This window comes from Meles meles, chromosome 6 (genome assembly GCF_922984935.1).
Source record: "Meles meles chromosome 6, mMelMel3.1 paternal haplotype, whole genome shotgun sequence".
In the NCBI taxonomy this organism is placed as follows: Eukaryota; Metazoa; Chordata; class Mammalia; order Carnivora; family Mustelidae; genus Meles; species Meles meles.
The window spans coordinates 77,536,555-77,674,390 of NC_060071.1; the positions used below are offsets into that span (position 1 = coordinate 77,536,555).

At 47.9% G+C, this 137,836-nt stretch overlaps 7 protein-coding genes, 1 long non-coding RNA gene and 2 other non-coding genes across 22 annotated transcripts; 4 read left to right on the forward strand and 6 right to left on the reverse strand.

Annotated features, from left to right (window-relative positions):
* Positions 1-3,750: 3,750 nt before the first annotated feature.
* LOC123945333 lies at positions 3,751-3,854 on the reverse strand. The gene has a single exon (XR_006819176.1). It is a non-coding gene; the product is annotated as a U6 spliceosomal RNA (small nuclear RNA).
* A 4,961-nt stretch (positions 3,855-8,815) lies between these two features.
* Positions 8,816-15,259, forward strand: LRP10 (LDL receptor related protein 10). Its single transcript, XM_046008302.1, has 7 exons — positions 8,816-9,848; positions 10,252-10,296; positions 10,825-10,960; positions 12,228-12,418; positions 12,533-13,550; positions 13,880-14,009; positions 14,138-15,259. The coding sequence occupies exons 1-7, from the start codon at positions 9,815-9,817 to the stop codon at positions 14,723-14,725; spliced, it is 2,142 nt and encodes a 713-aa protein (XP_045864258.1). The 5' UTR covers positions 8,816-9,814; the 3' UTR covers positions 14,726-15,259.
* Positions 15,260-15,377: 118 nt separating this feature from the next.
* Positions 15,378-25,536, forward strand: REM2 (RRAD and GEM like GTPase 2). Of its 3 annotated transcripts, none has more exons than XM_046008309.1 (5): positions 15,378-19,422; positions 20,701-21,042; positions 21,262-21,335; positions 22,034-22,241; positions 22,620-25,536. In XM_046008309.1, exons 1-5 carry the CDS (start codon positions 19,320-19,322, stop codon positions 22,913-22,915), a joined length of 1,023 nt encoding a protein of 340 aa, XP_045864265.1. In that variant the 5' UTR covers positions 15,378-19,319; the 3' UTR covers positions 22,916-25,536. The 3 variants fall into 3 exon arrangements, with proteins under 3 accessions (XP_045864265.1, XP_045864266.1, XP_045864267.1); XM_046008310.1 differs by having other exon boundaries at positions 22,623-25,536; XM_046008311.1 differs by lacking the exon at positions 20,701-21,042.
* Positions 25,537-26,708: 1,172 nt separating this feature from the next.
* On the reverse strand, positions 26,709-47,112 carry RBM23 (RNA binding motif protein 23). Of its 4 annotated transcripts, none has more exons than XR_006818711.1 (15): positions 46,187-47,105; positions 40,152-40,227; positions 39,467-39,576; positions 38,984-39,031; positions 38,679-38,852; positions 38,380-38,433; positions 38,107-38,224; positions 37,857-38,009; positions 37,633-37,770; positions 37,179-37,244; positions 35,498-35,693; positions 35,275-35,394; positions 35,099-35,183; positions 34,752-35,016; positions 26,709-27,667 (listed from the first exon to the last, which is right to left on the reverse strand). XR_006818711.1 is itself a non-coding variant. In XM_046008587.1 (14 exons), exons 2-14 carry the CDS (start codon positions 40,215-40,217, stop codon positions 35,013-35,015), a joined length of 1,332 nt encoding a protein of 443 aa, XP_045864543.1. In that variant the 5' UTR covers positions 40,218-40,227; positions 46,187-47,105; the 3' UTR covers positions 33,886-35,012. The 4 variants fall into 4 exon arrangements, 2 of the variants coding, with proteins under 2 accessions (XP_045864543.1, XP_045864544.1); XR_006818710.1 differs by lacking the exon at positions 26,709-27,667 and adding an exon at positions 31,167-33,381; XM_046008587.1 differs by lacking the exon at positions 26,709-27,667 and having other exon boundaries at positions 33,886-35,016.
* Positions 47,113-47,813: 701 nt separating this feature from the next.
* Positions 47,814-56,650, reverse strand: PRMT5 (protein arginine methyltransferase 5). 4 transcript variants are annotated; one of them, XM_046010186.1, is made up of 17 exons: positions 56,426-56,500; positions 55,712-55,830; positions 55,320-55,405; positions 55,016-55,150; positions 54,516-54,628; positions 54,320-54,369; positions 52,882-53,045; positions 52,241-52,402; positions 51,990-52,067; positions 51,842-51,900; positions 51,631-51,753; positions 51,369-51,544; positions 50,383-50,492; positions 50,039-50,132; positions 49,755-49,871; positions 49,512-49,576; positions 47,814-48,362 (listed from the first exon to the last, which is right to left on the reverse strand). In XM_046010186.1, exons 1-17 carry the CDS (start codon positions 56,482-56,484, stop codon positions 48,210-48,212), a joined length of 1,863 nt encoding a protein of 620 aa, XP_045866142.1. In that variant the 5' UTR covers positions 56,485-56,500; the 3' UTR covers positions 47,814-48,209. The 4 variants fall into 4 exon arrangements, with proteins under 4 accessions (XP_045866142.1, XP_045866140.1, XP_045866141.1 ...); XM_046010184.1 differs by having other exon boundaries at positions 56,254-56,435; XM_046010183.1 differs by lacking the exon at positions 56,426-56,500 and adding an exon at positions 56,512-56,650 and having other exon boundaries at positions 47,815-48,362.
* Positions 56,651-56,976: 326 nt separating this feature from the next.
* TRNAR-ACG lies at positions 56,977-57,049 on the forward strand. Its single transcript has one exon. It is a non-coding gene; the product is annotated as a tRNA-Arg (tRNA).
* Positions 57,050-59,461: 2,412 nt separating this feature from the next.
* LOC123944761 lies at positions 59,462-62,076 on the forward strand. The gene is made up of 3 exons (XR_006818844.1): positions 59,462-59,525; positions 59,626-59,726; positions 59,920-62,076. It is a non-coding gene; the product is annotated as an uncharacterized LOC123944761 (long non-coding RNA).
* Positions 62,077-76,801: 14,725 nt separating this feature from the next.
* Positions 76,802-86,613, reverse strand: HAUS4 (HAUS augmin like complex subunit 4). Of its 3 annotated transcripts, none has more exons than XM_046010105.1 (10): positions 86,055-86,613; positions 84,390-84,483; positions 82,932-83,074; positions 82,695-82,826; positions 82,082-82,216; positions 80,219-80,315; positions 78,973-79,118; positions 78,702-78,832; positions 77,419-77,487; positions 76,802-77,274 (listed from the first exon to the last, which is right to left on the reverse strand). In XM_046010105.1, exons 2-10 carry the CDS (start codon positions 84,442-84,444, stop codon positions 77,091-77,093), a joined length of 1,092 nt encoding a protein of 363 aa, XP_045866061.1. In that variant the 5' UTR covers positions 84,445-84,483; positions 86,055-86,613; the 3' UTR covers positions 76,802-77,090. The 3 variants fall into 3 exon arrangements, with proteins under 3 accessions (XP_045866061.1, XP_045866060.1, XP_045866059.1); XM_046010104.1 differs by having other exon boundaries at positions 85,845-86,613; XM_046010103.1 differs by having other exon boundaries at positions 86,228-86,609.
* Positions 86,614-96,786: 10,173 nt separating this feature from the next.
* AJUBA (ajuba LIM protein) lies at positions 96,787-107,978 on the reverse strand. Its single transcript, XM_046009931.1, has 8 exons — positions 106,599-107,978; positions 103,583-103,684; positions 101,825-101,892; positions 101,631-101,693; positions 100,812-100,942; positions 100,677-100,728; positions 99,872-99,940; positions 96,787-99,412 (listed from the first exon to the last, which is right to left on the reverse strand). The coding sequence occupies exons 1-8, from the start codon at positions 107,632-107,634 to the stop codon at positions 99,287-99,289; spliced, it is 1,647 nt and encodes a 548-aa protein (XP_045865887.1). The 5' UTR covers positions 107,635-107,978; the 3' UTR covers positions 96,787-99,286.
* A 3,486-nt stretch (positions 107,979-111,464) lies between these two features.
* C6H14orf93 (chromosome 6 C14orf93 homolog) lies at positions 111,465-134,987 on the reverse strand. Of its 3 annotated transcripts, XM_046009119.1 has the most exons (7): positions 134,742-134,974; positions 121,537-122,584; positions 118,738-119,058; positions 114,539-114,600; positions 114,220-114,323; positions 112,806-112,918; positions 111,479-112,530 (listed from the first exon to the last, which is right to left on the reverse strand). In XM_046009119.1, exons 2-7 carry the CDS (start codon positions 122,134-122,136, stop codon positions 112,111-112,113), a joined length of 1,620 nt encoding a protein of 539 aa, XP_045865075.1. In that variant the 5' UTR covers positions 122,137-122,584; positions 134,742-134,974; the 3' UTR covers positions 111,479-112,110. The 3 variants fall into 3 exon arrangements, with proteins under 3 accessions (XP_045865077.1, XP_045865075.1, XP_045865076.1); XM_046009121.1 differs by lacking the exon at positions 118,738-119,058 and having other exon boundaries at positions 111,465-112,530; positions 134,742-134,987; XM_046009120.1 differs by lacking the exon at positions 134,742-134,974 and having other exon boundaries at positions 121,537-125,006.
* Between the last annotated feature and the right edge of the window lie 2,849 nt (positions 134,988-137,836).

The window sequence follows — 137,836 nt, forward strand, 5'->3', positions numbered from 1 at the left end:
GCTACGAATGCATAAATACTGTACACGTATGTACACAAATGTTATGTATACGTAAGGTCAAAAGATCATCAAGGGCACCTGGGTGGCTCAGTGGGTTAAAACCTCTGCCTTCAGCTCAGGTCATGATCCCAGGATTCTGGGATCACCCCACATCGGGCTCTCTGCCCACTTGTGATCTCTGTCAAATAAATGAATAAAATATTTTTAAAAAATCATCAAGCTGTAGGTTTTAGAACATTTCATGAGCTTGACTGTCTATTCCAGCTCAATCTTTTTTTTTTCCTAAAGATTTTATTCATTTATTTGACAGACAGAGATCACAAGTAGGCAGAGAGGCAGGCAGAGAGAGAGGAGGAACCAGGCTCCCTGCTGAGTAGAGAGCCCGATGGGGGGCCCGTCCCAGGACCCTTAGTTCATGACCCGAGCTGATGACAGAGGCTCAACCCACTGAGCCACCCAGGCTCCCCTATTCCACCTCAATCTTAAAAGTTTAAAAAAAAGAGAGAGAGAGAGAGAGAAATATATCAATGTCATGGATTCCATAACTCCTAAGCAACTACTTTGTCCCTATGGCTTCCCCGTGTGTCCTCCACAGCCTGCCCTTAATCTAGGAGTGATCAATACTGGGTTGTATTAACCCAGAGCTTCTGGAAATACTAATCCTACAAACTGCACCCTCAGGCCAGCCTGCTCCTAGATCCTGACCTGGGGGCTCACACCCAGCTCTCTCCTCCTGACACCTCTCTAAGCTCCATGCCAGTTGCCCCCACGGTCTCTCCTCTACTTGACCGGCCTGTTGTGATCCGGAGCTCTCCACCCCTTGCCTGCACAAAACGCCATCGAAATTCTGGGTGAAGGAAAACTGGACAAGGGGCCCAGAAGAACACTCTGGCTGGCCACACCCCCTCTGCGGCAGAGGCCAGCCGGGCAGGGTTTGCGGGACGATAGCGCCCCCTTGTGCTGGGTGTTGGCACTGCGAGCCAAGCCTGAGCGAGGCAGGGGCCAAGCCAGCCCCCCAACAAAGGCCATGGCCAGCCTGTTCCTTCCCCCTTTCTACTTTCCATGTTTCCACCCAGGACACCTGTACTTACAGGGGTGGGACTATGGGTGCAACTGGATGACAGGCCTTAATCTTCCAGCCGCACAGAAGAAAAGTCAGAGTTTCCCTCATCTGTCCCTGTGCAGGGGTTGGTGGGCAGCCCTCGAATAACAACGGGAAGGAAGAGGGAGCGGAGTTGAGGAGGTGCAGGAGGAAGTAAGGGGACACTACGGGGTGCCTCTCAGAGCTCCTCCGAGTCGCCACGCTGCCCCCCTGTGGACGCCTCAGACACTGATCGCTCCAGGATGCCCTTCCCCTGGGCCCCCACCTCGGAATGCTTTGACAGAACTCCTTCACGCCAAGGCAAGCAGGCCTCCCTGACTCCTTTATCCCGAGTGGGCATTTGGAGATCATGCCCCCTCTTGGGGCTCTTCTAAACTGCACCCATCCTCCTAACCTCATTCCTACCCCAAGAGGATCCTTTAATCCAAGTCTCACATTTATAGAGCTTTTCAATTTTGTACTTGAAAAAAATAAAAATGCCTGTAGGTATTTTGTAACTATCACCATATTATTGCTGCATTTATGCTAAGAGTTTTCATTTGTTAAATAGGAACATTTAAAATACACTAAGTATTGAGGTACCTGGCTGGCTCAGTCAAGTAGAATATGTGACTCTAATTTCAGGGTTGTTAAATTCAAGCCTCATGTTGGGTTTAGAGAGTACTTAAAAAATAAAATCTTGGGGTGCCTGGGTGGCTCAGTAGGTTAAGCCTCTGCCTTTGGCTCAGGTCATGATCCCAGAGTCCTGGGATCAAGCCCCACATTGGGCTCTCTGCTCAGCAGGGAGCCTGCTCCCCCCACCACCACCGCTGCTGCTCTAATTGCTTGTGATATCTCTCTCTCTCTCTGTCAAATAAATAAAATCTTTTTAAAAAATCAAATCAAATCTTTGGGGTACCTGGGTGGCTCAGTTGGTTGAGCGTCTGCCTTTGGCTCAGGTCATGATCTCAGGGCCTGGGATAGAGCCCCACACTGGGCTCCCTGCTTTTCCCTCTCTCTCTGTGATTTCTTTTGCTCTTGCTCTCTCTCAAATGAATAAAATCTTTAAAAATAAATAAATAAAATCTTTATAAATAAATAAAACATACAAAGTATCTTTGAAACTGTCTTAGTATTTAACTTTGTAATATACCAGATACCCCCAAAATAGACATTTGAGGTTGCTCCAAACCTCCGAGGTGTGTCTCCAACCCAGCATCTCATTCTTTCCAAAGCACAAGGAAACTTGCTCCTATAACCATATGGCAGGGTCTTTAATCCCCACTCCTTCAAACACAGAAGTTTCCACATCTTGAAAAGCTCTTCTGGATACTGCTGCAGCCTTGAATGATTTCCCTCATATCCCCCTTTTCTGTCAAGCCAAGGTTTTTCAAAAGCTGTCTGCATTCCTTCACTGGTCGTTTTTTTAAAGTTTTTAAAAGTTATTTATTCACTTAAGTAATCTCCATACCTAATATGGGGTTCGAACTCACAACCCCAAGATCAAGAGTGGCATGTTCAGGCCCCTGGGTGGCTCAGTGGTTTAAGCCGCTGCCTTCGGCTCAGGTCATGATCTCAGGGTCCTGGGATCGAGTCCCGCATCAGGCTCTCTGCTAGGCAGGGAGCCTGCTTCCCTCTCACTCTCTCTGCCTGCCTCTCTGCTTACTTGTGATCTCTCTCTGCCAAATAAATAAATAAAATCTTAAAAAAAAAAAAAAAGAGTGGCATGTTCTTCTGATTGAGCCAGCCAGGCCCCCCAACCAGTCATTTCTTTTAAAACTAACCTCTATTATATCTGCAGAAGCAACCCAGGCATTTACTCCAACTTCTCCTCTATTTTTTAAGATTTTTAGTTGATTTATCTGACAGAGATAGCAAGAGAGCATAAGCAGGGGGCCAACACAAGGCTCAATCCCAGCACCCTGGGATTCTGACCCAAGCGGAAGGCAGACACCCAACCAACTGAGCCACCCAGCCACCCCTGAAACTTCTTTTAAAAAGGGGGAAGCAGGGGGGCACCTGGGTGGCTCAGTGGGTTAAAGCCTCTGCCTTTAGCTCAGGTCATGATCCCGAGGTCCTGGGATTGAGCCCCACTTCGGGCTCTCTGCTCAGCAAGGGGCCTGCTTCCCCCACTCTCTCTGCTTACTGCACTGCCTACTTGTGATCTCTCTCTCTCTCTGTGTCAAATAAATAAATAAAAATCTTTTTTAAAAAGGGGGGGGGGTAAGCACCTGGGTAGCTCAGCAGGTTATGTCTGCCCTCAGCTCAGGTCATGATCTCAGGGTCCTGAGATCTAGCCCTGTCCTTGTCTTCTTCTTGGGTCTCCCTGCTCAGCAGGGAGTCTGCTTCTCCTTCTCCCCCCTGCCCCTCCCCAATGCTCACGCTCTCTCTCTCAAAATAAATAAATAATCTTTCTTTAAAAATTGAAGTTTAGGGGCATCTGGGTGGCTCAGTGGGTTAAAGCCTCTGCCTTTAGCTCAGGTCATGATCCCAGGGTCCTGGGATCAAGACCCATATCAGGCTCTTTGCTCAGCAGGGAGCCTGCTTCCTCCTCTCTCTCTACCTGCCTCTCTGCCTACTTGTGATCTCTGTCAAATAAATAAATAAAATCTTTTAAAAAATTGAAGTTTAATTAATATACAGTGTTATATTAGTTTTAGGTGTACAATAAAAATATGGAATGTTTCATGAATTTGTGTCATCTTTGCACAGGGCCTTGCTAATCTTCTCTGTATTGTTCTGATTTTAGTATATGTGCTGCCAAATTCAGCACTGAAACTTCTCCTTGAAGGGCCCTCATGACCTCTTTCTTCCCACCCCAGTTCTTTTCTCTACTTTCACTGTGTTGGCTTCCTGTTAGTATCGTACACAACTTGCTTCTAGAAGCTTCTTTGCCCTTGTTTTTTTTCTGGGAAGTTATGCCATTGTGAAATTCACGATTCACAGAGTTGCCAAGGAATCCTGAAGGTCCAAGGCATCTGTCCCTCTGCATTAACCTTACCTGTACCCTGAGCTTCTGTACCTCAGGCAGGGAACAGACGCACTTTCTTTATTTGCTCTGTTAATTCCAGGCTCTGCCCTTCACTGCACAGAACAAACAATTCTTGTTCCATGCTATATCTCTTCAAATATTTGGATCTAGTTTCATATATTCAATCCTTCACTCAAGTTAAGCTTTTCTTTAGGTGAAAAGACTTTCTAGTTCCATAAACAGCTTATTATATGACATGGCTTAGAGACCGCTCACCAGTTCTAACACCCTCCTCCGGATTGATTCATTTTGTCAATCTTTTTTTTAGATTTTATTTTAAGGTCATCTGTACCCTGAGTGTGGGGCTCAAACTCACAATGCGGTGAGTCTTGTGCTCCACTGACTGAGCTGCCAGGCAACCCATTTTATCAATCTTTCGGTACATCGCTTGCAGCACAGAGAGAGGCCATGTCACATAATGGTTAGGAAGAACGGCTCTGGAGTCACACAAGTCAAGTGTGACTCCAATCTTTACAAGTTACTAGTTTAGAGGCCAGCAAATTAGGTAACTTTACAGCGCTTGCATTTCCTCACCTTTAAAATGGGGTTAATAATTGAAAGAGTAGTTGAGTGAATTCAAGGATGTAATCTGTGTGATACCTAGGACTGGCATTCATTCGGCAGATATTTATTGAGTACCTACTTCCTGTCAGACACTGTTTTGAGCACTGGGGATACACCAGCAAACCAACAAATCCCTGCCCCAGCAAACTTACATTCTTGTGGGAGGAGCAGGCAATAAACATGATAAATGAGTAAAATATATACAGAATATTAGATGGTGATAAGAATTTTCCAAATTTTAGTTCTGCAACCTTTCTGATGAACAATTCCCCCTTTAAATCATTTTTCTCTTCTTGCATTTTACTAGAAGATTAAAGTGAAGGGTGCCTGGATGGCTCAGTTGTTAAAAAACTGCCATTCAGCTCAGGTCATGATCCCAGGGTCCTGGGGATCAAGCCCTGCATCGGGCTCCCTGCTCAGCAGGAAACCTGTTTCTCCCTCTCCCACTCCCCATGCTTGAGTTCCCTCTCTAACTCTCTCTCTGTCAAATAAACAAAAACCTTAAAGAAAAGGTATCCAAGGGAAACCAGGAAGCTTCCTCAACACTTTGCTACAAAATGTCTTTAGCCAGGGGTGCCTGGGTGGCTCAGTGGGTTAAGTAAGCCTCTGCCTTCAGCTCAGGTCATGATCTCAGGGTCTTGGGATCAAGACCTGCATCAGGCTCTCTGCTCAGTGGGAGCCTGCTTCCCCCTCTCTCTCTGCCTGCCTCTCTGCCTACTTGTGATCTATCTCTCTGTCAAATAAATAAATAAAATCTTAAAAAAAAATAAAAGAAAAAATTAAAAAAAAAAAAGAAATTTCTTCAGCCAAATATCCAGTTTCATCAGTCGTGTGTTCCACCTTCCAGTTTCATCAATCTTGTGTTCCACCTTCCAACAAATACAAATACAAAGACACAAACACAATTTGGCCAAGCTCTTTGCCCCTTTGTATCAAGGATCTCCTTTCCTCCAGTTTCCAATTAACATGTCCCTCAACTCCATCTGGGACCCAGAGTGATTTTGACCAACTATACTTATACTTCTATTCATATTCTGTGCACTACCACTGAGGTAATCTAAGGAGCCTGAGGTCCAGACAGCTCTCTTCTTCTGAGCCTTCAAGGGAATCTCCCCTAATGGTCCATTCACCGCAGAAGGGGCTTTCTCCAAGCACGCACCTCTGGCCTCTGACCATTCCTCAGTTCTAAAACCACTTCCACATTTTTAGGTATTTTTTTTTACAGCAGCACCCCAACTTCTCGGTAGCAAGCCTCTGTCTTAGTCCTTTTGGGCTAATATACCAAAATACCATTTTGGTATTTTGAGTGGATTTATTGCTCACAGTTCTGGAGACTGAGAAGCCCAAGGTCAAGGCACCAGCCTGGGCACCTGCTGGTAAGGGCCCTCTTCCTGATTCACTACCACACCACCGCACTGTGTCCTCTCATAGTGCACAGGCCTCTTTTATAAAAGGCACTAGTGCCATTGTGGGCTCCATCTCAGGGACTCCATCTCAGAGTCATCTCCCGAAGGCTCACTTTCTCATACTATCATCTTTGGGGGTTAGGAAATCAACATACGAATCTAGGGGCTGGGGAACACAAACATTTAGACCATAGCAGCTTGGCTCCTGCACGTGCTGGTAGTTTCATCTTGAGCAAGTTATCTGACCTACATATGACTCAGTTTCCTCAATTATAAAAGGAGGGCAAAAATAACACCTACTTCCTAGAGGTGTGGTGAGGATTAACTGAGATAATATACATGAAGTGCTTAAACAGTGCCTGCCACAGGCAAGTAGTCTACCAAAGTTAGATACTATCATTTTGAAAACCAAACATCTGCCCATTTCCACTATTTTTTATAATTCCTCAAAGATTTCCAGGAACATCTCCACAGACCCATTCGTAAATGTACCTGATGGTCTAGGATGTGATTTATATGGGCCCGGACACTGAAACTCACTAGACTAATTAAAGCTTAAATTCATTTTAAGCGCCTAAGTCCTCTTTAAATTTTTCCTATCATTTTGGGGCTTGAATTCACTCTTAAATATGAGTCCCCACTGTCTAGTGCCTTGGAAGGCACTCTAATAAATATTTACAGAATGCAAGTCTATTCTACCCTGGTGCCATTTCTTCCTGATGATGATGACCGCTCCCAATAGCCTAGACCTTGACTGTATTTTTTGGCCAATTTTCATTTACTCGGCATCCCAGACCATGGGCTCCCTTCCTCCTTTCCCTGCCTCCCACAACTCTTTCCAATTCAGGATCATCTTTTCCATTTCCCTTCTGTAATTCCTCATTCTCCCACATGCCACTCCCATGGGTACTCCCCAGGGCTGTCTGGTTTCTCTCATTTGTGTATCTGACCTCTCTTTCCAAGTAGACAGTAAGCCCCTGAAGTTCAAGTGAAGTCTTAAAGAGTTCCAGGCATCCAGGGCACCTGGGTAACTCAGATGGTTAAGCGGCTGCCTTTGGCTGAGGTCATGATCTCCGGGTCCTAGGATCCTGGGATCCAGCCCCACATCTCATCATCTCATCCTTGTCCTTGGGCTTCCCACTCAGTGGGGAGTCTGCTTCTGCTTCTCCCTCTCCCTCTGCCTCTCCCTCAACTCATGTTTTCTGTCTCAAATGAATAAATAAAATCTTAAAAAAAAAAAAAAAAAGAATTTCAGGCATCCATGAAGCATTGAGAACACATAGCCAGCACTCAACTAAAACCTTCATCAACACTTTTAGAACTTAAATATTTTATTTTTCCAACCTCTTCACCCTGCTTTCCTTTGCTCAACATCCTTTTCCCATACTCAGGATCCTATTTCACTCCTAGAACTGCACAGAGAGGGAGCACAGCAAAGGGCACAGAGAGACTGAGGGACCCAAATCCCTCAGCACAGGACCAAGGTCCAAGTGGAAGAAGGGCCTTTTTATGGCCAACTCTATGGCTTCAGGCCCTGTCATGGTACCAGTTTTGAAAATATAAAAACTGATGCCAACAACAAATGTCATGGATAAAAAAGTGTTTTGTTCTTTTTTTTTTTTTTTTAAGATTTTATTTATTTGACAGAGAGAGATCATAAGTAGGCAGAGAGGCAGGCAGAGAGAGAGGGAGAAGCAGGGCCCCTGCTGAGCAGAGAACCTGATGCGGGTCTCGATCCAAGGACCCTGGGATCATGACCTGAGCCGAAGGCAGAGGCTTAACCCACTGAGCCACCCAGGCACCCTGTTTTGTTCTATTTGTAGAAAGGAGAGAGTAGTAAGGATCCAAATGTACACTCTGTCCCAAGCCAGATCGCCTAGGTTCAAACCCTTGTTTCAGCATTTACTAGATTCATGACCTTGCCAAAATCCTTAACTTCTCTGTGCCTGAGTTTCCTTATCTGTAAAATGGGAGTAAGATAGTTTCTACTTCACAAAGACTGTGAGGAGAATTAAAAGAGCAAATTTCTTTCTTCTTTTTTTTTTTTAAGATTTTATTTATTTGACAGACGGAGATCACAAGTAGGCAGAGAGGCAGGCAGAGAGAGGAGGGAGCAGGAGAATTAAAAGAGCAAATTTGTTTCTTCTTCTTTTTTTTTTTAAGATTTTATTTATTTGACAGACGGAGATCACAAGTAGGCAGAGAGGCAGGCAGAGAGAGGAGGGAGCAGGTTCCCTGCTGAGCAGAGAGCCGGATGTGCAGGACCCCGGGATCATAACCTGAGCCGAAGGCAGAGGCTTTAACCCACTGAGCTACCCAGGCACCCCAAAAAAGAGCAAATTCTTGAAAAGTGCTTAGATGTGTGCCTGAAATGTGAAAAAAGCTCAAAAATTTATTATTTGCTATTGTTACTGTTTACTAATATTACCTATCAGTACCACAGGAATAAGTAATAGCCCACATAAATAAGAAAGATCTTCTGGGACTAATCATAATAATTGTTCCAAGGTACAGAGCACTTCCTAGATGCTCAACTTGCATTACCTCCTTAAGCGTTGATGACAACCTTAAAAGAGAGTCGCACTCTTAACTCCATTTTACAGTCAAGAAGCACAGAGAGGTTAGGTGTTTTTCTCAAGGTCACAGAGTCGGCACACGGCGAAGGAACTTTACTCGTTTATTTACCATTTATTGGCAATTTTTACCGTGTCTCAGCAGGCAACCTCGTGGGTGCAAAGGTAAACAGCCTAGGCCCAACTACAGGAAGTTTCTGCTTCCACAGAAGAGGCGGGGGCGGGAAAGAGGGGTAAACAAATAGTTCGAACACCGCGTGGTAATTACTAGAATAGAGGCTCACGACAAAAAGTGCTGCCTGATCTCAGACACTGGAACAAGTACTGAGAGCTCAAGGGTCCAAAGGAAAGACATGACAGTCACGGAATAAGCAGTGGATCTCTGACCAACATGTCCTGTAACAAACATGCCACCCCGAAAGGACGGGAACAGAGCACAGCTCAAAGAGGATTCTGAGCGCCTCGCCGGGGGCGGGTCTGACGAGTCCAGGCAGGGCCGGAAAGGGGTTAAGGCGAGCGGGTGGGCGGGGCGCGCGCGTTGATTGGCAGGGGTGGGGCCAGGCTCGTCACCCGCCCCCTCCCTCCGCCCGGGCTCCTCCAACCCCTGGGCTGGCAGGGGGTACCGCCCCGGCAAGGGCCGGGGAGCTGGGCCGAGCCTCCCGTCCCCCTCCCGCAATCCCCTGCCGCGTCCCGCAGGCTAGACGTGCAGGAGAAGTTGTGCCGCGCCCAGGCCGGCCCTGGCGGCTGACCGTCGTTAAAGTTTGCCCCGAAGAGGAAGTGGCTTCGAGCCCCGGCAGGTGGCGGCCGGGCCTGGACAGGGGCGCTCGCGGCCTGCGGGCGGGCTCACGGAGAGGGCGCGCTCAGGCGCCGGGCCTCGAACCGATTCCCGGGACTTCGGGAGCTGGCCTTGGGAGAAAGCGCGGCGGCGACTGGGGAAAACAACTCCGAAGTTGGAGAGAGGCACCGCCCCTGCTCCCAGACGGCCGCCCCCTCCCCGCCCCCAGCCCTGGCATCCAGAGCACCGGTGGGGGAGTCCGGGCCATGGAGCCCCTTCGGGGAAGCGGTAGCGGGGCGTCTGGACCGCCGGAGCGGCGCCACCTCCCCACGGGATAGACGACGGAAGCTCCGGGACTCTTCCTGCACCTCCGGACGGCTCAGGATGCTGCCCACCACCCTCCTCTTCCTCCTCCTGGGTAAGAAACCGAAACGAGACTACTAACCCGGCACCCCGCCCCTAGGGCTGTCACAGAGCCCGGGCGCTCACCGCTTTCCTCCTCTGCCGCCCCTCACTTCCCCTGCCTGCTGGTGTCTCCCAGCCCCTGCCGCCGCCTCCGACGCTGCCTGCCCCAGCGCCCGGGAAACTGCCAGCTGCTCCCCTCAGCCCTCCCTCGGGCTTCCCTCGATCGCCATTCCCACCCCCCAGGCCGTGCTGCCGTACCTTCCCTCGAGGTCACACATGGCAGCCTCCCCTTGCTCCGCTGCCCCTTCCTTTAAACTACCCGGAAGTCCCAGATGGCTCCCTTTCCTCCTTGAGTAGCTCAGGTGAAGAAAACTAGGGGCGATTCACTCCCCGGCCCTTTCTCGCTCTTCCTCTAGGAGGCGCTCTGGCACATCCAGACCGGATCATTTTCCCAAATCCTGGTGAGTGGAGGATGTAGCTGGGACCCCAAGGGCTTGGGAATAAGAGAAGACCTATGAGGATTCTTCTCTCTTCTCTGAATTCCTCTGGCACCTACCATAGTTTTAGAGTGGAGATCATCCATCCTTATTTTAAAAACGGGGAAACAGACCCAGTGTGAGCTCTCACCTGGTAGTTACTATTTTTTTCCCAAATATCCATACTTGATCTCCCTAGCCAGAATGTAGTCTCCCTGATTGTAGAGACAGTATTTCCTTTTCCTCCTGGCCCAGTGGCTGGCACAAAGCAGACCTCAGCTCATTTATGGTGTTGATATTAATGACTATGGGAAAGAAGGGGGCCCGCTAAAGACTATGATTCTAGAGGGCCCTTATGATTCTAGAGTGTGAGTGTAGGTGTGTGGACAGAGAGGGGGAGTTTCTCTGCTCCTTAAAGAGCTCAGGCCCTTAGAGCCCTCAAGGGGGACGGGGGGTAGGGGTATAACAGTAACCAGCTCTCAACAGTGTCCTTATACCTTCCTCCCTCTCCAGCCTGTGAGGACCCTCCAGCAGTGCTCTTGGAAGTGCAGGGCACCTTACAGAGGCCCCTGGGCCGGGACAGCCGCAGTGCACCTGCCAACTGTACCTGGCTTATCCTGGGGAGCAGGGAGCAGACCGTAACGGTGAGGTGAGAAGCAGGGCAAGACCCTAACACCCTCCCTCCTTCACCATGGGAAAGCCTTCAGGAATTACTTCTCCATGAAGTTTCCCTCCCTGTCACTGGGTGGAAGAGTAGAATTTGATTTGGCCAAGTCTGCCCTAAAAGCCTGGCCAGTTCTGGCCCAGACACAGTGCATTGGAGTCGAGCTGGGGCCAACATCTAGCTTGGATTCTGGCCCTCTCTGAAGGACAGCAGGCACTCTAGAAAGTCCTTGGGCTCCAATATGGGTGCTCTGAGGAGTCCTTCAATCCATTGCATATCCTTGCCTAGGTTTCGAAAGCTATTCCTAGTTAGCATAGAACCTTTCTCAGCCCCCCATATCTTTTAAGCGGTACAGGTCTCCCCAGTCTCTTCTGACTTTGGCCATAGGATTGGGGCCCATGTTAAGTACCTAGCTATTTGCTTCATAGAGTCACTCTCATGAATTTACCCAGAAAGGGCAAAGGGGGCTGTCTGGGAAGAGATGGAGGAAGCAGAATGCCACGCTGCCGCTGGCCTCTGTTAGGACTACTGCCATTAAGTGCAGAAATTTGGCTGAGTTCATTTGGCTGTTTGATTTGGATCGTGGATAAGCAAGGACTTGTGATTCTTGGAGTAGAAGGGACCTGACAGCACCAGGAGTGGAAGAAGCTAGCGGTGGTCAAGAATATCTCCCATCGGGCGCCTGGGTGGCTCAGTGGTTTAAGCCTCTGCCTTCGGCTCAGGTCGTGATCTCAGGGTCCTGGGATCGAGTCCCGCATCGGGCTCTCTGCTTGGCAGGGAGCCTGCTTCCTCCTCTCTCCTTCCTGCCTGCCTCTCTGCCTACTTGTGATCTCTCTCTGTCAAATAAATAAATAAAAAATCTTTAAAAAAAAAAAAAAAAAAAGAATATCTCCCATCCTGGGGCACCTAGGTGGCTCAGTGGGTTAAAGCCTCTGCCTTCGGCTCAGGTCATGATCCCAGGGTCCTGGGATCAAGCCCCGCATCAGGCTCTCTGCTCAGCAGGGAGCCTGCTTCCCTTCCCTCTCTCTGGCTGCCTCTCTGCCTACCTGTGATCTTTGTCTGTCAAATAAATAAATAAAATCTTTAAAAAAAAAAAAAAAAAGAATATCTCCCATCCATGGTGGGTGGAGCATGGGACTCTTGATCTCTGGGTTGTGAGTTTGAGCCCCACATTGGGTGTGGAGGTTACTTAAAATCTTAAAAATGAAAAAAAAAAAAAAATCTCCTGTCCCGCTCTCCTTCACTCCTGTAGGTTCCAAAAACTGCACCTGGCCTGTGGCTCAGAACGCTTAGTTCTGCGCTCCCCTCTCCAGCCACAGATCTCCCTGTGTGAGGCACCAGCCAGCCCCCTGCAGCTTCCTGGGGGCAACGTCACCATCACCTACAGCTATGCCGGGGCCAGAGCACCCCTGGGCCAGGGCTTCCTGCTCTCCTACAGCCAAGGTATGCCAGACAGGGAGGTCTCTGGAACTAGAAGAACAGGTAGTAGAAGCCCCAGGGAGGAGGGGAGGATGCCACTGGCTCCCCTGTTTCACACCTTCTCCGTGCCCCCTGCAGATTGGCTGATGTGTCTGCCCGAAGAGTTCCAGTGCCTGAACCACCGCTGTGTGCCCTTGGCCCACCGCTGTGACAGCATCGATGCCTGTGGCGATGGCTCTGATGAGGCAGGCTGCAGCTCAGACCCCTTCCCTGACCTGACCCCAGTCCCTGTCCCCATCCCACCCTGCAATCACACCTTGGAAGACTTTTATGGGGTCTTCTCTTCCCCGGGCTACACACACCTGGCCTCCGTCTCTCACCCCCAGTCCTGCCTCTGGCTGCTGGACCCCCATGATGGTCGGCGGCTGGCAGTGCGCTTCACAGCTCTGGACCTGGGCTATGGAGATGCGGTACACGTGTATGATGGCCCTGGGCCTCCCAAGACCTCTAGGCTGCTGCGCAGCCTCACCCACTTCAGCAACGGCAAGGCTGTCACTGTGGAGACGCTGTCCGGCCAGGCCATCGTGGCCTACCACACAGTTGCCTGGAGCAATGGCCGGGGCTTCAATGCCACCTACCACGTGCGGGGCTACTGCCTGCCCTGGGATCGACCCTGTGGCTTGGGTGCCAGCCTGGGGGCCAGCGAGGGCCTGGGGGAGCGCTGCTACAGTGAGGCGCAGCGCTGTGATGGCTCCTGGGACTGTGCCGATGGCACGGACGAGGAAAACTGCCCCAGCTGCCCACCTGGACACTTCCCCTGCGGGGCGCCCGGCACCACCGGGGCCACCGCCTGCTACCTGCCTGCTGACCGCTGCAACTACCAGACCTTCTGTGCCGACGGAGCAGACGAGAGACGCTGCCGGCACTGCCAGCCTGGCAACTTCCGCTGCCGGGATGAGAAGTGTGTGTACGAGACCTGGGTGTGTGACGGGCAGCCAGACTGCGCCGATGGCAGTGACGAGTGGGACTGCTCCTACGCCCTACCGCGCAAGGTCATCACAGCCGCCGTCATTGGCAGCCTGGTATGTGGCTTGCTGCTGGTCATCGCCCTGGGCTGCACCTGCAAGCTCTATGCCATTCGCACGCAGGAGTACAGGTCAGTAAGGGTGCAGCCAGCCATCAGGGAGTGGGGGATCCAGGGGGAGACTGTAACGGTGCCTACACTGGGGACATGTTCTGGGGACCTGCTTATGGGTTGGCTCCTGGAGTTGTCCAGCTGGGGGACAGGGTGCTTCTCTGAGGACAGGTCTTGATGCTGAAAGCAATCTCAAGGAAGGAGGGGAACCTTAGAGGACTTCTGGGAAAGCCAGGGCCTGCCTAGCTCAGCTGTCCTGGCCTGGGTGCGGAGGGAAGAGACGCGTCTGGGCTTAGACAGGCTGCTCTGGCTGGAACCACCTGTGACTGAGCAGCCCTCATTCCTTCCAGCATCTTTGCCCCCCTGTCCCGGATGGAGGCTGAGATCGTGCAGCAGCAGGCGCCACCCTCCTACGGGCAGCTCATTGCCCAGGGCGCCATCCCACCTGTAGAGGACTTCCCTACAGAGAACCCTAACGATGTAAGTGACCTCCCAGCCCTCATCCTTCCTGCTTCCAAGCCTCCCAGCACCCCACCATCATACCATCCTTCTTTAGGCTTATGGCCCTCCCCACAACTGACCCTGGCATCTACCTCCTCTCCTTGCAGAACTCAGTACTCGGCAATCTGCGCTCCCTGCTGCAGATCTTGCGGCAGGACATGACTCCAGGGGGTGCCTCAGGTGCCCGCCGCCGCCAGCGGGGCCGCTCTGTGCGCAGGCTGGTGCGCCGGCTCCGCCGCTGGGGCCTGCTTCCTCGAGCCAACCCCCCGGCCCGGAGCCCTGAGACCAGATCGCAGGTCACACCTTCTTCCGCTCCCCTTCAGTCTCCAGATGGCAACACAGGTCCTGCCCGTGAGGGTGGGGCGGTGGGTGGGCAGGATGGGGAACAGGCACCCCCACTGCCTGTCAAGGCTCCCCTTCCACCTACCAGCACATCTCCAGCCCCCGCTACTGTCTCTGAGGCCCCAGGGCCACTGCCTTCCATACCCCTAGAGCCATCACTGCTGTCTGGAGTGGTGCAGGCCCTGCGAGGCCGCCTCCTGCCCAGTCTTCGGCCCCCAGGACCACCTCGGACCCCACCTGAACCCCACACCACAGTCCTTTCTCCGGAGGACGAGGATGATGTGCTTCTGTTGCCGCTGGCTGAGCCGGGGGTCTGGGTGGTGGAAGCGGAGGACGAGCCACTGCTTGCCTGAGGTGACCCAGCACCCGTGGGGGCTCTGGTCGCCATGACGACAACCCTTTAGAGGGCAGCTCAGCTTCCCTTCCCCTACTTCCTTCCCTGACCCTCCGTCTGAGGGGCCTTGGTGAGCCTCCTGTTGACCCTGTGTAACTGCTATAAAATTAGGTATCCCTCAGGCAGGAAAAGGGCTCCCACAGAGCTCCCTCTGCACATGCCCAAGACCGCAGTCTCTACCGCCACCGTCTCCCCACACCACCACCACCTGTGGCTGTTTTTAAAAAGTAAATTTCTTAAAGGGTCATAGGCCTGGACACTCCATCCTTACCAAACCCTTACCCAAAAGTGGCCTTTAAGCACCAGAATGTCAACTGGCTGGAGACCTCCAGCCCTCAGGGGAAGGATTTGGGCAGAGCCTGAGGCTTTGTCAACTATAATCCTTCCTACCAGGCCTGGCTCATAAAAAGAGCACAAAAAAAAATGCTTTTGTCCCATAGCTAGGTCATTGCCCAGCAAGTCAAGGTTGAAAATAAAAGAACAAGAAATTTCAGATTTTTGTAAATGAGCTATGACCACAGCCCCATCTCTACCCATCTCAGCTTATGTTTGCCTCCCCGTGCTCCTCCCCATGAAGCCCTCTGGTCTGCCCTCCCATTCCTGCCCTCTTCCTACTCACTTTCTAACCACATACCCTTGGTTTTTATACCACTCAGAGGGTAAGAAAGTTCCCAGAACCCTAGGGACCAACTCTCTCCACCGCCCCCACCCACCCCTGGGGCTCAGTTCTTATAGTGAGTGACACCGGGGGTAAGCACCAAGCCTCTTTACTCATCACCAGGCCAGAAGTCTGGTGAGCCAGCTGAGCCATGTAGCTGGGAAGGTTCCCGCTTATGGAGTTCTCCTAGAGCACAGATCACAGAAGCAGAATGTCCCTAGTGGAAGACAGGAGCCACGACTCCTGGCCTCCACCCTGTACCCCACCCACCAAGCAGTGACAGTCTGTCCTAGGCGAGACATAAATCGAGGGAAAAATCATACTCATTTGGGGTGTGAAGATGCTGGCATCACTTTGACCAAATCCATAGGTGGGCACAGTGCCCCACGAGTGAAAAGGAGGCATTCCCCCACAGAAGCAGAATTCCCTCAGGCTCGCCCTTACCCTTCCTGGCAGGCCTGGTCTCTTCCCACCCCTTGGTGGAGGGGCCCTTTGATCACAGCCTGTCAGCATCCTCACAACCCAGCCCCAACCGCATATTTCCTCCTCCCAGGGAGCAAGAGCCTAAAGAAGTGGCAGAGGGTGAATGTGGTACAGTCACAGGATCATGGGATCTTGATTTGGGAAAGAGCCAGAATCCTTTTACTCCACTCTCTGGAGACGGGGGAAGGGCCTTCAGAGATCCCCATCCTTGCTGACTCTTCCCCGTTTGGGACTTCCTGAGAACTCACAGTCCCTGGGTTCCCCCAGTGTCAGGTCCAGAGAAGCAGGGAGTGCTGATTTCCCTCCCACACCTCCCCATCAACGGTCTGTGCCTCTCCCTTGCTCTTCTCTTTATAGCCTTCCGAAAAAACCTTCAGGCCATAGCTTCATCCCTTGTCCTGCTCCAGACTTTTTACCTCCTGGTAGTATTTGTAACTTGAATGTGGAGAAAGACTTAAGGTAAAAGAATGCTCCTCAGGATGAAATGCTTTAGAAAGCCAGAGGGGGAAGACCTGAGGGTAGAGTTCACTGGGAAGGGCTGTGTGTCTGGATTCCTGAGCCTCAAAGAAGTTTCTCTAGATGTTGTGTGTATGCTCTAGAAGATGGGAGTGGAACACCAGGTTGGTGGAGAGGGGATCAGCCTTGTGCAGGCAGCATGGGGAAACTAAGAGTCCACTCAGGAGAGGTGGGGCCTTGGGGAGCAGTCACCCAAGTTTACTTGCACCATGGCCTAAGGAAAAAGAAACGGGACTACCTCACATCCTATCAGGACTGAAACACCGCCATCCAAAGTGCTCAGTGTCAGGGTGTGGGACTCTCGCCAAGGCTCTGCCTGTGGAGGAGGGAGGCGTTCTCACCACAGGATGGAGATCAGCCTGGGACTCTGAGATAACAGCACAGACCAGACTTCAGTCTTTGAGAATCTAGCCGAACCAAGCTCCAGGCCTGGCTTCGAGGGGAGAGGGACCTGCAGCTATACTGCCTGAGGTTGTGGGAGCACCAGAGAGCTGGGTAACCTGCCAAGTGCCAGATCCTTTCTCATGTGTGTGAACCCTCATAACAAGGCTGTGCCACGAGCATCGTCAACCCAGTTCACAGGTTCAGGAGCATTCTCAGAGGAGACAGGAGATGAACCCAGCCTCTACAGAGATGCAGAGTGAAACCTGGATTGGTTCAGTTCCAAATCTCTACCTATACCCCACTATTCCACAGGAACTCCCACTCCTGAGGAAGCCGGGACAGGGCCAGTGCGCAACCTCTTACTCATGGGACAAGAGAGATGGTGGTTCAAGGTGAAAGCCAGCCTGCTCCTACGACCCAAAGTTGGCTGAGTCCTGCTGGGGTCTGCGATACCCTAACTCACTCTCATCTCATATCCTAGAAATGAATCCAACCACCTAAGTGAATTTTTCAGATACACAAAGCTCACCCTTTTACAATGTGAAACTTTTAAAATTCATTTTGGAAGGAAATTATTCTATGCATACTGCTCTTCAGCACTTCTGCAATAGGCTATACATTTGTGGAGTGCTGAGGATCCCTCGGAGAAACCAGTGGCCTCTCCATAATGCTGCTTTCAGAGGCTATCACGGTGTCAGGGAAGCGGTTTCCCTTTTTGCCAAATGCCCTCCGACCACTTTTTTTTTAAATATTTTATTTATTTATTTTTAAAGATTTTTATTTATTTATTTGACAGAGATTTCAAGTAGGCAGAGAGGCAGGCAGAGAGAGAGAGGAGGAAGCAGGCTCCCATCCCAGGACCCTGGGATCATGACCTGAGCTGAAGGCAGAGGCTTTAACCCACTGAGCCACCCAGGCGCCCCGCTCTGACCACTTTTTAAATGTTTCTGCCTGCTTTCAAAGTTTTTTGGAGTGTTGTTTCCCTTGCCACCAGGCTACCAGGGGCCCCTTGCTACTCTAAATGTTGAGTACGGGGATACGCAGGGACATTCTGAAACTGTGAGTAAGGAAAGACAAGTGGGCTGTGACTGAGGACTGGAGAGTCTATCCACTGAGAAAGGTGCGAAAGTATGGTAGTTCTCAGGAGTCCTTTTGGCTCCCCCTAGACCCCGAATGTCGCCCTGTAGTTCACGTCCAGGTAAGTGATCACTGCACATCAGTCCAACATCACTCTATGTCTCTTCCACTGGAGGAGTCCGCCAAAGATTACCATACAGAACATTCCCAATAATAGGAGACAACTGGAATATTTAAGACAGGCAACTTAAGAGATGAAAAACAGTCTTTGGTATTGGAAAAATCAGGGTGGGAATCCTGGTGTCCCCATTTCCCAGCTGCACAATCCATCTGGGGACAGGCCAGCCATCTACCACTCTGAGACTTCAGGTCATGGGGATGAAAGGAGAGAACTCAGGAGGGAGCTTAGCACATCACCTGGCAACAAACACAGGGTGAGGAGCCAGGGAGCTGTCAGGTCTGTGTGGGTGCCTGCCCTGTCAGGAAGGAAAGAGAAGAGCTGGAGCCTGAAGGGAAACGGACCCAGGCAGAAAAGGAGCAGCAGAGCCAATCCTGGCTTCTAACAAAAGGACAGAGAACGCTGTGCAGGCCCAGAGGGCTGGTGGTGCCCCAGAGAGCACAGAGAGCGGGGCTGGCACTGGGGATCCGGAACTTCTAGAGGGCTTAGCTCAACCTCCCTCTTCTGTCCTGCCCATATTAACACTAGGTTAGTGGGCCTGGCAGGGCAGGAGGGAAGGGGAGGCAGTCCCCCCATGGTTTGCACCCGCTTGAACCTAGTGACCAATGAAGCTGCCCAAAGCAGGCAGTCATTGCTCCCCTCTTCAGAGCCCCCATCTGCCTAAGGGCAAAGTTGGGAAATTGCTACTGTGGTGGGTCTTAGCCCAGAAGGGGTGGTATGGGAAAGGAGAGGATGATGGGGAAGCTTGGTGTCAGGGTGACCCCAAATCTCCAGGTTCCGCCTCTAAGCCGTTCATTTAGCCACTGAGCACCCACTCTGAGCTGGACACAGGGCTTGGGGGCGGGGAGTCCACAGACAAATGACGCACAGTCCCAGCACCTGGAGAAAGACCTCCGAGTTCCTGGGTCCTTGCCTCCTGCCATCCTCAGCTCCCTTACCCACCAGACCCTCACCTGGCTTCTCTGAACCCCTGTCTCTTTTGCTGCTCTGACTTCGTTCTGGTCAGGTCTTAACCAGACTCCGCACTGTGTGTGCTCTGAGAGGGAAGCCACACAAAGGAAGGGGGGGGGGGGTAGAGAGGAGGGAATCCCGCTGACATCACTGCTCATTAGCATGTGTGACCTCATCAGGGGGCGGGACAATTTCCCCAGGTGTCGGGGGGAGGAGGGCAAGGGGGTGGTATTTAAGGGAAAAGCTGACAGTGCTGCTGAGTGAGGGAGTGGGTACTGCAAGCTGCGGGGCTGCACACGCACACGGATGCACACGGACCTCGACACGGACATGGACACGGACACAGAAACCACAGCACTCTGCCCCTCCGGCAGCCACCAGGCCTCCCCGCCAGGGACACCCACACCAGGTGAGGACTGAGCTGGGTAGGTTCCAGCTGAAACCATGGGGGTGGGAGCTGAAGCTCTGGTGGGGAGGTCAGAACTGGGGATTGACGGAGCCTGAACCCAAACAGCAAAGGGGAAGAGCAACTTAGAAAGTGGGGAAGCCTCCGCTCACACCAGGACACACCAGGACTGAGGCCGGGCTGGGCTGGGGCCCTCCCCACCGCCCCACCCCTGGTGCTGCCTAAATGCCCCCTCCCCCATCACTTCCAGGGCTTCGCTGGGGAAACGTGATTAGCCCCTAGGTCAGCCTCACTCCTAAGAGGCTGGGATGGGCAGGAGGGATGGGGGGAAAGGGAAGGGGTAGCCCACCAGCCTGGGAATCACCGGCTGGGGGCTGCCCTGGGGACCTGTTGGAAGGGTTTCACTGGCTCTTGGAGGCCCTGGCTGCCAGCCAACTATTGATCCTGGGCTATTTCCAGCCTCTCGCCATCCCCCTTTGTTGTGTCTGTCGTTCTTCCTCCAGTTACCCTGACCCATGCATTGTCACTCTCCCTCTCGCTCATGCCTCATGCTCCTGCACTCTCACTCTCACTCTCTCCCCCACTCCCTCCCTCCCTCTACCTCACCACGAACAGAAGATTCTCTGGGACTCACAGGGACTGCCAGAGATGCAGAAAGATTCTCACACACAACCATGCACTGGGAGATTCTCACCTGTGGGGCCATGAGAAGAGGCTGCTCTTCTCATGCACAGGGGTGGGGGCACTGCACACATCATAAGAGCAAAGTCCCTTCCCTGGGAACAGGCTCCCCACAAAGTTTTTGACACCACCCCCCAGATCCTGGGCAGCAGCATCAGCTTCTCATCCCCTTCACCCCTCCCCAGTTGGAGGGATTACCTGTTAGATAGGGAGGCAATAGAAGGCAGGGCCTCTCCTGTAGAACACAGGGCCTCTCGGTAGGAGGAGGAGCCCCCGGGGCCAGAGGCCTAGTCTGGGGGTGTGCCTGTGTGTCAGCGTGAGGCCTCAGTGGGTGTGCAAGCCTACACACAGGTGCCTCCCCTGCATGGGGCACGTTTTGAACATGTTGTGGCTGGACCCACATTGGGTAAGCCTCTAGTTCAGCTCCTTTTAGCCCTACCAGTTCAGGCTTCAGTGTCAGAGGTCAGGCCAAACATTCTCAGCTCCTTCTGGGTTGTCATCATCCACTGGGGCTCTGAGGCCACAGCAGTCAGGGTTGAGCCCTCTACAGATGGCTAGGCATACCCCCACTCATAGCTTCCTTCTCTTTGCACCCCCCAGAAACAGATGCCTCACTGCTGAAGAAGCCAGAGAAGCTGCTGGCAGGGTTGGACCGGGGTGGGCCACCCGCTGCCCCAGGGGCCCCCAGACGAAGAGGCAGTATGCCTGTCCCCTACAAGCACCAGCTGCGGCGCGCCCAGGCCATAGATGAACTTGACTGGCCACCTCAAGCCTCATCCTCTGGTTCCTCTGACTCCTTGGGCTCAGGGGAGGCAGGCCCCACCCAAAAGGATGGCATCTTCAAGGTCATGCTGGTAGGGGAGAGCGGCGTGGGCAAGAGCACCCTAGCAGGCACTTTCGGTGGTCTCCAGGGAGACAGTGCTCATGAGCTGGAGAACCCAGGTATTTGGGGGAGCCCTGTAAGGGTCAAGGGCACCTGTGGAGCCCTAGCCAGGGATGGAAGAACTCAAGGCCTGGGCAGCCCCTGGAGGCCAGAACCTAAGAGAAGCTGTTCCAGTGCTTTTCTGTGGCAACCTCCCTGGAGGGGGTCCCTGGTTACCAGGTCTCACAAGTGTTGGGGAGCCTCCTAATGGGCTGTATTCTGTCTTTATTTCCCAACAGAGGACACTTATGAAAGACGCATCACGGTGGATAAGGAGGAAGTGACTCTAGTTGTTTATGACATCTGGGAACAGGTAAGAACCTAGGAGAGCTGGGGAGGGGCAGAGTCTGGCTCAAGGCTGGTGGCACTGCAGGCCCTGGTTCCAGTATGTTCTAGAACCTGGCCTTTCACACGGATCATCTCAGAGAGCAGAGGCCCACATCAATGTGCATGCCATGGCACTGAGTGCCTCTGTCTTTCTGGGATCTTCTGACCCAGAGAGAAGTTAAGATCTGAATTTGACAAACCCTGCAGCTGTGAGTGAGGCTGAACACCCTGAAACCAATCCCAACCATAGATTTTCCAGCCTGGAAGACTCTGATCTGACAGGAGGAGAGCTCAGGGCTCTGGAATACCAGGGAAGGGGGGAAAGTGAGGATTTGTGAATATTTGAACATAAATGATTACTACATAGAAATGAGAGGCCAGATTACATAGAGTTGAAGAGTATTCATTTTTAAACTAAGAGCTTAAGCATAAGAAAGTAGGATGGGCTATCCCCGTCTAGGACCCTGTGTCCCCAATTCTCCCATTTGGGGCTCACATTATAAACCACCCTCTCCTCCACAAGCACCCTCCAGGTTATGAAGATTCTGCCATTAACTAGCTCCGTGGTCCTAAGCAGGTGGTTTCTCCCTCACACCCAGATTCCTCATCCCTGAGATGCAGGTGCTGGATGGGTGCTCCCTTGCCTCCAACCCTGACATTCCACCACTCTCTGCCCATATGCAGGGGGACGCAGGGGGGTGTCTGCGGGACCACTGCCTTCAGACCGGGGATGCCTTTCTCATCGTCTTCTCAGTCACGGACCGGAGAAGTTTCTCCAAAATTCCAGAGACCCTACTTCGGCTGCGAGCTGGGAGGCCCCACCACGACCTCCCTGTCATCCTCGTGGGAAACAAGAGCGACCTGGCCCGCTCTCGGGAGGTTTCACTGGAGGGTGAGTATCCTGTACCTCATCCATACCTGAGATCTCTCCCTTCCAGGTCGCCTCTTCTCCGCAGGGCCCTTTTACCGTTCCAGGTGTGCAAACAATTGCCTTTACCCTTTAGCGGGCTAAGGGCAGACTCTCAGTGCCCACGCCTAGGGCGGGAGAACGCCTTCCCTTCACTCCTCCCCTCTTCTCCAAGCCAAGGACCCTGTCTCTCCTCCCCTCCGCACCACCACGGTCCTCTGCGTGATCCTTGCCTTGTTCTCTGTCGCTAGAGATTCACAGGCCACGACCCCTCTCTACGCCACCTGCCACCTCCTCCCCCAGACCCCACCCCGCCCGGGCCCCGTGCAGCCCGAGGGCTCCTCAACCCGTCCCTTCCCGCAGAAGGCCGCCACCTGGCAGGGACCCTGAGCTGCAAGCACATCGAGACGTCGGCCGCGCTGCACCACAACACGCGGGAGCTCTTCGAGGGCGCGGTGCGCCAGATTCGGCTGCGCCGGGGACGGAGCCGCGCCGGGGGCCCGCGGCCCGAGTGGGGCTGCCCAGACGGCCCTCCACCGCCCGCGCGCCGCGAGAGCCTCACCAAGAAGGCCAAGCGCTTCCTGGCCAACCTGGTGCCGCGCAACGCCAAGTTCTTCAAGCAGCGCTCCAGGTCGTGTCACGACCTCTCCGTGCTCTGAGTCGCGGTCGCCATGGTCACCGCGGTCGCCATGGCCACCGCGCCCTCTGCTGCCCCCCACCTCGCCCTGCCCCGCCCCCGTCCGGCTTCCTCAGCGAAGACCGTCTAGGAAACCAAAAACGCCCAGGGCGCCCGGCCACCCGCCCGCGACGCCTCCAGCGCCCCCCTCCCCCCACCGCGCGCGCCCTGGCTACCTCTCCGCGCCAGAGCGCCTAGAAGGCGAGGACGCAGACTTGCAGGCGGGCGCGCTGCGGCCAGAGGGCAAGGCGGCTTCTGGAGGGCCCGAGGGGCTATACTTCCGCCAGCTGTTTTGACTTAATTATTAAGTCACTGCTTGACCACCTCTCCCGGAAAGAGATCCTAAAAGCGAGAACTGGGAAAGTGCTTCGTAGACCCATTTCCAGTTCTCCACCTTTATACTCCGCGCGAGCACGCCTCACCTTTAAGAGATCCTTAAAGGTAAAGATACGAAGACGCTTCTTTGAGACTTTTCCTAGAACTTGCTGGTTCTTAGTTGCGGCACTTGTCTACTTTGCCTTTAAGAACTTCTTAAAGGCAAAGGCTTGGAAGTGCTGTTCTTCAGAGTTGATTCTGTGATTCACTACCACACCAGGGCACTTCCCTTTTAAGGTTATTAAAGGTGAGGTTGGGACAGACTTTTTTGCCTTCAGATGCCATAGCGAAGAGCTGAGCAGGTGGCACCGCCCCCTTTGGCCAGGGCTCAGGAGCCCCCAAGCGAGGGAGCCACCCTTCCCTTTTCAATAAAGAACTTTTCTACATTTGCTCATTTTGACTCTGTTCTCAAAAGCCCCGCAGAAGGGGTAGTTGCAGATGGAAACTGTTACAAAGCTTAGGCCCAGAGGAGGAAGGAACCTAAATCTCCACGGAGGCTCCAGAACTTTAGTCCTGGTGTAGTCTAAGAAGGAGCCACAGGCCTGGAAATATCTGGGTCTAACTCGTCCCTTTGCAGATGAGCAAACAATCCTGGAGAGGAGCAAAGAATTGCTAGAAGGTTTAGTAACTTCCTGACACAACAGGACCAAATCCACACCCTAGACCTCATCACCTTACCTCCCCTTATTCTGCAGAGAGAGCTGGAGGCGACAATTAGCACCCAGAGCTACCCCGAGCTATGCCCCGGGCTGGTTTCAGGTGGGGCCCACACTCACCAAGGAGGCCCATCAGCTGGGGCATGATGAAGATGGCCCCCACCACCCCAACTGTCACCTGCAAAGCCCGTGTGAGAACTGAAGCTGTCAGTGCCTCCCCCTGGGGACGCCTACTCCTACTGCTGCCTGAGCCAAGAGTCTGAACAAAGAGAGCAGAGGCAGCAGCTCCCCTCACCCCAGACTACAGCACAGCTACTTGGAGCACCTGAGGGCCAGACCACTCCGCCCCACCCAGGTTCCCAGAACTTGATGGAAAGAGGGATGAGATGTCTCCTGATCCCTGCAGCTGGGAAGGAGCCGAGGGGGACCAGCTCAGCATGGGAGGTTATGAGACTATAATATGAGTAGTGACATTACCCTTTGAACTTTATTCCCTTTCTCTGTTCATTCTCTAATGACTATATAAGATTATTGCACCTTTTATTGTGGAAGAAAGTTTAAGTAACTTGCCTGTGGTCAGTAAGCAACAGAGCGGGGATCCCACTCATATCTGCTTGATGCTTAATGATTTTATCCAGGTTTGCATCTGAGGTTCCCCTTCTAGTAAGGAGAGAAAGAGGAAGAAGGTCATTAGAAGAAATGTAAGGGAAACAATGGGCAGGCCATGGGCAGGTGCTTGGTGAATGGGTCAGAGAAATTAGGTGATTATGGGGAAACAGCCAGGTCTAAACTCTGGGGACCATGAACAGAGGCACTTCATAATGTAAAATGCAGAAAAGCACAGTTGGCCCCTTGAGGGGACCGATGGTTAGGTTGAAACCTCAGGGACATTAAGAGGAGGGGTAGGAGATGAGCATGAAGAAGGAGGTTTGGAACCTTACTTTTAAGTACCTTAAATGGCAAGCAAAGGAGTTTGTGCCCAAGCCTGCAGACAGTGAGTCACCAAAGGTCTTTGAGTATGAAAGTGACACAATCGGGACCGTCCTTGGGAAGGAGGAGGCTGGGAGAGGTGTGAATGGACCGGAGCAGCAGAGGCAAGGCCTGAAGAGTTAAGCTGAGGGGATGATTAACAGTCATACATATGGACGGTAATGAAGGGCCATCCCAAGGCAGAAGGTGGGGGCGGGGGGGGGGGGCAGCAGGGGGGGCAAGCAGAGGCACCAGCAGTGTGAGTCAGAATTGGTATAAGTTGGCAACTGAGCAGCTGGGTACAGGCAGGAGTCACAGGTAGTGGGAGTATGGTGAGGAACTGGGAGTTAAGGGGCAGAGAAGGATGTGGGTAAATGGCTCCATTTTGGAGATCCTTGAATTTGAGATGGTAGAAAAACATCCATACGGAGCTTCAGCAGCTGGGTCTCAAATTCAGAACAAGTTAGGGTGAGAGACACAGCTGTGAGAATAATGCCCGTAAAGATGGTAATAGAGGAGCCAGAAGGAAGAAATGCAGTCACACAGCACTGCGTGCTGGGTCTGAGGCACTGTTGTTGCAGTCTTGAATGTCTTTGAACAAGGAACCCTGCATTATTTTTAAAATATTTTATCTACTTATTTGTCAGAGAGAGCACAAGCAGGGGGAGCAGCAGAGGGAGAGGGAGAAGCAGGCTCTCCGCCGAGCAGGGAGCCCAATATGGGGCTCCATCCCAGGACCCTGGAATCATGACCTGAGCTGAAGGCAGACACTTAACCGAGCCACCCAGGTGCCCCAAGCCCTGCATTTTTATTTTGCATCAGGACCCACAAATTATGCTGAGGCACTAATGAAGGGGATCCAATACAGGCTGAGATCCTTAACCTCAAACCACACATGGGCTTTAGGAGCCTGTGATGTTTGTGAAGTGGGACAATTTGATGTGTTTGTGCAGTGGCACATTTGAGAACAGCGTTCACAGATTTCCTCAGGTTGCCAAAGGGGTCTGTGACCCAACAAATTACAAACCACTGATGGTCCTGATTGTTGCCAGGATAGGGAACTGGGTGCATGGAGAATGGGTGTGAGAGGTTTACTTTCCATTGTATATCCTTCTTCTGTTTGAATGTTTAACAATGGCACATATTACTGTTCAAAAACAAAATAACTTAAAGTCTTGATGTTGCAGAGAAAGAGAGCCCAGAGACAGGGTCCTGGGGATAAGGAGATAAGGAAGATGGAGACCCAGCCGCCACCAAGGCAGCGGAAGAACTGGACTTGAACTTGTGGTGGTTCTGCCAAGGGAGGAGGGCTCTTGTTTGTTTGTTTGTTTGTTTTTTAAGATTTATTTATTTATTTGACAGAGAGAGATCACAAGTAGATAGAGAGGCAGGCAGAGAGAGAGAGGAGGAAGCAGGCTCCCTGCTGAGCCGAGAGCCCGATGGGGGACTTGATCCCTGGACCCCGAGATCATGACCTGAGCAGAAGGCAGCAGCTTAACCCACTGAGCCACCCAGGTGCCCCGGGCTCTTGTTTTTTTAAGTAAACTCTACCCACAGTGGGCCTCACACTCTCCACCCTGAGATCAAGAGTAGCATGCTCTGGGGCGCCCGGGTGGCTCAGTGGGTTAAAGCCTCTGCCTTCAGCTCAGGTCAAGATCCCAGGGTCCTGGGATCAAGCCCCGCATCGGGCTCTCTGCTCCCTGCCCAGGGGAGCCTGCTTCCCTCTCTCTCTGCCTGCCTCTCTGCCTACTTGTGATCTCTGTGAAATAAATAAAATCTTTAAAAAAAAAAAGAGTAGCATGCTCTACTGACTAAGCCGGCCAGGCGCCCCAGGAAGAGGGCTTTTCCAAGGAAAGACTACCGATGGTCAAATGTGGCCAAAGGGGAAGATGAGGAAAAAGGCCCAGTGCCTTTCATGTGTCTGAAGCTTCAAATATGCATCCTGAAGATGGTGATAGCAGGGCCTCCCCCATGAGGGGTGCCACACACACCATAAGCATCCTTCCCCCTCGCTCAGCCAGCCCCATCAGCCCAACCCATCTGTGCGTTCCCTCCAGACGCCTACAGGGACGAGCTCAGAACAGACGGAAGCTGAAGCCAGGCTCCCGCCAGACTTGGAAGGTGGGGTCTTCTCTGAGAACCATTCTTCTCCCTCTCTCTGGGCAAGGCAGAGTCGCCCGGGGGCTGATCCGCTGGTGGGAGAGATCAGCAAAGGGCCCTGGGGCCGGAGCTGCTTCGGCCAGGTAAGATCTTCTCCATCCTCGTGTTCCTCTTAAGTATGCAATTGTGTCTGCACCACTTTAGGAGCCAGCCCTTGCCCCTCCCTGTTCCCAGCCCCTGCAGTCCCACAAGCAATCCTCAGGGGCCCACAATAGGAAGTGTGTGCGCGCTCTGCTGGGAAGGGCTAGAGGTGAGGCCAGTCCTGCATCTTACAGGGCATCCTACTGGGGCCTCTGCTCCAAGGTGGGCCGTTATGCCCCGCTGCATCTAACCCTCTCTAGAGAGACTGGGGCAGGGTCTTTTGTCTTCTATAAGCCTGCCAGTCACGGAAGAGGATTTCACAAGTCTTCTGGGTTAAACCCTCACTCCCAGAAAGCCCACCCATGCATACATCTTCTTATTAATCTAACATAGTTCTAGCCACATCACTCTAAGTCCATTTTTCCTGGACATCCATTCACAAATCCTTGTTGTTCCCCTCAAGTACTGCCAAATGCCAGTCACCACGCTGGGCCCTGTGAGAAAAACAAATACAGATTAAGACACGACTGCTGCCCTCCAGGAGCTTACAATTGAGCTGGAAATGTGAGACAAACTGGACCAGTTTGACTATCTGGGGGCTATGTCATGTCCTCTAAGAATTCTGAATGAAGAAACAATTTGGAGACAAATTTTAGGAACTGAGTCTTGAAGGATATATGCAGGCTAGATCGGGGAAGAAGAAACTCCCTGTGGAGAAACTAAGTGAACAACTGCACAGGAGACATGGGACAGGGTAGGCAGCCTCATGTGAGAGATAGACACTCTCCCTGTAAGAAGGCAGCAAAACTAGAGGGGATGGTACAGCCCAGTTGTCAAGAGACTCCAAAGCCAGGTAAGAGCATCCTGCTTCTTAGTCCTTTATCATCTTGGTGGCTCTCTAGAGGATATGCTCAAGGTGCCTTGTCATTTTTTTTAAGGTAATCTTCACCCCCAGTGTGGGGCACAAACTCACAACCCTGAGATCAAGAGTTGCACCCTCCACCAACTGAGCCAGCCAAGTGCCCCTTATCCATGTGACTCTAAATGACATACTCCATGGCTTGGTGGCCTGGTAGACTCTACGTTCCCATACAGACTCCATGGGAGCCTTGCCAGCACTTTAATTAGTACTTAGTCCCACTATTTTCTGCATGCAGAAAGTCACTCTCAATCTCCCTTCCTTTCTGGACCTCAGCTTTCCCAATTATAAAATAAAGCTAACAATACCTACCTTGTGGGATGGTCATGAGGACTAACGCAAATGGAAACATCTTTGTAATTTGTCAAACATTATAGAAATGAGCCTTGGGATTTTTTTTTTTCATGATCCGTATCCCGATCCCTTATTCAGGTACCCAGACAGCTTACTAACTTCTCAAGGCACACCAGGGCCCCAGAGATGCAAATCTAAGGGGCATCTGGCTGCCCCAGTTGGTGGGACACGTAACTCTTCATCTTGGGTTGTGAGTTTGAGCCTCACAATGGGTGTAAAGATTACTTTAAAAAATAGAGAGGGGCATCTGGGTGCTTCAGTCGGTTAAGTGTCTACCTTCAGCTCAGGTCATGATCCCAGGGTCCTGGGATGGAGTCCCGCATTGGGTTCCCTGCTTAGTGGGGAGCCTACTTTTTTCTTCTCCCTCTGCTCGTGCTCTCTCAAACAGATAAATAAAATCTTTAAGAAATAAATAAATAATAGATGGGATGCCTGGGTGGCTCAGTTAAGTTTCTGCCTTTGGCTCAGGTCATGATCCCGGTGTCCCAGGATCGAGCCCCATATCATGCTCCCTGCTCGGCAGGAGACCTGCTTCTCCCTCTCCCACTCCCCCGCTTGTGTTCTCTCATGCTGTGTCTCTGCCAAAGGTCCAACTTGCCTCCAAAGGACCCCCATTATTTGATTTGTTGTTTTGAGGAATACTGGGGGCCAGGGGAAAGACTGGCAACTGAAGCCTAAGTGATGGCATTATACTGCAGTTTTCCATTTTTTGGTTCCAGTTATGATTTGTCGTTAGGCAGAGAACCTGAGCTGATTTAAAATCTTCCTCTGAAACGAAGTCGTCAGAGCCCTTCAGACCAGTGATGGCAGGTGCTAGTGGACACCAGTGGCAGGCGAGGAGGGGCGCTAAGCAAAGGGTGGTAGCAGGGAACACCGTGAGGTTTCCCTGGCCAAAGCAAACGGCAGGAGTCCTGCTGAAGGTAGCTGGCGGGGTGGCTGGGGAATCACTTTGACTTTTTGAAGCCATCTGATTGCTATCTGATTATATATATATATGTATATATATATATATATATTTTTTTTTTTCTTTTAGAGTGAGCATGAGTTGGGGGGTTGCAGAAGGAGAAGCAGACTCCCCGCTGAGCAGGGAGCCCAATGTCAGACTCCATTCCAGGACCCTGGCATCCTGACCTGAGCCAAAGGCAGACACTGAACCGGCTGGGCCCCCTAGGTGGCCCCTCTGATGTACAGTTTCAGGCACAAAAAGGGACTGAGCCAGTGGGACTTGTTTTTCTGAAATCCAGGCTGCTTGTGACCCAGGACCTTGTGAGCAGGGGACTTCAGTCCAGGAAGAATTGCTTTCACCACTGCCTCACCTTCACTTTTCTCCCTGCACATGCAGAGCATTCTGAGCTCAGAAAGGAAGTGGGAAAAACGATGGCCAGTAGTGATAACATCTCAAGTTCTGAGCCCTCTCCACTGGCTGTTTTATCTCAGCCTCACACCGTCCCAGAGACAGGTGCTGCTGTTAGCTCTCCCTTTTCACAGATGAGTAGTCCGAGTCACAGAGGGACGAACCCCCAGCTTACTCAACTGCTCTCGGACAGCAGAGCCATCTACAGCCCACGGTGTTGCTCCAGAGTGTGACCGTTCTGCTGCAGGGTGAAGGCCCTCTGGCTTGGACGGGCGCAGGAGTTCAGAAAAGGCTAATTTTTGGCACTCCCTTTCTAAACAAGGAGGCTTCACGATGCTTGAAAGCTGCCTTCCTTTCTGGAACATTGGCTAGAGTTTTACAAGTCTCTGATTTCCAAGGTCACTGTTTCCCCTCCCTGCAAGCCAGCACTGACTGGCTCCTTGCCAGTCTTCAGGCCCCTCATCCATCTACCATTGCCCTCAAAAATAACTGCTTAATGGCCCTCCAGTAACTGCAGCTCTTGAGAGGAGATCATGTGGGAAAGCTAACAGAACTCATCCAACTTTTAAAAGTGAGCTTTGGGGGCGCCTGGGTGGCTCAGTGGGTTAAAGCCTCTGCCTTCGGCTCGGGTCGTGATCCCAGGGTCCTGGGATCGAGCCCCACATTGGGCTCTCTGCTCGGCAGGGAGCCTCCTTCCTCCTCTCTCTCTGCCTGCCTCTCTGCCTAGTTGTGATTTCTGTCAAAAAAAAAAAAAATATATATATATATTAAAAGTGAGCTTTGATCAGCTCTTTCCTTGCCTCCACCTTCCCAGATGTTCTAAATTGGTTGGGTCTGCTTCACCGCTCACAGAACTCTCTCCACCAAGAGCACATGGAAAGCAAATACGTCCTGGATACAAAGTGTAAAAGTTGGGAGGGAAGAGAAGGGATGTTTGAAGCCTGAAGGTTCAGACCCAGTTCTGAGACCAGAATTTCTTTCCTGCATCCAGTTCATGACTATCACATCACCTGGTTGCCATGGAAACATCAGTCTCTGTTGGATGGCAAGCAGCACTTTTTTGACAGGAAGCATCAGAGGCTACCATGGTAACACCAAAAAAAGTAAAGCTGCCTTCTCTCCTGGAGGGGTGAGGAAGAAATAGAGGATGCCGGGGCGCCTGGGTGGCTCAGTGGTTTAAGCCGCTGCCTTTAGCTCAGGTCATGATCTCAGGGTCCTGGGATCGAGTCCCACATCGGGCTCTCTGCTCAGCAGGGAGCCTGCTTCCCTCTCACTCTCTCTGCCTGCCTCTCTGCCTACTTGTGATCTCTCTCTGTCAAATAAATAAATAAAAAATCTTTAAAAAAAAAAAAAAAAAAAAAAGAAATAGAGGATGCCAGAGAACACAGGCCAGAAAGGAAGGGTGTCGGGAAGCTTAGCTCTGACTTGAACAGAGAGGGAATTAACAGACACCTAATATGTGCAAAGCAAAGCAATAATAAAGAGGACAAGTCTATGGCTGGCCTCATCTTTTATAATCATCTTTTAGTAAGAGTTTACACAGAAATGTACATAAAGGCAGAATGAGACTTGTAACAGGACAACCAATCCTGAAAAGGGAAATCAGCTAGCAAAGCTTCAGAGTCTTACAGGACAGGATTTTGACCAGCAGAAGAGGGGCAGAGAGAACAAGATGAGCAAACACGGAAGTGGAAAAGTGCAGTACATACTGAGAACTCAGGGTACAGAGGAAGAAAAAGCAACTCCCAGGCCTCGGCTCCCAGAGGGGCAGGCTGAGATTAGGATCTAGGAATCTGAAGCTAGACTGCCTGGATTGGAATCCCAAACTTGCTGTGTAATCGCCTGCGACTACAGGTTACCTCTTTGGGTATCCGTTTCCTTGTTCACAAAGCAAAGATGGTGAGAGTCTACCTCAGAGGGTTGTTGTGAGGATTAAGAACTCAGTACACACCAAGTGTCTAGAACAATGCCTAACCCAAGACAGCCCTGTGCCTGTGTTGATGATTACCGCTGTACCACCTCCCACTTTTCAGAGCCAGCACAGCCTCTCCTCGCTGTCTGACCATTATTTCCTGACTCTTGCCACACTCCTTCCGTAAAGAGAAAGGAGAGGCTGTGGATGACCATCTCCCTTCAAGTTGTAAACTCAATTCCTTCCTCCTAAGCACCAGGACTAAAGATTCAAATGGCAAACCTCTGCTTCCTCTGGTCACTCACCTCTGGGGGCTATTGGGAGCCTAAGAAGGAAGTAGACAGAAACCCAATTCCAAGAACATGTAAGTTTAAAGAACAAGGAGGAAATACCACAGCCTTAGAGAAGACAGAAGTATAGGCTAGAAGTCAGAAGTCAGGTGAACGTCATTTTGGAACAGACCACAGCTGGGCAATTCTATGGTAGAAGAGGATCTGGGCCAGTCTCTCCTCTACCCACACCTGAGCCACTATGCCCAGGCAACAGAGTCTCAGGAAGGTTTCTTTTACCTTAGGAGGCTGTTTGCTGCCCCCTCCTCTCATCCCCAATGCAGGGATGAGTAACTAGAAGGCACTGAGTCACTGCTCTAGCAGTGCTAGAAGGCACTGCTGTCACCCACTAGATGCTGTCACCTTATATGGGTTAAGACTAGAGTAGTTGTCCTAGATGTTTCCTCACTTCCACCATTATCTCTCCCCCAGCAAGAGGCTGTATGAGGAACAAAGGACTGGTGGGAGAACTGAGCTGAAAGGAAGCAAAGTGAAGGCAGGCCAAAGTAGGCAGGCATGGGAATGAAAGGAAACCAAGCAGAGACGGGCACCCATCTGATGAAGGCAGGGAGGCAGGCAAGGCCTGTGGTTATTTATAGTTTGGAGGAGTTCAAGACCGCCATGAGGAAGCCTGGTCCTGAGCTCGGGATAACTAACAAAAGTGGTCCACGCTGTTTTTCAGGATGCGTTAGCAGCCAAATCAATAACTATAGGGGGACTGGGCCCTAGCCAGCTACTACCTAAAATCAGTGCAGCCTCCTTCCCCTCCCCCAGGCCAAGAGAGCAAACCAGGACAGGGAAAGGGTGGGGGTGACGGCAAAGGCAACAGGAGCAGCAAGGCTGAGGCTGAGGCTGCAGCAGGCCGGGGGTGGGAGGGGTGGGGGGGGGGTAGGGGGGTGTGATCAAGAGCTAGTTCTGGGTCCCAGTGGCCTTTTCTGCCACAAGCAGGCGCCAAGTACCTAATATTTCAGTGTGAAAAGCAACCCCAGAAGCTAGTATCACCAATAAACCTTTGCTCTGCTTAGAAGTCTGAGAACTGACAAATTAAAACCTAACAGCAATTATCCATATTTTTAGCATTACAATAAAGTCTTAACATTCTGTTGCCATAGAGACTGGTAGAGAATGGAGGAGTCCCACAGAGCTCTGCCCCTGAACCTCAGACCTTCTTCTCTAGGCTGGTCCCTACCTAGCAAGCCGGGTTATGGCAGGCCCCTTGTCATAAGCCTTACAAAGCAGGTGGAGGAAGATGTGCGCCTCCCCTTCCTCAGGGCAATTCCTGGAATACTCAGCATTCTGGAATTCACTGGTCCCAAGCCTGTATCATGCCAAGCAGAGTCCTATATGGAAAACAACAGTTGAGGGGACTGACTGAGGAATAGCCGACTTCAAGCCTGGGGAGCCCCGATGTATGATACCCCAACCGCTCTGGATACTGGACTGGCAGTTCTATTACAAAGAGAGCCACAGGTGGGCACAGAGGCTAATGGTAAGATTGGTGAACCTAGGAGACTTCTCTGGTACTTAAACTCAAGATCACAAAACACCTCTAACCAAAGGTGCAAAATGTGCTACCGTCACACTGCCATCTGGTGGAAAGACAAGATCTGTCCTTGGGCACAGAGACAGCCTGTTCATGTGTCCAATGACAAGGTAGGTTTGAAAATATTTAGGATGGGTGGGTGGGGAGGGGGAAAAAAAAAAAGAAAATAGTTAAGATGAAGACATATGGAGGAGACCCACGAGGTGGAGTGTATAATGCAGATAGATGGGGAACTCCACCCAGGTGTGTGCCTTCCATCCATTTTAATTTCTAAGCAAGGTTAGATAAAACAAAATTAAAATAAAGGGAAAAAACACAAAAGCTTTACAAATGTTTTCCATCCCTAGAACCATTCATGGTTTTGGCTCATGAGAAGTTATTAGCATCAAACAGACCAACTGAGTGAGACCACACACGTACGAGTAGCAGCCACAACAGTGGAGCCTGCCTTTTATACAAAGTTGATATGCATATATGCACATGTATGTGTACGTGTGCACATGTATGTACACATGCATATACATATATTTTTATGTACACAGACACAAGGGTATAAAATCCAGTGAAAAGGGCTCACGTGTGCCCAGGTAGGGGAGAGGAGCAGCTTTAACAGCTGGGGTTGAGCCCACAGTAGAGGCACATGGGAAATGGTAGAGAGTAGCAGCCTCCTCTCCATCCTCCCATCGTGGGCCACAGGAAGGACCTGGGAGGAAGGACAACTATACAAAGGAAGATAGAAGATACTGGAAAGGTATCCCACCTTTCACTAAACTCCTGAAAGCCCCACCCCTAAGACATCCAAAACGCCTGGCAGGACAGATAATTCCCACACCTCCCAGCAAGATGCTGGGCCCACAGGAGCGGTTCTGGCCCCAAGTGAGGCCTAAGGCAGGCTTCACAACACACGTCCTTGCCGTCTTCTGGGACCTGTGCAGCAGCAAGCCAGCACCTTCAAGGTTCACCCTGCCCCCACTAGACTCCAAAGTCCTCTTGGACCAGAGGTCTTAAGGGTTTTCCTCAACAGACTGTAGGGTAAAGGTATAGGAAGAGGAGAGAGGTTAGTTCCTTCAGTTAATGCCCTATGGCCTTCCCAACAGGGGAGGAACCGAGGAATCACTAAGAGGTGGTTGGAAAGAGCAATGAAGGTCATCCTAGAAGACGACATACATGGAGAAACAGATGTTCAACGCAGGTGCGGATTCTGTCCTCTTTGACTAGTGGCTTTGCTCAGCAGAGTCCATTTCCAATGGGGCTCTGGGCAGGAGCTCTTCTTGAGTTCAAGGGTGGCCCCAATTCCCACACGGTCAACATCCACACGCTCAGGATGGCTTGGTCCACAAAATGGAGAAGGGGCCGTGGAAGGGTAGATGTGGAGAAGGGAGTGGCAGGACCCAGAGGCACAGGGAGGCAGTGTACTGCACCACTGATTTACCTATGGAAGGAGAAGATATCAGTGGAAAGCTAAAGGAAAGAAAACAACCAAAGACTAAACTGAGCCAGACCCTGAGACTCACATGGTCTGAGGGGTAAAGAGGCTGGAAAGCTGGAAGCACTGGGAGGCGATTGCCTGGGAGGCGAGGTTCAAGGCCGGACTCAGAGCTACAACAGAGAGAGGCACAAGTTAGTGAGCACAGAGCATTTCTTCTTTCCAGGTCCTAACCCCTCCTCCCTTTCCCAAGTCCAAGTCTACCGGTCAGAGCCGCAGGGTTCAGGGCCCCCAAGGGCACCGTCCCACTCAGCTGCAGTGCAGCAGCAGCCTGGGCGGCGGCAGCAGCAGCTGCAGCTGGGGTAGGCAGCTGGATTCCAGAGCCTAAAAGGGAAAGAGAAGTTGGCATTAAGTCCTAACCCCTGATCAAAAATCCCACCCCCACCCCCTACCCCCGTTCTTCACTCTGCAGAGAAACTCTCTTCACCTTCTGCCAATTTGGCCATGAGCTGCAAACGTCCACCTGCTGATCCCAGATCCAGCTCCTGGTCCCCATCCGGAAAAGTGATGTCTGTGCCACCATCCAGACGCTCAGTCACATGGCCAACTCTCATAGGTCGACCAGCAAGCTCAAAGCCATTCAGCTGTTCCAGGGCCCGTCGGGCACACTCAGAGTCTGAGAACTACAAGAAACCCAGGCCGTATCAGTCACCTCATGGGTGCGGACACACTCTCCAAGCCCCACTACCATTGCCTAGTCAAGCTATCCTGGGAAAACTGCATGTTCATTGTGGCACAAATCCTTCTGTCCCAGGGAACGTGACCAAAGATCCCCACCCCCCAAAATGATCATGTGAAAAGGACCTTTTCCAACTGACTCAATGGCAATCACTTCAATCTTCCAGCTCCACTAAAAACCTAATAATGCAAAAAGTCTATTATCTATAGGGTGGCCTACCCTTACAGGCTGCAGCAGAAACGAGCACAGCAACGGAAGTAAGACAGCCTGAGAGTCCAGCTTCCTTTATTTCAGCCTTTAGGGCTCTTCAGTTGCAATTCTCAATCAAGAAGTAGGAATCTGGAACTCCAAAGCCCCACCGTAGGAGGGAGTGCACCTTGGCATGGAGAGCAAGACAGCACCCCAGCCCTACGCCTCCACCAGTGCTGCTGATCATAGGGCTCTATTGCCCAGCAGCACCAGAGCAGCCTGCTATGGGGAAGATCCCAGTCTGCTGCTGATGTGTCAAGGATATTGACCAAAAAGGTGGCAGCACAAGGGCAAAAAGGCCTCCAAAGCTTTTCTGCATCTGAGTCACCCAGGAGTTAGAAGAGGTACTTGCCACTGTGAGCACCGGAGCTGGCTTTGTTTTCTCTGGTAGCACCTGCCCTAGGGCCTTGCACGCAGTACTGACAGTTCCTAGGCAGGCGGTGTAGGTGGCTTGCCTTCACCGGATACTTCTGAGGTGAGCAATGCCCCTGGTAGGAACACAACCTACCTCTCCTCAGCCCTGCAGGCAACTGTTGGGGGGTGTATGCTGCCTGGACTGAACCTAGAAAATACCAGCTTCCATGAGACTCGGGGGCTGGCAGTCAGTCCCCAACCTGGAGTCACACAGGGCTGGAAGAACCAGTTATGGGAACTGGAAGCAATTGTGTTGGGAGTGTCAGGAAAAGGTAACACGTGGCCTCACTCTTCTCCCTACAGCGGTCCCTGAATATAAAGATATTTCTGAATGGAAAAACTGCTTTTAACAGGGGTAGGGCCAGGGCGGGAAAAAAAAAAATCCCTATTCCTGCTCCTATCATGAAAACATACCAATTTCATGAAGCATAGCTATAGAAGCCCACACCTAACCTCCCTCAGGCCCCCAGCCCTGCAGCTGCAGCCTGAAGTCACTTCTATTACCCAAAGAGCAAGATGCTGCACGAGGGAGGCTGGTTGAACGCCTGGACACGCCCACACCAAGGCCACTGACAGTGTGCAGGAGCAAAGCCAAGTTCTCAAGCAATGCACTCATCTCAAGGGGCAGAAGGCTAGTCCAGGCTTCAGGCACCGGGGCTTATGGGTCATTTAGACAGGTCCTAAAGGAGGAGGACGAAGCTAAGCTGCAAATCAGACAAGTGGACAAACCACAATGAAATTCCAAAGTTAAAGACCAGAGACTCACCGTAATGAAACCATAACCTTTAGAACGGCCTGTATCTGAATCCTTCATCAAGACAATATTATCAATCTGTAAGAGGACAACAAATTATTAGCAGTTTTTGGGGTACCCATACCTGTGATCTTTCCTGCCTGTTCTAACTACCTCTAACTTTGGAGCCAACTAGTTCTAACTCTCCAAATCACTTTAAAAAGAGACAAAGGCCGCCTCTTTCCATAACACCTCTCCCTGTTCATCTTACTGAACCTGGACCCCGTTATCTGAGCTCCCAGTGCCAGACTCACGTGCGCACCAAGCACTCTGACTGCACAGACGGAGCCTCACTTCGCTGGCACGGACCATCCGCACGTTCTGGCGGGTACGGTGGGCCAATCGTGGTCAGACAGAACAAAGAGGCAGGCTCACCCTCCCCGCTTTTCCCAATTCCCTTCAGAGGTTTCCATCACTTTCTACTCACTTTGCCGAACGGCTCAAAGATGCCCCGAAGCATGTCCTCCGTGATGTTGAAGTGCAGGGAGCCCACGTAGAGGCGCATTGGCCCGCTGCTGCCCTTCTGCAGGTTGTTGGCCATGGCTGCCAATCGGTTTTTCTCAGCCTAGGCAAGAAGGAACCGATGGCTCGCATCCCAAACCTCCTCCCTCCAAAACCCATTTTCTCCTGTCAGCTTCGCAGGTCGCTCACCTGTGAAGCCTGGACAATGATGGGCACTCCAAGCAGCCGCTGCCCGGTCAGCCCAATGGCCAGCGGCACGGACTGGATTTCACAAAATTCCACATAGGCGATGCCCTTAGAACGACGGGAGTTCCGATCAGAGATGATTCGGACGTCACGAACCTATCCAGAGCAAGGAGAAAAATCCTGAGTTGGGCATAAAAGAGGATGGACAGAAGACAGCTATACAGGGACAACAGCTAAGGGTGGGGAGGGTTACCTTGCCAACAGCAGAGAAAAAGTCCTCCAGGTCCCGAGGCCGAATGCGGGCAGCTAACTGCATACAGAAAACCGTGCGGGCATCACGCTCCTCAGGACTCAGATTATCGATGGGCTCCCTGGAGAGCGAGTGCAATTCGGTGAGACACCCACTCTTGATACACGGTTACTGCTCTCCAACTCCCCTCAAGTACCACGCATTCCTGGACTCTGGCTCAAGCGGCTTTCTAATCAGACCTCACAGTCCCTGGAAAACCGTTCACTATCAACTCACCTGACTGGGCTCTTTTCTCTGAAATGAGGACTCTTACTGTGTGCGAACCTGCGCCTGTGAAACAGACAATGACAAATGGAAAATCGTGTCATCCGATTTCACCTGCATCAGTCCAATGCCTGGACTTCCAGCACAAGAAAGCCAGATTCCAGCACCTCATCTCATGGGAATTGTCAACACCACCCTTCCAGTCCCAGGGCCTCCTGTCTGCCACAGTGGGTTGCGAAGGCAGGAACCACAGCACACGGGGCCTACCCAGACTCCAACACAAACGCCATCGTATGAGGAAGAGGCGATACCCAGTGGCAAGTGGTGGGCTCCTGTAGCGCACGCGGTCCTCACGCCGCCGGTCACGACTGCGGGACTCACTGCTGTGCCGCCGATCCCAGCTCCGGCTGCGGTGGCGCCGCTGCCGGTCTCGACTTCGGCTCCGACTGCTCCTCCGCCTGTGCCGGTCCCGGTCCCGACTGCGACTATAGGGGGAAGGTACTACTGAGTTTGCTAAAGGGCACCCTGGCCTCTTCTGGCCTCTGAGGATAGCTCTCCCTGCCATCTTCCCATTCAGAAGACTTCTCAAAACGCAAAAGCCACCAGAACAACTGACCTGCGCTTTCTATCCCTGCTTTTACTATGGCTCCGACTCCTCTTCTTCCTGTAAAGGAGGGGATAAATTCTCATTATCAAGAAGGTTTTCTCCTCTCCCCCAAGGAAAAGGAGTGACAGAAAGGCCAGGGTAGAACAGCAATAAAAGACCAAAGAGACCCAGGTGACCTGGCAGGCGTTCACAGCAACACCAACTTGCACACAGCCCTGAATGCTGTCAGGCATCTGAAGTGGCCATTTCCCCCCAAAGCGCAGCAAAAGCTGCTGTTTCCAAATCAGGGGTCCCCTGGCTGTTTTCTTCAACTGAAACAGAAAGATGCTAGAACAGAGCCACAAGCCCATGTTGGAATGTGAAGAGGAGAAGATCATTAAACCAAGTCACTATGATTCCCAGGACGCAGCGGAGCCATCACTAAAAATCTACTTCCCCATTCTGGCTGTTTCTCCAATGACGGACGCAGTTGCTTCCTCACGCCACACTTACTTGCTCGCCTCCCCACCGGTGCTGCTCCCACTGGTGCCACTGGTGCTGGTACTGCTCACGCTGGTGGTGCTAGGGTCATCTTTTTTAACATCTTTCCTTTGCTGTTCTTCCTGAGGGGTTTGCCAGGAAAAATGTCACCAGATACACGGTGGTAGACACACATTCCATTGGGCAAGAGAAGAACAAAAGCAGACAGAGAAGAAAGCTCATAAAATCAAAGCTCACAATTATCTGGCCAGTTTGTGAGCACCCAGATCTCCCGACAAAGGGAGTAAGAGAAGGAGGAAGGAAACCACCCAAAAAGAAGAGATCAGAGTGACAGATTAGCTACTTGACATTTGTTGCACTGACAATCTATTTCCCAAAAGAGTGAGAAATTATATACATCTGAGGTACACTGACTTTCTACTCTGTCATTGAGAGCTAAGAGCAAAGCACTTATTCCCAGCACGTTCTACCCCAACCTCCTCCCACCCCTCGCCCCAGCTTTGGGACCTTCTCTGCCAGCATGCCTTTGAGAACAGAAGCTGGAGAGTGGCGCTTACTAAAAAACTATGACTTTTACGACTAGCCACGATACACAATAAACATGCCGGGAAAGAGGATTTATAAAGTGTTGAAACTTATGATCTATAACTGCTTCTTCTTACCAACCCAATTACAGGAGTGAGATGGGGAATATTACCTCCTCTTTTTTATAGGGTGCCTCCAGCATGGCCTCAATCACTATATCAAAGTCATCGGATGCCATAGTAGCAGATCTGAGGAGAGGACATGGATACGTAAGAACCTCATATTTTTCTACCCCTGCTGGCACCCCACATTCCCTTCCTCCTCCAAGAAACAGACTTAAGAATATATACTTCTGTTTCTTGAATTCCAAAGGGATTCCTGGCTGTGGCTTACTCTGTTTATTTTTGCACATTTTAAATCTGAACTAGTTTCGCTCTGCAGCTTTTAAAAAGTCAAGTGTCTAGAAGGAAAATAAATATCTAGATAGAAACAAAATATAGGGGCACCTGGGTGGCTCAGTGGGTTAAGCCTCTGCCTTCAGCTTAGGTCAGGATCTTAGGGTCCTGGGATTGAGCCCCACATTGGCCTCTCTGCTCAGCAGGGAGCCTGCCTCCCCCCCTCTCTCTGCCTGCCTCCCTGCCTACTTGTGATCTCTCTGCCCGAATAAATAAAATCTTTTAAAAAACTTAAAAAAAAAAAAAAAAAGAAACAAAATATAATACACACCCTGTCCTGTGAAGAGAAAGTGTTGGCATTCAAAATTATTATTCACTTGACAATGGACACTAGGCCTCCATTCCACAGTTCAAAATTCTGTATTAATAACTGGTTTAAACTTAAATCATAGAAAATAAGCATGTATTTTCAATAAAAAGAAAAGGTTGTAAGACTAAAAATCAGGAACGAGACAAAATAACACCAGAAAGCAGATTGGGCCTAAGCTCCTCTCCACACCCCCACATAAACATCAAAATTAGAAGACTCAGCACTAAGCATTTCCCATATAATACCAACTAGAATTCAGGTAACTCAGAAAGATAATGATTAAGACCACCTTCACCAATTTCACTCTGAAGCCTGTCTAGGCAGGAAGGATAAGACTTCCTGCCTCCTCCAAGCTTTCACACCTAGCAATCATCTTTCCAAAATCTGTCTACCAAAGGCCAGTCCAAAAAAAAAAGATGATGATATCAGGGATGCCTGGGTGGCTCAGTCAGTTAAGCATCTGCCTTCAGCTCAGGCTATGATCCCAGGGTCATGGGATTGAGCCCCTGCTGGTCTCATTGTTCAGCAGGAAGCCTGCTTCTCCTTCCCCCTCTGCCTACTGCTCCCCCTGCTTGTGCGTGCACTCAAGCTCTCTCTGTCAAATACATAAGTATGATCTTAAAAAAAAAAATTAGAAAAAAGAAAAACAAAATATCAAACAAGATCAATAGGATAAATAATTTTAAAAATACTGGTCTGGAATTATCAATATACAAAACATGCACGAATCTCAAAATAATTATGCTGAGTAAAAGAAAAAAGACAAAAATATACACATACTGTGTGCTTCCATTTAAAGGAAAAAATTCTAGGAAATGTAAACTAACCTGTACTGGCAGAAAGCAGATCAGTGGTTGCCTAGAAATAGGAGGAGGTGGAGAGGGGCTAGGAAGAAAGGATGACAAAAGAGCAGAAGAAACTTTTGACAGTGATGGTTTCATGGGTGTTTAAACATCAGAACCCATCAAACTGTGTACCTTAATGTGTACAGCTTTACTTTATGTCAACTATACCTCAATAAAGCTGACTAAAAACCAAAAACCAAAAAAACTCCAACTAATCTGAAAAACTTCTGTGGAAGGAGGTTAATCATAATCAGACTTTACATATCCACAAGAGTTTTGTCCTTTTTTTTTTAATTTTTAAAAAATTTTTTTAAGATTTTGTTTATTTATTTGACAGAGATCACAAGTAGGCAGAGAGGCAGGCAAAGAGAGAGGGGGAAGCAGACTCCCCGCCAAGCAGAAAGCCCGATGTGGGGCTCGATCCCAGGACCCTGAGATTATGACCTGAGCCAAAGGCAGAGGCTTTAACCCACAGAGTCACTCAGGTGCCCCATTTTTTTTTTTTTAAGATTTTATTTATTGGGGCACCTGGGTGGCTCAGTCGTTGAGCTTCTGTCTTCGGCTCGGGTCATGATCCCAGGGACCTGGGATCCCCATGTCAATCAGGCTCCCTGCTCTCCGGGAAGCCTGCTTCTCCCTATCCCACTCCCCCTGCTTGTGTTCCCTTACTTGCTGTGTCTCTCTGTCAAATAAATGAGCAGAAGCCAGACGCTCAACAACTGAGCCACCCAGGCGCCTGAGCTTTTTCCTCTTCAAAGCAGCCAATGCATCATCCAATAATGCTGTCCTTGCTGCCCTCAGATCTGGTGATTTAAGAGTAAAGCAGGAGCATAAAAGTAATAACTAATAGGGGCGCCTGGGTGGTTCAGTGGGTTAAAGCCTCTGCCTTCGGCTCAGGTCATGATCCCAGGGTCCTGGGATCGAGCCCCGCATCAGGCTCTCTGCTCAGCAGGGAGCCTGTTTCCTCCTCTCTCTCTCTCTGCCTGCCTCTCCGCCTACTTGTAATTTCTGTCTTTCAAATAAATAAATAAAATCTTAAAAAAAAAAGTAATAACTAATACAAAATATGTAATATAAAAATATGACTAATCACTCCTACAGTACCTAATATTCCTAGGCACTGTACTAAGCCTGTACAGCGACAAGATTCTTGGAAAGAGCCAAACAAAAATTACCTGGAATCAAATTTAAGCTTTAAATTGGAAATCAAATGAAAATCAAATAGGTGTGTCTAAGAATAGTGAACTTGGGGCGCCTGGCTGCCTCAGTTGGTGGAGCTTTCAACTCTTGATCTCAGGGTTGTGCCTTCCAACCCCATATTGAGTGTACAAATTACTTAAAAATAAAATCTTAAAATAAAAAAAAAACAGTAAACTCGATCTCTTATTATAATAACATTGTACACTTTTAACAAATTTTTTTAGGGGTGCCTGTGTGGCTTAGTTGGTGGGTGTCTGCCTTCAGCTCAGGTCCTGATCCTGGAGTCCTGGGATCCAGCCTGGCATCCGGCTCCCTGCCCGGCAGGAAGCCTGCTTCTCCCTCTCCCACTTCCCCTGCTTGTGTTTCCTCTCTCGCTGTGTCTGTCAAATAAATGAATAAAATCTTAAAAAAAAGAAAAAGAGAAAGAAAAATCCTACATATTTCAAAAAAATCTTTTTTAAAATAAAGCTTTATTTATTTATTTGACAAACAGCAAAAGAGGGAACACAAGCAAGGGATGGGGAGAAATAGGCCTCCTACTGAGCAGGGAGCCTAATGTGAGGCTTGATCCCAGAACCCGGGGATCACGACCTGAGCCAAACAAAGGCAGATGCTCAAAAACTGAGCCACCCAGGAGCCCCAGTGACACAGTACATTCATTTAACAATCAAAGGTAATATATGCTATAAGCAGTTATCAGGTCCAATGCACAATGAAAAAATTGAGGTTTTGTCAACTGCCCAGAATCACAAAACTTAAAGGAGGAGCTGACTCTTGATTAAGGTCTCCTGACCCAAAGTCTAATGTCTTATCCATTCTATCTCTCTCCTGTACTTTATAACTCTCTCTCTTGTACTTTATACCTCAGCCTTAAAAGAAATTTTAAAAAGAAGAGCACACAGCATGATCTAGTTTTTGGTTTTTTTAAGATTTTGTTTTTAAGTAATCTCTGCCTCCACTGTGGTACTCAAATTTAACAACCCCTGAGATCAAGAGTGTCGTGCTCTACCCACTGAGTCAGCTACGCATCCCAAGATGTTTTATTTTTTATTTTCATTTTTCAAAGATTTTTATTTATTTGACAGAGAAAGAGTGAGACCACAAGCTGGGAGACAGAGGGAGAGGGAGAAGCAGGCTCCCCACTTGCAGAACTCGATCCCAAGACCCCAGGACCATAACGTGAGCCGAAGGCAGCTGCTTAACCGACTGAGGCTTAAGCCGACTCAGGTGCCCAAGATGTCTACTTTTTTTTTTTTTTTAAAGATTTATTTATTTGACAGATAGAGATTACAAGTAGGCAGAGAGGCAGGCAGAGAGAGAGGAGGAAGCAGGCTCCCAGCTAAGCAGAGAGCCCGATGCGGGGCTCGATCCCAGCACCCCGGGATCATGACCCGAGCTGAAGGCAGAGGCTTTAACCCGCTGAGCCACCCAGGCGCCCCAAGATGTCTACTTTTAAATACGCGCTCATCTAAGGAATTACTATTCTGAAATGTTTATCAAAAGCATTAGTCCCATTAGTCACACCTTACTGTGTGGCTTCTACATAGGAAACAGCATATACTTCAAACTTCAAAATATCAGGAACCAAGCTCATTGTAATACATACTATTTGACCGACTGTGGAAGATGGCTTCTTAAAAAGAAAACGTTCCAATCTATCATTTCTGTTCTTTTCAGTCATTTTTCTTGCTAAGTCTATACAAGTTTTCTTTTTTTTTTCCTCTATAAGTATTTATCTAAGTAATCTCTACATCTAGCAAGGTGCTGAAACTCACAACCCCGAGATCAAGACTTGTATGCTCTCCAACTGAGCCAGCCAGGTGCCAAGTCTATACAAATTTTCTTTCTTTCTTTCTTTCTTTTTTTTAAGATTTTATTTATTTATTTGACAGGCAGAGATAACAAGTAGGCAGAGAGGCAGGCAGAGAGAGAGGAAGGGAAGCAGGCTCCCTCCTGAGCAGAGAGCCCGATGCGGGGTTCGATCCCAGGACCCTGGGATCATGACCTGAGCCGAAAGCAGAAGCTTTACCACTTAGCTATCCAGGTGCCCTCTATACAAGTTTTCTAAATGTCATACAGCTCCTCTTTTTTAAATCTGCTTTTTCCTCCCCAATGAAATACTTCTGATTTCAACAACTGCTCTTTTTTGACTGCTAGTACAGAGTAGGAGTAATTCAACACATGCACAAAAACTTTCACTCAAGTTGACAAAATGAGCCACCACCTATGGAGTAAAGTTTTCACGCAGGTACTCAGAAATGAATGAAATCTATTTAAGCACAGACATACAGAACATAAGCATATTTTGAAACTTGAAACCTCACTCGGTTTAGTATTATCTTTTCAGGTGTCCTAGAAGCAGTAAAGTCTCACACACTACATTTTCAGGTTGGTAGTTTTCAAACTCTTCCCATGTCCTAAATTAAGGGTCAAAGTCCATCAACCCCATCCACTAAAAAACCGTACAGCCTTCTTCCATGCCTGCTCCAAAAACTGCATTAGGGGTGCATGCAAGTGTCTGGACTTTGTCACAGTACAGTCAAGAACCCCAACAAGTGCGCTTAGGCCTCACTGCTGAAGGGACAAAGAGTCAAGAACCGCTGTCAGCTCAGTTCAGACAAAATTCACCACATGCGAAGACCCATGTGGTGATGGGTCCAGTCACAGAGCTGGGCACAAACACCTTCAAACTGAAGGCAATTTAATCAAGAACAGGAACAATGAGAAAGGTAAAATACATCCCCACGCTGTGCAATAAGCCAAGGCTACACTTTAAAAAAATGGTCCTGTAAGTAACCGATTCGCATCGTCCCTGCGAGGGCCAGTGTCCCAATGCTAAAACCTCATATGTGGCCTCACTATACTCCTGTACCGCCACGGAACATGTGGTCAAAAAAAAAAAAAAAAAAAAAAGGAACCAGGGGAAACCCCAGAGGCCAACACAATGAACAGGAGTCTTCCAGAGCCTAACGACTGAGAAATAAATCTCAGTTCTCTAACCTCTCTCGGAGTGCTGGCACTAAGTGCTGAAATCCCATCCTGCGAACCCTCTCAAAACAGGCTGAGTCGATGTCCCCCCATTCCCGCCCAAGTACGGGCGACCCTAAACCTCAGGGCTGCGGGGACCTGGAAAGAGATCGGTCACTAGGATCCTTGAGACAGCATCTTCATCTTTAAGAAACAGAGCAACGAGAGTGCCGATCCCTAAAGTCATGCCAGCGGTCTACATTAAGGGAGAGTACACTTCCAGACCAAAGTAAACAACAATAATGTCTTAAAAGTTTGCCTGGCTCTGCTCTTGACGCCATTTTCTGCCTGTGACGTCAGGGGGAGGCGCCGTGCGGCAACGTCACACATAGGTGACGTCGCGGGAGGACCGGGTTTCGGGGTTTCTCACCAGTTCCGGGTCCCCACAGGGGGGGTCCCGGTTTCCGCCGTCCCTTTGGGTGTGTTGGGGGCGCGAAGCACGGCTGTTTTCCAGAGTCTCAGCAGTAAAATAAGCACTGCCGTCACAGCCACTCTTCTCCCCGCAAAATGGCGGCAGCTCTGCCGTCTTCCAGAACTTTCCCCAATCTGCGCAGGCGCCGAAACATTCAGGCGGTGGAACTAATCTCACTGGTTTCGCGGCAACAGTCCAAAGTACAGATTTTCATTGGTCGAAACCCTAGCATGGGTGGAGCCAAACTCAAATGTTTCTTAGCAACCATCAAGTTCCCACGGATTGGCTAATCTCTCCGGGGTGTGGAAACGTCCTAAGGCAGCCGCCCATCGCTCTCTCATTGGTTAGATGACACGCGGAAGGCGGAGAACGCGGGCAAAGAACCAGCGAGGACTCTCCTGCCCCACTCCCGGCTCCAGGTGACTAGGCCACTGCCGTGGGCGGAGCCAACGAGGAGGTACAGTTGACTTCTTTGCTACACTCTACTCCTGATTTCCTGAGTCACGGGTCCTGCTTAGCAGCGACAGCTTCGGGATGAGCAGCTGCATTTGTCTCATGTCAGGACGGAGGCTGGACCAGACATCCCCATTCTGAGCGGGCTGTCTACACAACCCTTCTGACTATCTCCTCCTGTCCTCTGTGCTTGGGCTCCAGGAAACACAAGTCTTGCCACATATTTCGCACTCCGTCCAATGGTCATTGCCTGGTTCCACAGCCACACACCTCCCATTGCAAAAGTACACTTGGAAGTTTCTTCAGTGACTCTTTGGGTGCAGCAATACTCAGCCCACTACCCAGAAAGAGAAGAAACTGATGTCCACTCTCAAGTTCCAAGGGCTTCCAGAATCCCCATACTTTAGGCTTCCCATCTATTAGCTGCCAGAAACGTAGCTGGTTAGAACATCGCGAGAGCCAGGATCTGTGTTCCAGTCTCCATCTGAATACTAACATTACATCTTTGTGTCAGTTTCAAATTCCTTCTCTGTAAAATGGGAGAAATATGACTCAGGACTTCAAACTCTAACAATGTGACTTTTTCTTTTTTTTTTTAATTTGACAGAGAGAGAGATCAAAAGTAGGCAGAGAGGCAGGCAGAGAGATAGAGGGAAGCAGGCTCCCTGCTGAGCAGAGAGCCCAATGCGGGGCTTGATCCCAGGACCCTGAGATCATGACCTGAGCTGAAGGCAGAGGCTTTAACCCACTGAAGACACCCAGGCGCCCCGAACCATGTGACTTTATTCAAACAAAACAGGTGGCTTCTTGCTGGAGATACCTGCATGTCTTCTAGCTTCCCTCCCAAGAGGTAGCTATCAGTGCAGCAGCTCAGCAAAGTGAAGGGAAGCTGGCTTCACTCACTACTCCCATCTTTCTCCACTGGGGCAATCTCTTCTCCCCAGAGAAAAGCCTAATCATAAATCTTAATGGACAAGACCTCTCTGCAGCTGGTCAGAAAAACCTACACCCAGGAGTCCCAAGAGTGACCATTAAACTTCCTAAATAGGAAACAAAGTGAGGACCCTTTGGGTCTTGGATAAAGGCATAGATTTGAAAACACAAAGGTTTAAGTAGGGTATGGGAAATCAGAGGCACGGGGCAGCAGGGCTGGAGCAGGAAAAGCTGTAACTTCACTTTATTTGTATTTCCTCCCACACAAAACCATCATAACAGGAACAGAGATGGGCAGGGAAAGGGCTGAAAATGTGTTCAATCTGCATATTCTCAGGGCTATTCCAGGGAGCACTTGAGGCGCAGCACCTGTTGGAACAGCTTCAGATCCAGCACTAATTCCTCCCACCCTGGCCTGAAGTCTTCACAGATTGGTGGCTTGAGCCCTGCGATTAATTCTCCTTTGCCCACCTTGATGGAAGGCAGGAAAGCAGACTGAAATGTTCCACTCTGATGGGCAGATGTACTGTACTTTCTGTGCCACAGGAGCAGAACTTGAAGCTGCTTCCAAGGCTCTGGAACACTTGCAGCAGGGCTAGAGGCCAATGGTGTATGAGCGGCCTGTGGGATTGTGAATAGCAGAACAGACTGGTGCTGTCACAGCCCACTCATACCACACCTTCTTGGAATTGCTGCATCGCCAGAAACGCACGCAGATGGTCTGGCCTTCACGTACCGTAATGGGCTGCTGCAAGAAGAAAGACAGGGAGGTTCAGAGTAGAGCTGATGAACTCTATGTGGCAATGTACTGCTGAGCTGAGCGTGGAGAGAAAAGGATAAAACGTGACATTCCAACCCTCATCAAGTCTATTTGAAGTCTTTCAGAATGAATAATCAGAACTGAACCATCAGACACTGAACAGATCATCGAAAGTGTGATGAGTGCTGTGAACATGCAGAGAACATGTGCTACAAGAGCACCTAGGAGAGGGAGCGCGCACCAAGTCCCAGTGGTCCTGGAAAGTTATTGGACAAGAGGAATGTTTAAGGAGACCTGGAAGATAAGTACGCTGGGTGAAAAGATGAACAAAGAATTTTCCAGAAAGGAAAAAGGTGTGAATGCCTGAAGCAGGAAAAAAAAACAGGGTATTAGAATCATGATGAGCACTGAGTAATGTACAGATTTGTTGAATCATCATGTTGTACATCTGAAACTAATGTAATCCTGTTAATTATACTTCAGTTAAAAAAAAAAAAGATCCATAGGGCTGACGCAATATAATCGCAATATAATCAAGGGGACAGTAGCTGAAAAAATCACCTATAACTAGATCAAACCAAGCCTTACAATGTTAAATCTTTATCCTGAGGGCAGTAGGAAGTCATTGAAGGGCTGGGTTTTTTGTTTTTTTAAGATGTATTTATTTGAGAGAAAGAAAGCTTGTGTGCACAAGCAGAGGGGTAGGGAGAGGGAGAAAGAATCCCAAGTAGAATCCATGCTTAGGGTAGAGCCCAACACTCATGCTGGGCTCAACCTCAGGACCCCAAAATCACAACCTGAGCCAAAAGCAAGAGTCAGACACTTAACTGTACCACCCAGGCAGCCCGAAGTTGTTGAAGGGTTTTAAGCAGGACAGAGACATGATCAGATCTCTGTTTTTAAAAGATGATTCTTGCTTAAGGTAGAGACTAGACAGAAGAATAGACAGAGGAGATGTGGGGAAGCCAAGTAGAAGGCACTGAAGACATCTCAACACCTACAACAGAGCTCCAGGAGCATGTGGGAGCAGCAGAACATGGGTCACAGTCAAGCATCATTCTGAGAGTAGGGAAGGGGCAGAATACCAATGGCAAAAGTTACTTCCTTAACCCACTGAGTATAAAAGGTGATTCCTACCTTAATGGGGAAAAGGATGGGAAACCATGAGAACATCCCAGGAGAGTGAGTCTCTGGACGGATACCTATGTGAAAAAGAAATGAAAAAATTGTGGTCTCTGTGAGTCTACTTTTTGCCTAGATTGAGGGGAGTGTCCCACAGTCACGGATGTCCTGGGCTCCCTGTGATTCTAACTGAAGCATGTACATAAGCTGCCCAGGTAACATACTCATACCCTACCATCCACTACCCCAGACACTCACTCAGGGTGATGTCCTGATAAAGCACAGTCTCAAAGTAGCCTGCAAAACCATGAAGTACTGTGTTCACCTCCACGGGAAACTCCAAGGTGCAGTAGCGGTTGTTGTCAATCATAGGATCTGTTAGGGAAGAGTTGTGTGAATGACAAGGGACCAGAAGTTCTAGATAACTTGGTAAAGTAATAGCAAGAACTAACAAGGGAAGCTTAGAGCAGACTTGGGATAGCAAGAAACCAGAAGGTAAGCTTTCACTCATTCAGTCAGAGGACAGTCATACAGGAACCCACCTCTGTTGGGATGGCTGAAGGTGAAACAGGGCTGGGGCGCAGACAGCTGGTGGAAGTTGTGTAGCCGCACCACGTAAGGCATCTCAAATTGGGCCTGTCCCGAGAGACCGAGCAAGAGCTAGAGCAGATAGGCAAGACACACCACTCTCCCAGGGAAAGAAGCCTGAGCCTCCCGGACACAGAAAAAGATAAAAACATTTTCACTTCAACCACTCTCTCACATCCCCATCTCCTTCACCTCTTCATCTTCTCCAGTGGAAGAAAATAGTTGATGTTAATATGGGGGAAAAAAAAAAAAGAGGACTAAAGAAAATAGAGATCTCCAGAAGAGAGTGGCTTTTTACCTCAGGGTCTCGGTCCTTTTCCCGACAGGCTCGGACCTCATTGTACAGCTTGGAGGAGGAGATGGGAGCCAGAAAGGAGGTGTACTCCCCAGGGATGCTCACACCATCATCTGCAGAGCAGGAGGGTCATATAAGTTCCCAAGGGATGAAAATGGTGTCTGACTAACTGAAGGTTCAAACCTCCCACATCAAAACAAACCAGCCAGAAGCACCTGGCTGGCTCAGGTGGTGGTGCGCCTTGATCTCAGGGTCCTGAGTTCAAGTCCCGCATTGGGGCCTACTTAAAATAAAATTTAAAAAGCAAAACAAAACAAAAAACAAAACAGACCCAGTCGGCTCCATGTCATCACATTCCCAGGCCAACCTACCCCCCAACTCTTGTCATAAGAGATGCTACTTCGAGGTAAGAACTCAAGATATTCTAATCTAGTGGTTCTTCTGTGGGTCAATAAAAGTCCTTGATCTGTATGAAAGCTAAGCCAAAGGTACATATCATGTCAGTGCAGGGAGTCCACAGACAGACTGACAATTTCTGCTCTAGTCCACTCCTCCCATTTACAGATGGAAATGCTGAGGTTCAGAAAGATTGCTTTATTTGCTAAGGGCACTGACCCACATCCAACCCACCTTCCCCTAAACCTTTTTTTTTTTAATTTATCTATTTATTTATTTAAAGATTTTATTTATATATTTGACAGATCACAAGTAGTCAGAGAGGCAGGCAGAGAGTGAGGAGGAAGCAGGCTCCCTACTGAGCAGAGAGCCCGATGCGGGGCTCAATCCCAGGACCCTGAGATCATGACGTGAGCCGAAGGCAGAGGCTTTAACCCACTGAGCCACCCAGGTGCCCCTCCCCTAAACCTTGTAACCTCCTCCGAGGCTGCTGCCCTATACCACCCCCTCAATGCTCCCCCTCCACAACCTGCCACAGCCTTCCTAGCTGATAATCCATTCCCCCTACTCAGTACATCCCAGCCTGGAGGCACCTTTTAGGAAGTGTTGGGCTCCATCCAGGCACTCAGGCGACAGTTCATTGTCAGCGAAGGAGCCTAGAAGCTCACTGACGATGATGTCTGCTTTCTCTGGAGCCACCCATTCCCGCATGTCCGATGAAACTACTGTCACCTGGCTTCCCCATTCTTCAAACTGCCAGTTTTCTAGCCTAAGATAAAGATAATGCGAGTGAGGACTCTGAGAAGAAAAACTGGCACTGGACACAAACTTCCCAGCAAGGAGGTTGCTACTCACGTCACCACGGCATTTGGGTTCTTCTCCACAGCATACAGCTTTATCCGCCGGTCAGCCTGCTTGGCTGCCCGCAGGGAAGCATTCACCAGGGGACCCCGGCCTGCTCCCAGCACCATTAGCACCCTAAGAAGGAAAGGGGAAGGGTCAAGCTGACTAGGCAGATGAAGAAGTAGGTATGCAAATCTCTGGGATTATGGGGAGGAGCACTCACTGGACATTGGTATCCTTCTCTTCATCTGGCACTCGATCTAATAGACATTTATAGATGGCCTGGGCAAGGAGGGAGAGAATTCGTGGCTATAATCCCATCTTCACCCAGCTCAACCTGGCCCTATACTTGACCCGGACCCGAACTATACCTGCTGATACTGAGAGTATTTGATGGGGTCCTTTTCAAACACTTCATATGTCTGAGATTCCAGATTGTCCATCAGTGGCTGATGAATGAGAGGAAAAAGGCAAAGTGAGGCAGCCCGCTTCTGACAGGGGCACTGTGCCAGAATACCAAAAACTTTCCCACTGCCTCCTGAGCTTTGGTAGGATATTAGGACACCTACTGCCAGAGACATTTTCCCCATGGCTCCCTCCTCTCAGCGCACTCCAGACCCACCTGGAGCGGGGACTGCAGATAGTCTTCATAGCCCTTGGCAAAGAGTTCGTAGGCATTGGGTGGAGGGCGGTTCTGGCTCAAGTATTCCAGGTACTGGAGGTAAGAGCAGAACTCCTTCTCCGAGTGGTGATTGGTGCCTGTGATGATGAACTGCACTTCCAGCTGTGAGAGAGGGCAGATAATCAGACGCAGTCCTCGAACCAAGGTTCTGGGATACTGTTATGGGTTATGGCCAAAGAACCCTAGTATAAAATAAGGCCTGAACCAGCAGTCTTTCAGTTCAACAAATCCCTCCAGGTATCAACAAAACAGCATGAGGCTTCAGTAAACTCATAAAGCCCTCCTATGTCCCTCTTATGTCATATAAGCATCATCATGGCTCAAACAGCCCCATGGATCCTCACTGTAACATCTTAAGTGAAACCCTCTATAAAGTTCTCATGAGATCTGGTTCCTTTTGAAATGTTTCTGGGACTCCTACTGCCATTTGCCTCTTTGTTCTCAAGACCTCCAACTTTGCTAAAATTGCTCTCCAGAAACCAGAGAGGAAAACAATCAGTCCCACGGAAAAAAAAATCACACATATATGAATAAGGCAAGAGGATTAGCTGGAGTACCTCTGAAACCCTTTTACCACCCACCTTGAGGAGCCGGAAGATCAGCCTCTGGTGCATCTTAGAAAGAACAGGAAATCCCTTCTTATTGGTCAGGAAAATGCTGGTGGGGAGAATGGCTGCTTTGATGGGCTCCCCAAGCCAACGATCAATGACATGATTAGATGGGAGGTCAGCCCCAATTTCAAGAGCTATGAAAAGATAAAGACCAGTTACCTACTGCTAGGCAAGACAGCTTTCCTTTGTGCTTTTTTCTGTAAGATCTGTTGACTACCTAAAAGAAAGGCAGACTGAGGCACAGAGTAGCAAAACTGCCTAGCAGCCAAGTATATATGAAACTCCTGATTTTTTTTTAACCGTATCCAACTTCACTAAAGATACTTTTCATAAACAATCATGGTTATTTCAGGCAGAACATGGGCAGACAATCCTCAACAGTATACAACTACTTTCAAACTCTCTTCCTCAGTGGACTACCAAAATCAGAGAGCTACAGTAAACTCAAAGATGTGATGCTCTGAACAGGAAAGCTTAGAGTGCAGGTTGACGGTTCACATTTAGCATGCTGTTTAACAACTTTTCACAAGCCGACCCTGACTTTCAAGAAATTAAATGAAAATGGCAGAATTTTCAATCTGAAGATCCACAAGCTAAAAAAGGAACTCTTTTGAGGGATGCCACCTCCATGGTGACAATCCAAAGTCCATACTGTTTGACATACTAGGAACAATGTTTTGGGGTCAGGTTCCAACAGGTCCCTGGGTTAAGGGAGTCAAGTCTGTATTGAAGGCATAGAGGGAAAAGAGGATGTAAAAAATGAATTTTAGTTTTTCCCCACCACAAGGCATCTATGCCAAGGTGGCCAATGTGTATCAACATCAAGGAATCCCTCCTCCAGGGCACCTGGGTGGCTCAGGCGTTAAGTGTCTGCCTTCGGCTCAGGTCATGATCCCAGGGTCCTGGGATCGAGTCCTGCCTTGGGCTCCCTGCTCCATGGGAAGCCTGTTCTCCCTCTCCCACTCCCCAGCTTGTGTTCCCTCTCTCACTGTGTCTCTGTCAAAAAAATAAATAAAATCCAAGAAAAAAAAAAAAAAAAGGAATCCCTTCTCCTGGGAACTAAGAGGAAGCTTCTCAAAACTAGAAGGGAAGGTGTTCCCCCTCCCCAAGCCACTCCCCCAGTATTAATCTAGCTCTGGAGATATTCTATTAGTGACATATGCCCTTCCTCCAAAACAACAACGAAGTATTCTGTGTGCTAACAACATAGCTTTAAAAAAGAGTAAAACAAAATTCTGTACTTTTTTATAAAAATTGATAAAAAAAAGTAGTATTTCAAACTGTAAAATCACCATAAGTACACAGTTATCAAAGATGCACACAATTCACTTGGCATCTCTGAAACCCCTGATTCTTATTCACAGGAGGTCAGAGAAGGGAAACCTACCCAAGACCCTTGTAAACTTACCCACCGCAATCCTCTTGCTATAGTCACACAAGGTCCGGAAGTTGTGCCACCTGTCCAGGGTCAAACACACAAAAATACAATCAAATATATATGGCCCACTAGTCACCATAGCTGGAGGAGACTACCCTACAGGCTCTACCCTGTACTTCCCCTCCCCCTCCCCTCTGCCCTGGTACATCAGCAAAAGGAGACCTACCACATCCATGTCTTCTCCTCTCCACTATACTCCTCTGTATGTGTACTTGGTGCATTCTCAATGATATCATCTCTCAGGTCCTCTGGAGCCACCAAGGGTACCCGCATCCAGAACTGCACATGAACAAGTACCCTATTTAGAACTCTATTTTGAACTCATGGGGTCCAGAACGCTTCCTTCAATTATCTTGATCCAGATTTCAAGTTAATCCTTTTATATGTTTTTCCCAACTTGTGATTATATGTACCTGTACTCATATCTTGTATATATCCTTATGTAAATATCTGCCCTGTTCTTAATTGCAACTATAAGTTTCTAGAAATAATTGCACATTCTGTATGTTTTCTACCCCTCTGCTTACTACTTTTAGATGGTGGTAGGCAGTACTGACATTTCAGTTCTGCCAAATGCACCCTTTACTGAATGGCTAGGAATAAGAAGGTACCTAGCACAGCCTGACTACCACAATATGCAGCAGGAAATGAGGTTCTCAGCCATACCATGGATGAGTGGTGGCCAGTGTGGATGTGGTTGGTCAAAACCCTGGCCAAGTTTGTGTTATCTTCCTGATTTAGGGGCAGCAGGAAAGCTGGAAGGCCCAAATATGCCCCAAAATTCAGCTCCTGTAACATGGCCTGGAATGGAGATCAAGAGGAAAAGGTTAAGAGCTAGCAACCCAAATAACTTTGACTACATTATATTAGATTTACTAAGTTATGGGAGGAAAAAAAGGCTCTCTGCACCCAGCCGGGTTAAGGACTTGATCTCTAGAAAAGATCCAGTGGAGAGGTCAAACAGTCTTACCGCCTCAGAGTTCCTGCGAATCTTCTCCACTTTTGAGTCTGGACGGATCCATGGGGAAAGCTTTCCCACAATTAGCGTATTCCAGTCTGCACTCCCCCCATCCAAGAAAGACAAAGACTAAGTGAGGTTCAGCACTTCACTTGTTCAATTTCTATTTCTTAACAGGAAATAGAGAGTAGAGTTGAGAGACAAAGACTTTTTCTATCAGAGATGTGGGATAGCCTGACGCAGAATAAACTAAGGCTTTTTAAGCAGAAAAGCAAGAAAACAAAAGTTATCTATGTCCCAGAACTAATCAATATATCCAAGTCAGGAAAGGAGGAGAATAAGGGCACTGTTAGAGCAGTTGTTACTGCCTCTAATAATTAAGGGGCATATGGGATGGTCCCTACCCCTTCCTGACAGCAGTAGGTCTGATCGTGTCTGGGGGCCCGGCCGATTCTTAGCAGGTTCCTGAGTGAACTCCCTCTTGAAACGCGGGTGGAAGACAGGCATGCAGAGGAAATCAAACCTACAACCGCGACAGACCCAGAATCGTCATGTAAAGAGAGTAGCAGTGCCCAAAAAATCCAAGCAACTGGATTAGGCTATCTCAATTCTGCACAACCCTTTTAGCCACCATCAGTCACCCGAACGGACTGCTAAGTTCAGCCCACCTTGGTGCCTATCACTTCCGCTGCACTGTGCCTCACTTTCTTCCCACAACATAGGCATGGAAAAGGAGAAAAGATAAAAACCACGCCAAGTGGATTTTCTACTCTGCTGTCATGGGTTTTCCAAGACTGTCACATCCAGATTTGCCCCAGTACCGCCCATGCCTTCCCCCTCAAGGTTTATCTCTTCTCTTCCTAACGCTCTAACATTCCCTCGACTCTCAGACTATAATCCCGCTCTCCGGGGCCCTGGAGGTCTGTAGTCCCCTTTTTGAGTTTACCTGACAACTCCCCTGACTTTGGGGCTCAATGACCATATGCCCCAGCAAGTTTTTGTTTCGTTGGTTTTTGTTTTTCTTTTTTTCCCACGCTCCAGGCTCTAAGGCTTCTCGATCCTCCCCCAAGGAGTAATGGTTTCTCCCGCCCTAATCTTACCCACTCCGACCCTCTAACCCCTGCCTCTTGAGAATGACTAGTCTGTCCCTCTTCGACCCCGAGTTCGGAGCCCGCATTCCGCTTGAGGAGGTCTGGGCCCTCACCCCTGCTTGGCCACAGCCCCCAAAGTGTCAGCTATTTCGGGGACGCAGTTCAGGTCCCGCCCGCTGGACACGCGGCTCCCACCAGCACCTCCGACCGCCATCGCCGCCATCTTTTCCCTCGCGCTGTCCACGCCGGGATTCCTTGCTATTAGCAGCCAATCACAAAGCCAGAAAAAAGCCCCCGGAAGGCGGGATGAGTCGCCCTAACAACCAGAGCGTCTTCTAGGGCTTCAGTGCAGGAGGCGTAGGGGTGGGGAGTGGCTCTTCCCACCAATCCGCGGGCTGCACAGTGACGTACGACGTGGTTCCGGAAGATCCGCCAATCTCAGGGGCTGATTCTCGACGAACTTCAATCTCCCATAATGCTTCGTGAATTCATGGACCTCTGTTGAGGGACTACACGTCCCATGAAACCCTGCAGTAAAAGCTTGAAGTAACATTACTGAGAGGAAAGTAATTGTCTCAGGGCCAGTGGCGCAATGGATAACGCGTCTGACTACGGATCAGAAGATTCCAGGTTCGACTCCTGGCTGGCTCGGTGGGACTAGGATTTCCTTATTGTATGATGTGCTAAGCAGCTTCTTTTAAATCTCCCTTCCTTTCCTTAACACTTTCCGAAGTTTTCTTGTTCTTCACGCTTTCATTTTTAAGTCTCCCTTCCTTTCCTTAACACTTTCCGAAGTTTTCTTGTTCTTCACGCTTTCATTTTTCGGGGCTTAATTTGATTGAGTTCTGTGCCATCTATATCAGCTTTTTTCCGTTAATTAATTCACAGTTGGTCTTGTGTCACTGCTTGGGTCCCTCTAAACCTTGAGAAAATTGGGGTTATGGCTGTTGCTCTTAAAATGGGCTTTGTACGGCTTTAGTATAGTTACAAATAGATTGTGGCAACTCAGCCACTAATTCCTCATGATTCTAAATCTCAAACACAAAAGGTAAACACACACGCACACGCACGCACGCACTCCTTCACAGTGAAGCATTACAGCGGAGAGGAGTCATGAACTGCCTGGCGGAGGCCTGGGAAAATATCTTCATTCTTGTTAGAGGGACGGAACGGAAGGAGAGGAACGAAGCAAGGAAAGACACAGGGAAGAGAAAGGGGATACCTGAAGGCAGGGAGCCCAGAGGTGTTGAGGGCCTGGCAGCGGGGATGGAAAGGAGAGCACAGTACAAAAGGCCCAAAGAAGGAGGCGTTGACAAAACTTCGGAACTGCCTGGCTAGGAGCCTTAAGAAAGAGGAGTCTGGGTTCTGGCCTCTCAGTGAAACAAGAAAGAAGAGGGTTTAGGAACAGAGTCGGGTTTGGAAAGCTGAATTAATTGGACGCCTAGGGGGCGCTGTGTAATAGAGAGTTGGATGAACAGTGAGGTGAACCCGACAAGATTTGGAAATGGCCAGAAGAGAGGTAGTGACAGAAGCGACCAGACTGAATGACATCATCCTGGCTCGTCTGGGACAAAGTCCTTGGACACATGGTAAGGGTGTGGATAGGATAAGCTCTAAAGAGCCATGGGTGCAAAGTAAGTGCTCCAGAAGGATGAAAGTCTGAAAGCCAAACAAGTTAAGAAAATATCTATGAAGCCTAAAGGGGTTGGAAGTGATTTTGTCTCATCTTAGTCTTCATTTGGTTCTTGCAGATATTACTACTAAAGCTACTACAACAACAACTGCTACTAGGCTTTATTTTCTATTTTTTTAATATTTTATTTATTTGACAGAGAGAAATCACAACTAGGCAGAGAGGCAGGCAGAGAGAGAGGAGGAAGCAGGCTCCCTGCAGAGCAGAGAGCCCAATGTGGGCTCCATGTGGGGCTCCATCCCAGGACCCCGGGATCATGACCTGAGCCGAAGGCAGAGGCTTTAACCCACTGAGCCACCCAGGCGCCCCTAGGCTTTATTTTTTAAACGATGTTATTTATTCATTTGTCAAAGAGAGAGCACAAGCAGGAGGTTTCAGGCAGGGGGAGAGGAAGGCTCCCCACTGAGCAAGGAGCCCATTGCCCATGTAGATGCAGGACTGGATCCCAGGACCTTGGGATCATGATCTGATCCAAAGGCGGACATCCAACTGACTGAGCCACCCAGTCTTGCTTGCTTGGTTGCTTTTTTTTTTTAAGATTTTTATTTATTTACTTGACAGAGGGAGAAAGATCACAAGTAGGCATAGCAGCAAGCAGAGAGAGAGGGGGAAGCAGGCTCCCCACCGAACAGAGAGCCAGATGTGGGGGTCAATTCCAAGATTCTGAGATCATGACCTGGGCTGAAAGCAGAGGCTTAATCCACTGAGCCATCCAGGTGCCCCCAGGCTTTATTTCTGAAAACAGTTTTAGACTTACCCCAAAAGTTGCCCAGACAGTGCAGGGAGTTCCCATATGCCTCCCCACAGGTTTCTCTGTTACTAACATCTTAACATATATGGTACATTTATTACAACTCATGGACCAATGCTGATACATTTTTAATAACTAAAGTCCATAGTTTATACAGATTTCCTTAGTGTTTACCTAATGTCTCCTCGGCTCCTCTGGGTTGTGTCAAGTTTCTCAGTTGTTCCTCGTTTTTGATGACCTTGATAGTTTTGAGAAATACTGGTCAGGCATAATATAGGATGCCCCTCTATTGGAATCTGTCTGATTGTTTTCTCATGATGAGATTGGGATTATGGGTTGGGGAGGAAGATCACAGAGATAAAGTGTCATTTTCATACTGTCATGTCAATAGTAGGTACTATCAATATCATTTATGACTATTGATGTTGACCTTTATCACCTGGCAAAAGTAGTGTTTATCAGGTTCCTGTACTGTAAAATTACACTCTCCCCACCCCCTTCCATCCTATGCTCGTCGGAAGGAAGTCACCATGTACATCCCATACTTAAGGGGTAGGGAGTTATGCTGACCCTCCTTTAGGGCGGAGTGTCAACAATATTTATTTGGAATTCTTCCCTGCAGGTCTTATGAGTAGGCGGCTGTCCAAAGGAAGTGGGTGAGTGCTCTACCAACACTGTCAGAGGTAAAAGAGTTTGAAGGAGGCCTGTTTGTTCTCTGCCCCAGCTATGCCCAACCAAACTCTACATTCAGAGAAGACTTATTAGATGTTGTTTCTTCTTCAGAAGCTAATTATCTGGGTTGTGGACCATCTGTGCTCCTGGCGTCTTCCTCCTGATGTCAAGCTGGTGGCTGCTCTGTTGGTTGTTAACTAACCCATCCATTGGTAAGAGTGAGGGAGGAATATCTATGAAACAGTAATATAAGTTTTGCCATTGGTTAAAATAATTTTCAGAAGAACTTGTGCAAAAAGAACCTGGAATGTCTGGCTGGCCTTAAAATAACTTTCCATGGGCTGAATTTCATTTGTCTGTGATGTCTTTTTTTTTTTTTTTTTTTCCCGTTCAAAATGGCCCCAGGTCTATGGCAAGCATGATGCTGAACAGTTCCCAGTAATTCCATACCGCATTGCTCCCTGGCTTTCCAACAGCACTTTCCTGTGACTTCTAGAAATAGCAGGTACTATGAGTCTGCCTGTATGAGCCAGAGAGAAGAAGAAGCAAAGGAGTGAAAAAGAAATAGAGCACCTCGTAAAGTCAGAGATGGTGAAGAAGTCTGCTTCTGTTCAGCCTCCCTCTGCCCTGCCCTCCATGCTGAACTCTTGTGCTCAGAAGCATGTAAGTCACTGACTGGAACGCCTACTGGACACAAGCCTTTGCTGAGATGAAAAGGTAGGGAGATGGTAGGTCAGAGGGAATAACCTGGGTATTTGAGAAATAATGTTACTTTCTCCAACAAGAGCCAGTGACCAAGAGGCAGAACCTTGGAAACTTTTCTGGAAAGGAAAGAGTATCCTCTCGCAGAGATTTCTCCCCTTGCCCCTCCACCCCTTCCCCTCACATTCCTCACCTCCAGGCCCAGTTCTTTTACCTGATCCTGTTTTTGTGACTTTGTTTAAACACCTCCAGCCCATTGTAAACACTCTTTTCATCTCTGGTGCTCAGTTCCTCCCTCAGCACTTGCTGCCCTTCCCAGCACCCCTGCACTCACCTCTGTGCCTGCCCAGCCAGCTAGACTCTTCAACACCAAAATAATGGCCCATTTGACCCTCCTACTGCTCCAAATTGCTTCTGTACAATCAAGGCTCTCCTGAAGCTACCAAAGTGGCAGACTTACTGAGGCAAAATAATCTGTGCCGATTTGCATTCTCTTCCTTGTCAGCTGTATTATACAGTGTTTATCTGTCAAAATGAATAGAAAGTAGAAACTGTTCTGGAACACAGGAAAAGATGGGAAATTACCCGATTTGTTTACAAAGCCGGAACATACCGACTAGCAAAACCTGTCAGAAGAAGCCCCCTGCCCCCAAAAAACCCTATAGACCAATCTCATTTATGAATATATATGTGTAAAAATCCTAAAATATTTAAGTTTAACACATAAAAGACAGCAGTATATTAACATAATAATTACATACCACAACCAGTTGGGGTTTAACGTTGGGACTTAAGATTAGGTCTGAAGAAATTTATTTATATAAAAGATAAAAAATAAACCAAACAAGAAAAACATCTGATCATTTTTAAGAGTCACCAAACAGAACATGGCAAATCAATTCCATTTGCTATAAAGACTCCTAATAGTCCTGATATTCTTCATATATAAATGCATGTATGTGTTTATATGAAGTCAACAATGTATGTAAAAACAAGAATGTCTAGTCTCCTCACTATGTCATTTAGTATTATTGTGAAGAATCTGGAAATTTTAAAAAAGGGTTATAACTTTTGGAAAGAGAGACAAATTTATCACTGTTTGCAGATGATATGATTGTATACATAGAGAATCCATGAGAATCAATTTTAAAATGAGAATTAATAACAAAATTCAGAAAAGTCACTTGATACAAGACAAATACAAATCTGTGGCCTTTTAAATGCTGAGAATAACCAGTCAGAAGACATAATTAATAAAAATATCCCAATAACATGATAGTTAAGATAATGGACTATGGAGCCAGATGTTTAAAGCTCTGTTCATCTACTTACTAACTACATGAACATAACCTCTCTGACCTCAGTTTCCTCATCCATAAAATGGAAATGTAAATAATAGTTCTTATCTCATAAAACTGTTAAGAGGATTAGTTAAGGTTTTTTTTTTTAAGATTTTATTTATTTATTTGTCAGAGAGAGAGACTGTGAGAGAGGGAACACAAGTGGGGAGGTAGGAGAGGGAGAAGCAAGCCGAGCAGAGAGCCTGATGAGGGGCTGGATCCCAGGACTCTTGGGATCATAACCTGACCCAAAAGCAGTTGCTCAACAAATGAGCCATCCAGGCACCCCAGGATTAGTTAAGTTTAAATTAGTTACAAATACTAAAGCATTGAGAACCTACCCTGCACATAATAAGCCTTCAATACTGTGATTAGTTTTTTCCTCATTCACAACAATAACAAGAACACCGCTATAAAATACTTAGCTAGAACCTTCCTGAAAAATGTGAAGAACCTATATAAAGAAAATTACAAACTTTTGCTGAGGGAAAAACTGAAAAGACAGAAATAAAATGGAGAGACAAGGGGCACCTGGGTGGCTCAGTGGTTTAAGGCCTCTGCCTTTGGCTCAGGTCATGATCTCAGGGTCCTGGGATAGAGTCCTGCATCGGGCTTTCTGCTCAGCAAGGAGCCTGCTTCCCTCTCACTCTCTCTGCCTGCCTCTCTGCCTACTTGTGATCTCTGTCTGTCAAATAAATAAATAAAAAAAAAAAAATCTTAAAAAAAAAAATGGAGAGACAAGCCATGTTCTTTAAAAATAAAATCTTATAAAGATGTCAATTCTTACCAAATTAATTTCTCACTTTTACAACATTCAATCACAACTCTAATGGAATCTTTTGTTACTTGATAAAATGATTCTACTGTTCATTTGTAATAAAAATCACACAAGAAAAGCAAAGAAAATTCAAAAAAGGAGGAGAAAGGAGAAGGAACTGACTCTATATTTTAAGCCCTTTACCTTAAACCCTTTCTGAAATAAGCAGTAGATAAATAAATAAAGGGCTACAATGTGCAGTTGGTTTAAGAATAGAGAGACTAAAAGAGCTAAACCAGTAGCCCAGGAACAGACCAGTTATATGTATGTACATGTTTGTGATGAAATATGTGATTTGATTTGTAATAATAAAACCAGCTAACGTACTGAGCCCTTATTTTGTGACAGGTTCTATGAAAAGCACTCTATATTCGCAAGAACTCTGTGAGGTAGGTGGTATTATTCTCTTGGTCTTAGAAAGATAAAGTAAGTTGCCCCCCTAAGAAAGGGTTTAGATGGGATGCAAACTTAGGTCAACTGACTCTGGAGCCTTTGATCTTAACCTTAAGGCATATTATCTATAATTTTCCTTCCAGAAAGCTATTCTAGACAATCTTCACGAACTAGGACAAAGATTAATTAAGAGAAATGCTTAGTGTAGCATTTTTTTTATGATTACAAAGAATGTAAAACAACAAGTTGGATATCCTATAGAGGTATGGTTAAATAAATCATCCATGCAATGAAATCTTAAGCAGCCATTAAAATCAATGTAGCCAGAGAAAATTTAATAACATGGAGGGGCGCTCAATGATATGCTCTTCTGACACAAATTACAAACTGTACATACAGAATGACTTTGATATGTGGTGAAAAATGGTATTTTCCAAATTTTCTGTAATAAATATGTTTATATTATAGGGAAGACATTTTTTTTTAATTTTATTTATTTGACAGACAGAGATCACAAGTAGGCAGAGAGGCAGGCAGAGAGAAAGGGGGAAGCAGTCTCCCCACTAAGCAGAGAGCCCGATGTGGGGCTCGATCCCAGGACCCTGAGATCATGACCTGAGCCAAAGGCAGAGGCCTTAACCCACTGAGCCACCCAGGTGCCCCTAGGGAAGACATTTTTAAAAATGAATATAAAACCAAGGTGCCTGGGTGGCTCAGTCAGTTAAGCGTGGGCCTTTGGCCCAGGCCATGATCCCAGGACTGGGATCAAGCCCCACATCTGGCTCTCCACTCAGCAGAGAGACTGCTTCTCCCTCTCCCTCTGCTGCTCCCCACTGCTTGTGTTCTCTCACTCTGTCAAATAAACAAAATCTTTAAAAAAAGAAAAAAATGAGTGTAAGACCTGTACCCTTCCTCTGGGCTTTCTGGTTGTTTAAATCCTTCTTTCTGTTGAAGACCCCACCCCTTCCCTGTCTCCAGGCCCCTAATGCTGTCCCCGTCTTCAGCAGTTACTCTCTCGCCTCAAAGCACTAAAATAGCCCTCCTACACAGACTAGTATTTGTTCAGTCCTATCTCTATGCCAGGCACTTTATTTATTTATTTTTTTAAGATTTTACTTATTTATTTGACAGACAGAGATCACAAGTAGGCAGAGAGGCAGGCAAAGGGGGAGGGGGAAGCAGGCTCCCTGCTGAGCAGAGAGCCTGATGCAGGGCTCATCTCAGGAGCCAAGGATCGTGACCTGAGACGAAGGCAGGGGCTTTAACCCACTGAGCCACCCAGGTGCCCCTATGCCAGGCACGTTAAATATATTATCTCACTTAATCCTCAGGACATAATCTTCTGGGGGAAGAATTACTGATATACCCATTCTGTAGACAAGAAAACTGAGATTAAGTATCTTGAATGAAGTTATGCTTTGGTTAAATGGTGGAGCCAGAATGAGAACCCAGTTCTTCTAATTCCCAACACTGCTTTTTCTTTTACCTTTCCCAAAATGTGGTCCAAGGACCTTGGGGCTCCCTGAGACCCTTTTCAGTATATGTGCTGCCGAAGCGAGCACCCTGAGACCCTTTTCAGGAGGTGCTTGAAGATCTCCTACATGTCTGTGTGAGGCCAAGTTTTCTTTATTCAACCAAAGCCATGTATCACCACAGAAAGAAGATAAAGGTATTCACTTGTTTTCTATTAAACCAGGTATCAAGGAGATTATAAAAATAAAAAACAATGTTACTCTTGTCATTAAATTTTGTTTGTTTTGGAAAATATACTTCTTTTACTAAAATGTATTTTTGGGGTGCCTGGGTGGCTCAGTTGGTTAAGTGTCTGCCTTTGGCTCAGGTCATGATCCCAGGGTCCTGGGACTGAGTCCTGTATCAGGCTCCCTAACTCAGCAGGGAGTCTGCTTCTCCCTCTCGCTCTGCTCCTCCCCTCTGCTCATTCTCTCTCTCTCTCAAATAAATAAAATATATCTTTTTAAGATTTTATTTATTTATTTATCAGAGAGAGAGAGCAAGAGAGGGAGCACAAGCAGGGAGAACAGCAGGGCGAGGCAGAACCAGGCTCCCCGCTGAGCAAGGGACTCCTGCTGCGATCGGGACTACATCCCAGGATCCTGGGATCGTGACCTGAGCCGAAGGCAGCGGCTTAACCAACTGAGCCACAGGCGTCCCTCTTAAATAAATAAAATCTTTTAAAAATGTATTATTTATGCTAACATGCAATGAGCTTTTTAAAATGAATTAATAAATTCTTTAAAATTTTCTCGGTTTTAATTTTTTTGATTGGGAAAATATTCGGTTTATTCAGTTTATTGTGAATGTCTGGAATATCAGACACATCATTTCAATATATAAATATCAATCACAATTCAAAGTCCAATGTAGATTACCCGGATTTTTTCTTTGCTTTTCTTTAACAATGACAACTAAGACCCTTCTATATTTTATTAGTTTCTTTATTTTTTTAAAAGATTTTATTTGTTTATTTGACAGAGATCACAAGTAGGCAGAGAGGCAGGCGGGCGGGGGGGGGGGGGGGTGGGGGGTGGAGTAGGCTTCCCGCTGAGCAGAGAGGCCGATGTGGGGATCCATCCCAGGACTCGGGGATCCATCCCAGGACTCTGGGATCATGACCTGAGCTGAAGGCAGATGCTTAATAACTGAACCACCCAGGCATCCCTATCTCCAACTTTTTCTGAATAAAAAGTTTCTGTTCTTAAGACATAGGCTTAAAATTCATATATCTGATATTACTACATGGCATTTTATCTGTAATAGGAAGAAGGAAATCAAATTTCAATGAATACTAGAAAACTATTCAACCCTTACTCAGTATTTACTGTTTTTTCCCCTGTGACATGATGCAGAAAGTCCTTCTGGTTCTATGTCTGCCACCAGGGACTACATACTAGGTTCACAAACTTGAGATCTCATCAAGAATATATTCAAAAAGCACCTGGGTGGCTTAGTTGTTAAGCAGCTGCCTTTGTCTCCAGTCATGAACCCAGAGTCCTAGGATCAAGCCCCACATCAGGCTCCCTGTTCAGTGGAAAGCCTGCTTTTCCCTCTCCCACTCCCCCTGCTTATGTTCCCTCTCTTGCTGTGTCTCTCTCTGTCAAATGAATAAATAAAATATTTAAAAAAAAAAAGAGTTAAGGAAAAAAATCACTATTTTTAAAAAAAGATCATATTCAAGAAGATTTATTTGAGAGAAAGAGAGAGAGGAGCAGGAGTAGGGCAGAAGGAGGGGCAGAAGCAGACTCCCTGCCGAGGTGGGGCTGGATTCCAGGACGCTCAGATCATGACCCAAACTGAAGGCAGACACTTAACCCACTGAGCCATCCAGGTGCCCCAAGATCATACTTAAAGATCAAAGCAGTTGTGACTTAATGGAACTTGGATACTATATGACTCCACCTTGGCAAAGGGTTACATTCAAGAAACTCCATACTTAATTTTTGGGTGCCTGGGTGGCTCAGTGGTTAAGCCTCTGCCTTCGTCTCAGGTCATGATCTCAGGGTCCTGGGATCGAGTCCCACATCGGGCTCTCTGCTCCATGGGGAGCCTGCTTCCTCCTCTCTCTCTCTCTCTCTCTCTCTGCCTGCCTTTCTGCCTACTTGTGATCTCTGTCAAATAAAATATTAAGAAAATAATTTTTTGATCACTGTTGATATTCTCTCCATTTTTTAAAAAGATTTTATTTATTTTAGGGGTGCCTGGGTGGCTCAGTGAGTTAAGCCTCTGCCTTCAGCTCAGGTCATGATCTCAGGGTCCTGGAATCGAGCCCCGCATTGGGCTCTCTGCTTAGCGGGGAGCCTGCTTCCCTCCCTCTCTCTACGCCTGCCTCTCTGCCCACTTGTGATCTGTCAAATAAATAAATAAAATCTTTAAAAAATAAAAATAAAAGATTTTATTCATTTTATTTGTCAGAGAGAGAGAGTACAAACAGGGGGAGCAGCAGGCAGAAGGAGAAGCAGGATCCATGCCAAGCAGAAAGCCCGATTTGGAACTCGATCCCAGGACCCTGGGATCACGACCCAAGGGGAAGGCAGACGCTTAACTGACTGAGCCACCCAGGCGTCCCTCCATTTTTATATTTTTTAAAATATTTATTTATTTATTTTTTTGACAGGTAGAGATCACAAGTAGGCTGAGAGACAGGCAGGGGGCAGGTGAGGGGGGTGGGGAAGCAGGCTCCCTGCTGAGTAGAGAGCCCAATGTCAGGCTCAATCCCAGGAGCCTGAGATTGTGACCTGAGCCAAAGGCAGAGGCGCAACCCACTGAGCCACTCAGGCACCCCTCCATTTTTATTTTAATATGAAAAATATCTACAGATAAAACTTATATAAACAGAGCTCATTGGAGTCCTTTAAAATCATTGAAAGTAGAGGAGTCCTGAGATCAGAAAGATTGAGAACCCTTGGTTTACAAGCAGCTGCCCTCCAAGAGCTTCTTCTTCTTCTTTTTTTTTTTTTTTTTGTAAGATTTTATTTATTTATTTGAGAGAGAGCATGAAAGGGAAGAAGGTCAGTGGGAGAAGCAGACTCCCCCGCAGAGCTGGGAGCCTGATGTGTGACTCAATCCAATGACTCCACGACCATGACCTGAGCTGAAAGCAGTTGCTTAATCAACTGAACCACCCAGGTGCCCCCACCAAGAACTTCTGATGCTGTAGATAGGATGAAACATAGCTCCCCGAGTTCCCAAGGGCACTGACCCTCTCGAGGGTAAAATGTTTCAGTGCACCCTGTCTCACTACTTTAAAAAGAAATCAGGTGGTTTGGATTGGGTTCCCTATCCGTTGGCCTCCATCCCCATCAGAGCCCTGATGTAATCCTGGAAGAACCACCAGGCGAAATGGGTAGTATCTGCTTTCTGTTCTCTATCCCCATGCAGGAGAAGGCTGCCTTCATAGAGGCAGAGGCGTGAGGGTGAGTAACGAGTTGAGAAGAAATAAGTGTCAGGGTGACCTATTTTTCCCAATGCCAGAAGAGTCCTGGGGCAGGTGTTAGCAAACTCTGGAAGTTGGCATGCTGCCTGTTTTTTGCAAATAAAGTGTTATTGGGATACAACCATACCCATTTGAAATAGATAAATCAATAACCTTACCTCCCAATATTATGATGCAAATTCAAGCAACTCACATGGCAAGCCCCTTAAAGAAGCAGTGACAAAGCTGTGGGGATTTAAATGGGAGACCTTTTCCACCTGGAATGACAATGGGGAAGCAGAACTTGAGGTGGGCCTCAGAGATGCTAGGATTTTATGAGCTAAGAGTTCTTCCAGGTAGATAGAACTGTAACAAGCACAGGAAAGCATGAAGGGGTGAGGAAGCCCACGGGGGTGGCAGAGGGTGAGGGGTGAGTGAAAACTGGGGTAAAGTTTGGAAAGTGGAGCTTCACCTCAAGGACCTGAATCCACAGCTAAGCCATGGGGACTCTCTTTGTAGAAATGACAAAACAAAGTGAAAATTACAAAATACTTATGAAAAGCAAATTAGAATCATCATAAAAATTGGCCCGGCAAAGTTGTATGAGAGGAGGGACAGTTAGGACCCTTGGTAAGACCTCTAAAGGAGAACCTGCATAGGGTGGGGCAGTGGCAGGAAAGGTGTCCATCAACCTCACGGGGTGGCAGGAGGACACTGGCGAGGTCTTCAGGATCTGGCCCCAGCTTTGTAGACCCAGAGCCTCTGTTTGCCAGTAGTCCCCTGTGTCTTCAACTCCCTGCACTCACTAGAGCCCAGTATCTGTACTGTTGTGTCAATGTACTTGGGAGGATAGCACTTTCTAGTGGAAGGGATGTCCATCTGATGTGTGGGGCATCCTCTTCCCAGAGTCCAGGATAAGCAAATCAGTAAACATGATGTTGCTTGGAAAAGACATACCTGGACCTAAGGTACCAGAGGGTCTCTGGACAGCAGGTTCTGGAACCATACTGTATGGGTTCATGCCAGGCCGCGTCAAGATTTGTGACATTGCAACAGTCACCCCCTCTCTCCACACCTTACTTAGTTTCCCAATTTGTAAGCTGGGGATGGTCATAGTACTCACCTCGGAAGTTTGCTGTGATAATTGAATGACTTATTACACGCAAAGTACTTAGAAATCCTAACTGGCACCTAATAAGGTTTCAGAGCTCTTGTTTTATGAAGAGAGCTTGCAATCAGGCCTTGTTTCTGCCCCCAGTGTAGCCCCTCTCTCCAGTAACCTAACTTATATCCCCAGTTCAATGTCTCCTTTTTTTCTTTTTTTTTTTTTAAGATTTTATTTATGTATTTATTTGAGAGAGAGACAGTGAGAAGAGAGCATGAGAGAGGAGAAGGTCAGAGGGAGAAGCAGACTCCCCATGGAGCAGGGAGCCCGATGTGGGACTCGATCCCAGGATCCTGGGATCATGACCTGAGTTGAAGGCAGTCGCCTAACCAATTGAGCCACCCAGGCGCCCTCAATGTCTCTTTCAAACAGGTTTAGGGCTAGAAGAAAACCAGAATACTTGTATGATGTGTTTCAACTTGGCTAGCCTATAGTACCCAGTTATTTATTTTTTTAAGTAATTATTTAATTTATTTATTTGACAGAGACAGAGAGAGAGGGAACACAAGCAGGAGTGGGAGAGGCAGAAGCAGGCCTCCCGCTGACCAGGACTCTGGGACCATGACCTGGGTCAAAGGCAGAAGCCCAACAATTAAGCCACCCAGGCACCCAGATTTTATTTATTTGAGGGGGGAGGGGCAGAAGAGAGGGACAAGTAGACTCCCTGCTGGGCAGGGAAGCTTGACATGGGACTCCATGTCAGGACCCCAAGATCATGACCTGAGCCAAAGTCAGACACTTAACCAACTGAATTATCCAGGTGCCCCAGTACCCAGTTATTTAAGCAAACACTAATCTAGGTGCTGCAGTGAAGATCTTCTGTAGATGGGGTTAACATCTACGATCAGCTGACTTTAAGTAGAGTACTCTTGATTACGCAAAAGTGTCTCATCCAATCAATTTTAAGGCCTTTTTTCTTTTTCTTTTTTTTTTTTAAGTAAATTCTGTTCCTAACATGGGGTCCCTAACAAGACCCTGAGATCAAGAGTTGCATGCTCTTGATCTGGCCATCCAGGCACCCCAGTTTAAGGCCTTTAAGAGCAAAAACTGAGGTTTCCCACTGAAGAAGAAATTCTGTCTCAAGACAGCAAGAACCACTTCTGCCTGAGTGGCCTGCTTATAGCCCGCCCTGCAAATTTCAGAATTGTCAGCCCCAAACCCACATGAGCCAATTCCTTAAAATAAATCTCATTTTATATAATACAATAAATAGAAGAAATAATAATACAATATAATATAAATCATAAGTTCTTTTTCTCTGGAGAACACTGACCTTGCTCTTTAGATAACTCTTTTCTAAATTCTAGGATGATTGTTTACTTTTGATTATATGTTCTTTCTCAGCCAGGCTTGGCACATTTAGGTCTTTCTAAATTTTAGTTGTATTTTTCTAGACCAGGAAAGCCACTTAGGCTAGACTTCAACCACTCGAATACAAACCACTTTTCACAGTAAATTATTTCTACAGATTGCTAATCTTGTCCATTATCAGTTGACTCCTAAATTTTCACTGTCTCAAGATATAAGGAAATCTACCAGTTCCTTTAACAAAACCTAGCCCAGGTCCTTCGAGATGGGTAACGTGGAAAGACTGTTCAGGGGTGAGGGACCTCACAGAGAGGCTGGACCTCAGGGATTCCCCTTTCTTTTCGGGAGCATCAGGCTGGCCTCTAGATGGCGCTGGATTTCCTCTATGCTGGCTGAGGAAGAAGGCAGGGTCAAGGCCCCAGAGACCTGGATAGTCGCCCTTTGTTGAGAACCTTGAGGGGACAGGTTGTGTTTGTGCAAGAGCCCCAGAGTTTCCTTACGGAGAATAATCCTATCCCAAGCTCTGGAAGTGATTTATTTTGTTTCTCATTATAGAGGAAGAATCAGGAAGACTGGGTTCTTGGTCAGATGGGGTAAAAGACAAGCGAAGAGAGAGATGCCTATGAAAGAAAGGACAGGCAGCAAATATAAGCCTTTTCTGAAAAGTGTGAGGGGGAGCAAGGGCAACTGAAGTCCAAGACACTATCATTCAGCATTTACTATCACCTAGCCTCTCCACTGGCCCTCCAATCCCCTTCCCACCTATTCCACAATAGCCAACACCTCGCACGAAGGGCCCCTCCTGCCGCCATCTGTCACTGTGAGGAATGAAAGGACCAGGACAAACCGCTGTAATGCCCACTTCAGGCAGCACTGAACACCTCTTGTGTCCCTTCTCCCACATCCATGGCACACTTTTGAGATACTTTTTCTACCAAGCGATATTCATAAGCTCAGTAACTACTTTTTCATGAAATTACTAGAATTAATATACTTTCTGTAATACCAAAAAAGCAAAGATACCTGAGCAAGGTACAGATGCAATGATATTCAATTAAGCATTTTGTAGTAGGGAAAACTGGAAACAATCTAAATATCTCTCCTGAAGGGAATGGTTAAATTATGATGTAGCCATACTACAGCAATATGAGCTAATATTGCTGTACATATGTTTGCAAATGTTCAGAAAAATCTCTGGCATTATATCCACCAAATCACTCTGGTTACTGTAGCATAGTGGATTGGGGTAAAGGGCTGTGTGTGTGTGTCTCAGGGAGTATGGTAAAATCTTTTACTTTTTACTATTATGTATTTGTTTTGTTTGAGCTTTTTTATAAAACACATTTTTGTTGTAGTTAAGCCAATAAATATATTTTTTTATATAGTTGGGCAGCACGGTTACAAGCAAATTATCGGTCTTATTTGGGTTTTGGGAAACACAAGGAATAGCTAGCTGTCCAGCTCCATGTCATTTAGGGCGCAAGGGCTGGGAACTATTGCTTTGGAAGCCATTTTGGTTTCTCATTTTCCGACAGGTAGTTGAAAATCTAAACATTTCTCAGACCCCAGCTCTTCAGAGATTTGATTGAAGCCATGAGATATTTTTCACAAATTTTGGTTATTTAAGATGAAGGCTTTCCTTGGTGCATGATTTACTCATTTCTAACCCTGTGCCTTCCCCCACTACCCTTTCCCTTCTTTGTCTTTGTCATTTTTTTCCAAAATGCCATCCCAAACTTACTTCTAAAGCCTGAACTAAAGCTCTCTTCCATACTAAGACTCCACCTTATAATTCCTGATTCACTTCTCTTGGTTTTCAACCATATTCATTTGCACTTCCTATTACTTTATATTCTTAGACTGTTTTTATGTGTCTACTATTAAGTTTTAGACCTTGAGGACAGGATCCATTTCTTTTTTATTATTATCCTTATTATTTTAAATACTAAAACCTACTTTGGTTTAAGATGAGTACCTAATTAAATGAGGAAATGCTGAATGCCATAATAAATATCAGGAAAAACTATTTTGAGATTTTTGATGTTCATCTCTAGATGCTACTAACTACAAAGGGAAAATGTATTCTATATATAAGAGAGATTGGCAGTTACCACCTTAAACAAGCAATCAAACTCAGCATAATTGATTGTGAGACATTCCAACCTGATATGGCTCCAGGGTGATATAATGTGAAGTACATAATATCATCTATTAAGTATTCTTTGCAAAAACGTTTAACCTGAATCAAATAAAGCCTGTAGACCGACTTCCAGTTTACAGGAAATGTAGGCTTGTAGCACTGTCCAATAGAACTTTTTTAAAATAGTTGGTTTATTTTTAGTGTTTATTTATTAAGTTATCTCTAACCCAACATGGAGCTTGAACTCATGACCCCAAGATCAAGAGTCATGTGCTCTACCAACTGAGCCAGCTGGAAGCCCCTAGAACTTTTCTTTTTAAAAAAAATTTTTTAGGGGCGCCTGGGTGGCTCAGTGGGTTAAAGCCTCTGCCTTCGGCCCAGGTCATGGTCCCAGGGTCCTGGGATTGAGCCCGGCATCGGGCTCTCTGCTCATCAGGGAGCCTGCTTCCCCTCCTCTCTATCTCTGGCTGCCTCTCTGCCTACCTGTGATCTCTGTCTGTCAAATAAATAAATTAAAAAAAATTTTTTTTTTAAATATTTTATTTATTTATTTAACAGAGAGATAGCAAAAGAGGGAACACAAGCAGGGGGAGTGGGAAAGGGAGAAGCAGGCTTCCCACAGAGCAGGGAGCCCCATATGGGGTACAATCCCAGGACTTTGGAACCATGACCTGAGCTGAAGGCAGAAACCCAACAACTGACCCACCCAGGTGCTCTAGGACTTTCCATAATGATGTAAATGTTCTATATTTGCACCACCAACCTACAGTACAGTACAGTAACCACCAACCTACTGAATTTTAATTTTCATTTTAATTAACTTAAATTGAATTTAAATAGCCACATGTGGCTAGTGGCTACTATATTGGACAGAACAGGAGAAGATCAAGTTCACCACCACCGGAAACAATTGGACAATGGAATATTCTACAAAGTAACCAGGCTGGATTTTTTTAAAAACTACTTTCAATTAAAAAAAAAAAATTTACGGGGTGCCTGGGTGGCTCAATGGGTTGAGCCTCTGCCTTCTGCTGGGGTCATGATCCCAGGACCTGGGATTGAGCCCCTATCGGGCTCTCTGCTCAGCGGGGAGCCTGCTTCCTCCTCTCTCTCTCTCTCTCTCTCTGCCTGCCTCTCTGCCTACTTGTGATCTCTGTCAAATAAATAAATAAAATCTTTTAAAAAAGAAAATTTAGGTGGGATGCCTGGGTGGCTCGGTCAGTTGAGTGTCCAACTCTTGATTTTAGCTCAGGTCATGATCGAAGGGTTGTGGGATCAAACCCCACATCAGCTCTGTGCTTGGCATGCATCCTGCTTGGGATTCTCTCTCTTTGTCTTTCTGCTCCTGCCCCCTCTGCAGAAATAAATAAATAAATAAATGGTAGGAGGAATGTTCTATTTTAAAAGAGATTAAAGAAACCTAATATCCAGGGGCACCTGGCCGCCTCAGTTGGTAAAGCATATGATTCTCAATTTTGGGGTCATGAGTTCAAGCTCCACATTTGGCACAGAGCATATTAAAAATAAAAAAAAAATAAATAAATAAATAAATAAACAGGGGCGCCTGGGTGGCTCAGTGGGTTAAGACGCTGCCTTCGGCTCAGGTCATAATCTCAGGGTCTTGAGATCGAGTCCCGTATCAGGCTCTCTGCTCAGCAGCAAGCCTGTTTCCCTCTCTCTCTCTCTGCCTGCCTCTCTACTTGTGATCTCTCTCTGTCAAATAAAAAAATTAATTAAAAAACAAACAAACAAACATGGGTGCCTGGGTGGCTCAGTTGGTTAAGTGTCTGCCAGTTAAGCATCTTGATTTTGGCTTGGTAGTGATCTCAGGATCCTGGGATCAAGCCCCACATCAGGCTGCCTACTCAGAGAGGAGTATGCTTTGAACCTCTCCTGTTCCCCCTGCTTGTGCTCTCTCATTGTCAAATAAATAAATAAATCTTAAAAACAAACAAACAAAAAAACCACACATAGAAAATACAAATCTAACATCCAAATGTAACACCCAGACCTTCAATGGACACTAGACCAAGAAAACAAATTAGGAAAATTTTAATATGACCTAGATAATAGATATTATGAAATTATTAATTTTAGGTATAATAATTTTATTAGTTATACAGAGGAATGCCCTTATTTTTAAGAGTTGCCTGCTAAAAAATGAACTGTTGGGATTTCATCAAGATCAAAAGCTTTTGCACAGCAAAGGAAACAGTTCACAAAACCAAAAGACAACTGACAGAATGGGAGAAGATATTCACAAATTACATATCAGATAAAAGGCTAGTATCCAAAAATCTATAAAGAACTTAACAAACTCAACACCCAAAGAACAAATAATCCAATCAAGAAATGGCAGAGGACATGAACAGACATTTCTGCAAAGAAGACATCCAGATGGCCAACAGACACACGAAAAAGTGCTCCACATCACTTGGCATCAGGGAAATACAAATCAAAATCACAATGAGATACCACCTCACACCAGTCAGAATAGCTAAAATTAACAAGTCAGGAAATGACAGATGCTGGCGAGGATGCGGAGAAAGGGGAACCCTCCTACACTGCAAGCTGGTGCAGCCACCCTGGAAAACAGCATAAAAACAGTTGAAAATAGAGCTACCCTACGACCTAGCAATCACACTGCTGGGTATTTACCCTAAAGGTACAAAGGTAGTGATCCAAAGGGGCATGTACACCCGAATGTTTATAGCAGCAATGTCCACAATAGCCAAACTATGGAAAGAGCCAAGATGTCCATCAACAGATGAATGGATAAAGAAGGTGTGGTATATATATACAATGGAATACTATGCAGCCATCAAAAGAAATGAAATCTTGCCATTTGCGATGACATGGATGGAACTAGAGGGTATTATGCTGAGTGAAAAAGTCAATCAGAGAAAGACAATTATCATATGATCTCTCTAATATGAGGAATTTGAGAGGTAGGGCAGGGGTTGTGGGGGATAGGGAAGGAAAAAATAAAACAAGATGGGATCGGGAGGGAGACAAACCATTAGAGACTCTAAATCTCAGGAAACAAACTGAGGGTTACTGGGGGGTGTGTGGGAGGGACAGGGTGGTTGGGTTATGGACATTGGGGAGGGTATATGCTATGGTGTGTGCTGTGAAATGTGTAAGCCTGATGATTCACAGATCTGTACCCCTGTGGCAAATAATACATTACATGTTTAAAAAAAAAGAAAAAAGAAAAAAAAAGGGTTGCCTGCTTAAGTATTTAAGGACTGATATATCACATCTGTAACTTACTATACACAATGGCTCTGAAAGAAAAAGTCTGTATAACTATATATCAGTTTGTACGGGAAGAGGGAGAGAGAAAAAAAAGCAAAATGTTAATAATTGTTGAATCTGGGTTGCTAAAACTATGCTGGTGTTTCGTTGCTAAGACTATACTGGTGTTTTCTTTTAATTTTTCTGTAAGTTTGAAACTACCCCACTTTTCTGGGGGAAAGAAAAAGTAAAAAACTAAGCAATATTGACTATTTCTGACTTTCTCCATTAATCTGTTTATGATTTGTGGAATTTCATATAGGCCAACATTTCCTTGTAGATAAATGGCAATAAGTACCATTTATAGAAAAAAATCTAAATTATGTTAAAGACCTTAGATTTTTCTATGAACCAATCCAAGACCATCACTATTTATTGAAGCAGAACACCTCAAGACAGTCTCCCTTGAAAGTAGTTTGAGGGGCACCTGGGTGGCTCAGTTCGAACCCCACACTGGGTGTAGAGAAAAAATAAAATCTTAGGCTCAGTCGTTAAGCATCTGCCTTTAGCTCAGGTCATGATCCCAGGGTCCTGGGGACAAAACCCCACATCGGGCTCTCTGCTCTGCAGGAAACCTGCTTCTCCCTCTCCCACTGCCCCTGCTTGTGTTCCCTCTCTCACTGTCTCTCTACCAGATAAATAAATAAAATCTTTAAAAAAAAAAAAAGGTGTTTGAGAAGCTCTTCTAAATAAGGGTGGAGGTCTTCTGCTTCTATTCTCAGTTTGACTTTGATGCTATCAGGGCCCTGCCTTGCTCTAAGCTAAGTGGACTGGGAAACTTGGTTCCTTGGGGTGATCCATTCCCACTATCTGCTTTCAGAGAAAAAAGTGACCCTCAAATCACACCAGCAGGAACCAGGAATACAAGTGACTTGTGTCCTTCCCTGTAACAGGGCTAGATGCCCTGCTGCTTTATGCTAACTGCCCCACTGAGAGCCTTGGTGACAGAATCGTCCCCTACCCCTATCCACCGTGGCGTCCAGCCGTCCTCTGGATATTACAGTTCTTCGAAAGCAAACCCAGATTTAATCCATGTCTGCTCTCCAAGAATGAGGCCTCTAAGACTCTGGGCAGGCAGGCCGGTACTCCCACCTCCTACTCTTAGCGTAAACATTACACATGTTTGTCTGGATCCACTCAGTTCCCCTCCTCACCCACCTAGTCTTTGATGTTCTTTTTTCATCTGTGCCTGAAGGAAGCATCATCACTTTATTCAGGAGATAATCAAATATAACACAGGGCCGACACTGACAAATAGTTGCACACAGAATTATATAAATCTGCTCCATTTGCAGAAGAGACTCAGTCACTGTAAACAAGGAAGAAAAACCAGGATGGTGCCTAGCCCACTGCAGTGTTTCAAGCAAGCATCCGCACACTCCTGGAGTGAAAGTGGGCCTGAGGTGGAGGTGGTCCTTTCAGCAGGAGGAGAGGGAGGCCGCACCCATGTGGAAGTCCGCTTCCGGACCCCCGAGAGGCAGCGGTCAGCGGCAGGCCTTGTTAAACTCCCGGAGGGCCCAGCGCTTGTTCTCAGTCGCCTGCTTGAGGCAAGTGTACTCTTTTACCAGCCTGTCAAACTCCTCTCCAAGGACTTCATAGGTGCTCAGGACCTGTCGGGACTTCTCCATGTCCTGCTCTTGTAGGCGAATGGCCCCCTCCAAACGGTCCCTATATGCCCGGGGAACAGAAGATACAATGTAAGGATCTGGCTCCTCAGCAAGCAGACAAGAAGGTGAACACGTTAACATGAACGGGTGTGGAGAGTGTGGGACCAGCCCTGAGCAGCAGAACCAGGCCCTTGGGAGTTCTCACCTAATGAGACGATGAACTTCCACTTTCTCAGCAGTGTAAGTGTCGGACAAGATCTTTAGCTCCTCCATCCTGACAGAGGGAAGAAAGAAATGCTGAGGGTCCCTGACGGCAGCAGAGTTAGGAACGGGACACAGTACGTGCCCGTGGTCAAGACGTGTGCTAAGCAGTGAAAGGAAAAGCAAGATCCCTCTGAATTCCTGAGTAACGTATCTCACAAGAAAGCAACTATTTCAGGCTTTCAAATAAGACTCAAGGGGCACCTGGGTGGCTCAGTTGGTTGAGCGTCCGACTCTTGATTCTGGCTTAGGGTGGTGAGACCCAGCTCCAAGTTGCACTGAGTGCAGGGTCTGTTTGTCCCTCTCCCTCTGCTCCTTCCTCCCCCTCCCCAACCACCCGCTGGCATGCTCCCTCTCTAAGATAAATATATAAATAAAATTTAAAAATAAAAGATTTGAGAATGTTGAATGGGGGTGTCTGGGTGGCACAGTTGGTCGAGTATCTGACTCTTGGTTTTGGCTCAGGTCGTGATCTCAGCATTGTGGGATAGAACCCATAGCTGGGCTCTATGTTCAGTGCTGAGTCTGCTTGGGACTCTCTCTCCCTCTCCCTCTGCTCCTTCCCACCATGTATGCTTGTGTGCTCTCTCAAAATAAATAAATCTTTTTTTTTTTAACTGAGACTCTCTTTTTATTTATTCATTTAAAAAAAAAGATTTTATTTATTTATTTGACAGAGAGAGAGACAGTGAGAGAAGGAACACAAGCGGGGGGAGTGGAAGAGGGGGAAGCAGGCTTCCTGCTGAGCAGGGAGCCTGACTCGGGGCTCAATCCCAGGATCCTGGGATCATGACCTGAGCCTAAGGCAGACATTTAACAACTGAGCCACCCAGGTGCCCCTCAAAATAAATAAATTTTAAAAATATATATTTTATTCATTTATTTCCCAGACAGAGAGAGGGCATGCAAGCAGGGGGAGCCACAGGCAGAGGGAGAAGCAGGCTCCCTCCTGAGCAAGGAGCCTGATGTGGGACTCGATCCCAGGGCACCAGAATCACGACCTGAGCTGAAGGCAGATGTTTAATCGACTGAGCTAGGAGTCCCAAAATAAATAAATAAATGTTGGACACTTCTGGGTAATCCAATGGCTACCACTGCCACGTGGCATTAACCAAAGACCCATAGGATGCTAGGCATGGCAGAGAGGAAAGAGAATTGAGGGAGAGGGTTGGAAGGGTTGGTATGTGAGACAGAGTTCCTGAGACCCACAAGGGTTACACAGCTCACCTCAGCTTAAGGATCATGGCACTGCACTTGATCTCTAGGTACTGGGCATTGATGCGGTCCAGCTCAGACTGAGTCTTCAGCCGGTGCTCCTGAAGGAGCCTCTGCAGCAAGGCAAGGCAGCGCAGAAGCACCTGAGCTCCCGGGAGGCAGGGAGAAGGCAAAACCACAAGTCAGTAGAAAAGAAGGCAGATCAAAGCTCCTTGGCTTCCCCAAAAGAGTCTCTAGGGCCAGGATAAAAGACAGAGGGGGCTACCCCAGTCCCCTGACAAACCTGGGAATAAGTGGCACTCTTCTTCTCAAGCAGCACCATCTGCTCCTTCTGCTGGCTCTTGGCATCCTGGCATTGCTGCTTCTCACCCACTAGGACCTCTGCCAGTTTCCACACCTTTGCTGCCTTCAAGGTTTCACCGTCTGAATCTGGGCAAAGAGACAGAGGACTGGGGCCCTTGGGTGGCTCAATTAGTTAAGTGTCTGCCTTCGGCTCAGATCATGATCTCAGGGTCCTGGGATGGAGCCCCGCATCGGGCTCGCTGCTCGGTGGAGCGCCTGCTTCTCCCTCTGCCTCTGCTGCTTCTCCCCACCACCACTTGTGCTTTCTCTCTTGCTCCCTCGCTCGCTCACTCTCTCCCTCAAATAAATAAAATTTTTTTAAAGGTTTCTTTTTTTTTTTTTAAGATTTTATTTATTTGACAGACAGAGATCACAATTAGGCAGAGAGGCAGGCAGAGAGAGAGGGGGAAGCAGGCTCCCCACTAAGCAGAGAGCCCGTGCTTGTGGGGCTTGATCCCAAGACCCTGGGATCATGACCTGAGCTAAAGGCAGAAGCTTAATCCACTGAGCCACCCAGGCGCCCCAATAAATAAAAATCTTTAAAAAAAAAAAAAAAAGAGAGAGACAGACAGAAGACTAGACAGGAAAACCCTAATTGCCACTGCCCTCCTGAGGCTATTTTTCAGCACACTATCCCATATCTAGCCCTACAAATTCTCTTTAGGTTTTCTCCTAGTGCCTGTTAAAATGGCCTAGTTCTCATAAAGTTCTCTTCACTCTTACCCTTATTTTTTATTTTATTTTTTAAATTTAAATAATCTCTACACCCAACATGGTGCTCAAACTCATGACCCCGAGATCGAGAGTCACATGCTTTTCCAACTGAGCCAGGCTCGTGCCCCTCACTCTTACCTTTAAGTCCAGATTTGGCCCCTCATTCTTAAGGCATAGATATGAAGATAAAGGGAATACCTATTAGCCTGAACTTTCTTCCCTATTCCATTCCAATTCTCTAGAGACGAATGAACTCATCCTTCCCTGAAGTAAGAGGACATTTGGTACCTTGCTGAATAAAAGTTCTCACACAATTCCTTGCCTGTATTCTACCAGCAAGGAAGCAAACAAATAAGCATCTCCAGTGCTTCCTAGCTTCTGTCCCAAATCTAAAATTCAAAGCATTATTCACAGAAGAGCAGACCAGGGACCCTGAAGGTCAGCTGTGAACAGAGCAGAGTGCCAGCCCTTACCTGAATTGGGATCGTGGTAGCAGAGCAGGGTGAAACATTTCTTTTTGAGCTGCTCCTCCACATCCAGTGGGAGCCGAGCTCTCATCCACACAAAATCCTAGGGCCGCAGAAGCAAAAAGAGAGATGCAAATAGACTGTTAGAACTAAGAAGATCCGCCCGTGAGTACAGGATGGTAACACTCTCAATGATAACCAACAAAAATGCATCAAGAGACAACAGGGAGATTCATTTTTATTAGCTTATCAAATTTGCAAAGAATAAAATGATGGTCAAGACCCCATGTTGGGGGCGCTTGGGTGGCTCAGTGGGTTAAGCCTCTGCCTTCGGCTCAGGTCATGATCTAAGGTGCTGGGATTGAGCCCCACCATCAGGCTCTCGGCTCAGCAGGGAGTCTGCTTCCCCCCTCTCTGCTTGCCTCTGCACCTACTTGTGATCTCTCTCTCTCTGTCTCTGTGTCAAATAAATAAATAAATAAATAAATAAAATCTTTAAAAAAAAAAAAAAAGGAAAAGAAAAGGTGGGGAACTGGCAATATGTACCAACATGTTTAATGTATATATCCTCTGACCAGTAATCATACAAAGGCAAATACACCTATGAACGAGTCTATTACTATCAGTGTGGTTTCCTAAGTGCAAAAAATGTGGAAACAACTATATCTGTCATTAAGGTTAAGCAAACTATGCTACATCCATACAATGGAATCCTTTTTCTTTTTTTAATGTAATCTGTACACCTCCCCCGATGTAGGGCACAAGCTCATCACCCTGAGATCAAGAGCTGCAAGCTCTACTAACTGAGCCAGCCAGGTGCCCCCACAAAATGGAATCGTATCAGTGATTTAAACTGATGATATAGGGGCACCTGGGTGGCTCAGTGGGTTAAGCCGCTGCCTTCGGCTCAGGTCATGATCTCGGGGTCCTGGGATAGAGCCCCGCATCGGGCTCTCTGCTCAGCAGGGAGCCTGCTTCTCTATCTACTTGTGATCTCTGTCAAATAAATAAAATAAATAAAATAAAATCTTAAAAAAAAATAAATAAAAATAAACTGATGATATAGAGGAGCCTGGGTGGCTCAGTTGGGTTGAGCATCTCTTTTTTTTTTTTTTTAAAGATTTTATTTATTTATTTGAGAGAGGGAGAGAGTGAGAGCGAGCATGAGAGGGGAGAAGGTCAGAGGGAGAAGCAGACTCCCCATGGAGCTGGGAACCCAATGCGGAACTCAATCCCAGGACTCCGGGATCATGACCTGAGCCGAAGGCAGTTGCTTAACCAACTGAGCCAGCCAGGTGCCCAAGCATCTGACTTGTGATTTCGGCTCAGGTCATAATCTCAGGGTTGTGAGACTGAGCCCTGAGCCAGCTCCATGCTCAGCAGGGAGTCGGCTTGGGATTCTCTCTCCCTCTCCCTCTGCCTCTCCCCTCATTTGCACTCTCTCTCTCAAATAAATAAATAAATAATTTAAAAAATAAACTGATGATATAATAAGAACGTTGAGCCCAGACCATGTGCCTGGCACTGTGTTAAGTGTGCATTAGAAGTTATCATCTTATTTACATTTATTTATTGACTTGAAAAAAGTCCCAAATATATTAAGTGAAACAGATTACATTCACTATACAAGCATAGATGCTACAATACCATTTATGCTGAGCTGTACATGATATACTGTATTTATTTCTAAATGTAGAATTTCAGCTTTTACTCTCTTCTGTGTAACACTTTTCTTATTTATTTGAGTTTGGCCCTCACGAATGTGTATCATTTTTACAAAAACAATAAAGTGTAACAAAAAAAGTTTAAGTATATGGGAGAAATTAAGCCATTTCACTTTTTTGATGCCAGTATCTGCTCACTCCCCACCTCTGAGGGGGGCATGAGCTCCAGAAGGTCCGCCTTCTCCAGCCCCAGCAGTGGAGGCATTTCCCTCTCCCGGCTGGGACCCAAGAGTCGTGTCAGTTCAGTCACGAGTAGCCGCTGTTCAAGGGTCTCGTGAAACTGAGAGAGAATAAAAAACCAAAGAAGTTACTATACAACTTCTCCCACTCCACCTCCTCCATCCTCATAAACCAGTTCTTCACACATTTTCAAAGTCCTCAAACATGTTATCCCCTTCAGCTGCCAGTGCCTTCTCCTGTCAATCTTTCTTTTCAAAACTCTTGACAACACACCCACCTCTTCTGCTATAACTACAAAATAACTACAATAGACACACAGTTTATTTCTTCTTCCTTTAAAAGATTTTGTGTTTTAAGTAATCTCTACACCCATTGTGGGGCTTGAACTCACAACCCTAAGATCAAGAGTCACAAGCTCCACCCACCGAGGCAGCCAGGACCCCCGGGTCCGTTTCTTCTTTGATAACTATTACTCGAAGCCCCTATTTCCCCCAGAGCATACAATGAGGTGAAGCCATTGTTGGCTTGGTCATTCCTGCAGCTGGTAAGCACCCCCTACTGCATCTCTCCTGCTTCACCTTTTTGTCGTCCAGAGTTAAATTTGTGTCTTGTGTCTTCACATAGTAGTCCACAAGCAGCTCTTGAATGACTCTCTGTAAAATCTCAGACCTCAGCCATATTGTCTTATGGAGTCGAACTTCCTTCCATGCCTAGGAAACCAAAAAATCCCAGGTAGGGATTTCTCTCTTGAAAGATTTCTCTTTCTCTCTTGAAAGATTTTTGCTTTCTCTCATCCGTCCTCCCAGGGCTCTTACCTGTGCCTGCTCCTTTGCCAGGGTGAGGCTTAAGCCACTCTCATCCATGTGCTGTGACAGACCCAGCAGCAGTTTGCTGAAGTGTGGGTTCCGTAACAGGTCCTCTTCACTCAGGTTACAAGGAGGAAGCTGTTTGTTGCACACTTCATGGGATGTCCCCCACAGGGGCAAAATAAATTAAAAAAAAAAAAAAAAAAAGCAAAGAAGATATCATTATATTAATTAAGTATCACTCTTAGCTTAATACTCATTTCCAAAAACCTCTAGCTTTTTGGTAGGGAAGTTTTCGAAATATAACGAAATGTTTAAAAAAAAAACCCACAAATAAACTCGAGGCAATATTTAAAGGTAACAAGCACCTATATATACACACAAATACATACACATAAATATATTAATCAAGAATTAGGGAATGAGTCACTAATGAAACCAAGAGCTTAGAAAATGAAGTATATTTGGAAAGTAATAGACAGAGACAATCAGGAAAAAGGGACCTTTTAGTAGGGGTCACCATAGTACTCCAAATGTCTCATTCACACAGAATAACTAGAATTCTTGAGGAAGGGGAAAAAAAACCCCAAAGGTAAAGTTCCAACTTTGGATGTGTTCTCTAGTTGCATAAGCAAGACTGCAAGAAGGTATACTCAGGACTAACTGAAAAACTGAACTAAATTCTTATCATAAAGAGAGCTGAGTAGCCCATGTGGATTCAGAGCAGCACACACATGAGAAAAAGTGCAAGAAACTGGGATCCTATAGTTATTCCATCAGCCCAAGGGCTTCTCTTTCCATCTCTTATTCCTACATGCTTTCTGCTGTGGTCTTCTGTTTCATTCCTACTTACCAAACAATCAAACTTTCATTCTTTAGACCATGAGAAAGTTCTTTTGGAAAAAAAGAACTCTCTCTTTTTTCTCCCCCTCAGGCACTGAAAGATCAACATGGCAATGTTCAAAATATAGAAGATTCAAGTTCTTGAAGGATTCAAGATATAGAAAGGCTTTGAGATAGGGAAAGAATTCAAGATACAGAAGGAGTCAAGATATAGAAAGGGTTTGAGATAGGGGAAGAATTCAAGATACCTAAGGATCTGAGATTTTGGAGTACAAGATATGAGAAAATTCAAGACCCAGGTAGGAAGGAAGCCTTCACAGAGTTTGCTGGCCACTCTTCTCTTCAGGTTGTGCCTGCTGACACAGCAGGGAAGCAACTTGAGTTTTTTAGTCGACTGCACAGGAGGGTACTTAACTGGAGTACTTAACAAGAGCCGGTATTGTCTGCTTTCTAATAAGATAGTGTCCAAGATTCTTCAAGTATCCTAGTTTCCCCAGAAACTTCGGATTTTATGTGACAAACCATACTGGTGAACTTTATAAATACATTTTATTATAGAAAGCAAGAATCTGGCTCCCACCTCTCTGGGTAAGTCATCAAACGTCCTTCAAATGGCCTCCTTACCTTGTTGAAGTATTTCCATCCCTTCTCCGGGTAAGCAGAAATCCCCGGATGCCATCTGATTTTCTCGAAATTCTTAATGTGTGGAACTGAGAAACTGTGAAAGAGAACAAGAAGTGAGTAAGTTGTGTGGCTTCTTCAGGAAAACTACCTTGGGTTCACATTTCTGTTGTCTGCAACCTGGGGAGGAACCACAGGGAAGCCTCTTACAGGGAGAGACTATACCATACACCCTGGGTCCCAAGCTCCTCTACAAGTTTTAAGGGCAGACTTATAAGTGGCAAAACAATTTGCATTCTAAGCACATAAACGTTTCCACTTGTTCCAAGCTGTCAAAAAAAGAAGCCTCCTTCAGAAAGAAAATTTTCCAATTCACTAAACAGAAGGATGCTCCCCTCCCCTCAACATTATGTCTAAGTTAAACCTGAGCTGCTGCTTTCCATTTATGAGTGAACTGGGGAAATGGGGAGGGGGGGGGAGTCCAATGTCCGCTTTTTTCCCCCAGTCAAATAACTCCACTATCAAATTCCACAAAATAGTTTCTTGAGCTTCTTTAACTTGTCCTTTCATCTAAAATCTGTTGGTCGTTTTTGACCATTAACTCTAGAATCATCCTTCAGGAGTGATAAATCATTCCACACTTGAACAACAACTGCTTTTCACATAACAGCATTAGTAAGGAGCACCTGAAGGAAAGAGCATGACAAGAAGACTGACAGGAAGGTCAGTACCAAAAGAGCAAGGCAAAAGTGTGGTTAATGCAGCTGAGGCTGGGATGGGAGCTGTCAGGTGTTTTGCCAGAACACCAAGTACACTGAAAAGTATGACATCAACACAAAGGGGAAGCAAAGATGGGCACTTTGTGGACTCTGGAGACTAAATTTTTTCCTTGAGGTGATTTTCCTTTTTTTTTTTTTTTGCTCCACCCACTCCTCTCTGTAAGATATCAACTCCAAAGGGCAGCTGAGTCTCCCAAAGCACAAGACATCGAAGGTTATTATGATTTAACACTTTAAGTTCACAGAACATTTGGTTTACTCCCTCGTTTTATGAGTAGCATCAAAGTAAGTACTCATTTATTTTGCAACTTCGTCCAGAGGGGAACACAGATGAGGAGTCGGAATGCTAAGACTTAATTTGCAGCTCTGCAGTTCCTTCTGTGTGAATTTAAGGGAAACGTTTTTTGTTTTTTATGCCAAACTTTTTTCCACCTGCAGAACGGAGATAATGAATCCTGCCTTGGCTGAGACACCAAGAATTAACAACACAATCGACCTGTCAACAAAAGCCACTAGTTAGTTAAGCCCAGTGTTTTAACAATTCTGTTTATGTTGACCTAAGTTCTACAAGCAAATTTCGCACACGGAAATGAGGACCAACACAAATTTTAAAAGTCAGCTGTTCTTCCCTCCCTAGGGGAACTGCCCACTTGGGTATTCTTGGGGTGCCTTTCTTTACCCTTTTAAAATGTTACAGGGCGTGAACGAAGGCGGCGATCAGGCTCGATTCTCCACCCTCTGCACTCAGACGTGTTAAAACGCTGCTACAGGGACCCAAGCATTTAAATGTTCTGACTCAGGCGTCTTTTAAATTCTTAGAGCTGTCTTTACACGCTGCACTGAACGTTAAATTGATTTTACAGGTATTTTCACAAGATGTGACCCTTACAGGGCCCGAGATGAATCAAAATGCAGAGCGGGCTCTCCGGCGCCTACTTCCCTTCCGTCTGGGCAGCCAAGGATTCCCAAGGGCGAGGGCAGCCGCGGCGGCCAGGGGCCAGCACTAACACTCCCAGCACTCCGCCTCCCCTCAGCGCAGCCCGCCGACTCTCCGAGGCAAACCTGCACACGCGAGGGCAGCTGAAGCTCCCGCGGCCGTGCGGAGCCGGCTGGGGCGAGCTGGCCCGAAGCGTTGACACCGAAACCACGCCCGCGCCCGGGCTCCGGAACCTCTCACTCGGGCTGGCCGCTGAGGCTGGGGGAAGATAGACCCGGGAGGACCACGCGGGAAGGTCGGGGGAGGGAAGGGAAAGGCCCGAAGTGCGCGCGAGTCCTCCGGAGAGAGGAAGAGGGGCGGGGCCACGCTCGAGGCGGGAACGGTGGGTCCGCCCCGCGCCGAGCGCGAGCCCTGGGTCCTCACCGCCTGGGAACCCGGCTTTTAGAGTGTGAGCCGGGAGGGGGCTCTTGGCCCCTTTTTCTGAGTACCTCCCCCTTGCTGAGGACAAATGTTGAGAAAAATGGTAATGATTGCTAACATTTATTGAGGGCCTACAGTGAGTCAGGAACTGTGTCAAGCAAGGGTTTACTTGCCATCCCTCGCTTAGATCTCTTGTAAGTTCCTACAGCGTCCTATGAGGAAGTCACAATCATGCCCATTTTACAGAGGGGAAAACTAAGGCGCTAGGAAATTAAGTAACTTACTTGAGGTCGCAGCTCACAGCGTCTAAACTTGACCCGGTGGCCCTCTGAACCTTCCCAGACCTGCTGCCCACACTGAGCCTGCCAGTCCCTTTGCTCCAGCACAGCCCCCTAGGTCAGCTTTTTCCTAATTTCCTGCCCCAGGCTCCTCTAACCTCTCCATTATCTCTCATCCTTCAGCTCGCTAGCTCTCACTTGTGCCCTCTCTCTCTCTTCCTCCCTCCCTCCTACCTTCCTTGAATCCTTTTTAAGCTGTAGGGGCATTTATTGTTTGCTTAAGAATAAATCTGGAGCTGAAGGTCCCAGAGCTTTCTAGCAGCTCTGTGGGCAGTGTTCTTTGTAGTTCTCTTTGCATTTCCCTCATGGTCACAGGGTAGCTGCAGAAATCCAAGAAGCACATCCAACTCAACAGCATCCCAAGCAAGAAAGAAGGGGAGGAGCCTTCAGTCAGGGAAGAAAACCTTTCCCAAAGTACGCAGCAGACTTTCCCCTATGTCTCACTGGCCAGACTGGATCACTGGCCATCTCTAGACCAATGAGCTAGATGTCTTCCATTTGCCCCCCAGATGCACATTCTGCTTTTTGACACCCTATATAGACCAGTAAGTGTTTCCATATTCTCTGACTGCTTTCAGCCAAGAGGGATCCCAGCAGGAGGTCACATGGCAGGAAGGGGACAATTACCTCTGACACCACTCCCACCTTCTTTTCAAAGCGGACTGGAATGTAGTCATTAAGGGAATTATTTCAAAAATAGTATTTGATACTAAGTAAATTACACTAAGTTTCTTAAATCTCTTGCATCAGAGAAGCTGATAGTCTGGGGTGGTGGGGAAGGAGCCTCGGTTAGGCATGTAGAATGGTAGAGAGTTTCATCGTTTCCTTTAGTACCAACTATAGAGTTCTACTAGCAATACTTAGAGGAATAGTGTGATCCAGAGCAGAAATTTTATATCTCTGGTCATCTTGTCAGCTGCCACCTTTCATGCTTAATATTAAAGTGCTGTCATTTTCTACAGCTTTTAAAAATCATTTATGCTTCCTCAGCTCTGTGGTGCAGCATCATTAAATATCAGGCATAATGTTCCTAACAAATGATACTTGGAACAAAATAGCAAGCATGCTTTGGTGACTCAGAGATGATCAGAAATCGACTGAAACTTCATGTCTCATATTTGTCCAGTTTTATAATAGGGTACTACAAGCTTTGGCTAAACAGCTCTAAAGGACTTGGGGAATGGAAGAAGTGTGCAGAGGCCTGTCTTCAGGTAGGGTAGAAGGGAGGGGAGGGGGAGAGCCATGGGAAGCCTTGAATCGGATCAAACCGTCCTATGCAATTATCTATTCCATCTCTCGCGCTCTCTCCCTCTCCCTCTCTCAATAACCTTGGGCTTCAGGTTCCTTATTTGTCAGAAGGAGGAAATAACATATTTCTAGCTCCTCCAATCTCAGAGTGTTGATGTAATGATCAAATGAGATAATGGCTGAGAAAGTGCTGTGGGAAGACTATCGGAGTGAGGTATTTTAAAATTGACACTTACTGAGCACGTATTAAATGCCTTGGGGAGACACAGAGATAAATATGACCCAGTCCCTGCCCTGAGGAAGTTCATAATCTAGTTGAAAAGATTAAGACATGCACACGAAAAGCAAATAACACAAGGCAGCAAAAAGGTGTCAAAAAAGCAGTTTAGGGCGCCTGGGTGGCTCAGTGGGTTAAAGCCTCTGCCTTCAGCTCAGGTCATGATCCCAGGGTCCTGGGATCGAGCCCCACATCGGGCTCTCTGCTCAACGGGGAGCCTGCTTCCCTTCCTCTCTCTCTGCCTGCCTCTCTGCCTACTTGTGATCTCCGTCTGTCAAATAAATAAATTAAATCTTTAAAAAAAAAAGTACTAATCAAAAAAGCAGTTTAGATTATTAATACTTGAGAAACTTGGGACGCCTACCTGTGTGGCTCAGTCAGTTAAGCATCTGCCTTTGGCCCAGGTCCTAACATCCTGGAATGGATCCCCACATTGGGCTCTTTGCTCAGAGAGGAGCATGCTTCTCCCTCTTTCTGCCACTCCCCCTGCTTGTGCCATCTCTCTCTCTCTCTCTCTCTTTGACAAATAAAATCTTTAAAAAAATAAATACTCGAAAAACTTAAGGTACAAAATCCTTTCTGCAGGAATGGATAGGGAAGACTATGAAATCAATCTTAACTGGGCATAAAAGAGAGAAAATTTGGATCATTTAGGGTGGAGGAAACATCTCAGCAAGCAGAAGCAGAGACAGGAAGTCCAAGCTGCCTTCTGGGTTCAAAAGGAAATGGGACTGGCTGAAGGGAAGGGGGCTACATAGGCCAGTTCTGCATAAGACTAGAACACTGAGCCTATAGACCATGTTGGCAATAAAAACTGCAGCAAAGTACTGAAAAAAGATCTTACAATCACACACCATCTGGTGTCCTTGAGCAAGTAAGATTTGCAAGAGAAGCCCTAGAATTAATTCTCTTTTTCTCTGCCTCTTCCATCTTCTCTCCTTTTTTTCCCTCCCAGATTAAAAAACAAACAAACAAACAAACAAAACCAAACATGCACACAGGGGTGCATGGCTGACTCAGTGGGAAGAACATGGTACTGTTGATCTCAGGGTTGTGAGTATGAGTCCCACATTGGGTGTAGAGAGTACTAAAAAAAAATAATAAAAACGAAGAACAACAAAACACACACACACACAGAATTTAATTAGGTATTTTGACACACAATATTTAATATGTACAATTCATTAAGATTTAACCTTAACCTTACATACTTACTATCACCACAATCAAGATAGTAAACATAGGGGGCGCCTGGGTGGCTCAGTGGATTAAGCCGCTGCCTTCGGCTCAGGTCATGATCTCAGGGTCCTGGGATCGAGCCCCGCATCGGGCTCTCTGCTCCACAGGGAGCCTGCTTCCTCCTCTCTCTCTGCCTACTTGTGATCTCTCTCTCTGTCAAATAAATAAATAAAATCTTTAAAAAAAAAAGTGAACATAGGCATCACCCCTAAATGTTAACTTGTGTGCTTTTGTAATTCCCTCGGGCCCCTCCCAACCACTGATCTGCTCTCACTATAGATTAGCCCGCACTCTCTAGAATTTTATATAAACGGAATCAAATAAAGATATACTCTTTTTTTGTCTGGCTTCTTTCACTCAGCATAATTTTGCAATTCATACATGTTGTTGCTAGTATCAATAATCCATTTTTAAAGTTCATGTCTTTTTATTGCTGAGACGTAGTACAGAATCCTCTTAAAAACCTTCACTTGTTTGGGTTTGTAGTTAAGGAGGTGTTTCCTCCATGACCCTAAGTTACCTATCTCGGTGCTTGGCATCTGGAAGCACTTACTTGTTGCAGGAGTGAATTTTGGCCACCCCCACGATGCTAATTCCTTATATAGTTTTGTTTGTTCAGTGGAATGCTTGACCTTTATGGGCCTGTCTCTTCATCAGTGTTGTTCATCTCACATTCTACTATGCCATATGCAAAATACAATCTCTCACGTCTTAAATGTTCTTTAATGATAAAGCCAAGAACATGCTCAGAAGTATTCCTGAGCTAGATTCCTGCAGGGAGTTGGGGGCGGGGGAAGGGTGTAGAAAGATAAATTAGGCAAACTCCTGCCCACAATTTAGCTCTGCTTTCTGGAAGACATTGCTCTTGATCAAGTATCCAAAAAATATGAACGTGTTTGTTTTTGACTTGATGATAAATGTAAATGGAAGCCTGAGAAAAAGTTTACTTAACCTTTCAGACTTAGACATTCCTTTGCTGCGTTGTTTAGAATTACAGAGAAGAACGGAGATTTGCTGAGAACACCTGCAAGGACTCTGCCTCCCACACTCTAGCTGGGAAACAAAATGGTGCCACAGAGATAGAAATTTCAGATGAGTATTTAGTACATATCCTATTTTCAAACTAAGGGAAACTTTCAGGTAGAATATGGTCTCACATGGAAAATTTAGGCTTATAACCAGTTTCAAAGCCAGGATGTTAAAATAGCTGTTGGACTGTGGAACCACACTTAACTGAGCAATTGTTCAGAAAATTTAAAAAAAAGAAAAAGAGTCATACCACTTTGAAAGTATCCGAAGACAAGTAGCAAGAATATATTTGTATTATGGACCCAGAAACTAGTTTCAGGAATAAAATTTACAGGCAGTCAAGAGGTTTTAGAATTATTTTCAAGGGTGTTCACTGGAAAATGAAGGTATTCAGAGACACAACTATTGATGATTAAGCTAGGAAATTCCATGCCCATTGTAAGTACATGATTTAAGGAGGAAACAAGTGGATAAAGAAAATATGTAATCAACCTATGACATCAAATGAAAATTTTAGAACAAATGTTCATAATTTGCCATTTTTCAATTGCTTAACCATTCCAAGGGGATTTCAAACCAGCCCCCTCGTAGCTTCAAGGGTTGCTTGTCTCTTCATGGAAATTTTGTTATACAAACTGAAATGAGCCTGGTTTTACTTTGAGACACCATTGTGAACTAGTATATAAATAAGGCCTGATAGGACATTTTGGATCTCAAAGAGAAGCTAAGAAATTTGGCTCAAAAAATGGGACAGATTGAAATAATTTTTACCAAAGGAATATGAGACAGTAAAGGAAATTGATTCAGAAGACGAAGACTAGTATCATTTTTGAAAAGCTAGACATGAGGCACAATGTGTGCAGTTCTTGTTATAAGGATTGAGTGTGCTGCTGTAATGAGAAAACATGGGCCAGGCTGATAAAAGTATTTCCCTGGATTTTAAACTGATGATGACACTGTCTCATACTGAGCTGCATATGAAAGAGATTTTCTCCTTTAAAAATTGTAACAGAACCAGGGGGAGAAACAGACCAACCAAAGGGCACTTGGAGTTTCATGCTTGGGAAGAACATACATTGTGAATTTTGAAATGCCTCCTAAGATTAAGGTGTTATAGCCAAAAAAAAAAAAAAAAAAAAAGGCAAAAGCTTGAGGAAGTTAGCAATTAAGTACACTTTCTAAATTCCATTTAGCAAAGAGAAATTTTGCTAAACTAATTTACAGTTTGCAACCATGGTAGCTAAGTAGATTAAGTATTACAGCTGGGTTTCCCATGACTGGGTTGCCTTATAAAAAAAAAAACCCAAGCATAGGGGGCTTGGGTGACTCAGTCGATTAAGCATCTGACTCTTTTTTTTTTTTTAAGAGTTTATTTATTTGTCAGAGAGAGAGCAAGAGTGAGACAGTGAGCGAGCACAAGTAGGGGGAGCAGCAGGCAGAGGGAGAAGCAGGCTTCCTGCTAAGCAGGGAGCCCGATGCAGGACTCGATCCCGGGATCCTGGGATCACGACCTGAGCCTAAGGCAGACGCCCAACCGACTGAGCCACCCAGGCGCCCCAAGCATCCGACTCTTGATTTCAGCTCAGGTCTTGATCTCAGGGTCACAAGATTGAGCCCTGTATGGGGCTCCACACTCAGTGGGGAGTCTGCTTGAGATTCTCCCTCTCCCTGTGCCCCTCCCTCGAGTTGTGTGCTCGCTTGCACAACTCTCTCAAAAAAATTAAATCTTAAAACAACAGTGACGAAAAACCCAGCCACAGGTCATTCTGGAATGGATGCTTTTCTTGGGCAGCATTTCAAAACTAATTTATTGATAACCTTCAAATGATTACTAATGGGAAGCTCTGTGGATGGAGAGAGCCCATCAGGATCATGGAAATCATCAAAAGTCTACAGCAGCCAGGCAGGTAAGCAGGCTGGGAAGCACACACGGTGGTAGGGACTGTGCAAATGGAAGGAGACAATACATCCAATAAAGGAGCAACCATCACTTGGTTCCAACTAGTTGCTGCCTTTGGACACTTGGGGGGGAGGGTGATAAATCTTTTGATTAGTCAAAAAACCTTAGAAACCCCATTCTTCGTATACAATATCCAGATTTTTATGTGAAATCTCCTGAATTGTAAATGTTGGCAACCAGTTATTTTATTTGCAACAGCTTATTATTACTACAGAGGCAGGACACGTGCATTGTATAAAAATAGAAAATGTAGGCCAACAACAATAAAACAGACTCTCTCACTCAGAGATCACCACTGTTAACACCTTAATGCATATCCTTTCAGTTCTTTTTTTTTTTTTCATACATATATAGACATTTTGAAAACAAAATACGAGTCCCCTGTACTGGTTTCAGGACTGTCATTTTGTTAATGATTTGACCTTTCCATCTCAGCAAATTCTCACTTCATCTAATCCCCTGTCCATATAAAAAATTTTCCAGTTGACTCCAAATATCTTTTTTTTTCTTTTTTCAGATTTTATTTATTTATTTGACAGAGAGAGACAGTACAAGCAGGGGGAGCAGAAGGCAGAGGGAAAGGGAGAAGCAGGCTCCCTGCTGAGCAGGGAGCCCAAAATGGGGCTAAATCCCAGGACCCCAGGATCATTTCCTGAGCTGAAGGCAGATGCTTAACCGAGCCACCCAAGTGCCCCTCCAAATATCTTTTTTATTTAATTTAATTTATTTTTTTGACAGAGAGAGACGCACAAGAGACGGAACACAAGCAGGGGGAGTGGAGCCCGATGCGGTGCTCAACCCCAGGATCCTGGGATCAAGACCTGAGCCAAAGGCAGACAGTTAATGGACTGAGTCACCCAGAGGGAATCCAGGACCACGGATTGTATCGTTATTAGATAGCTTAAGTCTCTCCAATCTAGCAGGTTTACATTTTTTGAAAATCATAAGGATTTGGGGGGCGCCTGGGTGGTTCAGCAGTTAAGCCTCTGCCTTCAGCTCAGGTCATGATCTCAGGGTCCTGGGATTGAGCCCTGCATTGGGCTCTCTGCTCAGCGGGGAGCCTGCTTCCCCCACCCCCCCAACCATCCTCTGCCTGCCTCTCTGCCTACTTGTGATCTCTCTTGCTGTCAAATAAATAAACAAAATCTTTTAAAAAGAAAAAAAATCATACAGATTTGAAAATAAGCTGAGGGTTGCTGGAGGGGAGGTGGGTAGGGCCATGGGGTAACTGGGTGATGGACATTAAGAGGGTACCCAACGTGATGAGCACTGGGTGTTCTATGCAACTGATGAATTACTGAACTTACCTCTGAAAATAATGATGTACTATATGTTGGCTAATTGAATTTATTAATTTTTTTAAAAGATTTTATCCACCTATTTGACAGAGAGACAGCGAGAGAGGGAACACAAGCAGGGGGAGTGGGAGAGGGAGAAGCAAGCTCCCCACTGTGTAGGGATCCCGATGTGGGGCTCAATCCCAGGACACTGGGATCATGACCCGAGCTGTGTGCTGAAGGCAGATGCTTATCGAATTTAAATTTTAAAAAAAGAAAAAAATCATACTGACTTGCTGAAGAGAGTTAGCCAGTGGCCCTGCAGAATGCCTCCCTTTCTAGGTGCATCTAGCTGCTTCCTCTTGGCGTCCTTTACTTTGCTCCCAGCACAGCCTGTAAACTCTCTGTGTTTACACCTCTCTGCGGGGAGGGGAGCAGCTAGACTATGTAACACTGTGGGGTTATGTTTGCCTCACACCAGAACTGGTGGGCTGGTTAGTGACACCAAGACCTGTTCCAGGAAATGAGTGATGCCAAGACCATGCAATGAGAGGTTACTTGGCAATGTCCAGCTGTCCACCAACCATTTCACTTGTCGTTGTAACTCCAATTAGTAATCTCTGCCAGGATCAGTCATGTATTCAAGTTCACAAAATGCTGTTCTCCCAATTCTGTCATTCTTTCTACATTTGTTAGTTGGCGTTTTCCCCCACCTCAGTGAGTTTTCAAATTGATATTATCAAAAATAACTCCTAGTAGGCCAAAGAATGCATTCGGGGCAGCCACCTTCTGATCTACATTGTAAGCCCAACAAAGTCTCCCCCTGTCATTGGTCCCCTGCAGCATTAGGTCTTTCATTTGTAACACTCAATTACTTTGCACTTGGTGACATGTTGCTTGTAATCTTCTCAAGGCATTTTATGTGTGTACTTGTCTCCCTGGCTAGACGTGACCTCCTCAAGGGCAGGGACTCTCCTGCAGAGTCTTTCCTTTGCTTCTCGCTTTTTTTTTTTAATTTAAAGATTTTACTTATTTATTTGACAGAGAGAGATCACAAGTAGGCAGAGAGGCAGGCGGGTGGGGGCGGGGAAGCAGGCTCCCCGCTAAACAGAGAGCCCGACGTGGGGCTCAATCCCAGGACCCCGAGATCATGACCTGAGCCGAAGGCAGGGGCTCAATCCACTGCCCCTGTTTTTTTTTTGCCTTACCTTTTTTTTTTTTTCCAAGATTTTATTGACTTATTTGACACAGAGAGAGAGCACGCACAAGCAAGGGGAGTGGCAGGCAGAGAGAGAAGGAGAAGCAGGCTCCCTGCTGAACCGGGAGCCCCATGTGGGACTTGATCCCAGGACGCTGGGGTCATGACCTGAGCCTAAGGCAGATGCTTAACCAACTGAGCCACCCAGGGGCCCCATCCTTTGCTTCTCCTAATGTGCTTTTTTTTTTTTTTAAGATTTTATTTATTTATTTGACAGACAGAGATCACAAGTAGGCAGAGAGGCAGGCAGAGAGGCAGGCAGAGAGAGACGAGGAAGCAGGCTCCCCGCTGAGCAGAGAGCCCGATGCGGGGCTCGATTCCAGGACCATGAGATCATGACCCGAGCCGAAGGCACAGGCTTTAACCCACTGAGCCACCCAGGCGCCCCTCCTAATGTGCTTTTAAAGGTGTTTTAGACTATTACTAATTCAAATTAGCGGGCCGGGGGTGGGGGAAGCACTATAAAGAACCAAAAGTTTTCATTATTGTCTCTTGGATTCCCTGGCTTTCCCACTAAAACTTTCCCTAATTATCTATCATAATGAAGGGCTGATCTAATTTACAGTTTGCTTGTGCTGTGGGAGTCCCTGTGATGAGGATGAGAGCTGGGGTGGGAGGGAAGAGGGGAAATAAGCTGCTAGTCTTCAAAAGCGGGAAAGTCATTTTCCAGCTGCATGACCTTGGGTAAATGCCATTATCGCATGTTACTATTTCTTCATTTGGTAAAATGAGGTCACTGGGTTCTCTCTAAAGTCACATCCCGCTTGGCTCTAAGTCTGTAGCATATGACCTGAATCTGTACCTTTCAGATGTTCGAAGCCATGTCTCCCTGCTTTTGGATTGCTCCCTGGCTTCCTTGACATGGGGCAGTGCTGCCCTTTCGAAGCCTAGGTGGACAGAATTGGAGCCTTGGACGACTCTCCAAAAACCAGCTAGACTGCCCTAATCCATCCGTCCCAGTGAGTTTGCTCTTGTTTTCAAGGTCCAACCTCAGTCCTTCACAACCAGGGCAAGTGTGGATATCCCGACAGCTCTACACCAATGACTGGCATGACAGAGGCAAAGGACAGGGTTTATCCTTGTGGAGTCCCCTAACATTAGGGCTCCAAATGACCCCAGGCCCACTCTGGGGTCTGGATCCTTCTAAACAACAAAAATGTTTTGCTCACTGGGTTTCCCAATCCTTTTGTCTGGGTTCTACCGTTCTGCTTTCCCTCTTGTTAGCCCTTCTTTATAGGTACAGTCTCAAGGACCTCCTCCAGCTGGCTTTACATGCCTGAAAATAGCTTTCTCTACTTTCTTGACTGAGGACAGTCTCCAGCTTGATTACAAATGGAATCTTATCGTTTCCCTGGCCTAGAGAGCACCAGGTGGTGAAGGGGGAAACAGGTCTCTAAGAAGTGAGGCAAAAAGAGAGCACCACCACCAGCCTTATTCCTCATAAACTACATTCAGGCCTGTGCTGAACAGGCTGAGCAGAGCACTTGGCTGATGTCGGCTGTAAAAGTCTGCCCTCCCCCCACCCCGTACTGCAACTCTCATCTAGAAACAAGAAATGGATCTGCAATTCTTCCATTTCCCCCTTTCCCCATCTCAGGCCTAGTGGCTGTTGACGAAAATCGGGTGCTTAGTTGGCCAAACAAGGTCTACTTATTACTGTACCCTTTGCAGCACCCCAGGCATCTATCAGCTGTAGATATGAAATAGCACGACTAAGGACGAGCAGTGTCCCAGTGAACAGCAAGAAGGCAAACTCTTGTGATGCAGGGTACACTTGGGAGCCTGCCAGTGATGATGAGGGGTGGCTGGGGCTGCTCTTCCGCCATGGTCTGCCCTCCCTGGGCCTGTCCTCAACAGATGTTAGCACTTGTTTTTCCTTGGGAAGGAGGGAGAGAGTAGCCCCGGGAGCAAGAACAGTCTTGGGAAGCTCCAGGGGTGGTACAGATGAGCATAGACCCAGAAAGGAATCAGCCAGTCAGCAACAGATGCGAGGCTGAAGTCAGAAACGCAGGGTCGGAGTGGACAAGACCCCTAGAGTCAAAGAAAGGATGGATATAAGGTTATATATGTGCTTGCCTGGATTTCCCAGGCCTGGAGTGGCCCGGTGAGAAAACTGCCCAGTCACGGTCTTTGTATTCACTTATTTAATAATAATAATTCAGAAGAAATCCCAGCTGTAGACCAACTTATCCAGTTTCAGAACATTTATCTTGCCCAAAAGTGCATCCCCTCCAGCACTCAGTGGTATGAATGTGAGCTCTTTCTCTAGATCATACCCTCATGCACAGGCCTCTTCTCCGTGACCCCAGCTTGGCTGACACGGGCCACCTTAGAAACCCCCTAAATGTGAGATTGCTGTTCCCACAAGTCACCGTTTCCAGGATGAAACTCTAAGTGATAGAGAATGAAGACTAAGGATCAAAGATTATCAGATTAATTTGCCTAAAACCAAGTCACCCAGAGACAATTAGTCTCAAATATTTATCAAATCTGCAGCATTTCAAAAGGATTTAGTAGACTCATGCTTTCACTTTTTATTGTTCTTGTCTGTGTAATCTTTAAGTGTTAGTCAACTGATTATCCTGCATGCTTATTCAATTGTTTAGAATTTATGGGCATTTTCACAGTAGGAATGTAGAAGTTAGGCCAAAGCACCAAAGTCATAAGAGCTCCATTAACTTTTCCAAGGTATCTAATTTGTAAAGGAATATTAAGAAACACAAAAAATGATACACAAAATGTCTGTGCCAATTATATTTATTGCTAGCTACTTTAAACTTTTTCGAAAGGTGTTTGAAAAGTAGATAACATAGGTAACGTTTTCCATAAACTTAGGAAAAAATATCATTTACAAAGTGCTGCAAATTTGATAAATTTATTTTGTGGACAATAATTCAGAACTACTGTTGGATGAATAGATAAAAATTCTTAGAACACCCAAAATATAAAAACACCACAACATTAAATGGCTGTAAAAACACCCCAAAGGGAACCGCACTTTTGGCAAACTTGTCATTAAGTGACATAAACTTTCGCAGCTCTTTCTGCCCATAGGTCCTGTTCCTGGATTTTCAATAAAACCACAAAAAAACCCACAAAAAAATGGTGAAGTAAACTGAAAGTAAGTCTTGGATTGGCTTGAAGGGACCAAATTTAGCCAAGTGGACTAGAACCATGTCAAAGTGTATTGCTCCTCTGGCTCCTTGGAACCTCAGGGCTTGGGAGCTGCACTGGTTGGAACCCTAGATCCCTCTGCGGGGTGGCAGGTCTGGAGCGGTGAGCGACTGTGAGGGAATGTGGGTGACAGTGACCTGAGAAGAAGGGAGTGAGGGAGCGAGTGTGTGTCTATGAGTGTGCCCATGTACACAGTGGGCTGGAAGTCTCCGTGCGCCTGCACCTGGGTGAGTGGCCGGGCCTGAGGCTCCCTGCATGGCAGGCCTGGCCCTCTATCCCCAAAGACTCTCTTGTCATGTCCCCAAGCTGAGGAGAAGAGGAACCCAGGACAGCCACCCACCCAGCCTTCCCAGGCCCACGTGAGTCCCTGAGACACAGGCAACACAGCAGCAGGTCCACACGAGCTGCCCCCCTTCCTTCACGGGGCTGAGCAGCTCTCCTGGTCCTTAGAGAGAAGGTGGCCAAGAAAAACTCATTGATAAGGTCCAGTTTCCACCTCTTCATCCAGATACAGAGATAAGACATTGTGGTAAGAACCTGCTGACCCCGTATCTGACCCACGTGAGGGGTGCCAGAGTGAGGCGTGTTCATGGTGTCCTCTCTTCCTGTAACCCAAAGCCAGAACGTTGTTTGGCTTATGCATAAATGGTACTAGAGAAACAGACTAGAATCAGACCTTTAGAAAGTCCTGGAACCTGCCTGTGCATGCCTGAGTATATGCTACAGCACAGGCTGCGCACATGGAAAGAAAGCCAGTCACACCCGCCCCCCCATGGCAATTCGAAGGTTCCTTCTCCACAGTCCATGGAATGTTGTATCTTTGGGTCTCTGGCCCCTGGGGCCCTCCCCAGAGGACTCTTCTGCCTGGCCTGGGAGTGCGTTCCTTGCCTCAGCTGGCCTCAGAGGGGCCCTCTGGCCAGAGGGATTTGCCAGGGGCAGCAAAAGCAGCAGCACAGACCGCAGTTCAGATATAACTGGCAGGGGGCTGTCGGGTACTGAGCCGCTGCATGTGACAGCCGTGGCAGAGCAAGTGCCCATCCAGAGGGAAGCAGCAGCAGCCTTCCTCATCACTCAGCTGCATCCGGCAGTCCTAGGGAAGAAGGACACCTAGTTCACCTCAGCCCGGGCACTGGGACATGTTGGAAGACTGTGCTGATCCACACCAGCCTCCTAGTAGACTGAAAGAAAGGTGGTGGGCTTCTTTGGAGGCCACGGCCTCCGAGTAGAAGCCGGAGAAAATACCTCAGCTGGACAGCAGGTGTCGCTGCTACAGCGGAAATAATGATGCGGACTCCCATTTGCAGTGGTTACCAGGAGTCCTCAGTTCAGGCTTGCCTTGGGGAAAGCCAGATGCAGAAAGGACTAAACACCCAGGACCAGACAGAGTGGAAGAAGGACGGGAGAGGTACTGGAGATGGGTCGGAGCACCTTCCTGGTTTCCGCGCTGTAGACCGCTCCCACAGACTTGAGCAGTCCAGGGACATGCCTCCTCCCCAGCCCCATTCCCTCTCCAGATTCTCCTCCAGGAGCCCTGGCTCCTCACACTCACCTCACAGTGGTAGCACTCAAAGTGATAATCTCGGTCCATGGATATCACCCTCACAATGTCCTCACAGCCCTGAAATGATGCAAGCCCCCATGGGATTAGTGTAGCATGACAACCCCAGTTCTGCCCTCCCCTGGGCCCCTTCCCAGCCCAATGCAAAGATCATTCGAAGGCCTCCAGGGAGAACTCTCTGCAATCACCTGTAGCTTTCAGATGGCCTTTGGAAATCCTACTAGAACTTTCCCCCCCTCTCCTTCCTTGATACTGCCTTCAGGAAGGCCTGTCCTCTCACAGTCTTCCCTCTGTCCAGCAGCTCTGGCCTTACCTACCTCTCCGAGCTGTGGGGAGGGAAAAGGGGCAGGCAGTCTACATAAAGTAAGCTAAGCTGGGGACAAAGAGTTCCAGTAGGGTCTGGTTCCTTACTGGCTTTTGGATTCTCTCCCCAGGCCAACACGTAGCACACACAGAATAAATCATTGCTGACATCTTCCTACCAGCCCTGAGGATTCTTCACACCTTTTTCTAGCCCCTACATCTGGGATCTGCTGACTCTGACCTCAAAGAAAAGTCTCCTCCTATGGCCTGGGACAGACGGGATGAAGCCTGGGCCCAGTGAGGCTGTCAGAAATGTCCAGGCCCGGATGTCAGGGTCAGGGTGGTGACCCTGAGAGCAGAGTCACACGGGAATCTTCGCAGAGCACATTCCTCAGCACCACAGCCTCCGCGGGAAGCCGGGCCCATATGTCCCCACCCCCTTCCCAGGGGCAGCGGCACTGGCTGCCCCACAAGAGAACCCCGGCATACTGACCTCTGAGGGGAGGATGGGTTGGCCGCAGGCCGCACACTTAGGAGCATAATTTCTGAAGAACAGAGGGCAGAGATGAGTTGAGGCTGGGGAACCCTGAGGCCAGTCCCACACCACACCCCCAGGGGGCAGACTCACTTGTGGTAGTCAGTGACACAGTACACCTGGTTGGAGAAGTCCACAGTGAAGGGGATGCCGTCCAGACACTTGTTGCAGACGATGCACCGGAAGCAGCCCGGGTGGTAGGACTTCCCCACAGCCTGCAGGATCTGGCTCGCGGGGTGGGAAGACGATCAGTCTCCCTCCAGTCTCATTCTCCAGCTACCCATGGTTCTCCCTGCCTCCCCCCAAACTCCTCCAACTCCTCCTCCCAGAACAATGCTCTGTAATCTGAGGGGCCCAGAGGATGCTTAAAATAGAGGCAGAAACCTTGAACACAGTCTTAGAGAGCATCCAGGCCAGTGGTTCTCACCCAGGGAGCTTGTAAAACCCATCAGTGCCTGGGCCTCACCCCAGAGGTTTTCATCACAGTCTCCGATGACAACCCAGGCACTGGTTATTTTCTTTACTTCTTCCCAGGTGATCCACTAGGCTTGACCACTGCTCTAATCCTATTCCCCCTGCTTACCAAAAAACAACCACTTTGAGTTCTAACTGATCCCAGCCAGTAGCAGGAAGGGGATTAAGACCCGGGACCCCACGCCTAACTTGGCTGTGACTGCAGGAGTAGGCAGGGACCAGATCACAGAGGCTGTGGGGATGGCAAGATTAGGGGTGCTGACCCAACCAGCAGAGGGAAGGCACTACCAATAGCTGCTCTGGGGAAGAATGAGAGGAAAGTGACTTGTAGTGATGGAGTTACTCCCTCCCCCTTTTCTCAGTACCCACTTAGCCCCTGGTTCTACCCCTCAGTTGCTCAGCCTCACAGAGAGTCGCTGTTGAAGACACTTTGCTTACCTTCTCCAAAATCAAGTGACCACAGACACAGCATTTCTCAGCTGCCTCCTGAAACCCTGAAAACTAGGGAGAAAGAAAGAACCAAGGGAGGATGTTACAAGCAGAGAAGGACCTGATGTGTGGACCCCCAATGGGCCACCAAGAAAGGTCCCGGTATGGGAGCCAATTCCAGGCCCAGGGGACCGCTCACTCACCAGATAATCTTCCTCACAGTACACGGAGCCATTGACGCTGTAGAAAGCCTTGCAGCGCAAAGTTCGCCCTAGGAGCAGCAGACAAGAGACTGGAGCCATCCCAGTGTCCATGTACAGGGCGTCCCCGCCCCGGGGACACTGCTCTCCAACGTAGGATGACGTATTTAATCTGGACTTTAGTGCCAGTGCTCCTCACTGCTGTGTGCCCTCCCTCTCTACACAAAAATCCCATCTGATGCGATTCCAATTTACTTTGGTCTCATTCCTGCAAACTTCCCCTCTCCTCTGCTCACTGTTCCTCCAGTTCTTGCCTCAACAGTCTTCTAAGATCCTGCCCTCCCTCGATGAATGACTTCCTCTCCAGGGCACAGAGAGTCACCCAGGGGTGGGGGTTGGGGGAGCCAACCCCAGGCTGGGGTATAAGGTAAAGGAGCTGGGAATAAGGTACTGTACAATGCCCATGGAGGTGGTCACATTGTTATAGGCCTTGCCCTCTGGGACCTTTCAACCTAGGGGCCTCTTTGCCTGTGTATAGCCTTCCTGCTATCCTCGCCCTGTCTGTCTTCTTCCAGAGACGGGCTCAGCAGAGGTTAGGAAATGTTGGCATTACTGTTGGGGACAAAGTGCTCTTCTCGGGAGCAAAGTCAGTTCCCCTTCCCTCTGCACAAGGCAGCTCCCCCACGCGCAGAGAAACCCAGAGAATCCAGGATCTTCTGTGAGCTGACAAGGATGTGACCAACACTTAGGAACTGCTCCAAGGTGTCTAAATTGTCAGAGAGAGGGGAGGAGTGAAACTCAAGGTGGAGAAAAGGGGCGAGTTGGCCCCTCCTCTGCCCTCTTCTGATCAAAATCTCTTCTACCTCCTACCAGAAGTTTGGAAAAGCTGACTTAGAGACTCAGGAGACACAGCGGGGGTACAGAGAGGGAAAGAGACACACCCAGAAGAGGCCCTATACACAAGACAGACAGATGGATGAACCCAAGAGAACCAGGCAGAGGTGGGGACTGGCGGTGGTAGTGGTGGCTGGAGTAGGGGCACAGAAAAGCTGTGTGCTGGAGTCAGACAGGCAGAGATAAGAGATTAAAGGTTTAGCAAAGGAATCAAGAGTGGGCAAGCAGTGGGGAGGGGTAATGAGGGAGGTGAGGGAAGGGCTGGGGAGTTAAGGCTGCTGGGAGCACCCCCCCCCCCCAGGCGGGCCTCCTGAGCTAACAGTGGCGGGCATTCCTGGAGTGTGATGTCATCAGCTTGGCATGGCCCTGTGGCCTGCACTCCAGCGAGGTGGCTGAACTCTGACCAGCCAAGAGAAAACCCCTCTCTCCGCCCCCCATGGCTCCCCACTCCCCCAACCCACCCCCACCCTTCCCACATTCCAGTCTTTCACTGTCGCCCCAGGCAACTCAGACTGCCCAGGACCAAACCCCACCAAGGAGAGGCCAAGGCTGGGCTGGAGTCCAGGCTGGGCAAGCAAGGAAGCAGAAGAAAGAGGGAGGAACAGAGAGGAGGAAAAGAGGCTCAATGGAGGAAGGGAGGGCTGATTCCAGAACGAAGACGCAACATGGGGGCTGGAGAGCCAGGTATAGCAGAGGAGGGAAGGGGGGCAACAGTGGGCATCCAGACACATGGGGGTGGGGCGGGGGGGGGGGGACCCGAAGAGGCCCAAACTCTGCTTTCCCTAGGCGCTCCTGAGGGTGTGTGTGGGGGGGGCATGCTTGAGGCCTCAGCCTGCCCCCTGCACAAGGCCTAGGGGATACACTCACCACAGGAGCAGCAGACAAAGCACTGGGTGTGGTAGAGGCTGTCCAGGGCCTTGCAGGCGTTGCTCTGCCCATAGATGCCTTTGTTGCACTTAATACAGGTGCCTGAGGGGAGAAAAGAGGTTGTCAGCATCATACCCCACACACCCCCAGCTCAAAACAGGGATTTGGGATCTTTTCTGACTGCTCTTTCCCGATTGTTCCAGAGGACCACCAGTCCCAGCTTTCCTTTCACGGGCTCTCTTTGGGGAAGAGAGAACAAGAAATGGGATGTGGCAAGGTCTTGGCTGAGGAAACCCATCATTGTTTACTGATTAATCAACAGATATTTTCTGAGCATATATGTTGTGCCTAGCAAAAATATGGTGCCTGATACTGTGCAAAATTGGAGAGAGTCAAAGATATGATCCTTGACTTTCAAATGTGCAGACTCTGTCAGGGAGACAAGACTAACAGGCAACCCCTGTTGCACTGGGTAGGACAGAGAGATGCCAGTCCATCATGGCCCAGGAGCAGACCCCCAGAGAAAGCAGGCCAGGCCTAGACAGCCTCTCTGGGACCTCAGTTTCCCCATCCGTAAAATGAGCTGCCATATAGCTACAAAATGACTTCTTACTGCTCCACACCTCCAGGCTTCCAAGGATGGAAGGAAGGATATGGCTCAGCAGAGGGCCCTGGGCAGAGCGGACCATGTGAGCATGACTCCTGTGGGGAGGTGGCTACTAAGAATGTAGGGTGTGTTCCAGGGACTGGAGGTTGCACGGGAAGGTGGGGGAAGGGTGACAGAATCCCTAAGGTCTCCCTGAAATCTATCATGGGATGGATAGAGCTGAACTGTTCTTCCCTGACAGCCTCCCACCCCCGACCCCTGCCAAATACATACACCTGGCTCTGGAACCCGCCTTTCCTGGGTGTGTTCTTTCCTCCCTCCACTCCCCAATTCCAGGCCCATGAGTGAGGGCTAGGGCCTGTCTTTGGGGAGCAGATCCCAACGGGGCCCGCCTCACCCCGCCCCACCTCTCCCCCTCGGCACACTGCCATACTCCTTGCCTGCTGGGGCCCATCCCAGTCTTTGCCCAGGGGCTTCGGAGCCCGTGCAGCAGCTGCAGTGACTGATGGGCCCAGGCCTGTCCTGTTCCCACCCTCTGGCAGCTGGGCAAAGCTGTAGCCAAGGAAGAGGGCCCCTAACTATGGGCCAGAGTAGGAGGGTAGAGTCAGGCTGGGAATTCTGTCAGAGGAGACAACCGGACTCTCAGGGAGAAGCAGCCTCTACTTCCGGGGTCAAAATGCCCAAAATAGTGAACCAAGATGGCCATGCCAGGGGGGGCCCATCAGAACCACTTCTTTGGGAAGCCTTGGACATTATAGGAAGACAGGCGCAAACTGCTCAGGCATGCCCGCCTGGCCTTCTCTGACCCAGCATATCCACCCCTAGGTTCTCCCTGCCCTTTTATTGCACTCTGTCCAAGCTCCTTTCTTCCTTCTCACTCTGATGGTTTGGCCAAAGAGACTTCCTTCCCCTCAACCACCACTTCTTATGGGCCCCAAAAGAAACTGCTAAAAGGATCCTGTCACTCAGTCTCCCTTGACCAAAGCATCATCTTTTCAAGGCTTTCCTCTCTTAGGATGGGAGGATTGAACTGGGTTGAACTGGGCAGGGAGGGCCCTTTCGGCCTGCAGCCCTGCTACCTCTCAACTTCTGCCTCAATCTGCCCTCCCCAGCTAGGTTCCTCTCCCTGTCCACATTTCTAGCCATAGAGGTGGTCTAGGGCATGGGGTCCAGGGCCGGAACATGGATGATGGGAAAGGTGAGGATAAGCCCAAGGCCTTCCATTGTTTTTCTTCCTACTGCATTAGCATTTCTTTCTATAACAAATTGGTGGCTGTGGGTCTTAGCTAAAAAGATCCTTCAAGATCCCAATATCCCCCGGTAGCTGAGACATATAATCAATCAAGACCCCTTCAACGTGGGGTGCCTGGGTGGCTCAGTCGTTAAGCTTCTGCCTTTGGCTTCCTCATGATCTCCAGAACCTAGGATCGAGCCCCACATCGGGCTCCCCTCTCCGTCTCCCTCTCCCATTCCCCTTGCTTGTGTTCTCTCTCTCGCTGTCAAAAAAAGACTCCTTAAAGGTAATTGCGTTTGGGAGACAGAGCGACCAGGTTTCCTTAAGAGGCAGAAAATAACGTGCTGTTTCTAGCCTGAATTCTGAGCAGGTTGTGGCCCAAACCGAGGCCAGGTTATTTCTGGCAGTTACACAGGGTCGTTAACCTGCTAGGGATGCTGGTCATGGCTTCTGCCCTGACTTCCGGAGGATGGGGTAAATAGAAGAGAACACGACCAGGTCTCTGCTTAAATGCTCAGGCACTCAACAAGCCAGGAGGACCGGGACAAGCCAAGAGCAGGGTCCCTGCTTTCCGTCCCCGAGAGCTTCACCCTCTCTCTCGGGCTCCACTTCCCCGACGGCGGCCACAGCTCCGCGCGTGTTAGCAAGCAGCACCCCCCACCCCCGCCCCACCTCACCCCACCCTCCGCCCCGCGCCGCGCGGCCTGCCCCGCCAGCGGGCACCTGGAGCGCCCGGGCAGGAGCCGGCACGCACGCGGCCCGCCCGCCCCGCCCCCCACCCGCGCATTCCCCGAATTCCTGCGGGCGGAGCTTGGGCCCGGGTAGGGGCGCGGCGCGCAGAAGCCTGCCGGGGCACCGCCGCCAAGGGGGGAGCAGGATGAGGAGATGCTCTCACTCACTTGGTCCCCTCCCCACGAGGCCTCCTACCGCGAAAAACGGAGGCTCCAAAGCTTCAACTGGGACTCACGAGATAATCAGGGGGTTGAGTGTAGCAGGAATAAGGAGCCCACGGTCCATTTGAGACCTGGTGGGAAGGGGAAATCCCTCTTGCCTCTCTTCTAGCTCCGCGTCTCCGCCTCCGACTTCCCGGCGCCGGCAATTTGGGCCGTCGGGGCAGTGAGGAAAGGAAGGCAGTGATGGGTCCCGTTCCGTCCCTAAACCCTTCTTTCACTCACCGAAGTAATCCTCTCTGGCCTCCGGCTCCCGCATCCGGGCCCGGGCGGCCTCTGGAACGAAAGGACCTGGCGGCTCCTCGAGACCGGACGGCTCAATCCCCGAGGGTTCCCCGCGGGCGCCGGCTTCTCGCCCACCCGTGCCCACCGTCAGGCGCAGCAACGCTGTTAGCTCATCCTGGTATCGGGCGCCCGCGGCGCAGTCCCCGTAGCCGGTCACTGAGTGTCGTCCGGGTTGCGCCCCGCGTCTCTCCAAGGGCCCTGCCGCTCCCACTCCGGCCCCGGCTAGAGCTCCGGGGCTGCCCAGGGCCGGGGGATAGGAGTGGCGGCTTTCCTGGCAGCCGAACCCCGCGGGCCGGTGAGCACACAATCGGTCCAGGGCGGCGTGGAGCTCCGGGTAGGCGGACGGTACCCCTCCAGGGGAATACCCTGCTGGAGCCCCAGCCAAGGGTGGGCCAAACAGACAGGGCCCGGCGGGCAGGGGGCTGCCGTGGCGCTGGTCGTAGCCCATGCTGATGCCGCTGGTGCGATTGCTGCAGGGTCGGCTACCTCCGGCTCCGCCTGCCCCCGCCCCGTCCAGCAGCAGGCTACCCCGGGGGCTGGACGGCTTGCTGGCGTCGCTGGCTGAGCTACTGGCGAAACTGGAGCGTGGGCTTAGAGCTGGGGCCGTGGTCTCCAGCCGAAAGTCGGGGGACAATGACTGAGGTAGAGTCAAGGCCCGGGTGGGAGGCGGCCCCCCGGGAAAGGAGCCTTCGTAGCGCTGCGCCTCAAAGGAGCCGCGCGGGTTCCGCTCAGCGTCCAGGGGGCCCTGCTCCCGGGCTGGCTCCAACGGCTCATCCCCAGGTCCCCCAGTAGCTCCACGGGGCCCTGATTTCCTAGGCCCCCCCAACCCACTCAGGCGCCCCTTGCCCGGCCCGGGGGTCCCATCAGACCCAGACCGGCTAGATTCACCCTTTCTGCGGCCGAACTTGGCGCTGCCGGAGTCGGAGAGCCTTAACTTCTCCAGCAGGCGACTGGCTTTCTCCCCTAACCGCTCCATGCCCTCGGGCCTGGGGCCTCCAGCCCCCTCCCCACCAGGCACCCTGCAGCTTCTCGGCGGCCGCTTCTCTTTCCCAGCAACCGGACTCCGGTTCCCCGGGGGCAAGGGGTAGGCACAGGGGGTTAGCGGGCGGCCCAGATGCCCGGCGCCGGGAATCCCGCAGCATCCCCCAGCGAGAGGGGCTGCTTCCCCCCGCGCATCAGGGGTTAAGCGGGGCTAGAAGGGCCTACGGCCGCGGCTGTCCCGTCCGCAGGTCAGTCTGTTCACGCGTCCACTCGCCCGACCACCCCACTCTCCCCGGCCCCCGCCCCCCTCGCTCTCACACTCAGCACAGACCGAACTTCTCTCCCAAACTTTTGTCTGCCTGGCCGGATCTACTTTCCGGGAGGGGCGGAGCGCTGTGTGTGAGAGGAACGGGGGTGCCTGCGCAGGGATCTCTGGTGCGTGGGAGGGGGAGGGTGGTGCTGGTGCTAACTGTCCCTGGAGGTGGAGACCCGCCGACCGGAGGCGAGAGGAGGCCGAGGGGCAGTTTGGGCAGCTGCTACTACATCTCTCAGGAAGTGGGACCGGGAAAAGTGGGGGAGGGGGGAAAGGAACTCTTTGTTTGCAGTTGGAATGCGCGGAGGGGCACGGTGGAATGTCGCCATCCCGGCCGGGGCGACGCGAGGCATGTTCTGCGCAAACATCGTGACTTTGTTCCTACTATGGGGACTGTGGGAGAGATGAAGGGAGACCGACACAGAAGTAATGAGACCCATAAAGAGGGAGGCAGGGAGAAAGACAGGTAGATACATAAAGAGGTCAGAGACACGTATGGGAAGAGCCCAGAAGGGCGAGGAAGCCCACGTAGAGAGGTGGTGGAAGACAGGTAGCGAAAGAAGGGGGGAGCTGGAGCAAAGGGAGGAGATCGTGGGTGGTGCGCAGACCTAAGGATGAGCAGACTGAGAAAAAGGCAAATTTGTGCAAGTCCAGACAGAATGAGAGCCCAACAGATAAACTGTAATAAAAAGGACACCCCTTTCTGAACCCAAAGCTCTGCGACGGTAGGGAGGGAAGGAACTTTGGTGTCTAGCAAAAAGAGTGAGGAAGAGGGTTGGGACTCATCTCTACCAGCCGGGTAGGACAGATAGAGGACTAGAAGACACCCCCTGGTGTTGGGAAAAGAGATTTTTAGCAACTCTCTCAGGCGACAAGGGGGCTGGGAGGCCTGGTGTTAGGGCTAGCGAACGCCTCCCCGATGGTGGGCCCACAGGAGATTGTGATAAAGAGTAAGCATTAAAAAGGAAGAAAAGAGGGGCGCCTGGGTGGCTCAGTGGATTAAGCCGCTGCCTTCGGCTCAGGTCATGATCTCAGGGTGCTGGGATCGAGCCCCGCATCGGGCTCTCTGCTCCGCAGGGAGCCTGCTTCCTCCTCTCTCTCTGCCTGCCTCTCTGCCTACTTGTGACCTCTCTCTCTGTCAAATAAATAAATAAAATCTAAAAAAAAAAAAAAAGGAAGAAAAGAAATGTCATTTAGACGATCTAGCAAGTGAAAATGATCAGGGTGGAAAAGAGAAAGAGGAGGCTTCTCGTGTTGGACGTACTGGAAAAATCAAGAATAAGGAAAGGAAGAAAAGGAGGCTGAAGCTAAAGGTGTCTAATTAAATACCAGTGCAACTGATTTTGCCCTGACTAGCATATCAGGGGAAAGGGGTAGAGGAGGTAGAATGGGGAAGGAAATGATTCCTTTGTATTTAGATAGTAAATGAGCATGAAAATTATATGCAAACAAATCATGCATATTATTTTCATTTCAACGTTTTGAACACCTTTCATAATCTTAGTGTAGCCTTAGGGAATGGGGAAGCAACGGAAGTTAATATCTTTGGGGAAATTAATTTGGCACAAACTATTTGGCTTCTTTGTCCTAGCTGCATTGTCTCCCTGACCTCATCTCTCTGGAGAACCAGCCTCTCTCTTTCCCTGTCAGGCCTACAGCTTTTCTCTGATCCAGAGGAGAGTTCAGTATCAGACTAGAAGCAGGGAACACTGAAAGCATTAGTAACAGAGGGGAGCTATCAGGTTGCATCCAGAACCCACTGTGAGTGACATCTCCCTCCTCTCCTGTCTCCAGATGGGGAAAGAGAACTTGGATTCTTCCTTCCCACTACTTAGAACCAAAATATTCACAGAGCCTCTTATATTTGGAAGCTTTCCCACTTTGGAGTGGGGATGGGAGAGTGAACCTTAGGAAAAGTTGAGAAGCCTTTAAAGGAGGCCCCTGTGGGAGTTGGTGGTGGCAGCAATGGGCACAGCTGGGATCAACAACCTGTGTTTTCAGGGGATAACAAGAACCAGAGACAAGTGAAGGGGCGGAAGGAGGCACGGAAGGCACGGTCCGGAGTGCTTAGGACCTCAGGGAAACCGTTCCGTAGTCTCAACTGTAGCCAGGAGCTCCGCAGGCCTTGTTCTCCCTCCTCAAGACTTGAATTATGAATTATGTACACAGATGGCTCCCAAATCCTTATTTCTAGCCCAGACATTTTTTCTTTTATAAGTAAGCTCTACGCCCAGCATGGGGCTTGAACTCATGACCGTGAGATCAAGAGTTGCATGCTCCACTGACTGGGCCAGCGAGGCCCCCCTTAGCCCAGACTTTCTTAGACTTAAAAACTCAGCCAACCAAAAAAAATATATTAAAAAAAAAAACCAAACTCAGCCAACCACTAGCATCTCTACTTGGCTGTCTCAAAGGCATACAACACTCTCAACTGACTTCACCTTCCCTGCCTCCTGAAACTGGCTCCTCCAGCATCCCCTGAAGAAATGGCACCAATAAGCACTTAGTTGCTTAAGCCCGAAACAGAACACCAACCTTCTGTCCTCCTCCCTCCACCTCAGGTCCAACCAACTCTCATCACCAAGCCTGTCAGTCACCAAATCCTCTCAGTTCAGCTTCTTAAATAACTTCCAAATCTGTCATCCTCTCACCATCACTTTCTGACCAGCCGTCTCCTCTCCTGAGCCACTGCAGAATACCCCCAGCAGCCCCACACCCAGGCCCGGGTTTCTCCCTGCCATCCGTCTCCTACCGAGGACAAGGGATTCTTCTCAAACACAAAACTGATCATCTCATTTCCCTGCCAGCCTCCCTTGAATGATTTCTCATGATTTTTCGAACTAAAGTCTATATTCTTTAAGATACCTGACAAGGTCTCTGTCTCTCCAGCTTCTCTATGCACCAGCCCCTCCTCAAACTGCAGGACGATGGCAACTCCTCTGTGCTCTCTCTTGCCTCTGGACTTTCGTCCTTGCTATTCCCTTATTTGGAACACTCCCGGCCTCCGCTTCCCCTCTGGTTCACGCTTCCCCATCTTTCAGGTGCCAGTCTAAGCGTCACTCTCTGAGAAGCCTTTCCAGACCCCCAGAGTAGGTCAGCCAGCCCTCCTGTCTGCTGCCGCTGCCCCTTCCATTCCCCCATCATCACCCTTATCACAGTTCATTTCACTGTATACTTAACTGCCTGGCTCCCTGATTAGATAATGAAACCTCTAATCAGCATCTGACCTGCTCCACAGGGTACCCACAACACCTAACACAGTACCTGATACCTAGGAAGTAATCAGTATTTGTTGTATGACTGACTGAACAGAAAGCCATTTTTACTTCACATTCCATTCATCAGGCACAAAGTTTGTAGGCAAGTGTATGTGTGTGTGTGCATCCGCGTGTGTGCACATGTTCACGCATGTGCGCGCGCGCGCCACATGCTCATCCCTTCCTCGAAATCCAGCTTGGCTGACAGGACTAAGAAACAGCTACAAATCCCCCTATACCGCTGGGTCACACAGGGGGACAGCAGCTTCCAGTGGGACATGGGAACTCTTTAGGCTTTAATTTCTTCATGTGGAAGATGGGAATAATAAAATCTGTCTTACATAATTCAATAAACAACAGCTATTATATTAGTCTCCCAGTTCCCAAATAGGAATGGAGTGGTGCTCAGAAGACTCCAGCCCATGACGGAACTGCCCACCAGGGGGCAGTAGGACCCCGGCCTGGTCCCAAGCTGCAGCCACTGCAGAGCCAGACAAGCAGTCAGGAGGAAGCAGAAGGTGCAACCAGGGCAGCTTCCCCCAGATTTGAGTGAAACCACAAACAAACAAACAAACAAACAAACAAACAAACTCCGAGATGTGGCATATGTCAAGAAGGTCTCATGTTTCTTAGACCCATCCTCCTCCTTTTCTCAGCCCAGGCACCCCGAGGCACTGTATGTGCTTAGAAATAAGCATTTTCTGGCTTGCTGTTCACAGAGAGCAGGGAAGTCCCTTTTCTAGGTAAGTCTTTTTATCCCACCACAGCTGCCAGCTTCACTTCCATTGGGGACTGTGGTGAGAAGAGAGACAGACTGCAGAAGACATCTTGTTATTCTGGGAAGCCCCATTCCTGGGACATGGGGAGTGGTAGAAGTCAGAATTATTCTTGGTTATAGATTTCATTCATCCTTTTCCACCTTGATTTCAATGAATGAGTTCAAGTCAGGACAGCAGGTTTTGTGGGGTTGGTCGAAAGATGGGGAGACAGGTCCATTCTCATCACCTCCCTCGTCTTCCTCTTCTTGGAAATGAGGATTATAAAGTTCTGGTGGAAGGAGCTGGGCCTCAGCAGAAGGTAATCGGTCTGAGGGAGGCCCATACACACGGTTGGCTTTAGTGCCATGCTTAGAGTTGGCATCCAGGTGGTAGCAGAGCTCCGTGAGGCGCTGGGCCCGGAACCGGGGAGGCCGGGCTACCCAGACACCTGGCTCATTGAGACTGTCCTCTTCATCTGACATCAGCTCTTCTGTCACATCCTTCCACAGGCGTTGGTCCTCAGGTCCAAAATGCCTCATGATGCTGGATCGGTTGGCAAAAAGCTAAGGAAGGAGCCCAGGGTAGAGACAGGAAGAGAAACAAACTGTGGATTAGATTTGGGAAGAGGGTTCTCGTAGGAAGAAGGCCGTATAAAATCTGTGTCTGAGAGAACCTAGCCCCCAAGTCATCTTAGAACTGCCCCCCCCCACCTCCTCTATCTGCCAACATTCCTGGCTCTCAACCCTATCCTCAGATGCCACATCCTTTGGCCCTTCCCACTGCAGCTTAGTAGGGTTTAGTGTTTTTAGTATCTTGAAAGGAAGGCCTAGAAACCTACCCGGTATCTGCGACTTCGAAGCTTCTTCTCCTCTTTTTCCTTCAGGCCTTTAAAGGGGTTCAGGGAGTTGCGGTACTCACGCCTCTTAGTAAGGAAGTAGGCTACACAGGCTCCTGGCAAGGAGGGAAATGGGAGGGGGCAGAGAGCAGGTCCTCAGCCCTTTTTTTTTCTGCCCTAATACTACTGACTGGGAAGGTGAGAATCACTCTGGACAGTGGGCTTTCTCACAGACCCATCAGCATCTATTTACTCCTCTTTGGTTTGGCTGTCTCTGCTCCCCTCCCTGTCCAGCACTGACTCCCCCCATATCTCCTACTGGCACTCAACAAGGCCAAGCTTCCTCCCCCGACCTGGGCTTGATCAATCAAACCCATCCCCATTCTACTCTTCTGGTAGTAGATTACCAGCAGTTTTTCAGCAGAAGCTTTCTTAATGCTGCAGGGTTAGCTATGGGCAAATAAGAAAAGAGTAAGGAAAGTAGAAAACCCAGGATGTAATATTTAGGGACAAAAGGCCAGGCTTGGATTCTGACTTCCTTTTTGTAACGCCCTAGATTCAGGCCCTGTGGAAATATGCCTGCTGGTGTTAGTCCTTTCCTTCTCCTATTTTCATTTCAAGTGGGATAGGGGAATAAAAAGGCAATTAGAAACAATCCTGGGTGGGGTGCCTGGGTGACTCAGCGGGTTAAAGCCTCTGCCTTCGGCTCAGGTCATGATCTCAGGGTCCTGGAATCAAGCCCTGCATCAGGCTCTCTGCTTGGTGGGGAGCCTGCTCTCCTTCCCCTCTCTCTGCCTGCCTCTCTGCCTACTCGTGATCTCTCTCTGTCAAATAAATAAATAAAATCTAAAAAAAGAAAGAAAGAAAGAAAGAAACAATCCTGGGGTGCCTAGGTGGCTCAGTCGATTGAGTAATTTGGGCTCAAGTCATGATCTCAGGGTCTTGAGATGGAGCCCCGAGTCAGCTCTATGTTCAGTGGGGAGTCTCTCTCTGCCTTTGCCCTTACTTGCACTCTCTCTTTCCCCAAAATAAATAAATATTAAAAAAGAAAGAAAGAAAGAAAGGGAAAGAAAGAAAAAGGGGCACTTGGGCAGCTCAGTCGGCTGACCTTCCAACTTGGTTTTGGCTCAGGTTGTGCTCTCAGTGTCCGGGATCAAGCAGTGTTGGGGCTCTGTGCTCAGTGATGAGTCTGTTTGGGATTCTCTCCCTCTCCCCCATCCCACTCAATCTCTCCCTCTCTCTCAAAGAAAGAAAGAAAGAAAGAGAAACAATCCTGTAAAGATGTGAGAATAGCAAAAAAAAAAAAATGTTTTAAGTCCACTATTTTCAAAATCGCTTAAATCACCTCCATTACACCTCTTCTCTGACCAAGAACAGTGAGTGGAAAAAGGATGGGGGTTAATTCAATTTTTCTCACCTTTCAGCTCCTTATCAGTGTAATTGTGGGGACTGGTCACCAGCTCCTGCTTGAGCTTTTCCAGAAGGAACTTCACTACTGAAATATTCCAAGATGACTTGATGCTGCCACAAAGAAGATCATGAACAAGGCAGTCAGCATTTTAAAAGTCAGGCAGAGATTCCTGGCACGAATCAACTTTGAGGTAAACTCCCCCACAGCCAAGGACAGGATGCAGGGGGCAACCTTAGCCTCACTGTTACATTGGAGTAACCCTCTACTGCCCTCCGGGGGAAGAGGCAGAGTACCCTGTGATTCTTTTCCCTCAAGAGGATCATACCTTTCAGACCCATTGAATCTCTTGTCATTGGTGATGTGGTTATGCACATTGTGGACCAATTTCTAGGGGGGAAAAAAAACAAATACAGATTCAAGCTGGGAGTGGATATGATGAAACCCTCCTCTGTTCCCTAGGCATCATCCCTATGGGGTTCTCTGCCTGAATCCTTCCCATAGGCTGGGCACCATTGCTGGTGCCCCTTCTTAGCCAGAGAGCCTATTCAAGTCAGTATTTCAAACGTCCTCCCTTTTGTGGTCCTTTTCATTTAAATTTGTACGAGGACTCCAGGATCATCCCCGGTCTCAGTTCTTTTTCTGGGAAATATAATCCACTAGGGGAAGAGGTCTCAGACATTTTCACAAACATACTCCTTCCTAATAACCAGGAGAGAGCAAATATACACCAGGATTACTGCACATGGACATTCCTTGAGGGCCCCTATTCTTGCAAACTTTCAAGTTTTCTTTACAATGTATCTGTATTTATTTTAATCTAAAAATGTCTTCTTATAATGAGCACTGGATGCTATATGCAGCTGATGAATCACTGAACTCTACCTCTGAAAACAACACTACACTATATGTTAATTCATTGAACTTAAATAAAATAAAATTTTTTTAAATGTCTTCTGAATGTCTAAGAAATTCTAATGTCTCGTAAAATTGAGGACCCAGGAGAATGCCCTAAGTATATTCCTTTGCGCATTACCATAAATCTCAAGGGTACACACACCATGGTCTGAAAAACACAAACCTAAAGTAACAGAAATGTGAAACGCACAGGATCTTAGAGACACTATCACCCAACCTCCCAACCTCACATCACTCTACAGGCTTACTTTCAGCTTTGCTTACATACCTTTAAGAATGGGTTCTCACTACTCTTTAGAGTCAGCTTATTTTACTACTGAACATCGCTGATTGTTAAAAAGTTTTGTCTCAGACTCCGAAATCTGGCCAGTTTTGCCCCTAACAGCACCTAAAATCTTTGAAGACTCTCATGTACTCCCCAGGTCTTCTATCCGGGCTAAATGTCCCCAAGCTCTTCAGCCATTCCTCATGACACAGTTTCCAGACAGATGCCTCTCAAAACCATCAGGCTCTCTGGCTTGCCAGTGTCCCCTGGACAACGTGGCAATGGGAACGGAATCTAATGCGTCAGTGGAGACCAGGCCAAAGGGAGCATTAACTTCGCCGAGTGACACACTACACTTCTAGGAATGAAACCCAAGATGGCATTACCTTTCTTAGCAATGCCACCCCAATCCTAAGGTCACAGTTTTCATTCCTAGTGAGCTTACAGTCAACTCGAGTCCATTTTTTCACATGGATTACTATCTATGCCATTCTGCAACCATTTTTTTTTTAAACTTTGGTGTAGGACTTTACATTTCTTTCAATTAAATTTAGTTCCAGTGTTTCTGGCAGTATTTTCATCCCAAGCTCCCTCAGTCAGTGGAAATTCCCAGTCCCAAACCGATGGACTCATATCAGGACGTCAGCTGCAGCTGAGGAGTCCCCAGTTTACCCTTCTGCCTCTAGGACTGACTGGCCATATCCGTTTAGGAAAGTACCATCAAGTGTTTATGGTTAGGGCCTCTGTAAAGGACTATAAAAAGGACTGTTATTAAATTAGCTTCATATTTGATATGGTTATTTTACCTCTTCAGAGTCCCAACCTAAGGAATCACAAAAGATGGGTGAATGCTTCAGAAAGAATCTGAAAATCTTGCAGGAAGAAGGAGAAGGAGGAGGAGGAGGACGATGACGATGAGGAGAAGAAGAAGAGGAGGAGGAGGAGGAAGGAGGAGGAAGGAAGGGAGGGAGGGAAGGAAGGGAAGGGAAGAGAAGGAAGGGAGGGAGGGAGGAAGAAAAAGAAAGGGAGAGGAGGCGCACAGCTTCCAACTCAAGTGGATTGGAAGAGATCAGCTGATAAAAATCAAAATAGGCTTGAAGTGGAAAGGGAAAATACTCTAAGACAATAATAAGTGTTAAGACTGTGAAGGCTGCTGGCTCACCTACCTCCTGAGTGAGCTAAAAATAAATACATTTCCCCAAGGGGTGGCTGGGATCTGCCACATTCCAAGAAGTCTGTGGTTCCCATTTGGTCCTTCTGGATCGCTAGCAGCAATCCCCAGCGACCCAAGCAGACTGGAGGGATGCCTCTCTGATTCCTTCCCAGAGCTAAAGGCTGGAAGACTGAAGGCCAGCCGCTAACCCTCTCCCTCGAAACCAGTCTGGCACAAGTACATTTGAAACCTTCCTCTGGGATGGGCAGCAACATTCCCTGACTGGTCCTCCAGAGCCCTTTCAAGCATCTGTAACAGAGCAGGAGGGGTGAGCACATTGTCCTCCTGTAAGGTTCTCAGTTCCACCGGGCTCTCCAAAAGGCAGGCAGCAGCCAGGCCTCAACCCCAGACCTCTCGCTGGAGGAGGTAGGAAGAAGAACTGGGAGTGGTCAAAAGTCCCATTTTTATGCAAACTGTAATTATTATGCATTTATTCATGATTTAAACACTATGAAGTTTTGGGAAATCCCTTGCAATGCATTTCTAGGTGTATGCCTCCATTTCTGTCACTGGCAGCAGAGTGGCCCTCTTGGGCCAGAAGTTTCTGACAGAGAAACTAAACCCATTCCCGGTTTTTGATAAGTGAGCTATCCCTGAACATATCCAAAATTTAAAATGAAGGTTAGAAACCAGCTGATTCTGATTATGAATGATGTCTTCCTTCCCAGGGAAGGAAAGAAGCCCTTAATGTAAAAACAAACCAGAGGAAAGGGAGGATAAGAGTCAGGAGCCCTTAGACAAGGGAAAAAGAAGCAAGAAGTAATGAAAGAAGAATCTTCAGTTAAGATGAGGTCGGTAAGCACAGTACCGGGTGGGCTTCAACCTTTATTAATATTGTGACAAAAGGAACAGGGCTAGACTGTGATGAGATTTCTGGTGGGTGTGAATGGTGAGCTCCCCTCCTATCCAGAACTCTCCAATGACTCTATCAGTCATGAGCCAGAGAAGGGAGATGCCGTACAGTCCATATGAACAGGATGTAGCTAAAGAACACCCCCACAGTTATCAGAAAGATGTCTGGGGGTGCAGAGGCGATCCAAGGGACTACGGTCACCCTAGAGCAGGGTTTCTTGACCCTGGCACGACGGACGTTTTAAATCGAATCATTGTGGGCAGCTGCCCTGTGCACTGAAGGATGTTTAAGGGTGCTCCCAAGGCTCCAAGCCACTCCCAAGTTTTAGGCCCAATGGTTCAGCCCAGTACCTTCCCTGCCAAGAGCTCTTAGAATCCCTAGACTCACCAAACCTAGCTTTTCAACGGAGCTGAGAGATGAGGGGCCCTCTGCGCCCTTGGGCTGTGGCCACCTCAGCATTCCTTGGCCATTTTGCCAAGGGGTCCCTTGCTGCTTACCCTGAACACCAGTCATCCGTAGGCTGTCTCCCGTGCTATCCTTCAGTGGTCAGTCCGCTCAATCCCTTAAAGATCTTCCTATCAGAACTATTAGTTCATGGGGAGGAGAGGTGATAGAAAACCCTTCTATTTAAACAGAATATTTCAAGCTATTTGGAAAAGCCTTTTAAAAGTTCCCCAGTGGGGCACCTGGGTGGCTCAGTGGGTTAAAGCCTCTGCTTTCAGCTCAGGTCATGATCCCAGGGTCCTGGGATTGAGCCCCACATCTGGCTCCTTGCTCAGCAGGAAGCCTGCTTCCCCCTGCCCCACCCGCCCTCCCCCCCACCCCCGCCTGTCTCTCTGCCTACTTATGATCTCTGTCTGTCAAATAAATAAATTTTTTTAAAAGATTTTATTTATTTATTTGACAGAGAGAGATCACAAGCAGGCAGAGAGGCAGGCAGAGAGAGTGAGAGGGAAGCAGGCTCCCTGCCGCGCAGAGAGCCCGATGCGGGACTCGATCCCAGGACCCCGAGATCATGACCTGAGCCGAAGGCAGCGGCTTAAACCACTGAGCCACCCAGGCGCCCTAAATTAATTTTTTTTTAAAAAGTTCCCTGATTAGCAGAGGGCCTGCCCATCCTTAGGGCCACGGACCACCCTGTCTCCTTGTTTTCCCTCCCCCTCCACTAGGATCCAGGACACCATTCATTCAATATGGGACGTTTAAAATCAACCCACACTTCATTCTTCATTTCTCTCTCCAGACTGAAGAAAAATGTATAGAATTGAGCTCACTCACAGAGAGTACCAGATCCCGCTTGCGCCTGGAGTTCTTCTGCCCACTCCCTCTGGTCCTGCATGGGGAAGCGGTAAACCCTAGAGAGTGTCTCAGCTCCCCTGTTTCCCCGGGGCCTGACTCTTCCAAGGCACCTTCCAGCACAGCAGCAGCACTGAGCATGTCCTCAGGGCGGGGTGGTGGCAGCTTGCTTCCATTTTCTGGCCCTGTCTCTGAGGTTGCCCGCTGGATAGCCAGTTGTGTGGCTGGTGAGAGCTGCTTGGCATAAGCAGGGACCAGCACCCGCTGTACTGCACCCTCAGAGGCCACATAATCATCCACCAGCTAAGAACATAAAAAAGAATAGCCTATTAGCCATCCAGGCTTAGGGGAACTTGGTCAACCATCATCCTTTGGCCAAGGATAGTGAACAGAGAGAGCAGAAAGCAGGGGAAATCCAGCACAGTCTTTAATGGTCAACAGCTTGTTTCTCGGGGACTCCTATGGGAGTGTCGGCAAATATTTCTTAGAAATACACGGCCTCTCGAGTTGAATCGTTAGCCACAGGACTGATTACAAGGACAAGGCTTGTTTCTGATGCTCTATTTGTGAGGAATCACCTATGATTTGCTCTTGGGTGTAAGAATCATAGCCAGGCAAGTATTTTGTCTAAAAGGATTGGGGGAGGAAGTGATAAGAAAGGAACACCAAACAAGAGAAAGAACAAGAAAATAAAATGATAACAACAAACAGGAGAAACAGGAGAAAAATGGGAGCAAAGAAGAGAGATCTAAAGTCAGAAATTTCGGGGCACCTGGGCGGCTCAGTGGGTTAAACCTCTGCCTTCAGCGTTGTGAATTCAAGCCCCAGGTTGGGTGTGCAGCCTACTTAAAAAAAAAAAAAAAGACCAAGAAAAGAAAAAATAAATAAAATGGGGCACCTGGGTGGCTCAGTTGGTTAAGCCTCTGCCTTCAGCTCAGGTCATGATCTCAGGGTCCTGGGATTGAGCCCTGCACTGGGCTCTCTGCCCAGCAGGGAGCCTGCTTCCTCCTTTCTCTGCCTGCCTCTGTGCCTACTTGTGATCTCTGTCTGTCAGGTAAATAAATAAAATCTTAAAAAAAAAGTCAGAAATTTCTAGAGAGGCTGGCACCAACTGTCCCCCCACCCCATTCCCTTCACAGGACCTGTCTGTGCCCCCACCTTGATCCTGCCCTGGGTGCACCCGACTGTCATTGTCCTGACATCCACTTGCTGCCTGTGCCCTCACTCAAGGACATACAGGGCAGAGAAAGGAAGGAGGGAGGAAGGAGAGAGAGGGAAGAAAGGAGGGGGGATTTCTGCAGCCAAGAAAACAAAACAGTGAAAGTGGGGGAAAAAAAACACACAGAAAGAAGCGGGGGAGGAGGCTGAGATTTATAGACCTGTGAGCTGCTTTCTGCGCTGCGAAATCTAATTCCATCCTGTCTGCTTGGAAGCCTTCTCTGCCTGACAGAACCAAAGCTCAGGGCATTGCCTAGCCTGGTACCTAGTGCCCCCTGCCTCCTTCCACCTGCCTGCAGCACCCCACTCCAGAGTCCTGGCTGGGCTGAGTGGAGCAAGTGGCCATCACCCACCACATGGCTAGGCCTTCAGGGAGCAGTGACCAGCTAGAGCGGGACACTGGAGGGGGACAGGGGCTTCTACATTCATTTCTCAGATCTAGCAGATGGGCTGGGAGTTTCCTCCCTTCCATCTCCCCTGTGTGCTCTGCTCCTTCTCTCTTTCCTGCGTGTCTGGACCTTGTTGTGCATGAGGGAGGAGGAAAGAGAGGGCGTGGGGGGAGGGACCATGGGGGAGGAGAGCTGACAGACCTCCCACTGTCTCTCAAGTGGTGACACATCTGTTACTTTCCCATCTCTGTGATCTCCCTAGTTGCTCCATCTCCTTTTCGTACTTCCATGTGCCACGCTCTGCAGTTTTTACTCCATTCAGCCAGGGTTTTCCTGCTCAGATGGCCCTGAGCAGTAAAGAAACTGAAACATCACAGTGTACTTCTGTGTCTTTTCCCGCTCACAAAATATGCCCCCTTGCTCCCCTTGTTCTCCCGACGACGTGTCTCTCTCTTCCCAGGAACTCCCAGCTGTCCACTTCTCATCCTCACGTTTTCCCTTTCCCTCCACCTCTTTCCCACCTTCCCCCACGTTCTCTTGCCCGCCTCAATTCTCTTCCCATTTAGATTTGCCTTTCCTCTGTGCTCTTTTCACTCTCCCTCCTTCTCAACCCTTCATCTCCACCTACCTCCTTCCATCCCTACACCTGTCCTTCCGTTCCCTTTGTCCTCTCCGTCTCTCCTCCCTCTTCGTCCCTCCCCCGTCCCTCTCCCTCTCTCTCCACCTCTGCCTGCCCCCCCTCCATTCCCATCTCTCTGTGCTGAATTCCTCTTGGCAAGCGGAGGGCCCGTGATAAAATATGAATGAGCCGTCTGTGCGCGGCAGGCCTCCTCGCCAGGAGAGGCAGAGCCCCTGGAGCAGCGGAGCCAGCTGTGAAAGAGAGGGTGGCACGCAGAGCTCCTGAGAGGCAGGGGAGGGCACGGCCAGTGCCCCGCACACCGGAGCCGAGCTCCTGCTACACGGGCTGCGGTGGGGAGCCAGGCACACTAGGGCTGCCTATGCCCGCCGGCAAGGGACGGCCGGGGCTGTCCTGTTTGCACACAAGTAACCCCCAAAAGCGAGGCTGAAGGCTGGACAGAAGCCAGAGGTCGGCAGAAGGAAGAGGGACAGGCCCGGAGAAGCCCTCGGGAGCCACCCCAGGACAACGCGCGTCCCGCTCTGCGGCCCTACTCACGGGATTGAGCAGCGGGGCCGCGTCGCCGGCCGCCAGGGGGCACCCCGGGAGTCGCGCGTCTCTCTGCGCGGCCGGGAAGCCCAAGGGCCCGGGCCCCACGGCCGAGGCGGCTCCCACCTGCCACAGCTCCTCGATCACCACCTGCATGCCGCTGCCCACGCTGTCACACTCCTCTTCCGCCGCGGCCGCCGCCTTGCACGCCTCCCCGGGGCTCTCCTTGAGAGGCCCCGGCTCCTCGGGCGGGGAGCCGTGCGCCCGGCTGTCCGCATCCTCGTCGGGGGCAGAGGCTTTCCCTTGCCTTAGCTCACCCACCTCCTCCTGGAGACGTTTCAGCAATTCGTTGTTGGCCCTGGCGAGCCCCAGAGCGGCCTCGGCCAGGCCCACGGCCTTCTCCACCCGCTGGTAGATAATGTGCAGGAGCTGCTCGGAACTCTGAACGGCCAGGCCGTGTCCAGTCACCGTGATGGGGGTGCTGGCGGGAGGGTTCCCACCCTGGGACCCTGCGCTGCTCGCGCTGGTCTCGCTCTTGCAGGCACAGCAGCAGCATCTGGCCTCGCTGCCACCGGGAGGGGAGAAGAGGATGGTGGCACTGAAGGACATGGCTGATGGCAGTGGGAACAAGTATGCTCACACTGCTGGGCTGCTCAGAAAGGTGTTCCCAGTCGGCCCCACTCGAGGCAGGTAGGAAGCACCAGTCTCTTTGGATTCACTTTCCTGTGTCATGGCAGGTGACCAAAGGAGCCTGGGTACCAGGAGGTGGGCTGGGTGAGGGAGGAGTAGGCAAGCCAGGAAGGAGTACACATTCCATGGCTGCCTGTCCTCGGCCTGCAGAGAGATGCCTTCTATCTGCAGATCCCGAGTTCTCCCAGCACAGCGTGCTGGGGGTCCCACTCACCCCTGACCCAAAGGGTGGTGCCTACACAGGCCTTCCTGACGAATACAGTGTCAGGGGGTAGAAGGTATTCTTCCTGCACCCAAGCATGGAATCCCACCACCACTCCAACCTGAGGAACAGAGGAGTGGGGGACTCAAAAGGACCCACAAGCATCTGGAAAGATGAGAAGATTAAGGAAGAAAATGCAGATCTGTCTTTACGTCCTCCCTGTCTTTGTGGTAATAACAGTCATTGCCCTTTGTCTCCTTGGCATCATTCCTTAAGGAGTTCAAAACACTTCCCGCAGGTTATCTCAACCACACAGAAGCTCTAGGAAACACATATTACCCCAGGTCCATGGAAGAGACATGCAGACGAGTTATAGATCTTTTTCAAGGTCAAGGGAGACGGCAGAATCCAGTTATTGCCACTTTCAATCTAGTGCTTATTTTTTTAACTGATAACCACTTTTTGTTGACATAGAGAATCACGATTCTCTATAATTTTCTTACACATGCATTCAGAGTAAGACTCCTAAGTAAGGAATATGCCGACAGCCCTCAACACGTCACCAACCTCACACGATTCTATCACCGGCACTTTGGGGATGGGGCAGGGAAAAGAAGGGGAAAGCTGGATCAGAGAATCAAGCTGCAGTAACCACAGGCCACCCAGTCCCCTGGCTCTCATGGTTGTGGATCTGGACCTCCGCCTCTGAAAAGGAATCCAGCTGTTCTGAATCCTTCAGCTGGTAGGTCGGAGAACTCACCTCTGAGGCCCCTCATCTCCACTTCTCAAGCTCCTTGATGGAGGGACAAAACTCAAAAGGCATGTCGGAATAGCTCAGTCCCCACATGACCAGCCCCATCAAAGACAACACCAGAATATTGATGATAAACCAAAGTGCCTCACTTTTGAATCACTGTAGGTAAGCAACTAAACTACTCTAGGAGAAAAAGAAAGAAGGTATGGGAGGGTTGGATTGTATGACTGAGCACAGTCCAAGGAGCTTCATGTTGTCTTTGCTAAATACTTGATTATAGGGAAAAAAAAAATCCTTCTGTCTGAAGCTCCCTAAGTGATAGAATCTTAAGTATGTTTACAGTTTCCACAAGAGATACATTTCCATCTTACCCTATAAATGATATCATAACATCACAATTAAAAAAAAGAAGGAGGGGGTAAGAGAATTTTCTATATACTGAGATTTGGGTTTCTTTTTTTTGAATCAGCAATCTCATTTCAGAAGTAGGTGATATCAATGCCTCTGCGGTACTAAAATGTAAATCTGACCATGCATTTTAATTACATTTGGCTATTAAAGAATAGCCTTTCATTTGCTCTTTCCACCTTTTATACATAAAAAACAAACAAACAAACAAACAAACAAACTGTTTCTGTACCAGGTTTTGACATGTAAGAACTTCACTCATATCCATTTGCAGCTTCTCTGTCATTAGAGTCACTAGAAGGCAAGCTTAACCTGAAACTAAAGGTTAGAGGAAGGCAGTAAACGAGTCCGGTGTCAGTTTACGGACGAATCATTTATAAATCCTTTCCCTTCCTAAGTAAGGGCCTTCACTGTTCTTGCAGGGTTTTTAACCAACATCATGTAAGGAGTTTCACCTGAAACACGGGTGTTGTGAGAAAAAGACAGTTATGTAGAAGATAAGATACAAATGGTCGCCAGTTGGGTTCAGTATTTGTAAAATCAGATACTAAGATGCATCAGGTTGGCACACTGGGTGGGTACCCCTTCTAGTACCAAAATGACAACAGCTACATTCTTGCCCCACTTACTCTTTCTTGCAAGGGCCTTAACCCCTTGCCGGTGCTGTGCCTGCCTCAAGCCCTTCCCTCCGCCTTGAATGGTCATTATTCCAAAACAGCACTGAACTGGAAGTGTTAAAAAAAGAAAAAAAGAAAGAAAAAGAAACAAGGAAAAAAATATATGTATTTCTCATCCTGCTCTACTACTTAACAGGTGTGTGAACTTGGAAAAATGATTCCCTCTTCTGAGCCCCAGTGCTCTCCTCTCTGCCGACTTGGAGTGTTTTGGTGACGATTACACATACGTAATGTAGGTAAGGCACCTACAGAGTGCTGGCACGCAGTCAGTGCCCCGCAAACAGCAGCTGGATGGTAGGATGATTATTCCCGAAATATTTTGTGCTCCATCCTGATTTCCTAATCTTCAAAAAAAAAAAAAAAAAAATGCAGTGTCTTGAAATGGAACTTGAGGGATTTCCCCCCTAAATTTAATAACAAATTTCTAAGCAACAATAAATTCAAGTCTACAAAGATGCATGTATGCATATAAAAGCTTCTATGGTATACATTAGAGACGTAATTGAGAAAACAAAGTATTTGCAATTTGCTTAGTCTCATGAACCGGCTTTAGACTGGGGATAATATACAACTTTGTTAGCTTTTAATGATATATTTTCATATTTGTGTTGACAAAAAAATCGTGATTCGGGGTGCGTGAATGGCTCAGTCGGTTAAGCGTTCGACTCTTGATTTCAGTTCAAGTCATGATCTCAGGGTTGAGAGACTGAGCCCCACATTGGGCTCTGGGCTGTATATGGAGCCTGCTTTTAAGAATCACTCCCTCGGGGCGCCTGGGTGGCTCAGTGGGTTAAGCCGCTGCCTTCGGCTCAGGTCATGATCTCAGGGTCCTGGGATCGAGTCCCACATCAGGCTCTCTGCTCTCTACTTGGCAGGAGCCTGCTTCCCTTACTCTTTCTTTCTGCCTGCCTCTCTGCCTACTTGTGATCTCTCTCTCTCTCGCTGTCAAATAAATAAAATCTTTAAAAAAAAAAAAAGAATCACTCCCTCCCTCTCCCTTTGCCCCTCCCCCAACCCAAATCATAATTCTACTGTCTCTGTAATTTTGTTCTTCAATTTCTTTCTGCTTTTCTATTTTGTATATCAACCTAACTATGTCTGGGTCACCTGGGTGGCTCAGTCAGTTAAGCGTCTGCCTTTGACTCAGATCATGCTCTCAGGGTCTTGCGATCGAACCCTGTGTGGGGTTCCCTGCTCAGCAAGGAGTCTGCTTCTCTCTCTCTCTTTGCCCCTCTCCCCAACTCGTGCTCTCTCTCTCAAATAAATAAATAAATAAAATCTTTAAAAAAAAAACAACTACGATCGTTTTATTTATTTATTTTTCATTATTATTATTGGGGGGGAGGGGCAGAGAGAGAGAGAGAATCTGAAGCAGGTTCCATGCCCAGCACAGAGCCTGACGTGGGGCTCAATCTTGCAACTCTGACATCATGACCTGAGCTAAAATCAAGAGTCAGACGCTTAACTGACTGAGCCACTCAGGTGCCCCTAACTATGTCTATTTTAGAATGTCACATTCAGAGCAACAATTGGTGTTTTTTTGTTTGTTTTTTATTAACCAGTCTACATAAACCCGATACAGTGCACTATAGCACAATGGATATTCAGATAACCCTTACTCTGTTTCTGTGGACATTACTGCTGACTTAATTTTCCTGGCTCCTGTATTTACTTAAGCTCTAAGATACTGAAATGAAAGGACAAGGAAAGAAAGGAGAGCCAGCAGGTCATAAAGGAATATTTCACATTATAATATTTCCTAACCAGATAACAATCTAAATGCTGGATAAGTTGGATTAAAAACAAAACCCACACATTTCATTAGCTACATACATCCCTATTACAGAAAAACAGGTTGGTGCTTGCTTCGGCAGCACATATACAGAAAAACAAGTTGAAAAAAAAAGTTTCTAAAATTTCTCTATGCAAGGCCACGCTGAAGGATGAGTCACCAAAATGGATTGCCACCACTAAGTACTCAAATGAAGGGAAGACAAAGTCCCTACATGCAAAAAGCTTACAGCATATGTGAGAATGGAATGTCTAAGAAACAAAGCAGAATATACACAAATGCCTAAAAAGTCTTGAGGAGATAGTTCAAAATAATGGAGAGATCAACAAAACGAAATCATATGAGAAAGGGGTCTTACAGAAGAAGAACCTCCAACCAAGCCTTGGGCAACGTATAAAAGGAACTGGTAGGTGGGAAGACATGAGAGATGAGAGGAAAAACAAACATAGGAATTTATGCTGTACGTGTGCGAGGTCAGAGCAAAGGTATGGAAAGCTGACACAGGACTCTGAAAGCCATGTTAAGGAAACTCCTAGAGTAGGGGTGAGCAAACTATTTCCTGTAAAGGACCAGACAGAGTAATTTTGGCTTTGCAAGTCATGTGGTTGCTGTCATAACTACTCAACTCTGCCATTGTGGCACAATGCAGCCATGGACAATACATAAACATGACAATACATAAACAATGACTGTGTTCCAATAAAATCTATTTATGAACACAGAAATGTCATATATTTTTTTTTTAAAGATTTATTTATTTGACAGAGATCACAAGTAGGCAGAGAGGCAGGCAGAGAGAGAGAGAGGAGGAAGCAGGCTCCCCTCCAAGCAAGAGAGCCCGATGCGGGGCTCGATCCCAGGACACTGGGATCATGACCTGAGTTGAAGGCAGAGGCTTTAACCCGCTGAGCCACCCAGGCGCCCTGTCATAAGATATTATATTTAAGACTTACATTAAAAAATGTAAAAGCCATTCTTAGGTCATGGGTCATACAAAAACAGATGGCAGGCCAGACTTACCCTATGGATGGCAATTTGCTGACCCCTGTCTTAGACACCTAAAGTGGAAGGGTTAAATATTATTAGGAGACTCTTCAATCTAGAAGTGAGTTGAGAATGAGGGTTGAGGATATGAAGGTTCAACATTCTGACGGAAAAACTGATAATACTTCTTTATTTAATAAATATGGGGCACAGAAATACTGGCAAAGACAACTTCAAGAGCAACCTGAGAGTCAGCAGATGGTACCATTAACAGAATGACAGAAATGAGAACGTTGAGGTGGCTCAATTGGTTGGGCATCCCACTCTTGGTTTTGGCTCAGGTCATGATCTTCTGGGTTGTGGGATCACCCCCACATCAGGTTCTGTGCTCAGAGAATCTTGCCTGAGATTCTCTCCTCTCCCGCTGCCTCCCACCCCCACCCCCACCCCCACCCCCCTCCCCGACGTGCGCACATGCGCACATTCTCTCTCTCTCACACATAAATCTTAAAAAAAAAAAAAAAAAAAGGAAATGAGAACATTGAGAGGAGGCACCACCATGTTAGAAAAGGTGTGTGTGTATATATGTATGTATGTATGTATTATTTTTTTAGTGAGCTCTACGCCCAACATGGTACTCAAACTCACCACCCTGAGATCAAGAGTCGCATGTTCTACCAACTGAGCTAGCAAGGCAGCCCAGCTGTGTATTTACTCGACAAGTTAAATTTCAAACTGATTGCAACATCTTTAAATGGATGTCCTGATAGCAACTGACTAGGACCGAAAACAAAACAAAACAAAACAAACAAAAAACCAAGAGGAAGCTCACAGCTGGAAAGATTCAGAATCTTTAGCTGGAGGGCGGTAGTTGAACCTGAGAGTGAACGCACTCTCCACAGAGTAAGGATGAAGTGTGAAATGTAAAGGCCAAGGACAGCGCTTAAAGCCAATCTGTGCAAGAGGCTTCATTAAAAGAGAAGAATAGTCAGTGAGGTGGGAGAAAAAGAGTGTTATGAAAGCCAAAGTAGAAAGAATTTCAAGAATGTGGATCTAATCAACTGTGACAGGTGCAGCAGAATGACTAAAGAAGATGAAAATTAAGGAGATACATTTTATTTGTCTGTGATGGTCATTGGTCATGACCAGAGAGGTAATTTTTCAGTGAAAGTAATACAAAGCAGTAGGTGAAAGAAGAATTGATGGAGAGAAAATGCAAACAAGACGTGAAGTCAAGTCTTCTAGAGTTTAGTTATGAAAGGAAGGAAATAACAAGGAAGTCAGAAGAGGCTCTAGAACTTCACTATATTTACAAAGCAGAAAGAAAAAGGTCAGTGATTTCTATGCCATTAACCACAGCAACATTTTTCTAGATATATCTCCCGAGGCAAGGGAAACAAAAGCAAAAATAAACTATTGGGGAGTGCCTGAGTGGCTCCGTCGGTTAAATGGCTAGGCTCAAGCCATGATCTGAGGGTGGTGAGACACAACCCCACATCAGGCTTTGCACTGGGCGTAGACCCTGCTTAAAATTCTCTCTTTCGGGGCGCCTGGGTGGCTCATTTGGTTAAGCAACTGCCTTTGGCTCAGGTCATGATCCCGGAGTCCTGAAATCGAGTTCCGCATCGGGCTCCCTGCTCAGCGAGGAGTCTGCTTCTCCCTCTGACCTTCTCCCCTCTCATGCTCTCTCTCTGTCTCTCTGTCAAATAAATAAATAAAATCTTAAAAAAAAAATTTCTCTTTCCCTGTGCCTCCCCCACCAAAAAAAAAAAAAAAAAAACAAACAAACAATAATACATTTACTGGGACTACATCAAAACAAAAAACTTCTGCATAGCAAAGGAAACAGTCAACAAAACTCAGACAACCTACTGAATGACAGAAGATATTTGCACATGACATATCCAATAAAGGTATCCAAAATTAAAGAAGTTATATAACTCAACACAAAAAAAACAAATAATCCAATTTAAATATGGGCAGAAGACGTGAAGAGACATTTCTCCAAAGAAGACAGTCACACGGATAGCCAAAAGACACACGGAAAGATGCTCAACATCACTCATCAGGGAAACGCAAATCAAAACAACAATGAGCTATCATCTCACACTCCTCAGAATGGCTAAAATAAAACACAAGAAACAACAAGTGTTGGCAAGGATGTGGAGAAAAAGGAACCCTGTGCACTGTTGTTAGGAATGCAAATTGGTGCAGCCACTCTGGAAAAACAGTATGGAAGTTCCTCAATAAATTAAAAATAGAACTACCAACGGTACCTGGCTGCCTCAGTCAGTACAGCCTATGACTCTTGATCTCAGGGTCGTGAATTCAAGTCCCAGGTTGGGTGTGCAGCCTACTTAAGAAAGAAAGAAAGGTAAAGAAAGAAAAGTAAAGAAAAGTAAAGAAAAATAAATAAAATGGGGCACCTGGGTGGCTCAGTGGGTTAAGCCTCTGCCTTCAGCTCAGATCTCAGGATCCCGGGATTGAGCCCAGCATTGGGCTCTGCTCAGCAGGGAGCCTGCTTCCCCCATTCTCTCTGCCTGCCTCTCTGTCTATTGTGATCTCTATCTCTGTCAAACAAATAAATAAAATCTTTAAAAAAATAAAATAAAATGGGGGTGCCTGGGTGGCTCAGTGGGTTAAGCCTCTGCCTTCGGCTCAGGTCATGATCTCAGGGTCCTGGGATCGAGCCCCACTTCGGGCTCTCTGCTCAGCAGGACGCCTGCTTCCCTTCCTCTCTCTGCCTGCCTCTCTGCCTACTTGTGACCTCTGCCTGTCAAATAAATAAATAAAAACTTTAAAAAATAAAATGAAATGAAGAGAAGGACAACGAGACTTAAAAGAAGGCGGCTGTGAGAAAGTAAAAGATGAAGATATTAGAAAAGAATTAAAGTTTTCTTCTAGGAAGGATCCTCTCAATGTGAGAAGGAAGGAACAGTAACTTTTCCCTAAAACTACAGAGAAGAAAAATGAATACAGAGCAAAGATTCATTGAGGTGGAGAGAGGAAGACAAAGAGATACAGTATTAAGACTCTCTTTTTACTTAGACGCAGATTTTCCTCAGTCTGAATAATCCAAATTGATAATAGAACTTTACTATAAACAGTACAGCATTATCTGTTGTTACAAACCTGTTAAATCCTTTCCTAATGCTTCCAAACTAACATAATTAATTATTCTTGCTTTTTTCCAGCACTGGCTTATGGTTCTAGAGCCCATTTAACACTGTCAATATTATTAAGGTGCATAAACTTTATTCTGATATCTTTATTTTACTTCTCAAGATGTGTAACTTTAATTCAATAAAACATGAAGCCATTCATGCACTATTTGGCAAACTAATGGTTAACTACAGTAAATTATGTGGGCAGTGTCTAAACCATCATTCTCAAACATTTTAATACAGTCAACTTCTGCAATTCAGATTGCTAATTTATTTGCAAGCCAAGAATTCATATTTTCATTCCAGAAAGGAAAAAAGAAAAGGAATAAACTAAGGCTGACCACCACAGAATAATATACAAGTCTTTTGCAAAATGCTATCAACTTTTAGAACTGAGTTTTAAGAAAAAGATCTTTACTCTTTTGATGAGTTGCCAACACAAAGTGATGGCAGCTGTCAAACTTAAGTTTGCATAAAAATACATGTTTGGGCTTCATTCGGTGTTGGTCTAATCTTAACACATGTGAAAGGGGCCCAGAAAATGTACTTTCCAATAATTTTGGTATTTTCTTCATAAATATTTAGATAAAAAAGAAAGAAAAGTCATCTTCTTTAGACAGTTCAGGGTGAGACTGTCCATAATCTTAACTACCCCTTTCCTCCCCAGTCACATGTATTTCTGTTAGAACTAAATATATCATCCTCTTGGCAGCTCCCTTGCTTGCTTTCAACCCATTCTGAGTTTGAATTTTCTGCATGACTGAGTTCACCTCCAAACTATGAAAAATAAAAGTTTCCTCACTCTTTTTAATAGATGTGCATGATATGGTATCACTCTGATGATGTATGTCTTTGTAATGGGCCCTTGACTCATTCAGGGTAAAGCTAGCAGTGGACTTCCTTAAATGTGATTACTGAAAGCACAGCAATTCATACCGTAATTTTCATTTTAAGAAATAAAAGAAAAATGGTCACTTAAAGCCCCAACGGTGCTGGTCAGCCCTGCTCCTCCACTTGGAGGTGCAATACGGCTCGCCTGTTCCTATCAAAAAAGAGCCCTTTCATCACACCAGAGCAGGAAAGCAAATACCAGAAAATATTACTTTCCTACATTTTGAAAGATCGACCCATCTACTGCTTTGCAGAGAAAATCTAGGACCTAATTTTCAGGGGTTAAAAAAGACAGAGAGATGTAGACCTAAGGGGAGAATAAGATCCTAAGAAAAGGCTTCCACGAATCCGAAGATTCCAAGTATACTTGTAGAGTGGTTTATGAGTTTTTTAGCCTAGCGCCGCAGTCTTTTTTATTTACACGTGTTAAAAATGCAACTGGCTAAGATTAAAATTCTCGGTTTAAGATTTCCGTAGAAATGTGCCTGACATGAAGGACAAGTCCTGCATTTCCGGATCAACTGAAAAATGAAAAGCTAGCTCCTAAAGCCACATCGTGTGCCCTGCGAGCCCTCGGTAAATGTTATTTGATTAAATATTAGTCAGAGATGACAGGTGGGCACCAGGGACAGCAGAACCATTTCCGACACTGGGAGAACAGAGCTCGATCACTGTCCTCGGGTCAGTGAGGGCGACTTGCCCCTGAGCCTCACCGCAGAGTGGCCTGGGGGTTCCGGGGAAAGGGTGTAGGAGCAAACAGCCCCGTGGCCCGATCGGGGATCTTGCCGGGTCACCGTGGGTAGGCTCGTGGCCGCAAAAGCTCTGCGGACTTGGGCGGAGAGCCACCGGGAACTTCCCGCTGCGGACCGGCTCTGGCGGTCCTACAGGTGTTCCGACACCGGTGTTCCACCGCGTGTGCCCCGCGCCGCCGCTCCAGCTGACTCAGCGGCGCCTACAAGAAGGCGCGGCCCGGCTGAGGGAGACTGTGGCGCCGGCCCGTGTACCCCGCCAGCGCGCGCACGCGGGGAGGCACCGCCCCGCCTGTAGTCTGGCTCCCGGTGATTGGCGACTGGATGACGGGAGAGCAGGGCCGGGGAGGTTATTGGCTGCAATCCACAATCAATCAACGAGTCAGGGAAGGGAGGGGCCACTTCAGGGAGGGACACGACTGCGAGGCTTTTTCAAGGCCATGAGGCGCCATCTTTGGCTTGTTTTGTTTTGTTTACTTGGGTTTGTTCGTCGCTGCTTAGAAAGCTGCGTGTACACGATTATAAATTCAGGCCACAAACAGGCCTCATACATTTGGTGGAGGAAGGATTTTAATTCCTGTCGGCCTTAGTTACGGATCTTTCAGATACCACTAGCAAAAGTGGGAAGTTCCCCTTAGTTCAAAGTTTTCATCTCTAGGAGCCCAGGGATTCCCAAAGTCAACCGAGTTTAGCTGTGCTTTGGCAGGAAGGCCAAGCCAACGATATGTTCATGGGACTCAACACAAGGACACTGGACATGAGCCTAGGTTCCTAGTAAAAATCAAATAGCAAGTCAGAAGCTTGGGTTGTGTACCTCTCTGGGACAAGCTTTCCCTCCCGGGAAGCTAGAAAGTGATGACCTGCAGTGATGTGGAAAAGAATTAGAACAAAACTCCATTAAAAATTCCCAGCACCGCTGCTACCACAGAGTCATTGTTATCTGACTAGATTTCAGAAATTTGCATGCAGGTCTAAACTTGTGGAATGATCCACATTTGACACAGTATTTAAGTACTGATCTGGCTTGCATTGTTAGGAAATAATGAAAACACCCAGTACAAGTGAGAAGCCCAGACAGCCCACAGAGGGCCACTTTCATTATAATAAATTTCAAGACCTGGACAAGTAATTCTAAAGCTGTTGTTCAGGTGCCCTAAATACTACCTGAAACTGAGTAGGGCTTTGGCTGAGGAATGGAAATGTATTACCATCCTCCTACAGAAGCTTTGTTGTAATTAAATTTGAACTCTACAGTAGATCCTTTTTAATATCCTGGTTGCTGCTTCACTGGTGACATTCCAGTTTCTCCCTCATCATCCCATATACTTCCTATGCTTTCACTCCAATCTGTGAATACAGATTTGAATATATTTTCCCTATGACTCCTAATAGACAGTGATTTAGTAACAGAATGAAGTGAGACGAAGGCTCATGTAACAGGAGGCTTTGCTCTGAGCTTGTTCTGTCCTCCTCTTCTTACCATTTTCTCTGTGACTCTTACGCCTGGGGAGAAGGCTACTCAATCCAAAAATGCAACATGATAACCACAATGCATTTCTTATCCCCTTCCTATGTATTATTTGCCTTTGCCTCCTCTTTGCCCCTCTCCCATCACAACCACCATGAATGGTTTTTGAGATTTGGACTTGACTGGATTATTTTCCTGACACTTCGCCAGCTGTGGAGCTTTTCGAACAAATCCCAACCTATAAACGACCATTTTGTCAAAAAGCCAAGAGAGAACTTCCCTTCTGAACACACCAACCAAACCACACATAAAGGCCAAAATATAAACAGCTGTACATTTAAGAACGTGAGACAATAAAAAGCAAAACCACTTAAGGCAAAACAGTCGCTAAAGAAGGCTTCGAACCACAGATTCAATAAATTGCCTACCCTCATTTGCCACATGGACTATATACTCCCTGGGAATTATTTAATTATTCACTAATCTGGTACTTTAAAAGAGGAGTAGAAAAATACAGTAAATGCACATAAAGTGAAAGTGCCTAAGTATGCTGAGCATAGGATTTTCTAAGCTCTAATTTGCACATGAAATCCTGTTTGGATCACATTTGGGAACACAACAGAAAAAAAAAATCACAGCCTAATAAGGGCTACTTTGCACACATAAAATCAAAGGTAATCTCTTTCAAAAACAAAATCTGATATGGCACATATACACATACTGTACATATACACAAAGCACAAAACCCCAAGATAAATCTTTATAAAATCATTTGCTTCAAAACACACACACAAACACACACACACGCACACAATGTCTTCATGAAAATGTAAGACACATTTGTAAGAAGGGCTTTGCCCACCTCCCCGGGGAGGTGAGTGTCTCAATTAAAATATCCAAACATTTTTAACCTATTGGCCTTGGACAACTGCCACATTCAAGCCACTTGGTTTTGGTTCTGGGGGAGGGTGTGTAAAACGCACGCAAACAGCTTTGTGAGGGAGTCTCAATTCTCCGCTTCTTTCGACGTTGCCCTTGACGTTGCCCGTGGCAGAAATATACATTATCCCTTCACCCCGCCTAAAAAAAAAAACAGGGGAAAAAAATCTATACTCCCCAAGCAGCTAAAATTTTTAAATACCTCGACCACAAAAATTTACCAGTTCTTAAACTGTGATAACAAAAAGAAAAAAACTCTATAAATTTGGCTGGAAATAGTTGTACACGGCCATCCTGCTTCTCAACTTCTTGGTATATTTAAAACCTTGACCAGGAAAAAAGAAAGAGGAAGAGAGACAGAAAAAGAAACGGGGGAAAGCGCAAATTCCCCTTAGCAACAGTTTCCGCACCCCAGCACTGCCACAGATCTCTATTTTTAAAAATTTTGAAAACACACACAAGATTAAGGAGGGGGAAAAAAATGGAAAAAGGATACCCGAAGGTCGTATGGCTCTTTGTATTCGTGTGTGTGCAAAAAGAAGGACTCGCGGCGCCGGAGCCGGCAAGCCCCGCCCCTCCCCGGACGCCCTCCCGGATTGGCCGCCGACGGCCGCGGGGCGCCCCGCCCGCGAGCACACGCGCCGCGCCCGAGGCCGGGTCTCCAGGGGGCCCCTGAGGGCCCCGCGACCCCCGACCCCGACGCCCTCCCGGCTGGACCCTCGTCGTGGGTTCACATTTATCCCCTTCCCCACCTCTGTCGCTTTCCTTTCACTTTCTCTCCCATCTCACCCTTTCCCATCGTCCTTTCTCAGTGAAACGAGCCCCCCCCGCCCCCGCATCAATACGAATAACAGTTAAGTGAGCAAGCTCCTTCCGACAATTTGCTAAACTTGGTTAGCTAGATAGTCACTAAAATTCCAGACTGGAATTAGACATCAAGGACTTGGTGCGTCGGCCTGAGCTCACGATTTCCAGGTAGAACGTCCCTGGGTCTCGTGTCTGTTGCCTGACACTCCGACCTTTAAGGGAACGAACATTTCAAGCAAGGTGAAGGACAAAATAGACTTTCGGGTTGCTTTTGCTCAGCCTGAGTTTCCAGTTTTTTCTCACATTCCCAGGAACCTAAAATGGCTCCCCTTTACAAATTGCATGAGGACGTTGTGGCCTGTATTTAAACATTAAACCGCCCGTACTCTGGCCCAACACCCTTGTTCCTTCTTAGTTCCCACTGCCCTCACTTTTTCAACGCCGAATTATTCCTTTGCTCAAGTGCTCCTGTCTGCGTGGAATAATGCCCGTTTCCTCTTCTCTGACTAGTCAGTTTTTATCCATTCTTCAGCTATTTGAGTCAGCGCAGACCACTTCCTTCTCTCCTGTCGGCATCAACTTCAGGCTTTCTCGGGATAGCAGCCCTTAACCTTGATTGCTTCACATACTTGAGTGATTTCACACTAGTAAGCTGTCTGAGATCAGAGATGGTATCTTAAACTTCTTTTTCCATTCAGGAACTGGCTGTTTTTGTTGTTGTTTGATTCTTACTTCAGCAGCTGGCGTAATTGTAGACATTTGGTAAGCACTGGGGAAAAAATCATTTATAATTAAATGAGTGAATTTTTTTCTAGCCTAAGACACAAATTTTGAAACTCAGATCCCACAACAAGAATGTGCCTTCTCCAGTAATGGTTCATGGGCACTTACTGTGCAAGAGTTGTTCTGAACACTTCACAAATATTAATTTATTTAATCTCCTCAGTGGTGGGGAGGATTTTATGTTTCCCCCCACTTCATGATGTATTTTTCTCTCTTATTTTGTTTTATTTTGAGTAAGCTCCACTCCCAACATGGGGGCTTGAACTCGACATGCTGAGGTTAGAAGTTGCAAGCTCTACCCACTGAGCCAGCCAGGCACACCTATCCCCATTTTATATTCGAGACTCAAGTACAGAGAGGTATAGAGATCTTTCTCAACTTATAGTGGGATTACTTCCCGATGAACCTAAGTTGAAAGTGATTTTAATACACCTAACTTGAGCTTCAGACCTTAAAAGTGCCTGGAACGCTTACATTAGCCTATAGTTGGGCAATATCACCTAACACAAGCCCATCTTATAATAAGGAGTTGACTATCTCATGTAATTTATTGAATACTGTACGAAAAGTGAAAAACAGAATGGTTTTAAGTGTATTGGTTGTTTATCCTTGTGATAGCGTGGCTGCCTGGGAGCTGTGGCTCACTGCCTCTGCCCAGCATCATGAGAGAGTATCCTACTGCTTATCACTAGCTCCAGACAAGAGCCAGATTCAAAACTCAAGTATGGTTTCTACAAAATGTGTATCACTTTTACACCAACGTAAAGTCAAAAAAGTCCTAAGTCAGGTAGGACACCTGGGTGGCTCAGTCAGTTAAGTGTCTGTCTTTGTATCAGGTCATGATCCCAGAGTATACTGGTATATTTATCCTTCCTTGATCAGCAAGGATCCTGTTTCTCCCTCTACCTGCCAGTCTCCCTGCTTGTGTTCCCTCTCTCTCTCTGACCAATAAATTAATTTAAAAAAAAAAATCCTGGGGTGCCTGGGTGGCTCAGTGGGTTAAAGCCTCTGCCTTGGGCTCAGGTCATGATCCCAGAGTCCTGGGATTGAGCCCCACATCGGGCTCTCTGCTCCGCAGGGAGCCTGCTTCCTCCTCTCTCTCTCTGCCTGCCTCTCTGCCTACTTGTGATCTCTGTCTGTCAAATAAATAAATAAAATCTTAAAAAAAAAAAGATTTATCCATTTGACAGACAGAGATCACAAGCAGGCAGAGAGGCAGGCAGAGAGAGAGAGGGAAGCAAGCTCCCTGCTGAGCAGAGAGCCGGATGTGGACCTAGATCCCAGGACCCTTGGATCATGACCTGAGCCGAAGGCAGAGGCTTTAACCCACTGAGCCACCCAGGAGCCCCAAGATTTTGTTTTTTTTAGGTAATCTGTACACCAAACATGGGGATCAAGAGTCCCATGCTTCTCTGACTGAGGCAGCCAGGTGCCCCTCATATTATAGCTTTTATTTTTATTTATTTATTAAGATTTTATTTATTTGAGAGAGACAGTGAGTGGGAAAAAGAGGGTGAGAGAATCTAAAGCAGACTCCACACTGAGTGCAGAGCCCAACGTGGGGCTCAGTCCCATGACAGTGAGATCATGACCTGAGCCAAAACCAAGAGTCAGATGCTTAACCCACTGTGCCACCCAGGTGCTCCAGCAGTGTTTATATTCTTAAGGGTTATAGATTTTCTGTTTCTTTTCCCATGTTTTCCATTAAAAAAAATTTTTTTTAAGTAATACAAGCCAGGCAGGAAATCACTAGGAAAATATATGTGTGTATATATTTATTTATTTATTTAAGAACTCATAACCCTGAGATTAAGAGCTGAGCTGAGATCAAGAGTCAGACACCATGGGGCACTGTAGTTCAGTTGGTTAAGCTTCTGACTTCAGCTCAGGTCATGATCTTAGGGTTCTGAGATCAAGCTCCATTTTGGGCTTTGTGCTCAGTGAGAGTCTGCTTCTCACCCTCTCCTTTTGCCTCTCACCCTGCTCATGTTCTCTCTCTCT

Bases quoted from the DNA above. Each gene is read 5' to 3' on its own strand.
- C6H14orf93 (XM_046009119.1), bottom strand. From the start codon at position 122,136: ATGTCCTTCAGTGCCACCATCCTCTTCTCCCCTCCCGGTGGCAGCGAG. The intron at 119,059-121,536 runs GTGAGTAGGGCC...TTATGTTCTTAG, and splicing joins CGGCCCCGCTGCTCAATCCC to CTGGTGGATGATTATGTGGC. The intron at 112,531-112,805 runs GTAGGTTTCTAG...CTCCTTCCTTAG, and splicing joins TTCGAAGTCGCAGATACCGG to CTTTTTGCCAACCGATCCAG.
- REM2 (XM_046008309.1), top strand. From the start codon at position 19,320: ATGCACACGGACCTCGACACGGACATGGACACGGACACAGAAACCACA. The intron at 21,043-21,261 runs GTATTTGGGGGA...ATTTCCCAACAG, and splicing joins TCATGAGCTGGAGAACCCAG to AGGACACTTATGAAAGACGC. The intron at 21,336-22,033 runs GTAAGAACCTAG...GCCCATATGCAG, and splicing joins TTTATGACATCTGGGAACAG to GGGGACGCAGGGGGGTGTCT.
- AJUBA (XM_046009931.1), bottom strand. From the start codon at position 107,634: ATGGAGCGGTTAGGGGAGAAAGCCAGTCGCCTGCTGGAGAAGTTAAGG. The intron at 103,685-106,598 runs GTGAGTGAAAGA...TTCTCCCCTCAG, and splicing joins GGCCAGAGAGGATTACTTCG to GCACCTGTATTAAGTGCAAC. The intron at 100,943-101,630 runs GTAAGCAAAGTG...CCCGCGAGCCAG, and splicing joins GTCACTTGATTTTGGAGAAG to ATCCTGCAGGCTGTGGGGAA.
- HAUS4 (XM_046010105.1), bottom strand. From the start codon at position 84,444: ATGGCATCCGGGGATTTCTGCTTACCCGGAGAAGGGATGGAAATACTT. The intron at 78,833-78,972 runs GTTTGTCAGGGG...CCGGGAGCTCAG, and splicing joins AGAGTGCCACTTATTCCCAG to GTGCTTCTGCGCTGCCTTGC. The intron at 77,488-78,701 runs GTGAGCTGTGTA...TCCCTCTGTCAG, and splicing joins GCCATGATCCTTAAGCTGAG to GATGGAGGAGCTAAAGATCT.
- LRP10 (XM_046008302.1), top strand. From the start codon at position 9,815: ATGCTGCCCACCACCCTCCTCTTCCTCCTCCTGG. The intron at 9,849-10,251 runs GTAAGAAACCGA...CTCTTCCTCTAG, and splicing joins CCTCCTCTTCCTCCTCCTGG to GAGGCGCTCTGGCACATCCA. The intron at 13,551-13,879 runs GTCAGTAAGGGT...CATTCCTTCCAG, and splicing joins ATTCGCACGCAGGAGTACAG to CATCTTTGCCCCCCTGTCCC.
- RBM23 (XM_046008587.1), bottom strand. From the start codon at position 40,217: ATGGCATCCGATGACTTTGATATAGTGATTGAGGCCATGCTGGAGGCA. The intron at 39,032-39,466 runs GTAAGTGTGGCG...CCTCCTTTACAG, and splicing joins ACCGGTGGGGAGGCGAGCAA to GAAGAAGAGGAGTCGGAGCC. The intron at 38,434-38,678 runs GTATCGCCTCTT...TCTGTTTCACAG, and splicing joins AGCCCACCACTTGCCACTGG to GCGCAGGTTCGCACACAGTA.
- PRMT5 (XM_046010183.1), bottom strand. From the start codon at position 56,621: ATGGCGGCGATGGCGGTCGGAGGTGCTGGTGGGAGCCGCGTGTCCAGC. The intron at 53,046-54,319 runs GTAAGTTTACAA...ATCTTTTCATAG, and splicing joins TAGCAAGAGGATTGCGGTGG to CTCTTGAAATTGGGGCTGAC. The intron at 52,068-52,240 runs GTGGGTCTGGAG...CTCATTCATCAG, and splicing joins ATCTGCAGTCCCCGCTCCAG to CCACTGATGGACAATCTGGA.